Source organism: Salvelinus namaycush, chromosome 29, assembly GCF_016432855.1.
Source record: "Salvelinus namaycush isolate Seneca chromosome 29, SaNama_1.0, whole genome shotgun sequence".
Lineage (NCBI taxonomy): Eukaryota > Metazoa > Chordata > Actinopteri > Salmoniformes > Salmonidae > Salvelinus > Salvelinus namaycush.
In genome coordinates, this window is record NC_052335.1 from 14902855 (window position 1) to 15045283 (window position 142429).

Here is a 142429-nt window from a genome sequence, read left to right on the forward strand (position 1 = left end):
CAGCTGACGCTTAAACCGAATAGCCAAAGCCTAAAGCGGACCCTTGCCTTAACACATTCTGAAATAAAATATTGGTTTAAGCGACAGGCGGGCCCTTATAGCCTTTTCCCTGTCATGGACGAGAGCAGCAGAGTGATAACAACCAGCCCAAACCGGCAAGACCGGCTGCCCTGCAACCACACACCTCACCTTTAAAGCCTACCTGGCCAGGTGAGAACCAACGACGTCACGCGTCCCGTCCTCAGGACAGGTCGAGCGTCACCTTGACTAGGGTTGTATCATGGAATGAGGAAAAGGAGATCACACCATCTGGACAGAATACTTTTAGATATTCACTCTCATCGATAACAACTATCAGTAATGTGAAAAGTAGACATAATAAATTGACCGCGAATTTGAGAGAAACAGTTGTAAGTCAGGTCCAGTTTCAGAATGTACCGCCAGTGCGCGAGTCTGGTGGAACGACACCGGTCAGAGCTGAGTTTCGCATTGCTGTTGTCAGGCTATGCGCTCTACCTGATTCTTGGCGCATGGGTCTTCTCCGCCGTGGAGCTTCCATATGAGCAACGGCTGCGCGAACAACTGGAGACCGCCCGGCAAAAGTTTCTCTGGGACAACGCGTGCGTGTCTGACGAACGGCTCGAGGAGCTTCTGACCCGCGCGCTGCATGCCAATAACTACGGCGTGTCGGTGCTCGGTAACGCTAGCGAAAACAACTGGGACTTCATCTCCTCTCTGTTCTTTACCAGCACAGTTCTAACCACCACAGGTAGGTTTAGGTGGGTTGGTCAGTGTCATTTTAACCTTTGCTAAAATGTAGTTATTTAAAGTTTGTTTCATCTTCTCAAGATGGGTATCACAAAGCAGGATCACTACTAGATAACTGTGAAAACATTAAGATGAATTGAATAAGCCTGCAGCTTATGGGTTGTTTGAAGTGTCAGGTCAATGTACCCCGTTCAATGTACCCCTTCCATGCATAAGTAGGGATGCTGAGGGTGCTGCAGCACCTCCTGAAAAATCAGAATAATATATATATATATTTTTTCTTCTTCACAAAAGTAGTGCACTGGGCCTTTACTAGTCCTGTATTAGTGGACTGATATGTCTGTAGCACAGGCAAAAACGTTTTAAACCCTTCCAAACTACTGTGCATGCCCATTTCAAGCCTTCCTATGAATAAAAAAATACACTCTAAATGTAATCATCAGCATCATGCACCTTATTTCTCTGAGGGGGAACTAATGGCAAAATTCAATATCTCTAATTCTGCAAAAACAAAATCTATATTTTCAGTGCTAGTGGATAAATCTGAAGTGGCCTGTACCTGAGCAGGGCTGTCAGCCTCCAGGATAGGTATTGCATTTAAAAAGGTGTGTGTGCATGTTGTTGCAGGCTATGGTCACACTGTACCACTGTCAGATGGAGGAAAGGCATTCTGTGTGTTCTACTCTCTCCTCGGAATCCCCGTCACGCTCCTCTTCCTCTCCGCCCTGGTACAAAGAATTATGGTCCTGGTGACACGCCGGCCTGTGGCGTACCTTCACCTGCGATGGGGCGTGTCCAAACCGAAGTTTGCCGCTGTCCATGCGGCATGTCTATCCGTTGTTGCAGCACTGCTCCTCTTCCTCCTACCAGCAGTAGTGTTCTGCAGGCTGGAGCCTCTATGGAGCTACCTGGAGTCCCTCTACTTCTGCTTCATCTCGCTTACTACAATTGGCCTAGGAGACTATGTACCTGGAGAGACTCACAATACCGTTCCCAACTCTCACCGCACGCTATATAAGCTGGCTATTACACGTAAGTTACTATAACACAACCATAACCTAACCATAGCAAAGCCGTGAACCTCAGCCCTCACTGCTATTTACCTTGTCAAAGATACTAATGAAAGAGCAAGATAGATCGCCTGCCCTACTGCCATGCAACAATAGATTCCATAGATAAGAAATATAATCTGTTCAATGCAGTTTGATGTCACCTTAAGTGTAAACAGTGTATAAAAACAGTGCACACTGTTTCATGATTGATTCTCAATTTCGGAGGTTCTATACTTCAGGTCCCAACAATGGATGTTTAGTAGATGTAAATTGGCAATCTAGCACCTAAATGCAGAATCCTTGGTGTAATACATGAAGGTGGTGAAGGTCACGTGATTCTGGCTTTGGCGCATGTGCTGGCTTTGGCGAATGTGCAGTTTTTTTGCGAGGGGATGGGTAGCTGCACTACCACTGTTATAACCAGCCCTACTATTCATGATGCAACACTGACCATAACCCCAAAGTACAGTGCACTACAGTCTTTAGCCATGTCCTATAAGTTATTTTTTTGAAATGGAAACACCACTCAGTGGTGGAAAAAGTACCCAATTGTCATACTTGAGTAAAAGTAAAGATACCTTAATAGAAAATGACTCAAGTAAAAGTGAAAGTCACCCAGTAAATTACTACTTGAGTAAAAGTATTTGGTTTTAAATATAAGTATTAAAAGTCAATATAATTGCTAAAATATACTTAAGAATCAAAAGTAAAAGTATAAATTATTTCACATTCCTTATATTAATTTACAGATAGCCAGGGGCACATCCCCACACTCAGACATAATTTACAAACCAAGCATTTGTGTTTAGTAGGGATGACCAGGGATGTTCTCTTGATAAGTGTGTGAATTGGACCATTTTCCTGTCCTGCTAAGCATTCGAAATGTAAAGAGTACTTTTGGGTGTCAGGGAAAATGTGTGGAGTAAAATGTACATTCTTTTCGTTAGGAATGTAGTGAAGTAAAAGTAGTCAAAAATATAAATAGTAAAGTAAATTACAGATACCCAAAAAAACGACATAAAGTAGTATGTTAAAGTATTTTTACTTTACACCACTGGCTCCACTGTAGTAGCTCCGATGCAATAATTGATTTAACAACATTTTGACAGCAAGCTCTCTTCATCAGGGTATCATGAGTTATAATAACCATAAACTAACCATAATAACTAGGGCGGTCAAACGATAAACATTTTTATCAAGTTATTTCCAGGATTTACTGTGATTAATCCTGATTAATCACAAATTATGAATTTGCTTAAATTAAGCAGAAATTAAGATTTTTCATAATTAAAAAAAATATATTGATGACTTGATTTGGTCTAAGGTAATGGTTAGCAAAATTAGATAAATTGAAAAAAACAGACTTTCTTTAACCTCAAAGTGAACTTGTTTTTAGAATGCATTGTTGTTTTTAGCTGTATAGATTGGGTATTTGGGATGTTGTCAGTGTATTTTGAAGGGTTTCAGACAAGGCGATTAATCACGATAAAAAATTATTGGGCACTAAAATTACAAAAAGTTAACCCGAGTTAACGTATTAACTCTGACAGCCCTAATAATAACACAATCATAACCCCGACCACATGCTATAGTCTAGCCATCACTTGTAAGTTACTATAACCATAACAGAACCACCAATCAATTACTATATCAGGTTCATGTGTGATTAATCTTATTCTCCCCCGTTTCTCGTCACTCTCCCTCTGTGTTAGTGTACCTGTTGCTGGGCTTGGTGTGTCTGTTGGTGGTGGTGGAAACGTGTTGTGAGCTGCCACAGTTGAAGAGCTTCAGGAGGAGATTCTACAGAGAAAATAATGCTCCAGAGTCAGAGACCAGAGACCAGGAGGAGTTTAGCAGCACAGAACATGATCAAATGACTGATCACCTAACTGATCAGCTGACCTTCTCCTCAGTGTCCGCCCAGGCTGCCTCCCTCCGCCAGGACAACACACCCTGGCAATAGCATAAAATAGATACTTCACTGTGTATTGATGTTAATGGAAATGTGTCTTCTGCCTTATGCCCCTCCCTCCCTCACACACACACACACACACACACACACACACACACACACACACACACACACACACACACACACACACACACACACACACACACACACACACACACACACACACACACACACACACACACACACACACACACACGTTGAGATGCAGCCGCAGTGCAGCACCCCTGAAAGGAGAGCCATTGTGGGGGGTTAAAATGTCTTGCTCAAGGGATGGTATATAGGATCAGAAACCAGCAGCCTTCCATCTGCCAGTTCAGTTCCATTCCCATGTTTGTGTCGCCTGGTCCGGGGTTTGAACCAGCAACCTCCCAGCTGTTGGGCACGTTATTTTTGCATCGCCTAGTGCTTTGGTTGGGCGGAGTTTGCACATTTTAAAGTAGACCATTCCATTGGTCCTAAAGTGAAATCTCCACCAACTAGACAATGCAAAACGAGCTCATCCATAATATGTGTGTGTGGGGGGGGGGTATTGTATGCCACTGTCTTGTATGTGGAGGGTGAGCAGGTTGGTTTTGGGTGCTCTACACTTCCTCATTCAAACAAATTAGCTATACAGTTTGAATGAGAGATGTGTGGCTAACCAGTGTGTTGTGGGATTGGCGATTACTCTAGACCAGTATCTCCCAATAAATTCAGGGAGCTGGCATTTCATGGGAGATAGTCTCCCACAGCTAAATAATGCAATTCAGTAAAGGTATAGCTTGAGTGGGGGTGGCGTTGATGGTACTGCCAGGGAGGGAGAAACATCAGTCAGACAGACAGGCCCGGAGTTTTGCATCAGGCACCTCTGTGTCTGAAGTTCACAGCTACTCCTCTGTAGGTAGGCTGGAACATCCACCACCGAATGTGTAGCACCCACCTGGGTAATGCTTCGGCAGATATAAGAGCCTGAGAGACTACCACACCTCAGCAGTAATCAGTAACAGTGTCCTACAAGTCAAGCCTCTGTCATCTCCTCACACCACAGTCCACATCCTTCCAGAAACAGGAGCAGGTGGAATAAAAAGCTGGTGCCTTGTTGATCAGGTGTTGATGCATTATTCAAATTAGATTAGCCAGCTAAGTCAAGTAAACAGACTTGCCATCGTCAGTCCTGCAATTCCACAGGTCACCACCAGATATTTTTGCTTAACCCTCAACTGGTTATCAAAACCCCCCAAAAGTATTAAAATATATATATATATATTATATATATATATATATATATATATATATATATAAACACTTCACAATTGCAAGAAATATGTACAATATTTACAGAGCTCTATGCCAAGGCTTCCTCACAGGTGAAAAGTGATTGCACGTTTTGAAACCATGCAGCCTCCCGGGTGAGAGTTGGGGTGTGAGCCGGGTGCCCTGTTCAAAGCGGCTGGCGAAGTCTGCACAAAACAAAGTGTCGTATGTAAAGCATGTGGAGAAGGGGGAGACCAAGGTTGGTTGTCACCGTGCTTATAGAGAGCAATGGTAATGGTGTTTTTTTGTAGGCACTAACTCCGCCAAGGCTCGTTGGCCAAGCCTATGGGGAAATTAATTCGGCCTCAGAAATTGTAGCCCAAATAAATGCTTCACAGTGTTCAAGTAACACACATCTCAACATCAACTGTTCAACGGAGACTGTGTGAATCAGGCCTTCATGGTCGAATTGCTGCAAAGAAACCACTACTGAAGGACACCAATGATAAGAAGAGACTTGCTTGGGCCAAGAAATACAAGCAATGGACATTAGACCGGTGGAAATGTGTGTCCTTTGGTATGGAGACCAAATTGGAGATTTTTGGTTCCAACCGCCCTGTCTTTGTGAGTGCGGTGTGGGTGAATGGAGGATCTCTGCTTGTATATTTCCCACCGTAAAGCATGGAGGAGGAGGTGTTTAGGTGTGGGGGTGCTTTGCTGGTGACACTGTGATTTATTTAGAATTCAAGGCACACTTAACCAGCATGGCTACCACAGCATTCTGCAGCAATACTCAATCCATCTGGTTTGCGCTTAGTGGGAATATCATCTGTTTTTCAACAGGACAGTGACCCAACACACCTCCAGGCTGTGTAAGGGCTATTTGACCAAGAAGGAGAGTGATGGAGTGCTGCATCAGATGATTGGCCTCCACAATCCCCCGACCTCAACCAAATTGAGATGGTTTGGGATGAGTCAGACCACAGAGTGAAGGAAAAGCAGCCAACAAGTGCTCAGCATATGTGGGAACTCCTTCAAGACTGCTAGAAAAGCATTCCAGGTGAAGCTGATTGAGAGAATGCCAATGGTGTGCAAAGCTGTCAAGGCAAAGGGTGGCTATTTGAAGAATCTGAAATATATTTAGATTTGTTTAACCCTTTTTTGGTTACTACATGATTCCATATGTGTTATTTCGTAGTTTTGATGTCTTCACTATTATTCTACAATGTAGAAAATAGTAAAAATAAATAACAACCCTTGAACGAGTAGGTGTTCTAAAACTTTTGACCGGTAGCGTGTATATATATATATATATATATACACACACATACATACACACACACACACACACACACATTGTCACGGCCGTCGCTGGAGGAAGAACTGGACCAAAGCGCAGCGTGGTGAGCGTACATTACTTTTATTTTGGAATGACGCCAACAAAACAATAAACTTCACGGTCGGTTTTGTATTGTTTAAGGGCTATAGTGCCACAAACAAAGACAACTACCCACAACGAAAGGAGGGAAAAAGGGCTACCTAAGTATGGTTCACAATCAGAGACAACGATAGACAGCTGTCCCTGATTGAGAACCATACCCGGCCAAAACATAGAAACACAAAATCATAGAAAACAAAACAGAATGCCCACCCCAAATCACACCCTGACCAAACCAAATAAAGACATAAAAAGGCTCTCTAAGGTCAGGGTGTGACACACACACACACACATTTGATATGTTTAGGGTGTTCAATCAAAACGCTTCTTTTGACAAATGGGTAAATACTGTATGTTAGTTGTGTAGATAAGAAAAGCCATGGTCCAAACCTCAAGTCTCTGTCATAACCCGTTCAAAAGTTATTGGAGAATGGCCAAAATTAGGGTGACTAAATCAATGAAGAAAAAAGTGTTCAAAAATCTGGAAAATACCATTGCATCAATTAGGCTGGATGTTGTGGAAGAATTAAAAAGCTAACGGACAGTGACAGGCTCACCATTAAACTCGTCATCTTTCTTCTCGAATCTGGAGGACATAAAACATTATAGAGGAAAGATAGATATAGATTTTTAGACATGACATGTAGTATTTTCATATTTTAGTATCCGCTTTTCAAAATGTGATGTTTTTTAAAGATTTCTCACAAAAACAAGCTTACCACTGTGAAATGACAACTGAGCACTGAGCGTACCGCAAGCGTTCTATTTTCAATGCCTTTTACATTTAACCTTTTACATTTAATTCAGTTTGTGTTATGTTAATTTAGCTTTTTGCAACCGCGGAAACAACTTTGCAGACGAACACCACAACATGTAAAATCCTCAAAAATCGCTCTGTCAACAGGTCTCGGTGCTTGTTATTGGATGTATGAATCGTGACACATGAATCGCAGCAAATTGGTTCCTTTTCAGCAGTGGTGTAAAGTACTCTAGTAAAAATACTTGAATACTAATCAAGTCGTTTTGGGGGGTATCTGTACATTACTATTTATATTTTTGACAGCTTTCGCCTCACTACTTTTCTAAAGAAAACAATATACTTTTTACGGCATACGTTTTCCCTGACACCCAAAAGTACTCTTTACATTTTGAATGCTTTGTAAATGATGTCTGAGTGTTGGAGTGTGCCCTGGTTTGTTTAATATAAGGAATTTGAAATGTTGTATACTTTTACTTTTGATACTTAAGTATATTTTAGCAATTACATGTACTTTTTATACTTAAGTATATTTAAAAACAAATACTTTTAGACTTTTACTCAAGTAGTATTTTACTGAGTGACTTTCACTTGAGTCATTTTCTCTTAAGATATCTTTACTTTTACTCAAGTATGACAATTGGGTACTTTTTACACCACTGCGTTTCAGTCTTGTCTTTGGTCACGTTCGCATTGGTCAAACAAACAAAAAACTGGTTTGGTTGACAATACAGCCTCCCACAATGCAGATGATGGCTGCAGGATGAAGTTGTTGAAAAGCAACTACAGAATTTGGGCTGAATCACAAATCACCCCTTCCCCTCAGCCTTCCATTTGAGCTTTCACGTGTGCCTTTGCCATCTGCACAAGTGTCCCAAAGCTGAGGGAGTAAAAATGATCTAGACAGCAAGGCTGCAGGTTTCAGAGTTTAGTGTTATCACAACAAGCACTGCATATGTTTGGAGTTTGCACAATTTAATCCAAAAGAATGGAGGAGTGCTTTGTTTATTAAAGCCCATCGTCACTCTCTGTTAAGTCATCCTTGGAGTTTCGTCACAACACTTTGGGATTCACGGCTGCAGTCATGACCTTTGATCACATGATTTTTGTAACGTTCATGCAGTCGACATGTAGGCGTAAGTAAAAAATTAAAAAAGTGCCCCAGAATGCTACACACTTTGAAAGACGGTGACCAACGATGGTAAAGGACTTGACAAAAGTGATCCGCTCGAATGCGTCCATGACCTTCAGAAAGGGATACTGTTTAGTGTAAACAAAACCTATCACCGCCCCCAAACCAGCCATGCATATGCACGTTGATTTCGTCTATCCACACCAGTACCCAATCATTTCCTTTTGAGTTTGGGTGTAGTAGAGTTTGCAATGTAAAACTGTCTCAAATAGAATCAAGGTCTTTGGAAAGTGTTAACAGCGCCGCATGCTGGAAATATCACGACACCACTGCTACAGGCCTATAAATACCAGTCTCAATATTGAATTAGTACTTATTGGTTTGAAATAATTGAGTTGAAATCCCAAATTCTTCTTGTTTTCATTAATCCTTTATCACATTTGCTTGAAATAATAATATTAGAAGCCATTGATTAAAAAAAATGTTTTTGACTTTTATTTTGAAGTTGCATTTGAATACCGGAAAGAAAGGAACGGACATTTAAGCAGCGTTCCATGAATGTAAATAGCAGGATTGGATCTAAGAAAGTAGGTAAACAACTCTACGCATGCCCTGTGTGCTTTGCACTCTAATAGCATAGTTCGAACTACTTTTAACTTCATAGGCTACCTTGAAAAACTGTTTTGAATACGGTCTATCTGTAGGTGTTTTTTTCATGTATTTTTTTACTCAATTCAATACACTTCATTCTGAACTGAACAAAAATATAAAGGCAACATGCAACAATTTCAAAGATTTTACTGAGTTACAGTTCATATAAGGAAATAAGTCAATTTAAATTAATTTGTTACGCCCTAATCTATGGATTTAACATGACTGGGAATACAGATATGCATCTGTTGGTCAAAGATACCTTAAAAAAAGGTAAGGGCGTGGATCAGAAAACCAGTCAGTCTGTGGTGTGACCACCATTTGCCTCATGCAGGGCCACACATATCTTTAGCATATAGTTAGTTGATCAGGCTGTTGATTGTGGCCTGTGGAATGTTGCCCCACTCCTCTTCAATGGCTGTGTGAAGTTGATGGATATTGCGGGGAACTGGAATGCGCAGTCGTACACGTCGATCCAGACAATCCCAAACATGCTCAATGGGTGGCATGTCTGAGTATACAGGCCATGGAAGAACTGGGACATTTTCAGCTTCCAGGACTGGTGTACAGATCCTTGCGACATGGGGCAATGTATTAATCATGCTGAAACATGAGGTGATGGCGGTGGATGAATGGCACGACAATGTGCCTCAGGATCTGGTCATGGTATCTCAGTGCATTCAAATTGCCATAGATAAAATGCAATTGTGTTAATTGTACGTAGCTTATGCCTGCCCATACCATAACATAACGTTGACATCATCAAACTGTTTGCCAACAACGCCATACACGTGGTCTGCGGTTGGACGTACTGCGAAATTCTCTAAAATGACGTAGGAAGAAATAGTCTTCACACAGTTCGCAACGAGCCAGGCGGCCCAAACTGCTGCATATACCCTGACTCTGTTGCAAGAGAAGTGACACAATGAAATTCATGTTAGCAGGCAATATTAACTAAATATGCAGGTTTAAAAATATATACTTGTGTATTGATTTTAAGAAAGGCATTGATGTTTATAGTTAGGTACACGTTGGAGCAAAGACAGTCCTTTTTCGCAAATGCGCACCGCATCGATTATATGCAACGCAGGACACGCTAGATAAACTAGTAATATCATCAACCATGTGTAGTTAACTAGTGATTATGATTGATTGATTGATTGTTTTTTATCAGATAAGTTTAATGCTAGCTAGCAACTTACCTTGGCTTCTTACTGCATTCGCGTAACAGGCAGGCTCCTCGTGGAGTGCAATGTAAAGCAGGTGGTTAGAGCATTGGACTAGTTAACTGTAAGGTTGCAAGATTGAATCCCCGAGCTGACAAGGTAAAAATCTGTCGTTCTGCCCCTGAACAAGGCAGTTAACCCACCGTTCCTAGGCCGCCATTGAAAATAAGAATGTGTTCTTAACTGACTTGCCTAGTTAAATAAAGATGTAACATTTTTAATTTTTTTAATTTTTTAAATCGGCCAAATTGGTGTCCAAAAATACCGATTTCCGATTGGTATGAAAACTTGAAATCGGCCCTAATTAAATCGGCCATTCCGATTAATCGGTCGACCTTTATTCTGGATACACACGGTAAACTGAGCGTGACAAACCCAGCAGCGTTGCAGTTCTTGACACAAACCGGTAAGCCCGGCACCTACTGTACTACCATATCCCGCTCAAAGGCTTAAAAATCCTTCTTTAACCTGTCTCCTCCCCTTCATCTACACTGATTAAAGTGAATTTAACAAGTGACATCAATAAGGGATCATAGCTTTCACATGGATTTGCCTGGTCAGTCCATGTCATGGAAAGAGTTCTTAATGTTTTATATTACTGTTCGCCATTCCCCGCCCCCATCTCTGAATTCAGACTGACCTGGAATTTGAATTAAATGGAATTTACAGGGAGAGGGAATTGAATTTGTGGAATTAACCCCAACCCTGCTATATTTTAACTTTTATTTAAAGCTTTTTCATAAAACTGTCCCATTTTCATGTCAGATGCTCCAGCACAATCCTCAGACCATTGTTTGAAATTTTTATGTAGTTCTAATTTCTGGAATAGGCTTCAAATCCAGGATAAAATATTACTGTGTTATATGATTGGCAAAACACAGGGCCCTAACCTGAGGTAGATAAACCCAATGGATAATATTGTTGCATTCCCATGACCTAGCGATCAATTATTACACCACAGAAAATTGCATGCAAACCTTCTGGTTGACTGTTTTTGTTGAAATCAGATGGAGCTTCCACCCCACGAAGGATCGGTACTCTCTGTGGTTGACATGCACACAGGTGGAGAGCCTTTGCGCATTATCCTTAGTGGTTACCCAGAGGTTAAGGGCGAGGGTGTGCTATCCAAACGACGCTACGTGAGAGAGCATCTGGACTACCTACGGAGAGTGTTGATGTTCGAACCAAGAGGACACTATGACATGTACGGAGCCCTGGTCGTGGAGAGTGAGATACCTGAAGCCGACTTGGGGGTTCTTTTCATGCACAACGAAGGTTACAGTACCATGTGTGGCCACGCAGTCATCGCTCTTGGGAGGTTCGCTGTAGACTACAAACTTGTTCAAGAGCCAAGGTCGCCAGAGACGCAGGTGAATATACACTGTCCATGTGGCCTGGTTAAGGCATTTGTGGAGTACTCCAATGGTAAAACCGGAGGTGTGAGGTTCCACAGTGTTCCAGCGTTTGCATTTGCAACAGGTAAGTTACATTCTTTGCTATCAAGCATTTCAATACATAGTAATATTGCATATAGAGTTGCAATGAGGAAATATGGATCTGTGTTCTGTAGAATACAAGGTATCACCATCTCAAATTACTTTACACTGCTGGCTGCCTTTGGCTATCAACGCTAAATCTCTTTTTGTCAGATGTAATTGTTGCTGTGCCTGGGCATGATGAAGTCACTGTTGATATAAGCTACGGAGGAGCATTCTACGCATTTGTAAGTGCAGAGCGATTTGGCCTGGACATCAACAAGTCCAAGACCAGGGATCTGGTGGATGCAGCTACTGCAGTGACCAACTCTGTCAAATCTCAGGTAAAGATTTGTTCTAGCCCAACTGTAAATTTGCAGTTTAATGGCCACTCAATGTTCACCTCAATGTCCTAAATCCTTCAACCTAGGAGATTAATAACCCTGTGAATGTGTGGTTCCCCTAGGTAAAACTGCACCACCCAACCAGTGAGGACCTAGCCTTCCTCTATGGCACCATCCTCACGGATGGAAAAGATGCCTATTCCCAAGAGCCCACTGCTAACATGTGTGTGTTTGCAGATGCCCAGGTACAACTAACTTTAAATCCTGCCACGGTACAGTAGCCTTCAACAGAAGCCACTGTACATGATACCTATGCTACCGGTCATATCACCATATGATTTGAAGTAAGGTTTAAAAGAAAAGTAAAAGGCAAGCATAGATAAACATTGGAGAGAGAAGTAGGCAGTGATTTGTAAATAAGTCCTTTGATATTCAAATTAGAAGAGTTCAAGTTAACTGCAACTATAGCAAGACTTCTTTCATTAATGTGGTCTGATTTTGTTTCCTTTTTGGTTCTCTGACACGTCACATGGGCTAGGTGGACAGAAGCCCTACAGGTTCAGGGGTCACTGCCCGTGTGGCTCTCCAGTACCATAAAGGCCTCATCCAACTCAACCAGACTAGGACCTTCCAGAGCGGGGCCACAGGATCTCTGTTCACTGGCAAAGCTGTTCAGGTACTAGGGCTGTCTCCAATATCTTTTCATGCCTCTCAAAGCCTTTTTGGAAGTTTTCAATTAAGCTTTGTTTCATTAACACAATGATATCTCAAAATGTATGATTTGTCTTGTTATATTGATATTAATTTCAGGATAGCAGAAGGTCTGTATGCACTATGCAGACTTGATAGTGCAGCAGGTGCAGAGGAGCAAATAAGAGCATACTGTACATGGGGGGAGAAATACTGATAACTGCGTCTTTGCAAAACACAGCATTTTGATCGAAGGCCACTGACTTGTTGCTGCTTTCTGCAGTTGACATTGCTGAACAATTGGTGCAAAGATATTTGACACACACAAAAGCTTAGCCCAAAACTAGTACAATAATCGTATGGTAAACTCAGTTTTATGCATATTCTATTTAAAGCATAAACAAAGTTCTATAATTGTCTACCTGGAATGCACCCAATTACTTCTCTCTCCATTTTGCACAGGACACCACATGTGGAGACTTCAAGGCTGTGGTGGTTGAGGTGGCTGGCAGAGCACACTACACTGGCGTGGCCAGCTTTGTGCAGGAAAGTGACGACAAGCTAAAACTTGGTTTCCTGCTGAAATAGGAGCAGCTACCAGTGTCCACAACAACTTTTGAGTGCATCTCCATCCAAGCAAAGGACCATATCAGATTACAAATAAATTGTAAAAAAAACTTTTAAAAAACATCTCTCATTGAAGGCCTATGTGGCATCAGTAATGATCATAAATATTGTATGTACTGTATGCACTGAGTCTGAATTGAGCCTCCACAGTTTTGTGAAATGGCAGACAAGACTGTTGGAATTCCCTCAAACATCTGCATGGTTAAGGTCAACTTCCATGAGCAGGTGTCCAATATAACAAAGTTTGTTCCTGTCCTGTAGTGGTCATAAAGTCAGTATTTTTAAGGAAACAATGTCTCAGATTTATTGGATATTTGAGGATTGGGTTTTGATTTCAGTCATGCCAGTCATCGCCTGGTACACAGCGATGGGAGAGCTGTGACACACTGGTCTGGACAGGAGTCAGTTTGTTGGTGCAATATACACAAAACATTTTGAACTTTGATTCTCTCAAACATTTTTCCCCCCTAGGGGTTGAGACCTCCCGCTGTTTGTATTTGAAAATCCAACAGTTGTATTGGATGAAAAAACACATCCCCCTTCATTACCAATGCATTGTGCCTACAACATCGGGAAGACCATGTGTTTGATACCATTCCACTCCAGCCATTTCCACGAGCCCGTCCTCCCCAATTAAGGTGCACCAACCTACGGTATGCACACTTTAAAGCGTCTGATAAATGGAATATATTATTATAAACCACACCCCCATGACATTATCACATTTCCTATGAGGAGGAAAACTGGTGAAATCAGTCAGTTCAGCCTCCCTTTAAGGTGATGTGCAAATCAATGTTAGTGTCGCGCTACAAAGCCAAGGTGGATATTGGGTAACATATTGGGTAATATCACATATTGGCCTCAAGATGGTGCTATAGAAACATTTTCTGCTAAAGTAGTCAAGTGACTATGAAGGAGGCTGATGTTTGTCATTTTAAAAAAAATGTATCCATTCATAGACACATTTAGCTGTGATTGGGAATGTTATTTTCACCTTGATTTGAAATAAAAATACCACAACCTGCATCTTTTTCCCCATTTATTAACTTCAGCTCCATCATAAAATGGAAGGCCAGATTTAAATTATAGAAGCCCAATGGAGGTATCTCAAATTGTGAAAGAGAATTTGCCACACAGTTGAACTGTGGAGGAGGGCACTCCTGTGAAAGGAAATCATGGTTGAGTAGTATTGCATTGACTGAATATGGTTTTAAGTTAATTACAACATGAAATATGGGGGGGAACAACATTGTATTAGAGTCTGATATGAGCGTCCACAGTTTTGTGAAATGGCAGACAAGGCTGTTGGATAACAACAAAGTATTTTCCTGTCCTGTAATTATTCACTCAGATCCTTGGTTACGTTGGGCGTTAATGATCTAGAAAATCACCACATACAAAATTCCCCATTCCAGCAGGAAAAAAAAGTGAAAGTTTGTCCACTCTGTAAAATGTCCTCTTAATGTCAACTATAGTTGATCAACATACATCTTCCACTGGTTTTGGATTTCTCTTCCAAGTCCAAATGCCGTTCCAACACCCAGCCTTGAAAAATTGTTGTGTTTCCTGTACATTTCAGTCTGCCCAATGATTCTGCCATTAAACACAGCATGAATAGTGTCTGTTCAAGCATGAATGAGCATGCTCCAGCATGAATTTGGGGGTTGTTTAGTGAAGCTATAATGTCATTGGAATCAATTCCATCCAGACATAGAATATGTTTCCACAGGTTACATGGGCTATAAAGGTGTATATATCAGATGAGGTCTGAGCAAATAGTGACTTTCCACAGCAGTCGTGGGGCCTCATTTATAAACCGTGCGTATGTACAAAATATACCCCAAAATGGGTGCGTGCCAGTTTTCACGCATAAAAATGTAACTTGAACTGAGAATGTGCTCTCCTTGTCGCTAATTTTAGACCATGCGTACGTACATCTGCTAGTGGTTGAAATATTGTATTGCAACCAAGTATTTTCTGCAAATGGCGATATGACAAGCATATTCATAAAGAACTGGAAAACATATTAACAAGAATGCAGCCATTTGCCATTAGTGAGAAGAGCGAAAATCCCTTTTAATTTTAGAATCCAAAATAATTAGACATCGGAATCTTTTTCCTATTTATTTTCATAACCATTGTAGAATATATTCCTCACCTTTTCCGGCCGTGATGGGTTCATATTCCCGAAGGACATAGAATAAATTACCATGCGCATCTGCCATTTCATTGGACCTAGAAGCCTAGTAAACAGATATGCTATATGTTTTGCAATATTTTAGGGAGCGCGGTTTATAATACCGACATACAGATCTTTTACAATGAAATAGGCCTACTGTAATTGCCTAATTTTTTGGCAGCCCGCTCTACAATGTTTTACAATTCGAACTGGCAATCCATCATATTTGTGCTCCTCAGTTGGTAGAGCATGGCGTTTGCTACGCCATATCAGTGGGTTCGATCCCCAGAACCATTCATACATGAAATGTATGCACGCATTAAAGTAGGATTGGATAAAAGCGTCTGCTAAATGGCATATATTAATTTTAGTATATTTAGGTTGTGAGGTAAAGTCGATGCAAAACATTTTTGAATTAAAACGTTCTGCTGACGGCTCCACGACAATTTGCCATTGTTTTCTCTTACAGACACTGACAGTGCTTTTCCAGATACAGCATAAATTATTGCTAAAGATTAAAACATTCTGCCAACATAGTAAATAGACCTATAGAAATAATAGACAGTATGGGCAGGCTGACGTTTTTCTTGTGCGATAGGAGCGCGACATCATTGCCTATTTAATCTGAGTCTATACCAAGGCAGGAAATAGAAACCCAATAATCTATTGATAAAGTAAATATCGAACAACAATTCGTATTTTGCATGCCGTGGCCTAATGCCAATAGTTCCAAATTATACAGTAAATAACGGCCGTTATTGTCCCCATGTCACGACAGGTCTGATTTATAAATCTCAATATTTTTGTACGTGTGCAGACTTCTCAGAAATGGTGCACGCAGGAATTGTGTGAAATTTACGCAACGGTTATAAATGACGCCCCAGGTGACCTCCACACGATAGTGTTGTCAGTCCATCCTCCCATTTTGATACATTCTGAAATACAAATAACACGCGTTGTCAGAGGCCTCTTCCTGGTTTTAGTAAACTTCTTCCACCTCAAACTCTGTTTATTTGGTTATTCATTTCCAGACAAACGTCTATATCCATTTTATCCTTCTGTTCCATCTTGGGGGAAGAACAGTAGACCACCTTGCAACATTCACTATCCTGGGTCATATTCATCAATTGCTCCTATTGTCACATAGTAGCAAAGTTTTCAATGGAAGTGATGCCTCCTACAGACCTCAAAAGGTTAACAGCCTGACATGTCTCAAAATGTTTCAGAACTTTATACTGTGATGAGTGGAACCTGGTTTTACGTTTCTCTGAGTCTGTTGGGTCAAGAATGTGCACTCCCAACGTTTGCCACCGGATGACAGTATAGGCCAAAAGGAGAGGTGAAGCAGCCTGTGGATGGCTGGGTTGTCTTGAGTTGATAGGCTTGTGAAATGGACAGTGGGTGGATCAAAGGATGGAGGGCTGGGCAGGGGGCCGGACCTCTCAGAAGTTGAGCTTGGTGACTGGCCGCTCCCTGCCAGTATCTGGCTGGCTGTTGATGCGCTTGCGGTTGCGTTTCATCTTGGACAGGTCCTTGTCGAAGACCTCGCCGGAGCGCAGTGCCGACACCAGGTCGTCAAACTCTCCGCCGTCGTCCTCGCCGCTGGCCTTCGCTTTCCGTGCCTTCCGCTCCTTCTCTCTCTGCTCCTTCAGCTGAGAGAGAGAGAGAGACAGAAACTAGGGTAGATGGAAATATGGAGAGATCATGACAGGAAAGACATGGGGGAAGAAAAAGGGCTATTGCTATAAAGGTGTAACGACAACAGCTGATGTGATATTTTTCAAAAAGCGCCTAATTTCCTCCTGTCAACCTTGTGTTTTGCATATTGACTACGTTCCACGTCTCAGTCAAACTGGCATTAAACATTCCAATACGATCTTGAGCCATGGGAAGTGTTAGATTGTAGCTGGTTTAGCCATTGTCGAGTGTGTTCACAAGCAAATGGAGCCAAGAGCAAGGCTTGTACCAGTAGTGGCACCATATCCAGCCCAATATCCTGATGAAAAAGACTGATGTCCAAGTATTCTGTGCATGACGCACATTTCTTAATCTAATTGAGCATTTTATCTGATTTCTGTACTTGAATGAAAGGACATCAGGATTTTTGCCAGATGAACAGGTTGAAGGACTCAGAGGGAAAGCTGATTTTGGATGGGACCAATCTTTCCCATTAATCTGAAATGTATCCCTACAGATCTCTCCTAATGCATGTTATGCAATCTAATCAGCAAAAGGCATGGAATATGAAATTGGTTAGACTCAAGACCTCTTTTGAGGTACGAAAATGTAAAATCTGAAAATTGCCCTGGTGACATATCTGATGTAATCAAAATGTCATTATTGGTTGTGATAATGTGATGTTCACCCTTACAGCTGTAACTTAAATCCATAATGAAATGAGGTTGCGATCTTCAGCACTAAATGCGACATCAAAACAGCACACAGATATTGAAATAAGGGAGAATTGTCAGGGGAAATCTTAATGAAATTCAGGACTAGCAGGTATGTACACACCTGAGTTTCCATTTTTGCCCTGCGCTCCTCCTCATCCTTGCGCCGGCGCATATTCTCATTTTCCTGACGCGCCTCAGCAAACGACCCCAGAAACTGGTCGAAGATGCCAAAGAACTCATCCGGCTGCATCTTCCCGGCATCTTCACCAAAATGCTTCACCGCCCTCAGGAACTTTGGGATTGAGAAGAGATTAACTAAAACATTCACTGACCCTAGAACAGTTTTTTTTACTGCAGCCACCTCTGACCCGAGAAAAATATGTGTGCATACATCCATTTCTGGCTATATGTTGTGATTTTTAAGTACGGCTATTTCTGGTAGTGTGTATATAGTTATTTCTGATCCACACAGGCATTTGTTCTTGGCCAAACATTGGTTTACATTACCACTGAGAGCATTGTAGAAGAAAGGTGATTATATTGACCGGAGATGAAATGAGAGCATATTGACCATAGTAGTATATACTGTATCTATATCAGAGCATTTCCCAAGACGTGTTTAAATCATAGTGTGACCTGCGTTCCCAGAAGATGTTACTCCAGAATCAACAACAGTGCCATTACGGCAAACCGTTTATCAGCTTTATGGTGCAGCAGCAGGGCCAAAATACAGGCCAGTGCTAAGGCTTTGCAACCAACCAACGCAAGCACAGACACACACAGAACAACTACTAGACAGACATAATGTCATTTATTCAGAACAAGAACAACAACTGTAGCCACACAGAACCATCACCCATCACAAACAACTGCATTGAGGATAGCTTGCAAAAACCAAAAGGACAAAACAAGTCCTAACCATGTAACCATGAGTAAATTTTTGTGGGTTAGAAAATTGAGAACATTGCAGATTCTCCAGACGTATAACGACAGTAAATGAGTCTGTAGTAATGTCAGCTCCTTTACTTTGACCCACTACCCTTGATTCTATGTGTTTGGTGTCATATTATTAACACGTCATTAAAAGAAGGAAGGAAGCCTTCTAATGCTAGGGTTTGAAAACAACAAACACAACAAAGACAGTGGCGGTTAGGGTCCTGTTCTGCTGTAAAACAGTGATGTCCTGCTCCCTTGGTAGCGGAGCAGCAGCAAGGCTTTGAAGCCCTCATTAACTTACATTTCATGTGCTACTGATTACAGCTGGTGAACCTGGGCCTAGGGAAGAAATGAGAACTGGGTGCGTGTGTGTTTGTCGTAGTGTATGGGGTGAAGTGGGGGGCACCGTTAACTTTGCTCTTCCTACTATGCCTTTGATGCGAGTTCATCACTGCCATATGAGGCATGCAACGCCACAGGTGCCGGTGGGTGGTGTGATGGGGTTGGGGGAGAGGGGAATTTTGTGTCTGTTTGGGTCCGGTGTATATGGCTCACTACAACTAGAGATATTCTGTGGCCTGAGGATCTGCACAGCACCACCTAAACATATTTAACATCTGAGAGCAAACATTAACCCTCTATAGCAAAAAGTGCACAATTCTGCATGTTATATAAAAATGCAACAGTTTAATTGGAGCCAGAGCCAGCATTGTCAGGCGTGTTTCCTCTCCCAGTCTCCTGAGGCCCCCTAGGGACCAATAATAAAGCCAGGGGCGGCAGCACAGGAAGCTCCCAGCATGCTGTGTGCTGATGTTACTCTCACACCTCGCAGGGGGTGGCCAGGGGGTCACGGAGGCCTGTTTAAAAAGCTACTGTACCTTGTGAGGAAACTGAGGCAGCCCTAATCTGCTGCACACACGGCACGCATACAAACTCCCCTAACACAATCAGAGACTAAAGACTGTCACAGGCAGATACTCAGATAGGCATGGACAGGGAAGCACAGCTTTTTAGACTCCCACATGGCCCTATAAAAACACACACACACACACTCACCAGCTCTTTGGCCTCGGTGAGAGAATCCTCTACATCCGAGAAGCTGAAGCTGGCCACAGTGATGAACTGGCTCACCACTAACACAAACTTATCCCCCACCTCCTGGGGCCGCTTCTTCTGGAACTCCAACTCCTGACAGAGCGAAAGAAAAGGACAGAGAGAGACAGAGAGAAAAAATGAGTGACAGAGCTGAGGGGAAGAAATTTGTTCACCCATTGTTTGCTTACTTTACCTTTTAATAATTAGAAGTGATATCCCTAGAATTCCAGTCTACTTTTCCAATTGCTCTGTTCAATTTGCTCTCAAGCAAAACAATCTCTTGCTTTAGGTCTGACAATGATGTGGACTATGATACCTGGGAGAATATTCAGTGGTTCCCTTGGTGGCAGGATAGTCCACATCAGGGTCGCTACTGACTACAGCTATTATTACTTCAATTTCAATTCCAGTCAATTCAGAAAGTACACTGAAATTCCAATTAATTCTCATCAATGCTTTTCACTGAGGAAAATGTGGAATTGGAATTTGGTGTACTTTCTGAATTGACTGGAATGTAAATAGAATTGACCCCAACCTGATCCACATACCATTGGGAGTGACGTACTATGAATTGAGAAAACAATCATAGAGACCAAGAGAAAGAAAATAAGAGAAAAAAGGAAAAGGGTCATGAATGAGGAAAATGTGTGGATTGGTAGAAAAAGCGATGACAGCAAGGGAATTAGGATGAAGACCGGGCCAATTACTGTACTCACACTCTCAACGTTTTTCAAGCCACTGCGCAAGTTATTGATTTCCTTTTCCAGCTCAGTCATGCTACAGTGAGAGAGAGAGAGAGAGAGAGAGAAAGAAAGAGAGGTTAAATCCTCAAGAGAGCTCTTCAATTGCAAAGTTCAATTTCTTAACTTTCAAACTTGTTCTCACAAAATCACACTACCAACTCAGAGTTTTTCACATCCATGGTGTTAGACTAGTTAGAACTGTTTCAATCTAGAAATACAGTGTAGTGAAAAAGCATTTGACCCCTTTCAAATTTTCTCTATTTAGTCATATTTTTGATACTGAATTTTATCAGATCTTCCACCAAAACCTACAATTAGATAAAGGGCAGCGGAGTTTACAAATAACAAAAATGTATACATTATTTATTTATTTAACAAAGTTATGCAACACCCAATTCCCGTGTGGAAAAAGTAATTGCCCCATAACACTCAATAACTGGTTGTACCACCTTTAGCTGCAATGACTGCAACCAAATGCCTCCTGTAGTAGTTGATCAGTCTCTCACATCACTGTGGAGGAATTTTGGCACACTCTTGCATGCAGAACTGCTTTAACTCAGTGACATTTGTAGGTTTTCAAACAGGAACTGCTCGTTTCAAATCCTGCCACAAAATCTCAATTGGGATTACGTCTGGACGTTGACTAGGCCATTCCAAAACTTCAAATGTGTTGCTTTTTAGCTATTTGTGTGTTTTGGATCATTTGTCTTGCTGCGCTTCGGCTTTAGCTCACAGACAGATGGCCTGACATTCTCCTGTAGAATTCTCTGATACAGAGCAGATTTCATGGTTCCTTCTATTAAGGCAAGTCATCCAGGTTCTGGGGCAGCAAATCATTCTCAAACCATCACACTACCACTGCCATGCCTGAACATTGGTATGAGGTTCTTTCTGTGGAAGGCTGCGTTTGGTTTTGGCCAGACATAATAGGACCCATCCTATCCAAAACGTTGACTCAAGTTTGCCAAAAAGCACCTGGAAGCACCTGGATGATCATCAAGACTCAAGTTCTATGGCCAGATGATTGAAAAGTATAACTTTTTGGACGACATGGGTACCATTATGCCTGGCAAAAACCAAACACTGCATTCCACAGTAAGAACCTCATACCAATGGTCAAGCATAGTGGTGGTAGTGTGATGGTTTGGGGATACTTTGCTGCCTCGGGTCCTGGACGACTTGTGTGTGGTGTGGTCTTGCAGAACACTGCTCACGAGTTCTATGAGTGAATGAGGAAAAAAACACTTTTTGTATGTTTCTACTACACACAGTCACGTGGAATGACATCAGTGAGTGTGTGTGTGTGTGTTTGTTCAAAAGAGCCATTAATTCATATATCTACAATTGAAGCATTGTGGAGTGCAACTGATCCAATCACACACACACACACACACACACACACATCCGTTCCTCTGGGCTAAAAGACATAGCACATGTTTAGATGACGCAAGGCTGACTCATAGGCTCAGTAGTAAAAAAAGCCCATTCACTGACACACGCTGATGATACATTCAAACTTATCCACTACAATCGCCCCTCGCCTCATTAACTTACTACAATGAAAGCTGTGCTGGGGGTATAGCTTATACACACAACAGCTACAGTGCCTTCAGAAAGTATTCTAACCCCTTGACTTTTTCCTCATTTGGTGTGTTACAAGGTGGGATTAAAATTGATACAATTTTTCATTTTTTCTCAACTATCTACACAAAATACTCTAATGTCAAAGTAGAATAAATATATATATATATATTTTTTTTTACAAATGTTGGAATTTATATATATATGAAAAATAAAACACTAATATATTCAACACCCTGAGTCAATATGTTAGAATCCCCTTTGGCAGTGATTACAGCTGTGAATCTTTCTGGGTAAGCGTCTAAGTGCTTTGCACAACTTAATTGTACAATATCTGCACATTATATATTTTTTTTAATCCTTCAAGCTCTGTCAAGTTGGTTGTTGATTATTGCTAGACAATCATTTTCAGGTAGTTTTTACTTAAATTGGCTTGAAAATCTAACTAGGCCACTCAGGAACATTCAATGTCACATTGGTAAGCAACTCCAGTGTATATTTGGCCTTGTGTTCTAGGTTATTGTCCCGCTGAAAGGTTAATTTGTCTCCCAGTGTCTGTTGGAAAGCAGACTGAACCAGGTTCTCCTCTTGGATTTTGCCTGTGCTTAGCACTATTCCGTTAATGTTTATCAACAACAACAAAAAACAGATCTAGTCCTTGCCGATGACAAGCATACCCATAACATGATGCACCACTATGCTTGAAATATGAAGAGTGGTACTCAGTGATGTGTTGGATTTGCCCCAAACAAAACTCTTTGTATTCAGGACGCAAAGTTAATTTCTTTGCCACATTCAAAGTTTTACTTTAGCGCCTTATTGCAAACAGGATGCATGTTTTGGAATATTTGTTGTTGATCCATCCTCATTTTTTTCCTATCACAGCCATTAAACTCTAATTGTTTTAAAGTCTCTATTGGCCTCATGTTGAAATCCCTTAGCGGTTTCCTTCCTCTCCGGCAACTGAGTTAGGAAGGTCACCTGTATCTTTGTAATGACTGGGTGTATTGATACACCATCCAAAGTGTAACCACTAACTTCACCATGATCAAAGGGATATTAAACATCTGCTTATTTTCTTATCTACCAATAGGTGCCCTTCTTTGTGAAGCATTGGAAAACCTCCCTGGTCTTTGTGGTTGAATCTGTATTTGAAATTCACTGCTCGACTGAGGGACCTTACAGATAATTGTATATGTGGGGTACAGAGATGAGGTAGTCATTAATTATTTTTAGTGAAACACTATAATTGCACACAGAGGGAGTCCATCTATGTTATTATGTGACTTGTTATGCACATTTTTACTCATGAACTTATTTAGTCTAGCCATAACAAAGAGGTGGAATACATTTCAGCTTTTCATTTTTTATTAATTTGTACAAAAATCGAAAAACCTAATTCCCCTGACATTATGGGGTATTGTGTGTAGGCAATTTTAAATGCAGGCTGTAGCACAACAACATGTGGAAAAGGTCAAGGGGTGTGAATACTTTCTGAAGGCACTGTACATGATCAAATCGAACTGTGGTGAGGCGTTTTGGAGATGGTGGCCATTATAGCACAGAGTCTGCCTTAGCATTAGTACACATGCTATGTCAGGACTTTGAGAGCAAGTCAAATTGTGTTTCTGTTTTGCTGTCATTAGTGTTAATGTTTTGTAGTCATTAATATTGGTGTTGACGTACATTTTGGTATTGTTGTCATTCGCTAACCTTGTTATTTTTAGTAGTTTATTATTATTATTATTATTACTACCGTAGGCCGTACTTGACAGCCAAAAGCTGAATTACAGTACACAAAAACAAACAAGTAACTTAGACAAAAACAATTTTAAAATCATTAAGTCAGTCAGGACAGGAGCTGAAGGATGGTCATGGGAGTTGAGGCAGTTCAGTTGGTATTGAGAGCAGAGGAAGCGTTGATGTCTGAAGTCGATCAGAGACAGTCAGGTCGACAGCCGGTGCAACGCACCTCACCGTCCCCCCACGTCCTCCTGGCTCTGCGTTTGTAGATGGTTAGCTGGCTAGCCACTTCTTTCCACTAACACTTTGTAGCACCCACTTGAGTGATGCTACTCAGAGCCATGTATTTAGAAATAAATTAATGGATCTGATGCTACTTATGCAGACACAAAGGCGCTGGAAGATCACAACACCATTTTTATGGTCAGGGTAGCTTTGTAGCTCAGTTGGCAGAACAATAGCGCTTGTAATGCCAGGGAGGTGGGTTCGATTCCCAGGACCACCCATACATAAAATGTATGCAGGCATGACTTTAAGTCATTTTGGATTAAAGCTTCTGCTAAATGGTATTTACACAGAGTACAAAACATTAAGAAAACCTTCCTAATATTGAGTTGCACCTCTCCCTTTTGCCCTCAGAACAGCCTCAACTCGTCGACTCTACAAGGTGTCGAAAGCGTTCCACAGGAATGCTGGCCCATGTTGACTCCAATGCTTCCCACAGTGGTGTCAAGTTGGCTGGAGGGCTATTCTTGATACACACAAGAAATTGTTGAGCGTAAATTGCCCAGCAGCATTGCAGTTCTTGACACTCAAACCGGTGTGCCTGGCACGTACTACCATACTCTGTTCAAAAGGCATTTAAATCTTTTGTCTTACCACTGAATGACACACATACACAATCCATGTCTCAATTGTCTCAAGGCTTAAAAATCCCTCTTTAACCTGTCTCCTCCTCTTCATCTACACTGATTGTGGATTTAACAAGTGACGTCAATTTGGGATCCTAGCTTTCATCTGGATTCACCTGGTCAGTCTATGTCATGGAAAGAGCAGATGTTCATAATGTTTTGTACACTGTGTATATACAGTATTATATTAGCTTATCTTCACTAATCATCTCCACCTTTAAGGAAAATGCTAAGTAAACATTCTGAACAACTGTTCCCCTTAATCTCAGTTGGCAGCATTGAGAAGTTTGTGCTGTAGCAGTGTCTACAATGGCTTGTATGACCTACAGGGTGAATGTTAACTCAATGGGACTGATAGACCACTGAAAACCATTTCCTAAAGACATTTAATGAGAGTATACAACAAGGACCCATAGATCTAAACACTGGAGAGCTGTACATGTGGAGGGTGTCTTTGTGGTTCGACCTACTTGACTTTAGCGGCTTCCGGCACACTCTGCAGGTCCTCCTGGAACATTAGGACTTTGGGGTACTTCTTCTCCAGGATAGTGATCAGGTAGTGGAGGAGGGTGATGTTCCTGCATAGGCATAGACAATAGATACTTGCAGCACTAGTACCACAGCATGGGTCACATATGCACACACCCATATAATGACACCACTCCATACAACACATGCAAACAGGTTGCTTCATAGAGCGTATCACTACAGCGAACTCATCACACTCGTAATTTTAATTACAGTTCTTCATCTTACTTGTCTATGCTCGACTTTGTGTCTGCGATCTTGTTGAGCGAGGACACTTTGAAGCCATAGGCATTGCCCCTCTGGCCTTTGTTCATGTAGTTCCCAAAGGCCAGCACCACCTCCAGCAGCTGCTTCAGATTGCGGCTGTGCAGCACCTCTTTGGAGGCCTTGATCAGAGCTGAGGAGCGAAGAAACAAAAAAGACACCTGAACTGTAGGGTACTTCACAGTGGACCTCATTGTGAGTTGTTGAGTTTTATTATGTAAGGGTTTGCCAAGAAGCCCCACACAATCACACACACCTTCTACTTTGGGTTTGATCCCTGCAATCGTCTCTGCAAACTTCTTTTTGAAGTACAGCGACTGTAGCTTCTGTTGGTAGTGGTTTATCCTTCGAGCAAAAGAGAGAGATGGATTATTAAAAAGTGCAAAAAAAAGTAAGCGAAAGAAATTGATATGTCCTGAAAGGTTGGGAAAAAGTCAGACATAGGATACAAAATTGCCCAGGTCACATTGGAAACATGACAAGATCTTGTTAGCGAAGTCAGAAAAAAGAATGAAGAAGCCCTCATCCCTATTGATATGGTCGGACAATCATCTCGGCGTTGGCTGGCTAGACGTGAAACACTAAGATGGATTGTTGAAGGAAGGCAGAGCAAACATGGAGCGACCCATTTGGCTGAACTCATCACTAGGGCGTCGCTATCCACACTTCAGTGCCGGGGGGGGTCGCCTTGGCTACAGGGCTCTCAGAAACCAAAACATTAGTTGGACTCTGTTTGAAGGACAAAGCCAGTTCCTGGAAAGAAGCACCCCACGTCTCCAACCACAGGATGGGGAAAAACACTATTACACAATTCATTTTTATGGTGTCTAATAAAGAGGGAGTGTAGTTTCCATGGGCATGTGCTCCTTGTTTGTTTTATGATTCCCCCGACTGGGACATGAGGCTGTTGTGCATCTATGAAGAGTTTCCTGTTTGGGTTGATAACATATTGATGAAGAAAGAGTGTCGTTCTTGTGGTTATATCCAACACAGTTAACAGTAAGCCTGGGAATTGCCGGGGACTTCACAATATTATCACGATACTTAGGTGCCGATACGATATGTATTGCAATTAAGATTCTCACAATTCTCTTTGTATTTCAATTAAATACTGCGGTTTAATTGCGATTTGGTGTTCCAAACATAATGCTCACTATATGTATGCTGCAGAGAGAGAAGAGAGAGCATGAGAAAACAAGTTTTGAACAGTCAGGGAAATACACTATACAGTATATACAAAAGTATATGGACACCCCATCAAATTAGTGGATTCGGCTATTTCAGCCACATCCGTTGCTGATGGTGTATAAAATTGAGCACACCGCCATGCAATCTCCATAGACAAACATTGACAGTAGAATGGCCTTACTGAAGAGCTCAGTGACTTTCAACGTGGCACCGTCATAGGATGCCACCTTTCCAACAAGTCGTTTGTCAAATTCCTGCCCTGCTAGACCTGCCCCGGTCAACTGTAAGTGCTGTTATTGTGAAGTGGAAACATCTAGGAACAACAACAGCTCAGCCACAAATTGGTAGGCCACACAAGCTCACAGAACGAGAAGACAGAATGCGGAAGCGTGTAAAAATCATCTGTCCTCAGCTGCAACACTCACTACAGAGTTCCAAACTGCCTCTGGAAGCAACATCAGCACAAGAACGGTTAAATTGGGAGCTTCATGAAATGGGTTTCCATGGCTAAGCAGCTGCACACAAGCCTAAGATCACCATGCGCAATGCCAAGCATCAGCTGGTGTGGTGTATAGCTCGCTGCCATTGGACTCTGGAGCAGTGGAAACGCGTTCTCTGGAATGAAGAATCACACTTCACCATCTGGCAGTCCTACAGACTAATCTGGGATTGATGGATGCCAGGAGAACGCTAACTGCCTGAATGCATAGTGCCAACTGTAAAGTTGGGTGGAGGAGGAATAATGGTCTGGGGCTGTTTTTCATGGTTCGGGCTAGACCCTTTAGTTCCAGTGAAGGGAAATATTAACGCATACAATGACATTCTAGATGATTCTGTGCTTCTAACTTTGTGGCAACAGCTTGTGGCAGGCCCTTTCCTGTTTCAGCATGACAATTCCCACATGCAAAGATGCGGTACATAAAGATATGGTTTGTCGAGATCCGTGTGGAAGAACTTGACTGGCCTGCACAGAGCAATGACCTCAACCTTAATTAGAACGCCGACTGCGAGCCAGGCCTAAATCGCCCAACATCAGTGCCCGACCTCACTAATGCTCGTGGCTGAATGGAAGCAAGTAGCCTCAGAAATGTTCCAACATCTAGTGGAAAGCCTTCCCAAAAGACTGGAAGCTCTCATAGTAGCAAAGGGGGGACCAACTCCATATTAATGTCCATGATTTTGGAATGAGATGTTCAACGAGCAGGTGTCCACATACTTTTGGTCATGTAGTGTAATAGTCCTGAAAGCATGTTGGCTCACTTTAAAAAGAAGAGGGATAACAAGCAATAGGATGAAAAATACTGGAGTTTTGGCGCAGGTACTATACAACCGACTAGCGCTTGCTAACACTACCTACAGTAGCAAAAAAATATTGATACTTGGAGTCAAATATCGTCCTAATATCATCTAAAATAATATTGGGATATGTAACTGTATCGATCCCCCCCCCCCCATCTCTAGCTAACAGGGCTCTAGTACTGCTCTGTCACTGTTGCAGTAATTTCCAAATATTCTTAAGAACGACAGCCAGGCAGCGAACTCAAGTCAGGCTTTAGGGTGGGTGGTCTAAGCAGGGAAGTTCCCTGTGCCTAAATTCATTTAGCAGACTCTATGGTCAACAGTGAGTTACAGTGCATAGACTAAACAGAGAGATACACTGGCAGGAACAAGTCAAAATACTATGGTGTCGTTGGCTCCACTCTGAGACGGTGAGAATAAAACACACCCCCCCCCTTCTCAACATGGGACTTGTTTTGTTTTTAAGTAATGGTGGGAATCATCCATTTCGGTGGGAATGTGAGAACATGGGAACCAAGCTCTCATAATGAGTAAGTTAGCTTGCCTATGACCTGTAGACTTGTGAGCTCACCAAGATAACGTTGAGTCTAATCTTAACGAGCTTAACATGGACTTGTAGCACAGTGGGTTCAGGTTCAAAACCTGGATCATCACCGATGCAAGTTGGAAGAATTGTGTAAAAAAAATAAAAAAAACACTGCATGAATATTGCTAAAACACATTTGATCGAATCAGGCCCTTGGTCTACTTCTCTCTCTCAGATCATCCTACCTGCTCATCTCATAAAGGAAGCGATCAGCCTTGGCCATGCGGTCCAGCTCATGCTTGTGCTCCTCCAGGAGGTCCACGTCACTCTTCTCTGGAATAAACTTCAGCATCTGAGGAGGAGCCATGAAAGTGACTGGCCATTCACTAGCAACATATGTAGCATAGCTAATCATTGCACTGACATAAATCTACCATATCACTTACAATATTGCAATGGAATCTTAAACCTCTCTTTTTATGATGTTTATGAAATGGAGGTGATCATTTATGTGGATGTAATCCAAAGACGCATCCTGTCTATTTGAAATCTCATCTATTTGATTTTGCTCACTGAGAAACAGAAAATGTCAGCCCATGTGACATTGGAGCATACCGATTACTGGTGTGCTGGAGTTTTTCTTTTTAACAAGTAGACGTTTTGCACCATGCACCTGGAAGCACATTTAGGTGCGCAAGTTTACTGTTTCAAGCCTATGTGATTTTGCCATAGACTCACCTGCTCCAGCATGTCCTTGGGGAGGTCCTCCTGTTCATCCATGGTCAAGATAGCCCTCTTCATCTCCTCATTGGACAGCTTCAGCCTAGACGACAATCACAGGAGATGTCAGCCACTTTCAGCCCACAGGAAGACTCAAATCAACTACAGGAACTCTAACACTAGAACCACCATTAATACTTTAACTGTTTTTGAGGCGTCATGTGATTTGTAAACTCTGCCATTGTGAAAGTTATGTTCCGCCCATTCTTAACCTAAATATGTGTGCATTTAACACGCTGATGTTGATAGAATTTAAATATCACTGACATAATTAGTTTTAAGCATTTCTAAGATTCAATTGGAATATGCCTCAGCTTTCTACTTTGATGTCAAGAGCACGTCAAAAAGAAGTGCCACCAAGCCTCACCCTAAACAAATAGAGCATACTAAATGTATAATTCAAATTTAGCCTGCAACACTGAACTTCAAACCACAGGAAAAGTAAAGTAAACTGTGGGAAAATCATTTCCCCAGACCACAATGAGAAACACTGCCAACTTAACTTCTTTGCCTTATTGCCAGTTTCCAGTTCCTTGCACTTCCTAACCGGTTTGTGTTTTCAGACATGTCTTTCAAAAGTATTCTAAAGCCATGGCTTATCACAAATTAGCCAAATGTGCAATGTATTTATATACAATATCATAGGGAGGAACTGTATGTCTGTCTGGAGAGAGGTTTGCTCGTGGAATTGTCCTGTTGAAAGTAAAAATTATGAGTCTGATTTTATGCGCCAGCTCCGAGAACGACCCAGTAGGGGAACAGGTGCCGGACTGTAATCACTGTAATAACTAGCCGCACTTTGAAAGCCAGACCTATAAAGTCCCGCCTACTTCCCGGTTCAAGTCCTGTACTGGTTTTGAACGAGCTTCAAGTTAAATCATAAAATTCATGAACATTTGGTATTTTAAGATATGCCAAAATTATATTGGTATTCGTGGATTCATTTACTAATATCTGATGCCTGTTATGAAGTTGTTTGATTAGGGAAAAATCATGATTCTAACATTCCTTCACCCGAATAACATTGTCGCTGAAGAGGGCTTGCTAGTTAGCTACAGTGTTTGAGTAATCTCAGCCATTTTCTTAGAAAACAGCTCTGCTAGCTAGCGAAATGCTAATTTGCAACACTAGCTAACGTTAGTTAAACTGCTTTTAGACTCAGGAGCACATAGGCCTCTCCCCTGGTGCAACAAAAAAGTCTGGCAACTAATTCATTTTCAGCCAAATATGTTCGACTCATAGCTAGTTTATCCAGTGACCACCGCATTTAGAAGGATAGCTACAGACTGAAACGTAGCTAGCTAACATGCGGGCTCACTGATATGCAGTAGCCAGCTAGCTAGACTAGTAATGTGACGTTCGGCTCTTTTTTTAACTGATTTCAGTAAGAACAAATCTTCCGACTCGTTTCGTTCATTTGAGTCAATAATGCCCAGATGCAAGATCCCCCTACTGGCGAACAATGAACTGAAAACTCGAAATAATATTTTGTTCACCAGAAGGGGCTTATTAGTGCTGTCATTTGTGATAGACTTGTAAAAGTGTGATTAAAACAAATGTACATTTGTTGATTGCTAGGCATACAAATACGATTATTTATTGATACATTTGAAACGAGGTCTAGTTGTGGTTGCAACTGGACTAGATTGGCGGAATGCATTGCTTGCCGTGAGGGTAATAAACACATTATCGTTCACGAACTGCGGCACCTCAAACGATTTGTTCTCAATTTCAATTTTGTTGAGTAGACTGTGTGCATGTTTTGGTTCTACAAAGCTGTGTCCATAACATCCAATAATCAATTAATGCCATTTATTCTTGCACAAAGAACAATATTTTTTATTTTCTTTGCTGTTATTGATGATGTATTTTAGTTGTTGGTCGGAGCATGTCTCCGGAGCCGCGTGTATTAATCCCGCAGCAGTCATTTTGGCCAGCAGGTTAAACTACAAAATGAACAACTCACTCAAAAATAACGCTTTTACGAACGGCACATCACTACTAGACTCAAGAGCTCATGGGCTACACATTAGCCAACAGGTTCAACACAGGCAGCAATAACTAGTGGCTACTTTAACTCATTGTTAGTTCATCCACTGACCACCACATTTAGGAGCATAGCTAATTACAGAAATATAGCTATTCAGCTAGCTAATTTACTGGCCAGGCAGTAGCCACGAACTCATCGTGAATGCATGTCCTATTCTTTGATACATTTGGGTTAACTTGGTCATATCATGCAACACATACCAGACAGTTTGTGGAAAGATTTTTTTTAAGTTTGTGATATTTTTTTTTACAATGATCGGACAGTGAAACAAAAATAGATTGCTAAACTACAGGCTTTTATTTATTTCCCAATTAATTTGGTAATTAAACTGAAGCTGGGTTTCACAAGTCGTTTTGTCGGTGCTAACTGTTCATGCCGGCGGCAAAATCCAGCTAAACAGACGGCTCTGTAGTGCATTTGTGTAATTTCACGCACTCAAGAAGGCTCAACCAATCACCCGATGGGTTCGATGTCGAGAACCATGAATATTCATAACCAGAAGAGGAGAAAAGGCAGAGAGTGGGGAAACAGGACCAGAGCAATTTCTATGTCAAAGAAAACCTGCCTTGGCAGACAGCACATTGTCGCCTGAGAACTTAAATGCACAGAACACTTATATTAACTCCATTGCTGAAATCGCGCCTGCCCCTGCCATTTTAGACCAAACACAAAAGTATATTTATTTTTTATTTAATCTTTATTTAACTAGGCAAGAACACATTCTTATTTACAATGACGGCTTAGGAACACTGGGTTAACTGCCTTGTTCCTGGGCAGAACGATAGATTTTTACCATGTCAGCTCGGGGATTCGATCTAGCAACCTTTCCAAAGCTCTAACCACTAGGCTACCTACCGCCCCTTATTATTATAATATGGTTGTTGCTAAAACAATTCACTTACGTTGCTAAGCAGGCCATTTTCTCCCCGGGACTCTAACAGGAGTGTACATGCAAGTCCAATAAAGTAAACTCAGCAAAAGAAGAAATGGCCCTTTTTCAGGACCCTGTCTTTCAAAGATAATGAGTTAAAAACTTCACAGATCTTCATTGTAAAGGGTTTAAACACTGTTTCCCATGCTTGTTCAATGAACCATAAACAATGAATGAACATGCACCTGTGGAACGGTCGTTAAGACACTAACAGCTTACAGACGGTAGGCAATTAAGGTCACAGTTATGAAAACTTAGGACACTAAAGAGGCCTTTCTACTGACTCTGAAAAACACCAAAAGAAAGATGCCCAGGGTCCCTGCTCATCTGTGTGAATGTACCTTAGGCATGCATGCGGACTGCAGATGTGGCCAGGGCAATAAATTGCAATGTCCGTCGTACTGTGAGACGCCTAAGACAGCGCTACAAGGAGACAGGACGGACAGCTGATCGTCCTCGCAGTGGCAGACCATGTGTAACAACACCTGCACAGGTTCGGTACATCCGAACATCACACCTGCGGGACAGATACAGGATGGCAACAACAACTGCCCGAGTTACACCAGGAACGCACAATCCCTCCATCAGTGCTCAGACTGTCCGCAATAGGCTGAGAGAGGCTGGACTGAGGGCTTGTAGGCCTGTTGTAAGGCAGGTCCTCACCAGACATCACCGGCAACAACGTCGCTTATGGACATAAACCCACCATTGCTGGACCAGACAGGACTGGCAAAAAGTGCTCTTCACTGACGAGTCGCGGTTTTGTCTAACCAGGGGTGATGGTTCGATTCGCGTTTATCGTCGAAGGAATGAGCGTTACACCGATGCCTGTACTCTGGAGCGGGATCGATTTGGAGGTGGAGCATCCGTCATGGTCTGGGGCGGTGTGTCACAGCATCATCGGACTGAGCTTGTTGTTATTGCAGGCAATCTCCACGCTGTGCGTTACAGGGAAGACATCCTCCCTCATGTGGTACCCTTCCTGCAGGCTCATCCTGACATGACCCTCCAGCATAACAATGCCACCAGCCGTACTGGTCGTTCTGTGCGTGATTTCCTGCAAGACAGGAATGTCAGCGTTATGCCATGGCCAGCGAAGAGCCCAGATCTCAATCCCATTGAGCACGTCTGGGACCTGTTGGATCGGAGGGTGAGGGCTAGGGCCATTCCCCCCATAAATGTCCGGGAACTTGCAGGTGCCTTGGTGGAAGAGTGGGGTAACATCTCACAGCAAGAACTGGCAAATCTGGTGCAGTCCATTAGGAGGAGATGAACTGCAGTACTTAATGCAGCTGGTGGCCACACCAGATACTGACTGTTACTTTTGATTTTGACCCCCCCTTTGTTCAGGGACACATTATTCCATTTATGTTAGTTACATGTCTGTGGAACTTGTTCAGTTTATGTCTCAGTTGTTGAATCTTGTTATGTTCATACAAATATTTACACATGTTAAGTATGCTGAAAATAAACGCAGTTGACAGTGAGAGGACGTTTCTTTTTTTGCTGAGTTTGTCAACTGTAATGCCAAACTCCAAATACAACTGTTATTATCTGTTAAGAGCAAAATGACATTGTATTTTCTAAAATATAATTCTACTTTTCCTAATGCTTACTAGACTGCCCATTGATGGGAGCATCTTTGTCTCTGGTGTCTTTAAATGGCATTGACCACAGCTGTTCCACAGATCATGTTTGCTCCTCAAAATCTGTGTACCGTCTTCTGAGGGCACCCACTTCAAAGGGAGCATAGTACTCCATTCAATCCCTTTGGAGAGCGTCCGCATGGGTGGTCTCTGTTAAAGGCTTTTTGAAGCCCATTAAAAACCATTACATGAAATTAGTATTGGAGGGGCGGTTGATGGGATTTTAGCTAGGATTCTGTGTCACAGCCCTTTGACACTGGGATTGTGAATTGCGAGATGGGCCAGGCTGTAACGGGAGCTAGTTTGGTGTGTGTGTGTACAGTTTTTACTTGGGAAACCTAATAAACACATTGTAAAATAAAAGCTAGCTATAGAGCAAATTCTTCATATCACACCACATCCTCTGACTGAGAAACCTCAACCTCATAGCTTTTGGAAAAAAATAAGTTGTGATCCTACGATCAACTCTACTTCTATTGTAAAACCACAACCTTTCAATAAATTGTTAGAAGTGGTCTAAGCTCCCACATAGAGAGTAATTATTGACCGGAGTTCATGACCAGGAAAACTAAAAACACAACCATCTCTCCTCCTGAGCTAAACCATTACTCTTGCATCACAACTGAATGGTCCTCCTCCACCAAACTCTTAATAAAATCACCTTGATGTGGGACAACATGATTTGAACACCCAAAAAGGAAGCATTCGAAGTAGTGCGTTCCGTTTTGGCTTGTTTCATGGTCGTTTCGAGTCAGATTGGTCTTGATTCAATTAAAAGTTCCCCTCTGTGTGAATATGTGTGGCTTACTAATGATACCAGACCACATTCAATTATTGAGAAATCACAGTAGCTCTGCTAACGGAGAGCTGTTTCATGTTGTTTCAGTCAAGTTTTGAGAGCCAGGAATTTGTCTCCAAGTAACATCTACTGTCAATATATTTTAAAAACAACGACATACATGAAGTATTATCACCTTGAATTTCTGTCTGCCGCACACATTTTTTATTTTTAAGTTTCTTCTGCTCACCCTCCCACTTCTCTCTTTACGCACCTTCTTCTGAACCCTCAACCAATTTGACTGACATGACGTAGCCTACGTCTCTGAACTGAAATTTAAAAAACACAGCGATTTGAAAAAAAAAAAAAAAAAGTACATATATTTTCTAGGCTAATTTTATCTGTTGCAATTTAGGATTTTGCAGTAGCACAAGCATGACTCCTACACATTGCATTGGGGCAAAACAATCTGCGAACTAACCACACATTAGTGATGATGTAATCATCAATATGCTGCCATATTGTAGCATGTTTTTAAGGAAAAAAAATTGTAAAGCTTGAAACTTTCTCTGTAAAGCGAACATTCATCAAAAGGGGGCTTTGGCTGAGAGTTTCCATTTCGGAGGGTGGAGACTTCGCTAGTCTCATTAGTATCTTCTCTCATACATATTCCCTCATACCTAATCGACCATCTGACGCAATTACGCAATAGTTTAGTTCCGGATTTTCAAGATTAGCCTTGTGTAAAGAAAGAGAGAATGTTTTGATTATGAGATAAAGTCCCATGATTCACTGGAGCCTGCATTGAAAGAGAAGAATGACGCAAAGAAGAAAGCCTACTCACTGACATCAGGATCAAATCATAATTAGACAAAAAGTATTTCCCATCAACAGCATATGACATTGCAGTGCTAATATTTTACTCTCATCAGAACAGGAAATGACCTCAATAGCAAGGCCCAGTTTCTGACTGCTAATATTCACACACTCACCGCAACAGGAGGATATTACAGTTCTGGGCTCGACGGCCATCGATGACCGAGAGCTCCTTGACCTTCTTGGAGCTCAAGGAGTCCGAATCCTCACTCTCTTTCTGTGGAGAGTCGTTCAGAGGAGAGGCATTTCAGAATGGTAGGTATCTTAACTAGGAGCAACAGCAGGAATACATTACACACATACAGAAAAAGTAAAGAAAGACAAACGCACAAATACAAGACACAAAATTACGAAAAGACAGACAAGAAAAACAAGCAAATACATGGAGGAATACAGACACAGGCACTTACGTGTGCGAACACACAGTAACAGACAGACATACACTACATTTAAAAAAGACAAGTCGCATTAAGAGTGAATGGACATTCTCATGGGATTTGTTAAAGATTTATTTTTACATACTTTAAAATAAGAGGGTATTTCCTTCACAGAAAAACAAAACCGTTTCTTAGCCTAAACTACTGCAACGTACAAAAGGATCTTGTTGATTTATGGAAACCATAAGCTATAATTATTTCTTCATGTGTCTACTGAAGATAAATATATTTTCAAGAGGATGAAGATGTCAAGAGGATAAGATAAGGAAAGCAAAATGTTCTAAATGATAGAAGAGGAGGATGAAAAAAGTGCCACACCATTTTGGGTGTGGAAATGAGTGAACTCACCTGTTTGCTGTTATTGACCATAAAGAAGTCCTAGAACGCAGGCAAGAAGCAAGGAAGATGTGGGCACTCGTTATAATGATAGCGCAGTTGGGTGAATCCAGGCCAAAACAAACAAACAAACAAATAGAAACAAGCTCATACAGGACATCAGTGATGAGTGAAGTGGGAGTGTGACTGGCGATGGCAAGCAAAGGCTGATGGGCCATAAGAGATGGGTGTCGGTTGGGGGCTGGGAAATTGCCAAATGTACATGTGTGTTTGCGTGCATGCGTGTGAGCTGATCATGAGGTGCGGGTGTTAGCGTGAGTCACAGGCAAAACAAATGTGGTAACATTGGAGTCAGTTGAGCGCGATACGTTTGTCATAATGTTCATTTAGACCAGGGATGTCAAAATGTTAAGGCAAATGTGAGTGCGGCCTCATCTACAACAGAGCCTTAACTATGAATTCACTGATGTTTTTAGATCTAAAAAAAACCTAAATTCAAATCAATTTTTTTTAAACATGCAAAGAAACTAGCGATGGGGACACACATGGAGGCCATATTAAATCAGATGTTGGGCCTCATTACTTGACACCCCTGATTTAAATAGCGCAGAATGAAAACCTAGGCTACATTGTGACTAAATCTCTTGTATTAGTATGATCAAGGATAACTCAAGCAGATTTGCATTCCATACAGAGGGCCATTGAGGAGTGAGATAAGAGCTATTCCCTGTGTTTGTGGTTTATGTGCTAACGAGCTGATGCTTTTAATAGCCCTGGGTCCAATTTCGTCAGGGGTTAAGGACAATGTCTGCAAATGTTTGTTAACACAAAAGTCCCTCTGTTTCCCCTGACGACACTATAGTGATCTGTTTGCATCATCCCACAAACATCAGAGTGTTGTGGTATTAGGTAATACTAAGCTGCAGACACTAAAGGCCAAACTCAATCTTTACGTGTCTGATGATCTTTAAGATATTTTACATTGATACTCTAGCATCATAAAAAGGTTATGACAGTGTACGATAAGTAGTCAGTGCTCTTTTGTATTTCTGTTATTCATACATGCAAGGCTTTTATGTTATTTAGTAGTGTCAAATGCCAGTAAACTGCACACTAGCCAAACAATATGGTATTACTCTACATTTGTGAGATGGCAAATAATCAGCATGAGTGAAGTCATGTTTTGTATTGGTGCTTTATCTCTAACGAGAAGGGAATAAGAAGAACAAGGGTGGAGGATGGATACATGTTGGGGGCTCTATAAAACTGTTCTCTTCATCAGCAGGACCAGCGAGAACACTTGGCCGCAGTACAGTACCTGTTGCCTCTGGTAGGCCGAGAAGGTCTTCTCAATGTCCTCCAGGTCGAGAATTTTGAAAACCTTCCCGTCGTCCACTTCTGTCCATACAGTGCCCTCCAACTTATTCTGGGATGGAGAGCGGGAGAATTGTATTTACATTTTTTGAGGTGGTGCTTTCAGAAGGGTTGGGGTCAATTCCATTTCAATTCAAAGAAATAAACTGAAATTCCAAGCAAAGAGGAACATTTCAGTTCACCTGAAATGACTGATTTGAGATGGAATTGACCCCAACCCTGGCTTTCAGTATCCTCAATATGTTCTGTAAGCAATCTCCAGCAGGCATAGTTCAATCCCCAAGGCCTAACACAAGAGTATGTTATTCAAAGATTGCAACAGAAGAATAATCACTTATAGGAGCTAATCTAGAATCAGCTTAAACGCTAACAAGAATATTCCCAGAACATACGGGAACGTTTATCTGGTTCCCCATTCTAAGTGCACTTGAATAACTGGGGGAAAAGTAACATTCTCCCTAACTAAACCGAAACTTTCAGGGATCAAAAAATTGCCTGCAGGTTTTACAGACTAACATTTCCCTGTCGCTATCAATGATGACAAAGAGAAGGTCAAATTGACTCTGTAGGGAATTACCAGGGTCATATTCTTTAGGGCACGCAACAGAAACTGTTTTAAAACATTTTGCAAGGGAACAAAAATGAGTGTTCCTTATTGGACAAGTCTAGGTAGTCTCTCCCTGTTTCAGTCCGTTGACTTCTGTTGGATCTCTAATGAACATGACCTGTTCAAACCCATGCACTCTCACCTCAGCCAGCTTGGCCCAGTTGAACGATTTGAGTGGGTTGGACGGCTGGGGGATGTTCTTCTTCTTGAGGGTGGACCCCAGGGGTGCCCCAGGGGGAGGAGGTATCCCTCCCATGGGTGGACGTCCAAAAGGAGGCGGGGGACCACCAGGAGGTGGGGGTGGTGGAGGGGGCATCATACCCCCTGGGGGTGGTGGGGGAGGGAGCATCATGCCTCCTGGGGGAGGGAGAGGCCCACCAGGGGGGCCAGGGATGAAGGGGGGACCGCCTGGGACACTGGCGATTGGTCTCTGGAAATGTTGGGGGAAAATACACAGATAAAGACAATGTACCATCACTTATCTTAATGAATCATATTTCAATCCTTAGCTTATCGTTCTCTTTCAATTGTATGTCGTAACATTGGTTGCATCAGAGACCAGTGCAGTAATTTACTTTAGGTGCCTTCTATAATGTACTGTAAATCTAATAACAGTAAATGAATCTTGATGAAACATAATGAATCTACATGAAGGCATATTTGGTGCCATTCTTTTGTATAAGTCTGAAGGAGTTGAAGGGTGACGTACAGAGCTGAGGTCGTGGAGCTGGAGAGAGAGGTCTGCCACTTGCTGCTTGACCGCCTTGTGCTCGGTGCTCTCCTTCTCTAGCTTCTCCTTCATCTTGTTGAGGGTCTGCATCATGTCCTCCTTCTCCTGGGTCTTGGCGTCACACTCGCGCTCCTTCTTCTCAAACTTCTGCTGGAGCTCGTGGTGCTCTGCCCGATGGGGTTGGAGGTTATGTTGTGAGTGTGAACAGGTTCGGTTCAACTCAATTAGGACATTTGGATATCACCTGTTCCTTTCTATGATCATTTTCTAATAATTTCCTGAGTTGACCGTGTTGAAATGTTAAATCACAATCTTCGTTGCGATCAACCCATGGGACCACAGAGTGGCTCAGAAGATGGTTGTCGGCTGTTCTGATAGATCTAACAGGGGCAGGGTAACATATGGGCCAATAGTAAGAAGTGACTGGATCAATGTGCTACTGGTGAGGTAGAGGACTCTTCAAAGACTACTAATCCAATAGTGAGCTACAAGAGATACGAATACACAATAAAAGGTTCAAATCTTGTGTTGGCTGACCAGCAAGTAGCTATATTCATATCCACAGCAGTCCAATTCACCTGATAAGCATAACGCTTACAGGCATTAAGATGAACACATTCAGAGCTTCACAACTGTGTAGAACGGTACCATTTAATTGGCATCCTCTGAAAAACCATCCCTGCCGATTTGTATTATTTATACATACTGAAAGTAGTCAATCCCTTCCATGTGAAGTGTATATTACATGCTGTCAATTTCTTTGTGGTCTTTTTTAAAATGTGCAATAGAGCCAAAGGGCAGTGTTTCACAAAGAAGCAACTCAAAACATGAAACTGACCTTTTCGCATTTTCTCCGCCTGCTCTTTCCACTGCTTGACCTCATTTTCATTGACCAGCCTGTAAGGAGAGACACACAAACAAAGTTACCGGAGGGTCCTCAATGTGAGCATTCTATGACTGATGCATTGACTTATGTGAAAGACAACATGCAAACAATCAGTCCTGTGGAAATGGAGCTGAGCTCATTGCTATTATGGGAATTAAAATACAGTTTTCATACTGAAGCAGTGCAGACTAACAGATTTTAAATAGATTTTCTAAGAAGCCTCCAAGAGACTGAGGTTCCCTACAGTATTGAAGTATTGATTGGAGGGTCAGTTTGGAAATTATTTCATTTGACAGTTATGAATTTTCATGTCTTTCCTAGGCCTATATCATCCCAGCTCATCCCAGTCAGTTGCGCTCAAGCATGACGTGCTCCCTCTCTCCCTCGTCATCTTAAGGGGTTACATGGAGAGCACTCACATCCGCACCACGTTCTTAACATTGAAGTTCTCAAGGGGCGTGACGTCGGGGTCGTGGCCTTTGTCGTTCTGCAGGACCATCTGCTGGACGATGCGGTCCAGCAGCAGCCAATACTGCACCGTGTTCCCACTCCTTTTATCTGGGGGGACAGTGAGATCATCAAATACAGCCGATACAGAGATGTTGTCGAGTAGAAGAGGCCTCTCTGCACAAGTAGATATTTAGCTAAGGACAGAAAGAGGTTTCCACAATTGATTTATACAGAGTGCGGCTAGAGAGCAAGATGCCGTCTTGGTTTGCTGACAGATCCTCATACAGATAAAAATGTATTCAAAGTGCACAGACACATGCACCCCCACACGCGTGCACCCCCACACGCGTGCACCCCCACACGCGTGCACCCCCACACACACAGCTAGCAGGAGGAAGACAGCAGGTCAGCTCTACTGGAATCATGAGAGGTTGGCTGGCACCTTAATTGGGGAGGACGGGCTCTTGATAATGGCCGGAGCGGAACACGTGGAATGGTAGCAAATACATCAAACATATGGTTTCCATGCGTTTGATGCCATTCCATTTGCTCCATTCCAGCCATTATTATGAGGCATCCTCACCTCAGAAGCCTCCACTGACTGGAATAGGGAAACACAATATTCTGGGCAACTACCAAAGTCACAGCGCTAAATTCTTACTGACCGGGTTCAACGTTAGCAGCAGGTCAGGAATGTTGCAGGGAGCACTTACGAGGCATGAGGAGACAGTGGTGCAGGACAGAGATAAAGTGAGGGTATGCGTCAGTGTGGTTCATCTTCTTCCGGATGAGGTCAAATACCTGGGAAGCACTTTTAGTGTCTATGTGCACCTGGGAAAAGAGAACACGTTGACAAGTCACAGTCCTTATCAAGCACAAACGACGATGGAATTCAGGAATGAAACAAGAAGTTTTTACTTACCGACTCAAAACGTCGCGACATAGTTAGCTCGTCCTCATTGCGCAGCATTTCAAAGTAATCCAAATGCCTGGGGGAGATTAAGTAAAATGAATAGGGGCATGCATGGTCAGAGATCAGGAGAAAAAAGGGACTTGTCACAATTCAGGTTAACAGGAACTGGGCTCCAACTCACCTGTCTAATGTGGAGTTGTCATGGGAGCGAAGTTTGTCAATGACTGGCTGAATTCCTAACATCAGGAACTCGTAACGGAGGTGGATGCGGAACTCTAAACTGGCCTGGGAACATAACAAGATGGAGGATCAAAAGTAGGTGTCAATAAAGTTATTTCAGATTGAGGTGCAGCACAAGTTCGATTGAAGAGAAAATCAAATTGAAGTATGGTGCAAGTGTGGAGTTAGGAGACAAGCGATGCATTGGTTGACGGCTAATTTTACCTCTCCGGCGCCTTGGCTGAGGACAGCATTGATAAAGGACATGATGGCTGTCTTCAGGTTGACCTCATCCCGGTACCGACCCGTACTCCGGTCCAGATCGTTCAGCAGGGTCTGGGTGGTGAAGGAGAGGAGATGACCACAGATATGGCTCGTCGTTCAGAGAGCAATCATATTGTAGAGACAATTTATATTGTAGACACAAAGTTGCACAAACCATTGGAGCCAAACCACTTTAGCCAATGTAAAGCGTTTACTGTTGCAAATGGCCAGCCAATCGTGTTATTTGAATAAAGGGCGGATGTTTAAAGGAAATATTACATTATTCAATCCCTCTTGTGAAAGCGCTGAAATTAATACCTATAATTGGGTGTCCTACTATACACTGAGTGTTCAAAACATTAGGAACACCTTCCTAATATTGAGTTGCACCCCCTTTTGCCCTCAGAACAGCCTCAATTCACCAGGGCATGGACTCTACAAGGTGTCTAAAGTGTTCTACAGGGATGCTGGCCCATGTTGACTCCAATGTTTCCCACAGTAGTGTCAAGTTGGTTGGTTGTCATTTGGGTGGAGGACCATTCTTGATACACTAGGGAAACTTTTGAGTGTGAAAAATCCAGCAGCGTTGCAGTTCTTGACACAAACCGGTGCGCCTGATACCGACTACCATACCCCGTTCAAAGGCACTTAAATCTTTCGTCTTGCTCATTCACCGTCTGAATGGCACACATACACAATCCATGTCTCAATTGTCCCCAGGCTTAAAGATCCTGCTTTAACCTGTCACCTCCCCTTCATCTACACTGATTGAAGTGTATTTAACAAATTACATCAATAAGGTATCATAGCTTTCACCTGGATGTTTTGTACACTCAGTGTATATAACCCAGCCAAAAGTCAAAATGTTACAATATTAAATGGTACTGAATGTTTATTCAATACAATTAAGTGGATAGGCTGCTAACGGTGACGAAAATATTAATTCATAACCCTCCCCTTACCCACCTGGAAGCGTGTCCTCTCACAGGCGAAGCGCTGGTAGTGCAGCATGGCCTCCAGGATCTTCCGATGCCCGCCAGGCACAAGGCACACAGCGCCCATGATCTCCAGCACCGCCACCTTGGTCTTGACGTTCTCGGTGGCCAAACTCTGGGCGATGATGTTGATGCTTTCCGAGTGCGAGAGCACGTGGGCGCGCCCCTGGGAGTTGTTCATCAGGGCCTTGATGCAGCCGATGAGCGAGGTGTGGATCTGCGACTCGGTCGTCTCATAGTCCATGGTCTTCAGGAAGTTGAGGATACAGGTCAGGCCATCTAGGTCAATGAACCTAGTCACAAACCTGAGGAAGGTCAAGTGGAAACGGGATATCAATAAAAAAAATACGTTAAAAGTGCAAGTGCCAGTTGCCAGTTGGAGGAAAGAGGCTAGCGTATGTGATCTCATGTAGTAATTGTCATTACTTCCACTTGAAATAGGGTATAAAGACTATAATCCTACGCACTGGAAATACCCAAAATAGTAATTAGGTCTAACATGCTGAGAAAATGGTCAACCTCTGTGAGTGTGTTATCAAAGTTGTTAAAAAACAAAGGCCTGAAGAAATAAAAGGCCAGTAAGTGACCAAGTGCCACCATAACCCCTGGGGGTGAAAGTCTGACACCTGATCTTCAGGTCGCACGGGGTCATTAAACGGTGCAACACATACTAATGTGAAAGAGACAAAAAAACATGCTACACACAATGCAGCCAGAGGGACATCATATGTTCAATCAGCAGATCAATCTGGGTCGTGTTCATTAGGCACCAAACGGAAGAAACAGACAAACAGGGAGAGGTCTTCCTGGACTTGGCCAATAAGAAACACTCATATTCATTTTCCATTTCAAAACATTTTACGTTGCAATGAACGCTACCCAGGTTACTGCCCCAAAGCAGTAAGTATGATTAACGACATAATAGGTGATTTGAATGAAAGATTAGGTGTTCTGGGAAGGACTGCCTGAAGCGTTAGAATAATAAAGCCGACTTTTATTAAGAGCAGTTACATAACTGCTCCACATAGCATTGGTACTGTAACTAGCGCAGCAGAAGGACCATATCATTTATGACATGTGACAATATCCAAGAGTGGTGTTCCATCCTAGCCATCTACAGTACAGTGATGAATTACTGGGCCGTTGTTGTTCATTCTGGTCTGCAGATACACTTCTATAGGTCTGTAACTCCAATGGCAATTACTCCCTGTAGGGCTCTGTTATTTCAGTTATTGTAATTCAAAGCTCTGGTGTGCTATGAGTATATTCTATGAGAGTACAAAAAAATGAAGGAAGAGTGCATGGAAATAGAGGGAAGGGTGTGTGTGTGTGTGTGTATGACATAGTATGTCTGTAAGCGTTTGTATAATGAAATTCCTTTCAGAAAACAATCCTGTTCCCTCCTGTGTTTATTCTATGTATGGTAGCTAAAGGTCAATTTTGAAGAGGGTGTGTGTGTATATAAGTCTATTTAAATGAGTTTCTTTAGCGAGTGTATGCACTGTACAGTGAAGTGTATGGAAGTTTGAGAGCCAGGGCACCTCATGGGTTGCGTCCGCAAAGCAGTCTTCAGGCTCTCTATCGTTTTGTTCCTCTCCTCCTCATCTTCCTTCTCCAGGGCAAGGAGTGTCTTCCTCTGTGCAACATAAATATAGCGTTACCAAAGCTGTTTGAACAAGTCAAATGCCGTGAATTTGTTAGACTACTCCTTGAGCCAGGTGCTGTATTTTCAAGCCACACTAACTGTGAATAGTACCAAAAGAAACAGAGACAATAGAGCAAATGCATCCCATGATATTTGCAAGATACAGTATAATCTGTAGTGCTCAATGTATGACATTCTATGAGAGAAACATTACTGTTTAAGCATGATTCGATTCATACATAAATACAACAAAAACATTAAGTAAAACATGAAGTAATAGGTCTTTCGTTATTTGGTTTCATAAAAAGGTAGGAAAGTTGTACTAAACTGATGAAGGTATTTGTACTGTAAGTCATATTCAATGTGTACAATTCATGTATTTAATTACTGGAAATCTTACAGACTGTGGCTTTAAAAGATACAATTTCTGACTGGAAAGTAATATTTTGCTTTACCAAATTGCTTAAATGTCTTTAAGCTTTTTGCACATGTGCAGCTAAAAACCTATGCTGCTTATCAAGCGTATGGAACAGCTGGGGAACAAGCACCTGAAAGGGACTCCGTGTTAGGATCCGATAACAAGCATCCCAGCATGTGCCAGCAATTTCTGTGTTCAGTGGCTTTTATTATAAATGAAGTGTAGTGGAGAACGTGCCATTCAGATAAAGGAGAAAGGTCTCGAATCTGTGCCAGGTTTTTGCTCGGCTGTTTGAAAACAAAAGGAACCATTCTAGATAGTTGAGTCGGCTGGATGTGTCTAGGCCTGAGGCATGTCTGTGCTAGATATTGCCTGTCTTTCTTTGGAACTTACCCAGAACCTCTTTCACCTGCCAAAACTGCAATATTATTACCAAAAACATATCAACATAGCACGTGTCAGGAGTTAAAATGCTGACAATTGCGGTCTTCTGCGATTACATTTTAATCTAACATGAATGCAGAGTTAATCTGATTTAGGATTGATCTGAGAGGAGCTACAGATTACCGATGTAATTATAACTGTTCGCATTTGGTTCGTACATTGTTTTGAGGTTAGAGTACAGTACAATCTCTTTTATTGAGAATTTAGTTACTGCACATCCTTCATCACCTGATCAGGTTTCAATCAAGGATCATCTCAAATCAATGCAGAAGTTGATATAGACACAGTGATCCTCCATCCTGCTCTTGGAGAGCCGCAGTACTGAAACTTTTATAGGAAACACACACCAGAACCATGGACGGCTGAGTGCAACCAAGTGGTCCCTGTAACACACCGCAGCGACAGCAAATAGGACGGCCACCAGCAGCTTTTAGCCATTCATCGTCGCAGTGTATTCAACGCTTTAGTCCCAGCTCAGTAGATCAGTTGAATCAGGTGTGATGCCACTAAACTGGGACATAAACCTACATACTGCATATCAGGTTTTAGGATCACTGATATCAAGCATGTAAATGATAAAGTTAAATGTTTATATTTGACAGTCAAGTCTCTTCCAGATCTGTTTAAGGAGTGTGAAAGTGAAATTCAGTACCACAGTAGACTCTACACTCACTTTGGAAGTGTCAATGACAGAGATTGATACAAAATCATAGTCAAGAGACCTAGAGTAAAGAATGACAAGGAGTCATTACTTACGGCAGCCATGGAATTGAGCTGGTCAATGTAATACTCTGGCCAGCTGCTTGCACCTTTGTTCTCCTCTTGTTCCTAAAAAGAGGAGAAGACAGTATGTGTTTGGTCAGTTAGAGTCTTCCACTAGGGCTGTGTCCAAATTCTCCACCATTTTCCAGAAGGGTGCACTTGTACAATCTCAAATGATTGGTGTAAGCATTGGCTGGACTGAGTTTCCACCATTGTTAAGTCCATGCAAGAAAGTGTGCACACTTCACACTGGACACAGCCGGAGACTTGTAAAGAGACCGGGAGCACAGAGACGTTGAGAATAAAACACAGTAATGGAAGCATATTGTTTTTAATCATCATGACTCCTATAAATCATGTGGCCTACTTAAGCTGAGAACATCCTCAACAATAACAGGGTAGGTAGAATGATGAAAGTAACATAAAGCATGAAATTAGTGGGAATTGTATAGTTGGAATAAAATGCTCATAACACAATGTGGGAATGATATATTCTGAATGAGAACCATGGGAATAACACATTTCACATGCCATTGCAGCCATCACGACAGGGACTTCCTCTTGAAAACAGAAACAAATGTAGCATTTCAACAACAGATTTGTCAACCCCATTCAGGGCCCTGAGAGTAAATTACCTAATTTACACACAATTCACACTGACCTAAACAGGCATGTGTGCACAGACACAAAAACACACAACATAAACACAAAAAATATGAGCGCAAACACACTCACACAACTTGACACAAGAAACAGAGTAGATCTAGTATAGTGGATATATGAATAGTCCAAACAGAAACAGAGCAGAGACTCAAAGTAGGACAGTGCAGATAAGGGGGCCTAGTTTATCATCAACTCGTTACTGAGAACTGTGGCCCAGAACACAGAGGAAGAAAACCAACCTTCATGGCCATAGATTCTGCCTGGCTACATACGAAAGCACAAGCTTGATTAAAACCATGGGAGATTAGTGAACGAATGTTCAAGTTGTGCATTGGGGACATTGCTCGAATTTGGCAGGCTACATCTGTCTTGCAGGACTGAAGTCCATGAATTACAGTGAGCTCCAAAAGTATTGGGCCAGTGACAATTTTGTTGTTGTTTAGGCTCTGTACTCCAGCACTTTGGATTTGAAATGATACAATGACTGAGGTGAAAGTGCAGATTGTCAGCCTTAAAGGAAAGGTTCACCCATTTTGAATGCTATGTTTTTATGCATCTCTGAGTGATGTTCTATCGATTCCCTAAGTCATTTCAAGTTTTCATGTGTATCCGAGTTATTGGCGTTCGGACAGTGATAAATCCGTCCTGTATTACGTAGCACCGTGCTAAATCGCTCTTACTACGCTGGTAGTTCATAGGATTACGGCTTTTAGATCACAAAAACGTCTATCATATATGTCAGATTTCAATACTGGCCAATGTCATAACTCAGGAGGATGTCTTCTCTCAAATGAGCCATTGATCATATTTTTGTGATATTCTTACCTCGAGAAATGTGTAATTTAATGAAAGGCCTAGCACATTTCTCCTATTTGTCTGCCTCTTTTGTACAATGAACAAAGAAACGTATATCGCCCCACTAAGCAGACTATCGACCAATCGCGTTCACGTTGTTGCTAGGCTAATAGTTACGCAATCCATTCTCAAAGTCAATGTAAACTCAGCAAAAAAATTATGTTCTCTCACTGTCAACTGCGTTTATTTTCAGCAAACATAACATGTGTAAATATTTGTATGAATCTATCAAGATTCAACAACTGAGACAAACTGAACAAGTTCCACAGACATGTGACTAACAGAAATTGAATAATGTGTCCCTGAACAAAGGGGGGTCAACATCAAAAGTAACAGTCAGTATCTGGTGTGGCCACCAGCTGCATTAAGTACTGCAGTTCATCTCCTCCTCATGGACTGCACCAGATTTGCCCGTTCTTGCTGTGAGATGTTACACCACTCTTCCACCAAGGCACCTGCAAGTTCCCAGACATTTCTGGGGGAATGGCCCTAGCCCTCACCCTCCGATCCAACAGGTCCCAGACGTGCTCAATGGGATTGAGATCCGGGCTCTTCGCTGGCCATGGCAAAACACTGACATTCCTGTCTTGCAGGAAATCACGCACAGAACGAGCAGTATGGCTGGTGGCATGCTGGAGGGTCATGTCAGGATGAGTCTGCAGGAAGGGTACCACATGAGGAGGATGTCTTCCCTGTAACGCACAGCGTTGAGATTGCCTGCAATGACAACAGGCTCAGTCCGATGATGCTGTGACACACCGCCTCAGACCATGACGGACCCTCCACCTCGATCCCGCTCCAGAGTACAGGCCTCGGTGTAACGCTCATTCCTTCGACGATAAACGAGAATCCGACCATCACCCCTGGTGAGACAAAACCGTGACTCAGTGAAGAGCACTTGTTACAAGTGGTCTGCCACTGCGAGGATGATCAGCTGTCCGTCCTGTCTCCCTGTAGCGCTGTTTTAGGCATCTCACAGTACGGACATTGCAATTTATTGCCCTGGCCACATCTGCAGTCCTCATGCCTCCCTGCAGCATGCCTAAGGCACGTTCACACAGATGAGCAGGGATCCTGGGCATCTTTCTTTTGGTGTTTTTCCAGAGTCAGTAGAAAGGCCTCTTTAGTGTCCTAAGTTTTCATAACTGTGAACTTGCCTACCGTCTGTAAGCTGTAGGTGTCTTAATGACCGTTCCACAGGTGTATGTTCATTAATTGTTTATGGTTCATTGAACAAGCATGGGAAACAGTGTTTAAACCCTTTACAATGAAGATCTTGTGAAGTTATTTGGATTTTTACGAATTATCTTTAAAAGACAGGGTCCTGAAAAAGGGACGTTTCTTTTTTTGCTGAGTTTGTGTCGAGAAATGTGCCTATTTTCCCCGAAAGTACGTAATGTCACGATTCCAAAGCTATACGATGCTACAGATAGCAAGTTAATTATCTCACACCTCAGAAAAGATTTGTAATGTTGTACATTTGTTCACAAAATTCATGCTAATGTTGGGTTTTTGAGACAGCGTCCAATAAACTCCCATTCACGTCTTGTCCCAGAATGCACCACGCAGTCCATTAACGTAGGCAACGTTTCCCATCTCCTCAAAAGTATATCTACCTTTGCGAATGTTAGACTCCACTCTGAGGCACATCGATCTGCAGGTTGAACATGGAGAGATTGTAGACTCCTAAATTTATAGTGCAGTTTGTTTAGACGATTTTACAGCTAACTAGCTTTGTTACTATTGTTTGTAACCACGTTTGCTAGCTAGCTAGCTAGCCAGCCCATTACGGATTTTGCAGTCGACTTGAGGTGCATCAGATTTCAACTACGATTTTCCATGTTGCTACCAACCTTTTTATAACACCAAAATTAAATATTTTTTCACAAAAATGATTAATTTACACTGTTAAATATCACTGAGAACAAAGGAATTAGTGGCCTCTCCGTGGATTTGTCCTTTAATTTTATGGTATTGTTATTCATATAGTGTGAACCGTTTAGAAATTACATCACTTTTAGTACATAGTTCCCCCATTTTAGGGAACAAATTCACATATGTATATTAAAGCAGTCAAAAGTTTAGTCATTTTGGCATTGTCCCATATTCCTAGCACGCGATGATTACATCATGCCTGGGACTCTACAGACAGCCAATGCATTCAACAAGTTTGTAGAGTCCCAAGCATGATGTAATCATTGCGTGCTAGTAACAAGCTCGATGTAATCATAGCATACTAGGAATATGGAACCAAATACAGAACTTGACTACTTTAATACACAAGTGAATTTGTCCCAATACTTTTGGTCCCCTAAAACGGGGGGAACTTGGTACAAAAAGTGCTTTAAGTTCACCCGAAAATACCTTCAAATTAAGGCTGATACTATGAGATTAAAGTGCAGACTAAGTGTATCATTTGAAATCCAAAGTGCTGGAGTACAGAGCCAAAATGACAACAGTCACTGTCCCAATACTTTTGGAGGCCACTGTAATTAATGGACAACAGCCCTGCAAGGCAGATGTAGCCTGCCAAATTCGAGCAATGTCCCCAATGCACAACTTGAGCATTCATTCACAATTCTCCCAATGTTTTCATCAAGCTTGTGCTTTCGTATGTAGCCAGGAACAATCTATGGACATAAAGGTTTGGTTTTCTCCCTCTGTGTTCTGGGCCACAGTTCTCAGAGACGAGTTGAAGATAAACTAGGCCCCCTTATCTGCATTGTCCTACTTTGAGTCTCTGCTCTATTTCAGTTTTGGGACTACAAGTAGGCAGACCAAATGGCGTACAACCTACAGTCACCTCCAAAATGATTGGCACTCTTGATAAAGATGGGCCAAAATGACTGTATACAATACATTATACTAATACTGAGCTCAAAACATTTGGAAAATTATATTATTTTATACAAATACAATTGCTCAGAGAATCAGAAATCAAAAACCGTGATTATATATATATAAAAAAAATATTAAATAAAAATAAAAAAACGAACCAACCTCAAATCCAACATTGGCCAACATTGTTGTTTTCTCCATACATAATGTGCTACATATTGCATTAGTCGAGACAGATTTGATCTTGTGCAGTTCATTGTTAACTTTGAGTGAACTCTAAGCTGTCTGCTTTTTAAAATTATTTTATTGGAATTTTATTGGAAATCTGGTTAAAAACTTCTGTCTCTATCCGGCACCTCCAGCACTGACCTTAAGATGGAAAAACACATAGGTGGCCAGCAGCCCTCAACCTCCCTTCAAGGTCATGTTGACCAGCATGGGCTTACAAAGATTTACATACACTATATATACAAATGTAAGTGGACACCCAAGCTTACAGAATGGGACCACCGAGTGCTGAAGTGCGTAGCACCTAACAATAGTCTGTCCTCGGTTGCAACACTAACTACGGAGTTCCAAACTGCCTCTGGAAGCAACGCCAGCACAATAACTGTTCGTCGGGAGCTTCCAAACCTTAAAGTGCCAACTGTAAAGTTTGGTGGAAGAGGAATAATGGTCTGGAACTGCTTTTCATGGTTCGAGCTAGGCCTCTTAGTTCCAGTGAAGGGAAATATTAATGCTACAGCATAAAATGACATTCTAGATGATTCTATGCTTCCAACTTCATGGCAACAGTTTGGGGCAGGCCCTTTCCTGTTTCAGCATGACAATGCCCCCGAGCACAAAGCAAGGTCCATACAGAAATGTTTTGCCGAGATCAGTGTGGAAGAACTTGACTGGCCTGCAAAGCCCTGACCTCAACCCCATCAAACACCTACGGGATGAATTGGAACGCCGACTGCGAGCCAGGCCTAATTGCCCAACATCAGTGCCTGACCTCACCAATGCTCATGGCTGAATGGAAGCAAGTCCACGCAGCAATGTTCCAACATCAAGTGGAAAGCCTTCCCAGAAGAGTGGAGGCGTTTATAGCAGCAAAGGGGGGACCAACTCCATATCAACGGCCATGATTTTGGAATGAGATGTTCAACGAGCAGGTGTGCACATACTTTTGGTCATGTAGTGTATATGCCAGAGTGTTTGTCTCGTGTAGCGTAGTTCAGCTAGTCATAGCTAGCCTAGCTTTGCACAGTGACTTTACCTAATCTGAGACCTGAAATGAGGCCCCCCCCCCCAAACCATGGAAGCTGGTGGTTTTCTGGCATTGGCAGTTGACTACAGCGAGCTGGTGGGAGCATCGTAACATTTATTTATTTAACCTTTATTTAAATCAGGGACATCCCATTGCGACCAAGGTCTCTTTTCGAGAGAGCCCTGCTTCATAAAAATGCAGAAAACACAACGTAAATAATAAGGAAAAATACAAATTATATATTTTTTTTTTAAAAACACTAGTGCATCCAATCGTAAGGTATTCTGAAATTTGTTCAAGTATGTGGCTCATAAGAACTAAATACTGTTCTACCTACATCGTTGGCGACTAGGAATTTCAAGAGTTAGCCATTCCTGTGAATGAGTAATGTATTTTGTACTTCTGTAAATTAGGAGTGATGTGAGGTAACAAAGAATGGTAGTTTTATCGGTCACCCATAATAAAGCGTAGAGCGCTATGATAAACAGCATCCAATGGTTTTTAACAACAGGAAGCAGTCATTTTGATTGCTCATTAATTTAAAAAATGTATTACTCTGTTATTTTTTAAGTCATGCCTCACTCCATCCTTGACTTTTCCTAAATAAGTCTATATAACACACTGTTGTTGTTAGAATCTTAATATCACCAACAAAATGTGAGTTCTACCCAGTTTTAGGAAGGGCATGTGATATTTTTTTAATGGTTTTCCCCAATTGCCCCTCCTTCCCCCGACACCTTCTCGCTGTGCCCAGTTGATATTCACATTGATAATTGCCTCGAAACTGAACCTAAACCAAAACTAGTCACACATAACAAATAAATGAAGTAAAGTATGATGGGGAGAATGCGTGAGTTGATGAGCGAGGGAAGCGAATGATGCATAATTGAGTAATCACCAACTGTGAATGAAGAACAAGGTGGGCCATTTTATTGTATTGATCTATTCTAATTGTAATCTCAAAATGGAATGTACCCTACATCAGTCCATCGAATCCAAGCAGTCTTATCAGTCTACTCTGCCCTACTTGGAGTACACAGTGAGAGAGTGAGCAATTTACAATGGCAAGAAGACCAAGAAGAATGGATGCACATGCCACATTAGCGCTGCTACAAAATCTGAATGAAAACCAATCAGATGGTGGGGAAGAAATGAATCATGACATTTCTGATGATTCTTCTTCTAATTCTGAACCTTCACCTCGGAGGCCAGAACCGTGCGCACTGAGCAGGTGCCCGTGCCACCACCAAATGAAACGGTGAGACAGGAAACAGGAAAGGATGACATTAGTTGGATAGAACAAGCCGGTGACAACGCTACGGTCAGATTATCAGAATATTGACAGCTGTCAAATTATAATGCTATTATTGCTTTTGTAATGCCATTATTACTTTTGTGCTGATTTTCACTTTATCAAGCACAATGATGTTTAGGCTTCTGATGTTCTCATTATTTTGCGGCGCGTCTTGCTGACTGTGCATCTTGCACAGAAGCTGTTACTGTGTTCCAACACATATGTGTTTTGTTTCATAGTTGTAACAAATGTACTCCACAAATAAAACTGATTGAATTTTTTTTTTTTTTTTTTTTACATAATAGCCTATAGTAAAACGAATGAAAATGCTATTGTGTTATAAAAACGTATTCTAATGTTACCTAAGACCGCCATAAACACAACCAACTGATCATTTTTGCGATAGCATATATGAAATGTATTAATTACACTGCTAGTGTTTTGCAGTCAATATGACTGCTTATTAGTTTGAAGGGGGGTCCCTCGAGGCCCAGCGGTTCTAGTGTTAAAGAAGTGGCAGCTGTGTTCATATAGATTATGTCGCCATAGTCTAGGGCTGAAAGTTGACAACCTAAAATAACAGCAAATACACAGGATTCCATATCGCAAAACAAAACTTTGTTCACCCAAACATAATCTGTGGTATGCCTCTGTGTGTGAGTGTGTACATGTGTACTTTCACCTAGGACATAATCCAGAATCTATAACAAAATTTTGTGGTATTGTGCCTACTGTAGTTAGTGCACCCAGGGAGGTAACTATAATAACTTTTAAAGCAGATTGCCATAGTGCAAAGTGGATTTGACCAACAACAAAAAATATATATCAAAAAATATTTGAACAGAAAAAAAACAAGCATCCTTCATTTCGTGTGTTTCAACTGCAGATCCCCTGCTAACAGAGCAGCTAAGCAGGGCACCTCCTGATTAACAGAGACGAATACAGAGGAAACCATATTAAATTAAATTGTAGAAAGAGATTGATGCTCTCCAGCATGACCTCATCAATTCAGGTGGCCGAACCAAAGTAAACATTAAATTCATTCAGAGAGACAGCGCCGCTGCTAGCCTACCATCCGTTGCTTGTTCTGCGGAACTTGCGGGGGATCGTGTTTACTGGATAACTGTTACCGTATCGAAGTCCTCTGGAACACAAAGGCTCCATAATGAACTGTCTGGCTGTGAAGGGGGGACTGAGAAAGGAGTGCCTCCATCACTCTGCGGGCTTGGCCGCCCCCACCACCAACCCCATCTCCCTCATCCCCCTCTCCCTCGAAAACAAAAGCTGCACCTGCCAAGGGAGGCTTTCCTGTTTGCTTTGGACGACTGAGCACTTCCCTTACAACCCCCCACCCGCTCTGTCTGTGAGCTTTAGGCCTTTGGGGAGCCATGCCAAGCCCTTGCTAGCTGGGCCCGGGCCAGGCTCACTGCTGAGTCTGCATTACTGACGTCCCGCTGCCAAGACTCCCCTCTCTCTGCGGCCAACAACCTCCCAAAGGCCATCCATCCATCCCCTCTCCCCGCTTCCCCTTCCTCCACACTGGCTCTAGGGTTTATCCTCCTCCAACTCTGCTGATTAATTGTGCCCAAACACACTACCCTGCTTTGATCCTCACTGCAACACTGGTAAAAAAAACCAGCAAAGTCCTGCTGATCCACTCTGCCTCGGACCACAGCTAAGCAAACATACAGAAAGAATCAAGTGAAATAGGGAGAGAAAGAGAGAAGAATAAAAGCAACATAGTGAAGGGAAAGCAGGTTGGATAAAGTGCAACTCCAAGCATTTCTCACATTTATAATAATGAGGGTATGGAGACATTTTTGGCTTGTTTTCAGATGTAGGGAGACACATTTAGGCTAGTCCAGGCCCCAAGATGATTCTTAATTAGGCCACTAATTGGGGCACGACACATGCAGTAGTGTAAGTAGTTTCGCCGTCAGGAGTGGACAATCGCGTTTTATCTGCCCGACTATGTAAGGAGGTGTGAGGGAAACCACAAGCCGACTCAAAGTCTGCAGCCTAGGTCTGGCATGGCTCAGCCTAAGAAATGCATAATTACACACTCATAGGCACAGCATAAGTTTACACTATACAGCTATAACTAGTTAGGGGAGAGAGTGACACTGCATATGGCCGAGTAGGGAGCGACGTAGGGTAAGCCAATCAGAATCTCCCACTGAACTCCTGTTGATGGGATGCTGAAGGCAATGTTAAAATGTAGAGTTTCCCCCCCACATCATTTACATGTGGAATGAATGAGCATTCCAGTGTTGGGCAGACCACAATGACCAAGCTGGCCTGCACAAGAGCAGAGCAAGAGAGACCCGTCCATAATCGCAAAGTAAAAAGCAGGAGAAGCAGAGTACGAGTTCTTCCTCACAGATCTGAATGGACTGGATAGGTTTAGCAATATGGTGATAGATCTACCTAGCCCTCCGATTAGTGTGCCTAACAAAAGACAGCCATGTATATTACTGTCCATCCACAATACATCTCCACATAGCCTTTCACATATGAAGCATGAGCCAAAATGGACAGAAGGTAATAGAGCCCGCCAGCTTGTAATCCTAAAAAAAAACAGAAATTAGTTAGCATTATTTACCTTTGGTTCATTCGCAATTGATTCCTATGGGGGAAATTAAATGGGGAAAGAATGGGGTTTTGGGATGAATGCCAAAAATAAGGTCTGAGGTTAACACAGGTTTAGGAGAAATATGTTTTGTTATAAAATATAATATCAGTCAGTTAACATGACCTTAATGAATTATTAATCCTTTCAATTATTTTAAAAAGTAATTGCCTTGTTCAGGGGAAGAACGATTATTTTTTTACCTTGTCAGCTCGGGGATTTGATCCAGCAACCTTTCGGTTACTGGCCCAACGCTCTAACCAATAGGCTACCTGCCACCCCATTTATGTGCTTATTTTGATTACATAAATGCTTCAAAATGTATAAAAAGTGACGTTAGCTGATGAAGATGATCAACCTACCTAAGATCTCCTAAGATCTCCTAAGCCTGTGTTTACCACCAACTTAATTTTAGCCGTTTATCAAAAAAACCTCAAACTCCCATTCATTTCCCCATAGCCTTTGGCCAACAAGCCATGGCGGAGTTAGCCTCAGTTATTGCCTACAAAAAGACACCATTACTATTGCTATCTATTGGACAAATATTTCACTGCTATCTTCATCACTCAATCGATAATAGACCCAGTGTATTCTGCCAAGGAATCACAGCACCATCTACAGTGCCTTCAAAAAGTATGAATTCCTCTTGACTTATTACACATTCTGTTGTGTTACAGCCTGAATTAAAAATGTATTAAATAGATGTTTTCTAACCCATCTACACACAATACCGTATAATGACAAAGTGAAAACATGATTTTAGAAATGTTTATTGAAAATGAAATACAGATATAGCTCATTGACATAAGTATTCACACCCCTGAGTCAACACTTTGTAGAAGCACCTTTGGCAGCGATTACAGCTGTGAGTCTTTCTGGTTAAGTCTCTAAGAGTTTTGCACACCTGCACTGAGCAATATTTGAAACTAAAAACTCTGCCACTCAGGAACATTCACTGTCTTCTTGGTAAGCAACTCCAGTGTCGATTTGGCCATGTGCTTTAGGTTATTGTCCTGCTGAAAGGTACATTTATCTCCCAGTGTCTGGTGGAAAGCAGACTGAACCAGGTTTTCCTCTAGGATTTTGCCTGTGCTTAGCTCTATTCTGTTTATTTTATTCTGAAAAACTCCCCATTCCTTAACGATTACAAGCATACCCATAACATGATACAGCCACCACTATGCTTGAAAATATGGAGAGTGGTGCTAAGTAACGTGTTGTATTGGATTTGACCAAAACATAACACTTTGTATTCAGGACAAAAAGTTAATTGCTTTGCCACATTTTTTAAAAAGTATTACTTTAGTGCCTTGTTGCAAACAGGATGCATGTTTTGGAATTTTTTTATTCTGTACAGGCTTCCTTCTTTTGACTTTGTCATTAAGGTTAGTATAGTGGAGTAACTATAATGATCCATCCTCAGATTTCTAATATCACAGCCATTAAACTCTCTTATGGTGAAATCCCTGAACGGTTCCCTTCCTCTTCGGCAACTGAGTTAGGAAGGACTCCTGTATCTTTGTAGTGACTTGGTGTAATGATACACCGTACAAAGTGCAATTAATAACTTCACCATGCTCAAAGGGATAATACATTCTCCGTTTTTTTTTTTTTTTTAAGCCATCTACCAATTGCTGCACTTCTTCGCGAGGCATTGGAAAATCTCCCTGGTCTTTGTGGTTGAATTTGTGTTTGAAATTCACTGCTCGACAGAGACCTTACAGAGATGAGGTAGTCATTCAAAAATCATGTTAAACACTATAATTGCACAAAGAGTGAGTCCATGCAACTTATTATGTGATTGGCACAAACACACAACCAGTCAAAAGTTGACACACCTACTCATTCAAGGGTTTTTCTTCTTTTTTTAAACTATTTTCCACATCAAAACTATGAAATAACACATATGGAATCATGTAGTAACGGAAAAAGTGTTTTATATTCCTCAAAGTAGCCACCCTGCTTTGATGACAGCTTTGCACACTATTGGCATTCTCTCAACCAGAATCACCTGGAATGCTTTCCAACAGTCTTGAAGGAGTTCCCACATATGCTGAGCATGTATTGGCTGCTTTTCCTTCACTCTGCGGTCCAACTCATCCCAAACCATCTCAATTGGGTTGAGGTCGAGTGATTGTGAAGGCCAAGTCATCTGATGCAGCACTCCATCACTCTCCTTCTCGGTCAAATAGCCCTTACACAGCCTGGAGGTGTGTTGGGTCACTGTCCTGTTGAAAAACAGATGATATTCCCACTAAGCGCAAACCAGATGGGATGGTGTATCACTGCAGAATGCTGTGGTAGCCATGCTGGTTAAGTCTGCCATGAATTCTAAATAGGGAAAGGGTAGCTACATTGAAGAATTTCAAATATACTTTGATTTGTTTAACACTTTTTTGGTTACTATATGATTCCATATGTGCTATTTCATAGTCTTGATGTCTTCACTATTATTCTACAAGGTAGAAAATAGTTTAAAAAAAAACTGGAATGAGTAGGTGTCCAAACTATCTATCTATCTATCTATCTATCTATCTATCTATCTATCTATCTATCTATCTATCTATCTATCTATCTATCTATCTATCTATCTATCTATCTATATCTATCTATATCTATCTATCTATCTATCTATCTATCTATATACACACACACACACAGTTGAAGTCGGAAGGTTTACATACACCTTAGCCAAATACATTTAAACTCAGTTTTTCACAATTCCTGACATTTAATCCTAGTAAAAATTCCCTGTCTTAGGTCAGTTAGGATCACCACTTTATTTTAAGAATGTCAAATGTCTGAATAATAGTAGAGAGAATACATTTTTAGGTTCTATTTCTTTCATCACATTCCCAATGGGTCATAAGTTTACATACACTCAATTAGTATTTGGTAGCATTGCCTTTAAATTGTTTAACTTGGGTCAAACGTTTCGGGTGGCCTTCCACAAGCTTCCCATAATAAGTTGGGTGAACTTTTGCCCATTCCCCCTGACAGAGATGGTGTAACTGAGTCAGGTTTGTAGGCCTCCTTGCTCCCACACACTTTTTCAGTTCTGCCCACAGTTTTTCTATAGGTTCGAGGTCAGGGCTTTGTGATGGCCACTCCAATATTTTGACTTTGTTGTCCTTAAGCCATTTTGCCACAACTTTGGAAGTATGCTTGGGGTCATTGTCCATTTGGAAGACCCATTTGCAACCAAGCTTTAACTTCTTGACTGATGTCCTGAGATGTTGCTTCAATATATCCACAATTTCCCTTCCTCATGATGTTATCTATTTTGTGAAGTGCACCAGCCCCTCCTGCAGCAAAGCACCCCCACAACATGATGCTGCCGTGCTTCACGGTTGGGATGGTGTTCTTAGGCTTGCAAGCCTCCCCCTTTTTCCTCCAAACATAACGATGGTCATTATGGCCAAACAGGTCTATTTTTGTGTCATCAGACCAGAGGACATTTCTCCAAAAAGTACGATATTTGTCCCCATGTGCAGTTGCAAACCGTAGTCTGGCTTTTTTAATGGCGGTTTTGGAGCAGTGGCTTCTTCCTTGCTGAGCGGCCTTTCAGGTTATGTCGATATAGGACTTGTTTTACTGTGGATATAGATATGTTTGCACCTGTTTCATCCAGAATCTTCACAAGGTTTGCACTTTTCACACCAAAGTACGTTCATCTCTAGGAGACAGAACACGTCTCCTTCCTGAGCGGTATGATGGCTGCATGGTCCCATGGTGTTTATACTTGCGTACTATTGTTTGTACAGATGAACGTGGTTCCTTCAGGAAATTGCTCCCAATGATGAACCAGACTTGTGGAGGTCTACAATATATATTTTTTTGATTTTCCCATGATGTCAAGCAAAGAGGCACTGAGTTTGAGGATAGGCCTTGAAATACGTCCACAGGTACACCACCAATTGACTCAAATTATGTCAATTAGCCTATCAGAAGCTTCTAAAGCCATGACATCATTTTCTGGAATGTTCCAAGCTGTTTAAAGGCACAGTCAACTTAGTGTATGTAAACTTCTGACACTAAAGAATTGTGATACAGTGAATTATAAGTGAAATAATCTGTCTGTAAACAATTGTTGAAAAATTACTTGTGTCATGCACAAAGTAGATGTCCTAACCGACTTGCCAAAACTATAGTTTGTTAATTAACAAGAAATTTGTGGAGTGGCTGAAAAACAAGTTTAAATGACTCCAACCTAAGTGTATGTAAACTTCCGACTTCAACTGTATGTATACACACACACGTTCAAAAATTTGGCGTCACTTAGAAATATCCTTGTTTTCCATGAAAACATACATGAAATGAGTTGCAAAATGAATAGGAAATATAGTCAAGACGTTGGCAAGGTTATAAATAATTATTCTTAATTGAAATAAGTGTGTCCTTCAAACTTTGCTTTCGTCAAAGAATCCTCTATTTGCAGCAATTACAGCCTTGCAGACCTTTGGCATTCTAGTTGTCAGTTTGTTGAGATAATCTGAAGAGATTTCACCACATACTTCCTGAAGCACCTCCCACAAAAATTGGATTGTCTTGATGGTCACTTCTTATGTACCATACGGTCAAGCTGCTCCCACAACAGCTCAATAGGATTGAGATCCAGTGACTGTGCTTACCCTTCCATTATAGACAGAATACCAGCTGACTGCTTCTTCCCTAAATAGTTCTTGCATAGTTTGGAGCTGTGCTTGGGGTCATTGTCTTGGAGGAAATTGGCTACAATTAAGCGCCGTCCACAGGGTATGGCATGGCGTTGCAAAATGGAGTGATGGATCTTGAAGAAGGAAGGCTCTTTTACCCTGTGCAAATCTCCCACTTTACCACCACCAAAGCACCCCCAGACCATCACTTTGCCTCCACCATGCTTGACAGATGGCATCAAGCACTCCTCCAGCATCTTTAAAAAAAAATTGCATCTCACGAATGTTGTTCTTTGTGATCCGAACCCCTCAAACTTAGATTTGTTTGTCCATACAACTTCTTTCCAATCTTCCTCTGTCCAGTGTCTGTGTTTTTGCCTATTTTAATATTTTCTTTTAATTGGCCAGTCTGAGATATAGCTTTTAATTTGCAACTCTGCCTAGAAGGCCAGCATCCCAAAATTTGCCTCTTCACTGTTGACGTTGAGACTGGTGTGTTGTGGGTACTGTTTAAATCAAGCTGCCAGTTGAGGACTTGTGAGGAGTCTGTTTCTCAAACTAGACCCTCTAATGTACTTGTCCTCTTGCTCAGTTGTGCACCAGGGCCTCCCACTCCTCTTTCTATTCTGGTTAGAGCCAGTTTGCGCTGTTCTCTGAAGGGAGTAGTACACAGCGCTGTATGAGATCCTCAGTTTCTTGCCAATTTCTCGCATGGAATAGCCTTAATTTCTCAGAACAATAGACTGACGAGTTTCAGAAGAAAGTTATTTGTTTCTGGCCATTTTGAGCCTGTAATTAAACCCACAAATGCTGATGCTCCAGATACACAACTAGTCTAAAAAAGCCAGTTTTATTGCTTCTTTAATCAGAACAACCGTTTTCAGCTGTGCTAACATAATTGCAAAAGGGTTCTCTAATGATCAATTAGTGTCACGCCCTGACCTTAGAGAGCTTTTTATGTCTCTATTTTGGTTTGGTCAGGGTGTGATTTGGGTGGGCATTCTATGTTCTTTTTTCTATGTTTTGTATTTCTTTGTTTTGGCCGGGTATGGTTCTCAATCAGGGACAGCTGACTATTGTTGTCTCTGATTGGGAACCATACTTAGGTAGCTTTTCCCCACCGATGCTTTGTGGGTAGTTATTTTCCGTTTTGTGTTTCTGCACCTGACAGGACTCTTTCGGTTTCGTTCATTCTCTTTGTTATTTTGTTATAGTGTTCAGTTTAAATAAAAAGCATGAACACTTACCACGCTGCGCTTTGGTCCGATTATTCCTCATCCGACGACGACACCCGTTACAATTAGCCTTTTAAATTTATAAACTTGGATTAGCTAACACAACGTGATGGTTGCTGATAAATGTAGATATTCCAAGCTACAATAGTCATTTACAACATTAACAATGTCTACACTGTATTTCCGATCAATTTGATGTTATTTTAATGGACAAAAAAAAGTAGCTTTTCTTTCAAAAACACGGACATTTCTAAGTGACCCCAAACTTTTGAACGGTAGCGTATGTGTTTTTTCCCACCCTGTCCCCTCACCCGCTTTAACCTTTCAACTACAATCGTGCCAGACGTGTTGTTAAAACAGAGGCACAACGTGAGCCGTCTGTCCTCTGGTGCAGGACATGTTAAGGCTTGTGTGTGTGACATGCTGACCAAACCTTGCTTTTCTTTCAAAAACAAGGACATTTATAAGTGTCCCCAAACTAACTAACTAACTAACTATCTAGAGAGAGAGCTTAATTTCGACATTTATAAGTGTCCCCAAGTTCTCACAAATGAGATCCTGTCAATGTAATCAGGGTATGAAATTATTTTATTTTCAAATACAACGTAATTTTTAATTTAGTTGTGGTAAATTTGAAGTGTACAAATTATTATGATCATGTTCCGGCCCCCTGACTATTCACTCCGACATTACAGTGGAGAACTTGGTGTCTGCCTGCCATCTGGACCAAATGAAAATCCTAATTGTTGGAGACTGATGGGAAGCATCAGATAAAATGGCCACCTCGTCTTTCCAGAGCTTCGAAGAGAGTTAAAGCTTGTGTTTGGTGAGGCTGCAGAGAATGAGGGGTGGGGTTATTTTTTTAACCTTTATTTAACTAGGCAAGTCAGTTAAGAACAAATTCTTATTTACAATGAAGGCCTAGGAACAGTGGGTTAAACTGCCTTGTTCAGGGGCAGAACGACAGACTGTTACCTTGTCAGCTCGGGGATTCGAACTAGCAACCTTTCAGTTACTGGCCCAACACTAACCACTAGGCTACCTGCTGCCACAGCTTCCTTGTCAAGATAATATATTAATATCTTAAAGCAGCATGTGACAAACAGAATATGCATACTGCTACTCTAAACAGTGGACTCATCCATCTTCGGGCTAAGGAGGGAGGCAGTTCTTTTTTCCAAATAATTTCCCCAGGATCATGCGGCTTCGAAAGGTCCTGGAATTAAACCATGGCAACCTGTTGTTTGAACAAGCCTAAAACTCAGTAAGCAAGTGACAAACATTGGATATGTAAGAGGCAGTGTAGGGGTTTTATTGTCCATATAAAAAGGACCATCAGCCAATGCTTGAGGATGAGTTGTACAGAAAGGTCATGGAAAGGTCATTTGGTGAGACCCAAGGGTTATGTCCCAAGACGGGAGTCCAAAAAGTCCAGCAGTAAGCAGAGTGTGGATGGGGTCAGAGAGAATGCATGTCAAAAAGCTGATGAGGTCACCAGTTGTGACTGGATGTGAAATGTGGCGTGTCCTTATCAACTCCCTAGACTCACTGTGAGAATACAAACCATATTTTCTAAGTTATTACTCCAACAAAACTAAGCTGTCTCTCACCACTATCATACTCCATTCCAGACATAGAGCGATCTATCATCTTGTGTCAAACTCCGGTCTCCCTTAAAGACCATTAACCAAATACAGCTCAGACCAAATACAATTCATATCACAAAAACTCATGCAGTTAATATATCCTTTTACCTACGATCATAAATCTTCCAAATTATCTGGACTTTGAGAATACCGGCACGAACAATTCTACAGCTGAGAATACCGGCACGAACAATTCTACAGCTGAGAATACCGGCACGGACAATTCTACAGCTGAGAATACCGGCACGGACAATTCTACAGCTGAGAATACCGGCACGGACAATTCTACAGCTGAGAATACCGGCACGGACAATTCTACAGCTGAGAATACCGGCACGGACAATTCTACAGCTGAGAATACCGGCACGGACATTTCTACAGCTGAGAATACCGGCACGGACATTTCTACAGCTGAGAATACCGGCACGGACAATTCTACAGCTGAGAGTACCGGCACGGACAATTCTACAGCTGAGAGTACCGGCACGGACAATTCTACAGCTGAGAGTACCGGCACGGACAATTCTACAGCTGAGAATACCGGCACGGACAATTCTACAGCTGAGAGTACCGGCACGGACAATTCTACAGCTGAGAGTACCGGCACGGACAATTCTACAGCTGAGAATACCGGCACGGACAATTCTACAGCTGAGAATACCGGCACGGACAATTCTACAGCTGAGAATACCGGCACGGACAATTCTACAGCTGAGAATACCGGCACGGACAATTCTACAGCTGAGAATACCGGCACGGACAATTCTACAGCTGAGAATACCGGCACGGACAATTCTACAGCTGAGAATACCGGCACGGACAATTCTACAGCTGAGAATACCGGCACGGACAATTCTACAGCTGAGAATACCGGCACGGACAATTCTACAGCTGAGAATACCGGCACGGACAATTCTACAGCTGAGAATACCAGCACGGACAATTCTACAGCTGAGAATACCAGCACGGACAATTCTACAGCTGAGAATACCAGCACGGACAATTCTACAGCTGAAGTCTTTGGAAGAGCAGCTGTGCAGTCATATCCCTGCAGGATGGTTCATTTTGTGTATCATCCTGGTCAGCGAATTCGACTCTCCTGCCTCATCACCTGGAGTTAACGATGGGATAAAGCAACAGATTTGTGCAACCTACACAGCCTCCAACTGGCTAAGGGTATCCCGCACTTCGCCATGGCCTTAAAACAACTAAAGTGCGGGGATGGCCTACAGCTGACTGTTCTTTGCCAGATGGGCAGCATCTCTAAATGGCAACAGGCTCCACCCAAACGACCTCTCATAGGGGTCAAAGAGTACAGGAAAATAGTAAACATCCTCTTACAGACTTTTCTCCACAGAAAGCGGCTATCCTGCATTTTAGCTGATTGAAACCCTTGCACTGCATCAGGCGATTGAGAAACTTCCGCAAGATTTATTATGACCGGTACAGGGGGAGGGGGGCACATTAATATTGTGGGCCGTTCCACTCAATGAGAGATTTATTCACTGCAGCTCTTTGGTTAAAGAGATTAGATGCTTTGCTGAGAACATCTTCATTAAGTGAAGTGGTCCTCTAAAATGTTTTGGAGAAGTTGGCGCAGGCTTCTGTTGAAATTAACCAGTGATGGATTAGTTAAGCTAAAAGGGCAAGATGCTTGGGCTTGCCTTACGCCCTCTAATGGGGCACAGAAATGCATTTATACCAAGATTACTACAACAGGGAGACCGACACAAACATGCATATGCACGCAGACACACTTGAATTACATGACAAGCACACAATGATGCGGGCAGAAAACCTTACCTTTTTCTTGCTGCAGTAGATCTGCCATTTTTTCTCTGCAGGCAGGTTGAACATGGCCTCCCTGTGTTTCTCTGTGAGGTCAAGTTCATCCTGCAGAGAGAGTGTGGGTGGGAAAGGGGGAGAGATGGAGAGAGAAAATGGGTCTGTGTGAGTAGCCTACAAATACAGTAAATATTATAATCTACACACAAACCCTTATTGATTAATTAATGTCTAGACAATATATAATTCACAGTTGTAAATTAATGTGGAATACAACTTGTAGACAACAGTAACAGGTGGCTGATCAATTTAGTGAGTTTTTCACCACCATTGCCAGCAACCTTGTTGACCAACTCAGAAAATGCTCTGTAGAATTTGCGAACCCTCATATTCAAACCTATTATTCAGCCAAGGGCATCTTAAAAGGACAGTTTGCCTTTTCCCAGGTTTCAATTTCAGATCTTACAAAGATGCTTCAAGATCATGACAAACAAAAAGACACCTTGGTCCTTGAGTGATGCTGCCGATCGTACAGGTGCCACAGGAGTAGGGATGGGCATTTTACCTTTGACTGGTCGAGTACTCGCATGATTATTTTTCGAGTACTCAAATCAAAATAAAAAGCTATTCTTTGAACAAGGTGGCACTGGATTTTTTTTGTGTGCATTTATCTATTTGCAAACAGTAAGCAACAATGCCTAATGTATCATACCCATTACAGATAACGAATGCTAAATTGGCTCATTTACACTGAGCGTACAAAATATTAAGGACACCTTATCTTTCCATGACAGACTGACAAAGTTCCTGGCAAGGGTGGCCATCACCCTGTGTGAGAAGAATAGGAGGACCCTGGGAACACCTCTGATCCAGTGTCATTGTTCAGCGCCATGACAACAATTCTGAAAGAAAAACTTTGAATGACCCAGAACAAACTGATGAGAATTATACTCAAGCTAAGCCCCAGAATGGACATTGATCCTAATCATTTCAGGGAACTGCACCGGTTTCCAGTTGACCTTCCATCATACCAGAGCCAGCATTGCCAACGTCAGACTGCTAGACTATAAGAGAAAGGCTGGATTGTCAAGCAAATCACTGCCGGTCTCACAGTCATTAACCATTAATGAACATAAACACATTAGCACCTCCTGGCTTCCACACATAGCCTACAAGCCACTGATGCAGACCTTTGGAGCATCTACATTTAAAAAGTATAATACATCAATGTAATATAGCCTACACCTTCACAATAAATCCATTATTTATTTTAGACAGGTCTACAGAAACATGATATGAAGAAAATGTCCAAACGATTACTGAGCACAAGTGGCTATTCTGTGTTAACAATGACACAGGTACTCCTACATGCTTAATTTAAGAGTTATTTATGTAACTTTAGTTGTGATACAAATGTTGAGCTACATGTTTTGATTTTTTATACATTCTAAGGCTGCATGATGCGACTCGAATGATGATTTGAAGAAAGTTGCATGAAAGGCATGAGCTGTCCTTTGTTTTTGTGCAGGCTGCACACACTTCATCAGTCTCATTCACAATTTGACAAGCACTTGATAATGCCTCAAATTTCCCGGCTGCATCCCCTTTGTGCCCGTAACAACCCCTAAAAAAAATACATGCCTTTTGCGGCCAGTGGCCGTTGTGCCCTTGGGCTTAATATAATAATTATAATTCCCTTCTCCCGGCTGCGTGCCGAAGCCCCTCACTCACATGGCTCTCAGTCACGTGATCGACACATTGGGGATGCAACTGCGCGCGTCCTTATCCAATTCTGGAAGTGAATATTGAAGATATTGGTAGAACTGTCCACATTTACTTTGTCAGCCAACAAGATGAGTAGGCCTAATGAACAGCAAATGCACTTGCCTTTGTCAATCTACGATATCCCCCATAGTACAAAAGTCAACCTATTTTATTCTGTGCGAGAGAAAAATACCACAAACATAGTTTGGGACAGGTGTGGGATGCGATAGATCCCAAATGAATACAACCACGAGCTTAAAAAAGCTTAAAATAAACTATTAGGCCTACCAGTCAACACACTACCAGTCAAACGTATTTATTGAAGGGTTTTTCTTTATTTAAAAAAAAAAAAAATCTACATTGTAGAATAATAGTGAAGACATCAACTAGGAAATCATTTAGCAACAAAAAAAAGTGTAAAACAAATCCAAATATACAATACCGTTAAAAAAATACGGGGTCATTTAGAAATGTCCTTGTTTTTTCCTGTGTTCCAACGGCACGTTGTGTTAGCTAATCCAAGTTAGGGGGGGTTTGCGGTTTACAGTAGGTGCACTTGATTGCTGCCTTGTGTGCCGGGTAGTCGAAGTGATCGCATTTTATCTACGGTAGCGTCCCACCTGGCCAACATCCAGTGAAATTGCAGAGCGCGAAATTCAAAAACTAAATTCAAATATGTAACATTCTTGAAAATATATGTGTTATACATCAAAATAAATCTTAACTTCTTGTTAATCCAGCCGCCGTGTCAGATTTCAAAAAGGCTTTACGGCAAAAGCAAACCATGCAATTATCTGAGGACAGCACCCCGCATACAAACACATGAAAATCATATTTCAACCAGGCAGGTGCGACACGAAAGTCAGAAATAGCGATATAAAAAATGCCTTACCTTTGATGATCTTCTTCTGTTGGCACTCCAAAAGGTCCCAGTTCATTCACAAATGGTCCTTTTGTTCGATAATGTCCTTCTTTATATCCATAAAAACTCAGTTTGGCTGGCGCGCTTCAGTCAATAATCCACTCAGTTTCCCTCCATCAAAATGCATACAAAATGAATCCCAAACGTTACTAATAAACTTTTACAAACAAGTCAAACAATGTTTATAATCAAACCGTAGGTATCCTAATACGTAAATAAACTATAAAATTTAAGATGGAGAATAGTATGTTCATTACCGGAGATAAATAAGAAAGAACACGCTTTCCTCCACGCGCTTGGAAACACTACAGCCAAAATGGGAGCCACCTAGAAAAACGACAATTTCTGGGTCATTTTTCCAAAAACCAGCCTGAAACTCATTCTAGACTGTTGACATCTAGTGGAAGCCCTAGGAACTGCAATTTGGGAGTACTTGGGCTCCAAGTACTTTTTTGGGTGGGGGATGGTTTGTGTCAAGGAATTTCAAGTGTCTTAAGGGAACAAACTACGCTTACCCAACGAACCCTGAGAGCGAATCAAGCGCACCTATAGCCGTACCGCTGGCCAATCAGATATTGCAGATCCCTGTGCAGCTTCCATGAGCCCACAGCGAAGTTCATACTGTGAGATTTCAAAACGTATAAAACCATGACTAGCGAGAGAATGCCAGCGAATACAGCAAAGAGCAGCTGTGAGTTCACGTTTACTTTTTTATTCAACACTTTTATGAGCCATAAAACACGTTTCTCCCTATCCACTCGCACTACAAAGTGTATCGACAGACTTGCGTTATTATTAGCGTCTTGTCTTTCTTAATAGAGGAATATTTCACATTTTCTGGTCATAGGTAACAACATGAATTGGTGTGTGGCAGAAATAATGAAGTGCGACTTATGAAATATAATTGTTTTATTGTCTGAGAAGAACCACAGTGCAATGCATGGGTTAAGTTTTTAAGTAATGTTGAACTTTTTCCATTAAAGCGAGTCAGTGGTTCCTGCACCACATGCAATTGCTTTGGAGTACCGTAATTGCTGGACTATTAAGCGCACCTGAATATAAGCCGTACCCACTGAATTTTTTACAAATATGTATTTTGTACATAAATAAACCGCACATGTCTATAAGCCGCAAGTGCCTACCGGTATATTGAAACAAATGAACTTTACACAGCCTTTAAACGAAACACGGCTTGTAACAAAAATAAATAGGCTTTAACGAAACACGGCTTGTAACAAAAATAAAAAATAAATAGCAGTAAACAGTAGCCTACCAAGAAAGTCAAACTTCATTGCGGTGGCGATTGTTATGGCTTTCAGTCGGATCTGCACAGTTCCAACGTCTTATCATCGACTCATTAAGGCCAAGCTCCCGTGCAGCAGCTCTATTTCCTTTTCCAACAGCCAGATCGATCGCCTTCAACTTGAAAGCTGCATCATATGCATTTCTCCGTGTCTTTGCCATGATGAGGGTGACAAAATGACTACCGTAATCAGAATGATGGCAAGTTTGAGCGCGCTCGATTTACGTCACATTATGTGACGGTGCTCAGTTTTTTGGGGGCATGAATCTTGTGAAAAAAAAAAAAAAAACATAAATTAGCCGCGTCATTGTATAAACCGCGAGGTTCATAGCGTGGGGAAAAAGTAGCGGCTTATAGTCCGGAAATTACGGTAGTTAAAATAATGTTTAGATATTTCAATATGATCAATCGATAAATGATCTAGACCTACATGCAACAGTATCTCGTACTTTTGACTATGGTTTCACGAGGCCCATTTCACATGATATGCCAAAATCCTTATAACCACTAGGCTAATAAATAAACACGTTTTCTTTCGATTATTTAATGACCTACATCATGTTATTTCAAGTTATCCATTTGGAGCACAACATGCCGTTGTTAAAAAATATGTCTAAATTGGGCATGCCGATAAGTTGGGCAATTGAAGGTACACTACATGACCAAAAGTATATCTCATTCCTAAGTTATGGGCATTAATATGGAGTTGGTCCCCCCTTTGCTGCTATAACAGCCTCCACTCTTCTGAAAAGGCTTTCCACTAGATGTTGGAACCTTGCTGCGGGGACTTGATTCCTTTCAGCAACAAGGGCATTAGTGAGGTCAGGCACTGATGTTGGGCAATTAGGCCTGGCTCGCAGTCAGCATTCCAATTCATCCCAAAGATGTTTGATGAGATTGAGGTCAGGGCTCTGTGCAGGCCAGTCAAGTTCTTCCACACCGATCTCAACAAACCATTTCTATACGGACCTCACTTTGTGCACGGGAGCATTGTCATGCTGAAACAGGAACGGGCATTCCCCAAACAGCACAGAATTGTCTAGAATGTCATTGATATGCTGGCCTAGCTCGAACCATAAAAAACAGCCCCAGACTATTATTCATCCTCCACCAAACTTTACAGTTGGCACTATGTATTGGGGCAGGTAGCGTTCTCCTGGAATCCACCAAACACAGGTTAGTTCATCGGACTGCCAGATGGTGAAGCGTGATTTATCCCTCCAGAGAACGAGTTTCCACTGCTTCAGAGTCCAATGGCGGCAAGCTTTACACCATTCCAACCAATGCTTGGCATTGTGCACGGTAATCTTAGGCTGGTGTGCAGCTGCTTGGCCATGGAAACCCATTTCGTGAAGCTCCCTACGAACAGTTCTTGTGCTGACGTTGCTTTCATTGGCAGTTTAGAACTAGGTAGTGAGTGTTGCTACCGTGGACAGATGATTTTTTACACGCTACGCACTTCAGTACTCGGTGGTCCTGTTCTGTGAGCTTATGTGGCCTACCACTTCACGGCTGAGCCGTTGTTGCTCATAGACGTTTCCACTACACAATAACAGCACTTACAGTTGACCGGGGAAGCACTAAGAGGGCAGAAATATGACAAACTGACTTGTTGGAAAGGTGGCATCCTATGACAGTGACACGTTAAAAGTCACTGACCTCTTCAGTAATGGCCATTCTACTGGCAATGTTTGTCTATGGAGATTGCATGGCTGTATTCTCGATTTTATACACCTGGCAGCAACGGATGTGGCTGAAACAGCTGAATCCATTCATTTGAAGGGATGTCCACATACTTTGTATATATAGTGTATCTAGGGCTTACAGTGGCAAGAAAAAGCATGTGAACCCTTTGGAAATACCTGGATTTCTGCATAAATTGGTCATCAAATTTGATCTGATCTTCATCTAGGTCAGAACAATAGACAAACACCGTCTGCTTAAACTAACACACAAACAATTATACATTAATGTCTTTATTGAACACCGTGTAAACATTCACAGTGCAGGGTGGGAAAAGTATGTGAACCCTTCGATTTAATAACTGGTTGACCCTCCTTTGGCAGCAATAACCTCAACCAAATGTTTTCTGTAGTTGCGGATCAGACCTGCACAACGGTCAGGAGGAATTTTGGACCATTCCTCTTTACAAAACTGTTTCAGTTCAGCAATATTCTTGGGATGTGAACTGCTCGAGTTCATGCCACAGCATCTCATTCGGGTTGAGGTCAGTCCAGAAGGCGTTTTTTCATCTGTTGAAGCCATTCTGTTGTTGATTTACTTCTGTGTTTTGGGTTGTTGTCCTGTTGCATCACCCAACTTCTGTTGAGCTTCAATTGGCGGACAGATAGACTAACATTCTCCTGCAAAATGTCTTGATAAACTTGGAAATTCATTTTTCCGTCAATGAGAGCAAGCTGTCCATGCCCTGAGGCAGCCCAAAACCATGATGCTCCCTCCACCATACTTTACAGTTGGGATGAGGTTTTGATTTTGGTGTGTTGAACCTCTTTTTCTCTACACATAGTGTTGTGTGTTCCTTCCAAACAACTCAAATGTAGTTTCATCTGTCCACAGAATATTTTGCCAGTAGTGCTGTGGAACATCCAGGTGCACTTTTGCAAACTTCAGACGTGCAGCAATGTTTTTTTTGGACAGCAGTGGCTTCTTCCATGGTGTCCTTCCATGAACACCATTCTTGTTTGGTGTTTTACATATCGTAGACTCGTCATCAGAGATGTTAGCATGTTCCAGAAATTTCTGGAAGTCTTTAGCTGACACTCTAGGATTCTTCTTAACCTCATTGAGCATTCTGCGCTGTGCTTTTGCAGTCATCTTTGTAGAACGGCCACTCCTAGGGAGAGCAGCAACAGTGCTGAATTTTCTCCATTTATAGACAATTTGTCTTACCATGGACTGATGAACGTCAAGGCTTTTAGAGATACTTTTGTAACCCTTTCCAGCTTTATGCAAGTCAACAATTCTTAGGTCTTCTGAGATCTTTTGTTCGAGGCATGGTTCACATCATGCAACACAGTGAATGTTTAAATTATGTATTCAATATAGAGTAGAAAAATACAATAATTTGTGTGTTATTAGTTTAAGCACACTATGTCTGTCTATTGATGTGACTTAGATGAATATCAGATCAAATTTGATGACTAATTTATGCAGAAATCCAGGTAATTCCAAAGGGTTCACATACTTTTTCTTGCCACTGTATGTTAACTTTGATTTTAGTTCAATGTAAATTATAGACCTTTCAAACATTGTATGCAACTTTAGAAATCGGCAAATGACTTGATGAACAGAATTGGTCAAAAAAAATATTTAAAAAAAGAATTATGCATGCCAACATAATAGGCAACATTTAATAGTAGGCAAAGTGACTGTCAGGTGAAAATGATATAAATCCTTTTACCATTGCAACATTTGATGTACAGTCACATTCACTGTGGTTGTCTGAAGCGATGCCTCATAGCAATTGGCTATTCCTCGTAACTTGCAACAATGTCAATGAGCGTCAACACGATCTTTTCCTTTGCCTCAAACTGCAACGATTACCAGCTGAGAAACTTTTAATGAGTTGATTTGACTCCTGACTTAGAGTTTCTGTGCATTGTCTTAACATCATCCTAAAACCTACTCAGAGTTGGGGCTCGGCTGGAGCGTATCAAAGAAACGGGGTAAACCGTCTCCGAAAGGGGCTCCCCCGATAGACGCGAATCCACATAGGGCGGGAGGAACCGTCTGTCTGAACACCAGCCAAAGGCCGGCCGACAGGGGCCCTCCCAGGTGGATAACGAATGCCAATTGGTCAAAAGAAATTAAACTGGCTGGACAACAGAGGGGAACCATGGAGACGCAAGATGAACCAAGCTGGGGACTGGACTCGAGAGCCAGCCCTCCCCGGGGCTAAACAACCACCAATCGGTCGCCGAAGGGATGGGCACCTTCATAGGATTAGAACCATGGTCATGAAGGACCCAGAACCCGCAAGGTGAAAGCTGTTAGTTATTTTAGTGTTAAAACAGGTTTGAACCTTTTCTGAGATGTTTTTATTTGATTTATTTGACCATTTCAAAACAATGCAACCACGCATGTGGATACAATACAATGCCATTAAAATCATTGAGTATGACACAAAAAAGTTTTAAAACCTATTTCTATTGTGGCCCACATGAATACAAAATACATCTCATCAATAGGGTGGAAACTGTAAAAGGAATAGCATAGATTACCATGTAACCTTCATGGAAAACAATGAAACTTTCTTTAAGCCTGTGCCGTTTTAAAGCATTTTGCCCAGAAACCATTTCTTAAGGTTTATCTTAAAACTCCTTAGCGTAAGGATATATTTTATATGGTTTGGTACACCATTCCATTCCTCTGCACCAGGGTTAAGGAAATAGCTTTTTCCTGCCATGCTCCAATAGCGCAGCAGTCTGATATTGGCAACACTGGCTCTGGTGTGATGGCTATGAGAGTCCCTAATGAAATGAAAATAACCAGACAGGTAACTGGGGGAAGGTCATGTAAAACTTTAACAACCATCAACAGTTTGATCAGCACCACCCGGAGATCAACTGGAAGCCAGTTCAGTTCCCTGCAATGATTAAGACAAATGTGCATCCTCAGGATGAGCTAGAGTATAATTCTCATTAGTTTGTTTTGGGCCGTTTGAAGTTCAGAGTTTTTTTTATGCCACTGAACCATGAGATACATTGCCACTGGCCACTATGCTTGTATCAGAGATGTTGCCATGGTTCTCATAGTCTCTGTATCCACGAACTTGGCTACCCTTGCCAGGATCTTTGTCCTGGAATGAACATTCCCAATGACCTTTAGAGCCCTGGGTTCATCGGTCATGTGTTCACATCCCAAGTATGTAACAGAGCATTTTCCCTTCACCGCTACACCATTACACTTGAGAAGTTGGAAAGGTTTCTCACTTTTTTTTTGGAACCAAACATGAGAGTTTGTTGTCGGATAACCACTTACTGACTTTAGTCATTTCGCAGCTCAGGGTGTTTTCAACGATCTCCTTATTCTTATGTGAAACCAAGAGGGCAGAATCATCTGCATACAGGAACAGAGGGCTTGATCAGGCAGAATCCATGTCATTTATGTAGAGCAAAATGCTCCCCTGGAGGACACCACAGTGTATCTCCTTAGCATAAGACAGTGTCCCGGCTACATCCACCCTTTGGACCCTATCAGTTATGTATGACTTTACACATAATAAAGGAGTTGGTGCAAAAATCAATTGCTTTCAGTTTGTACAACAAAATATCATGGTTCACAGTATCAAATGATTTTCTGTCAAGTATAGTAAACAGGTATCGGTAGAATAAGATTGTCTAAAACCGGACTGAAGGTCATATAAAATGTCATGGTCATCATTGTACTTTATGATCTGTTCATGGAGTGATTTTTCTAAAACCTTTGACAACACACCCAAGATTGACACTGGTCTGCAGTTCCCTTGTTCAACTTTGCTTCCTTTCTTGAATAAAGGAACTCTTCGACTCGTGATACCTATCATGTTGAATGGAAAGGTTGATGATGTGTGTTACATAAGGTCCGATACAATCAGTAGCATCACTCAGGAATCTAGCTGGGATGTTATCCAGTCCTGTGGCTTTCTGTTTGTCTAGATCTTCAAGCATCTTTGATGTTTTGTGGATACGGGTCCTGGTCATGTGAGGAAAAATACCATGATTTTCAGTAACAACAATCAAGATTGAACTTGCATGCAAATGATCACAGGCCAGTGAGCAACATTTTTATGACTGTCCTGAAAGAAAACCTACTGCATTGTATGAATCGAAATTAGTCTTTCATCAGGTAATGCATAACTAAATCTTTGCCACAAACCTCTGATAGCAACACCGACAACCATAAGACTAGAGAATGCATTGTTCTCTAAATGTATTTTAACCTAGAAAGACTTCCTACCTCTGACTGTGAACAAAGTGATCAACAAAGCCAGGATATACTTATTGTAAGTCAATCTTAGCCAGAGTCTGTTAAAATGATTAAAATGTCATGTTAATTCAATGGTGTCCGTGTGTCTGTATATATCTATGTGCACTGTGTGTGAGTACTAACTATGTCAGAGCATGCATGCAAGTCTGTGTAGAAAATGTGTGTACCCAAATGGTCTTCGTGGGGCGGAGGGGTGTGGTGGGGTGTGAGAGTCAGCTCGACTATTCAACTATAATTTCTGCATGCAACCACATTTGCAGCAAACAGGCGCTCTCTCTGGAACTGAACACTGTCTCACATGTGTTCATAGGGTTCCTATCTGGGCAGGGAGCCACTGGGAAGGGATGCAGGGTGGAGGAGCTCTTCCTCTGAAGTATTTTTCAGCTACGGGCAGTGGCGGACCCGTGGAATTGTTAAATTAGTACCTGCGCTGTTGTGTAACAAGCAAGCCAAATCAGACGCAAGCCAGATGTTTTGGGTGCAAGATTAATAGCGTCATGTTATGGCTGGGTGATATATAGAATTAATTCCAATGTATGTTTCAGTGCAATGTTCCAAATGCCTGTATCGCAAGAATCAATATGTGTATTTTATTTTTAAATGTGCACCTTCCCACTCACACACAGACACCAAGCCCCTTCCCCTGTCACTCACAACAACAACAACGAAAGATAAGTGCTTGCTGTCAGAGGAAGAAGTTTAAACTCACTATTTACACGAGGTTTGGTCCAACAGAAACGCTAAGAGACATTTTACTGTAATAGACGAGAAATTAACCTTTTTTTTCTTCTTTTTTTTTGGGCTCAACTCCCAAAATGTAGAACAGAGCAGACCCTATTAAAACGAGAGAATCGATGTTCATTGATAGTTTCAAATTAATGCTCAGTTAGCAGCATTTACTGTTAGCAGCATTTCAGCGAACATTGCATATACAGTTGAAGTCGGAAGTTTACATACACCTTAGCCAAATACATTTAAACTCAGTTTCACAATTCCTGACATTTAATCTCAGTAAAAATTCTCTGTTTTAGGTCAGTTAAGATCACCACTTTATTTTAAGAATGTGAAATGTCAGAACAATAGTAGAGAGAATTATTTATTTATTTCAGCTTTTATTTATTTCATCACATTCCCAGTGGGTCAGAAGTTTACATACACTCAATTAGTATTTGGTAGCATTGCCTTCAAATGAACTTGGGTCAAACGTGTCGGGTAGCCTTCCACAAGCTTTTCACAATAAGTTGGGTGAATTTTGGCCCATTCCTCCTGACAGAGCTGGTGTAACTGAGTCAGGTTTGATGGCCTCCTTGCTCGCACACATTTTTTCAGTTCTGCCCACAAATTTTCTATAGGATTGAGGTCAGGGCTTTGTGATGGCCACTCCAATACCTTGACTTTGTTGTCCTTAAGCCTTTTTGCCACAACTTTGGAAGTATGCTTTGGGGTCATTGTCCATTTGGAAGACCCCATTTGCGACCAAGCTTTAACTTCCTGACTGATGTCTTGAAATGTTGCTTCAATATATCCACATAATTTTCCTCCCTCATGATGCCATCTATTTTGTGAAGTGCACCAGTTCCTCCTGCAGCAAAGCACCCCCACAACATGATGCTGCCGTGCATCACGGTTGGGATGGTGTTCTTAGGCTTGCAAGCCTCCCCCTTTTTCCTCCAAACATAACGATGGTCATTATGGCCAAACAGTTCTACTTTTGTTTCATCAGACCAGAGGACATTTCTCCAAAAAGTACGATCTTTGTCCCCATGTGCAGTTGTAGTCTGGCTTTTTTACGGCGGGTTTGGAGCAGTGGCTTCTTCCTTGCTGAGTGGCCTTTCAGGTTATGTCGATATAGGACTTGTTTTACTGTGGATATAGATACTTTTGTACCCGTTTCCTCCAGAATCTTCACAAGGTCCTTTGCTGTTGTTCTGGGATTGATTTGCACTTTTCGCACCAAAGTACATTCATCTTCAGGAGACAGAACGTGTCTCCTTCCTGAGCGGTATGACGGCTGCGTGGTCCCATGGTGTTTATACTTGCGCACAATTTGTACAGATTAATGTGGTACCTTCAGCCGTTTGGAAATTCCTCCCAAGGATGAACCAGACTTGCAGAGGTCTACAATTGTTTTTCTGAGGTCTTGGCTGATTTCTTTTGATTTTCCCATGATGTCAAGCAAAGAGGCACTGAGTTTGAAGGTAGGCCTTGAAATACATCCAAAGGTACACCTCCAATTGACTCAAATGATGTCAATTAGCCTATCAGAAGCTTCTAAAGCCATGACATAATTTTCTGGAATTTTCCAAGCTGTTTAAAGGCACAGTCAGCTTAGTGTATGTAAACTTCTGACCCACTGGAATTGTGATACAGTGAATTGTAAGTGAAATAATCTGTCTGTAAACAGTTGTTTGAAAAATGACTTGTGTCATGCACAAAGTAGATGTCCTAACCGACTTGCCAAAACTATAGTTTGTTAACAAGAAATTTGTGGAGTGGTTGAAAAACGAGTTAATGACTTCAACCTAAGTGTATGTAAACTTCCGACTTCAGCTGTAGGATGTGGGACATCTATTTCTAGTTAGGAGGTGGCAAATGCATTGCAAATAGTTGTGCAATGCTTAAAACAGTGCTTGCATTCTAAAATATAGGACGATTACATTACAAAGTCATTTAGTATTATTTGCCTGTGTTACCCTGTGGAGGCAGTCATAGTAACAGGTTATACTTGTTTTAAAACTAGAAGTATGTCATTGTCGGCTCTGGTCGGCTTTGTATGTCATGCAAAGCCGACCAGCCAGGCCGGTTTATCTGAAGTACTAGCATAACGATAACAAGCTAGTGTAATGCTTCCCAAAGGCCATCTCCATTTCAGAGCTTTAGCTGTGTAAACGAAAACGAAAATGGCAGACAGAGGTTGGTTGCTGGAGCCTTGGGTTCCTATGTCAAGCTCACCTGACAGCACTCCCGTCAACATGCCGCTGCTCAAAGACAGGACTTGGTCAGCTGAGCCTCATATATATTTTCATATTGTATAATAGTCGCTAACCCTAGACAAGGATTTGCTTCTACAGACTTATTACAGGCACAAATGTCCTTACCACAGTAATAAGGAAAGAGTTAAATTGCATTTAATTTCAAACAAACCCATTGATAAGATTAAAATGATTGAGGATTATAGCCTTACATATCAAGATCTATAGTTTAGGTGTGTGTTAACACTAGCAACATAACACATTCATCAGTCATCTGATCTTCATTGCAATGTGTCATGGTCATTAAACATGTTATTTATTATCGCAGGGAGAAATTCTGGGGTTTACTTCCTTGGGAATACTGCTGGGGGGAGACGTTCAAAAGGTGCCTGCCATGACAGACGTCTGGCAATGGCCTTAGTGGGCTTTATGCAGACTATGTGTACAGGGCCAGAGAGTTCCCATGTTGTGTATAAACGAATGCTATGAAAGATAGCATGTTGAGGGAAACCAGAGCCAATAGAGCTTAAGTTAACTGTCATAAGGCAGGGAATAGCCAAGCTACAAGCTGATGAGTAGTGTGAGGCTGGCCTCTTTAGATGACCTCACCAGACAGGCCTCTCCTACTTAACTCCAGTAGCCTATCCTCCTAGGGCCATCAGGAAGGGGGCTGTTCTGAATCAACTACCATATAGTGCTAAAGATGACAAGATACAGACAAGCCAAAAGCAAGGCCTGAAAATTCTAACGATCAATTTCACTCTTAGACATACAGTAAAAGACATCTGAAGAAAAATACAGCAACACTTTTACTTATCTCACTGCTTATGTCTGTGCATTGCTACATGTCCAATTGAATCCTGTCCGGATGCGTTTTGATTTCTGTGGTAGCATATAAACAAACCCATTTCTCCTGTAGTCAAATAAAATCTGTGGTTTTGTGTTGAGTACAGACAAAGAAGGCTCTTCGTACGATGCTTCCAGTTTCAGAATAAGACTTTGCTGCCTGGCAGTAGCTCGTTGCATAAACAAAGGAACTGCATAAACATTGCTGAGGTAGGTTTCCTTGAATCAAGGTATAAATATATTTTAATATGACAGTTTGTTTTATTCCATTTATAAGACCAAGAAAAGACACAGGTCTAGTTGGTTGGCCTTTTAAATCCCAAATTAATCTGAGTTTAACATCAAGCATACAGTTTATGGATATTCCAGTATTTCCCTAATATGGTATTCCTTTTGAGGTACAGATGTAGTTCAGAAGAACAATTAGGTTACTCTCTTTCGTTCCCCAGGGAAGAGTCTATTTGGGTCTATAAAGGCAAAGCCTAATTATCAGTACTACTATGTTAAATGTATTTTCTCTCCACAAAACAGCACCTGTTGTGCACCAATACACAGGATGACACTTAAGGTAGCAATAGCATGGGATGCAACATTTTGGACATTGTAAAAGAAAATACAGATCACAACGATACATTACAACATGCTTCCATGCGACATCCATGGCTAGAGACAACAGCACGCAGCTTGCCATTGAGGTCTAAAGATGTTCGGACCCAATCTAAAATGGGACTGGCAATGTCTCCATGCTCTGTGAGCTGCTCAGTGAAGTCGCCAGACCTGTCATTCAGAAAAGCGTCTCAGAGCCTCCACCAAGGAACACTATAGCCTTTGGGAAAATCCCCACATTTATTCAGAATCCGCCTACAGACACAAAACATTAAAAAGACGCAGTGAAAGTGCAGTAAAATACATGTTCATTTTAGTTTTCCTAGCCATATTAGCACAGCTCTACGCTAGTTATAAGGCCGATGGCTACTCAATTCATATGCCCTGTGATTCAACTTAGCGACTCAAAAGGGTCGTTCTGCGAAATGAGGCCTTTTGCATCCCTTTGATATTTTAAGTAGAAAGTGTGCACCAATATTGAATTTAAAGCCCTTTAAGATAGACCACATACAACATCATATAAATGGGCTTTGTTTTACATGAATAAAGACTTGCTACAATTCTGCATTTTGGCATGTCCCTCTATGTACCTACCCTGTTACTTCTAGGAAGAGTGTTGACCTACTTAACCCTCAAACTCCTCCAAGTTTTCACCATCATTGTAAAGCACTAGTTATATTGTTGCTTTAACAAAGTCATTTCTGGAGGTTATTTCAAGTGATTAGTGATTCATAAATAAATAAATAAAAAATAAAAAAATGTCCCTCATTTTAACGTCAACCGTCTTATATGAACTGAACTCTCGTTTTATTATGGTGAAACTATTCCTCTTTAAATATATATTTTTTAAAGAAACAAACATCTAATAGTAAAATCAGTGTAAAAGCAGGTGAGATGGTTCTATTCTTTTTGGATATGTTCTGGTGTTTTGTGGTGGAAAACTGAGCGGGTTGAGCTTAACAAGTCAACCCTGTTACCCATGGAAAGAAAAAAATGTTTTGTTAAGACTTGCATTTTATTGCCTCTCCCTGTTGCACACAACAAGCTTCCATTCCTCCTGTCACTATTTATGTCTGATTTAAGGTGAAATCGTCAACTCCATTACGGTCAAACATGTTACTTAATTTGGCACTTACTACAAGCATTTGCCTACACTCGCATTAACATCTGCTAACCATGTGTATGTGACAAATAAAATTTGATTTGACTAGTCATTTTTATATTTAATCTCTTGAGATGGGAAAACATGTTTTTTTATTAAGTTGATGTGCTCTTTATGACAGAATGTTAAAATTATAAGATTATATATCTATTTTTTTTTACCAAGTTACACTACTCAAGAGACTCTTCGTGGAACAACCCAAAAGACAAAGGACAGAATTGTTACTGTGGCCGTGGCATGCGGACTGAATTAAATTATGACAAGAGAATAGAGTGCCTCACCATCTACAATCTATCTATTTGACTCAAGGAATCAATTCAGGTTCTACAAGGATAATGACTGCTGCATTGTTATACATTAATACTATAATTAGCTTTTATGAAGGGGACAATCATCATTCGTTTTATTTAGAGTCGACATACTAAACCATGTAAATTACCACCCTACAGCTCTGTTGGCTTGCCTCTAAAGCTAAGCAGGATCGGGCCTGGCTGAACCCTTGACGGGAGACTAAATGCTGCTGGAATAGACTCAAACAGTTTCCTTCATACCTTCTAGCCCCATGACCAATGCCAGGGTAGTGGTCACGAGCTTGTTACTAGTCACAAGGGAAAGGACACCCGAGAAAAAAGATATTCAAGACTACAGGGACAACCAACTTGGTTGCCCTCTTTATACAAGAGCAAACAATCCCCTTCATGTCTACAGTTGAGCAGAATATAAATCTGTTAAATAAGGTAATGGTATTTTATAGGTGGCCGCCAATCTCCCTGCCAGCCCTGATCTTTTAAAGCTTTTTCACTAAATTACCTCCGACCCAGACAAATTAGGGTTTATCGGGCAAGTGGATGGCTTGTGTCTATCCCCTCAGTGAAAACATAGCGACTGGAAACCCCCTTTGTCATCACACTCCACTTATTCAAACCAGGCTGGAGAGAGGGAGGGCAGGCCAGACAAAAACAAGCAATTAGCAGAAGGAGGAGGCCGAGACACAGGGCCTCTCAATAGGGGTCTATTGATGTGCAAAACGATCTGGTGGCGGCCTGCATAAGTGTGGCAACCATGTCAGAGGACCACATAGGCAGTGGATGGCAGATTAAAGAAGTGAATTAACAGACTGAAAGGATGAGAAAAAGGCAGCTAAACTGAGACGAGAGGGAAATGATTGCACAACGAAAGTAGGCTAAGCTCCGAATCGCTATTCACATCATGAAGAAGTAGTCTCCGAAACCACACCCACCTTGGGGGGGAAGTCAACTGCCATCTTTGCCCATTCAACATAACTACGTAAATCTAGGCTATTACTTCTAAACAAAACAATTTTGCGGGTTCCCATATGGTTACAATGTTGTTTTGGTTATTGCTTGAACAGTCGCTAAGATTATATTTTGTTGTGACCGTTGCAAAATACCTATTTCAGATGTAGCAGTTGTTAGCTAGAATGCTAACACTCACCGACATGGGCTTCTAGCAAAGCTAGCCAAAGAGCATTTTACTGGTTGTAGTTGAAGTGATTTAATTTTAATGCAGTTGATTGGCGACGATTACAAAAACATTATATTAAGCAGGATATTCAAACCTTACAATCCAATTATAATCCAAAAGTAGTGTGAAACGCACTCATAAGTAACATGTAAATGTAGGCTTTTTTTTTGCTTGTGGTTTATGAGAACTCCCGTGTTTTCCCCCCCAGTGGGGAAATTGTGAATAGCGACCCGGAGTATTAAACCCAAGCTAGCAACATAGCTCATTTTCAACTGTGGCCCATGTTCAGAAAATAAATCATGACAATCCTGACAATAATACCAAAAAGGAAACTCTGGTCGCTACGTACCACCAACTCGGAGAACATGCCGTCCAGCTCATCATAGCCTGGCATGGGCAGTGAAGGCTCCATGGTCTGCAGGGCGAAGTCCTCGCGCAGCTGGTAGGTGATCTCTGGGTGGTCGCTGCCACTCTGGAAGCAGCAGAAGATGAAGGAGATTCCGGCGCCGCCGCCACCACGCTTCCGGGGTGCCATGGCTACCGCTGGTGCAGCAGAGGGTTCAGGTTTGGGGGGAGAAGGGGGTGAGGCTCTTTCTGCAACACCTGCCTCCTCTACCTCAGTGTTTCAACTCCTTTAGAGAGCCCTGTGACGGTACAAAAATGGAGAAGATGGGGTCGGTTAAACAACACAATATCTAAACAATACAACATCCCTGGTTTACACAGCATGCATTGATTATAAGTAGGGCTAGGGTTTTTTCCTGCTCTAGGCCCAATTATTTTTTCCTGATAAGGAAAACAACTCAGTTAGCAAGGGCCAGAGATTTTCTGAGCCAAATCACAGAAAAATAGCCATAATTAAAAAGGCTTTCAGTGGCTTGATAGAAACCTCACACTTAAAATGCAAATATTTAAAGAGGTGTCTGTTAATAAAAATCAAAGGGCACACTATCCCATTTCACTGGTTGTAAACGCACAGCCACTTGTATTGATTTACAACACAGGGTAAAAAGCAGATGGTAGGTGAAATCTAGACCCTCTCCCTCGGAAGAATCAGCTTTCCTTCCAGGACGTAATGATTGTGATCAATCAAATTTCAATGAAATGTATTCATAAAGCCCTTTTTACATCAACTGATGTCACACAGTGCTGTACAGAAATCCAACCTAAAACCCCAAACAGCAAGTAATGCGGATGTAGATGCACGGTGGCTAGGCAAAAACTCCCTAGAAAGGCAGGAGGCTAGGAAAAAACCTAGAGAGGAACCAGGCTGAGGGGTGGCCAGTCCTCTTCTGGCTGTGCCGGGTGGAGATTATAACAGTACATGGCCAAGATGTTCAAACATTCACAGATGACCAGCAGGGTCAAATAATAATAATCACAGTGGTCAGTGCAGTTTAGAAGTTGCATCTGTTAACATGTTACCATGCTATGCATGTGTAGAGGTCTAAACCAGTCAGTGAAGAGCATGAGAAACACCACAGACATATGGTTCAGAAATGCATTTCAACCTCAGGCCTTCTGAGCACAGGTGCTATATAACTTAAATCAAACCACAACAGCTGTTCAATGCTAATGAAAATTCTAGAGATACGGTAATATCATGCACGTAATATATGTCTATTAGTCATTTTTATGGGGGAAAAAAAAACAAAGAGACAATGTTGTGTAAGAAATAAAAATAGCATATGGTCAATTCTGTGGGAAAGTCAACTTGAGAATGCAAAAATAGTTATTCATTTCCAAATGACACCACATTCGTAATTATTTGTTTGAGTGTATGCTTTAGTTCACCAGTTTAAGTAAGACATTTGATGAATTTTGGTCATTACGGAGTAGGATGCCAAGTCTCTAATAAGGCTTTTCAGTCAATCATATTCCATGGCTTTTGGAAAGGGCTCACAGAGCTTCTATTTATTTATTTTTCCCCACTTACAGCTGTCCCCCAGTGTTTGTTATGAAGTTGACATCATAATACTACATTGAACTGTCCTGAGTTTTATTTGAGAGTTCCTACAGTCTTTTAGGAAAATGAAATGTTTTTGTAAAACATGCACCTTTCATCAGATCATCTTGAAACTTACTCTGTAAAGCCAACTTCCATCAAGGTTTTATATGGTTTATAATTGGTATCTTTTCATTGTCAGTATCCTTTTTCAGCATTATGATATAGTCACATCCATAACGGTTGTGGATTAGATGGATACGGATGCATCGTATTCTTGGCTTCAGATGCATGTGCCACATTTTGTGTGCTTCTGAGAAATATTCTTCATACTTTCAAAGAAGCAAATTGTTGATATCATGAAAATGCTGTGTTCTCGGTAAGATTTTCTTCGAAAACACAGTATATGCCTAAATGCCTTTCTCACACATGGCAGTAACTTAGTGATAGATTTTTTTGATAAAAAGGTGTTTATCCACAATCTGTGAATATTCCATGATTGTGTTATTCTAAATTAAACACACCCAAAATATGCTGACTTCATCCATTGTCCCTAAAAGTGTATTGGCGGTGTAAGAATTTGTGCAGTATCATGCCTCATTTGCATGTTTTATTGGAATTTTTCAGAAAAGGCATAATACATTAAAAAAAAATCTAAAATGTGTCTACATTCAACTGTCCAAGGTCAATTTCGACGCATATGAAGATAAAAAAAGATGTTTCACCCATTATGGTATGTTGCCTTCCTGGCCTTACGCTATGTAGTATACTATTCTGGTCACCTGTAATAAAGTAACCCTAAAGTACTCGGCCTTCTGCTGACATTTTTAAAACATTCCAGATGACAACTAATCGATTTTGATCGCGAAATCAGACTATTTCAGACTGTCACATCCATAACGATCGTATTTCCTCTCTGAAGGAAAAGATTGTCATATCCATTATTACTTTAAAATGGCTATGAATGTTTTAACCTAAGACTTACAAACTCAAGAGTTTTCTAATAAGTTAAGTCTCCCATAAAGCTTTTTTTTTTTGTCCAACATGCTTATATTTAGGAGGCAGTTTTTTGGGGTATACACTCCCCCCAAGGGGTACTATAGACACATACGTCAACATTTTAATTTTTGTTTAGTTAGTCCAATATGTGAGAAATTCAATTTGGGATTTTGCATGCAAATGTCACATCCATAACGCTGGAATCGCCAATATAGGCAAAAATATAATTTTCTTTATACTTCCATAGTATGCCTCCCCAAGTCCTCCAGAAAGCGATATGGGTCAGCTGTCTCAGCTACAATCTATGATAGCCCTTTGAGCTTATAACAAATTTCACTACCACTGTGCTACTGTCTCTAGCCATACACCAGTCTAGGATCAGATATTTTATCACAGGGCGGGCCAAGACATGGGGCAGAGGTCACCGCCTCACTCAGAGCTGCTGAAATGTGCACATTTCAGAGACGCTGTCTTATGCCAGCAGAAGATGCTGGGTAAACAACACCTGGCTATATGGGCTCAAGCCATGCCTCACATAGCCCTGTGCTAACGTCTGTTTTCACATTTTCACAAAAATGTGAGCATTCCAGGCGTTGCTCTGTGGGGACATGCACCATGTGTAGCTTTACTGGGGTGGGTTGAGCCTATATTTCAGATAAATTTTCCTGTACACGCACAGATGAGATTTGCCATTAACAATTAAAGGATCACACCACCCCGCAGTTCATCCAGTCAGCCAGAAAGTTCAAGTGGTGTAACACAGCAGGGTGATCCACAAGTGTAGCATTACTCATGCAGAAGCAGGGAGTGCACACCTGTGCAGAGTGAGGGTATAATGACAGAGGTGAGGGCGGTGGTATGGTATCTCAGCCCAGCTGCTTAGCCCGAGGGCTGCGGACAATTGTTGGAAAAACACGGTAGGGTTTCACCTCACCTCGGTGAATGTGTCAGTGTAGCCCAGATAATGAGTTTGCAAGGACAAAGCATGGGGCAAGGAAAACATTTCAAGTTGTAGAAGGTGGAGTCCTATGTGGTAAAGTTATACACAATAGAGTAAATGTAGGGTCTCAGAGGGAATCGCCCACATTTCCTCCAAGGGGGCCAGGGCTGTCCTGGCATAGATGCCTGACAGAGTTCTGGCCACACCACAGTGGCACAGCTGAACCTCAAATCTCAGCTAATCTGACGCCGGAGAGAAATTCCCAGCTGCCTCTTCTTTAAAAAAAACTGTCAGACTGCGCTCACGCCGTGTCTAGACTTGACAGTTCATGCAGCTTTAGTATTCTGATCATAGAGTTCTGATCATGGAATCCCGAACGCGTCATGCATCTACACTTAAATGTATCCATTGTGTCCGGATTCCCTTTTCCTGTGCTATATTCAAATGCCAGTATGCATTCTACAAAACGGTGGAATAGGCAAAATATGATAACACAACTGATGGCAGTAGCTAACTACTGTAGCTAACTAGCTAGCAAGCAACACTAAAGGGATTGCAAAGAAGTTAGCATAACTCTAGCCAAACAAAACAACTTTTTTCCTAAATATTAGCTAGCTGGCTACCATTTATGAGGGCAGCAAACACATTAATCACATGTATTTCTTCCAACGTTATAATGAAAAGGTGCCTCTAGGTCCCAAAACACACATTTCTGGAGACTTGTGGGAGGAGTGCTGATGACGTCAGCCACTGTATGCGCTTTTGGTAGCCAGATTGCATCCAGAAGAAATCAGCACACAATGCATCCCTGACCGTGCCTTTTGCTAGGTTACTCGTGGGTGTGGTTTTGCACCAAGTTTGGCGTGGATAAAAAGGACGCTCTCTGACCACCTCCTGAAGTGGTCAAGGTGGTCAGCCAGATCTGAACGCATCAGACCAGAAAGCAACTTTTTTGCGTCCACCTGTCTTTTCAATGTGATCTTCGCATTCTGATAGCTGAAGTCACATGTAAGTATCAAGGTGTAGACACGACCTGTCTACACTTGACACTGTGATCCTTAAGTGAAAAGAGTAAGCGCCTTTGCATAATGTCACGTATTCGAGCACTCAGAATTTTTGTACACATTCTTAGCAGAGATTCGAACAACAACAAAAAATACAAAAAACATTCCTTATGTACATGTGATTATGAATGCAAATCGGTCTCATTCAAGCAATGAGGGATGCTAAAATATTACTGCGGGATAAGACAAAGTTCACCAATGTCGACAAGTGTTCAAACACAACCCCTCCTTTTGGGGCAGTCCACCACAGAACAACCAGCTGTGATCTAGCTGTGCATCTCTCGATACTCCAATAGGGTTGTGTGGAACATCCTGACACAGATACTGCCCAATACCAGTGGGAGAAAAAAAATCTGTTCTGGCCACCACCCGAACTGTGCAAGCAGTCAAGGGTCACCATGCTTTCCTGCCCGCAGCACAGCAGCATCAAAACATGGCCAAAACATGCGGCGAACGAGCGAGAGATCTGTCAGCAGCTGTCTCTAGTCCCTGCTGGACCTCCGTGACCAAGCACTTCAATCCAGCAGCAAAAAGTGTGGCCCTGAATGATCGCTGCAACAACAAACTGTAATTTATTGTTGAGTACAAGTGCAGTGCGCAGGTGCATGTTTGAAGCAGACTCAAATCCAAATGTGAGCAAGCTGGACTCTTAAAGCCAGAGCAAAGCATCTGGAAACGATTCCTATTATCCCTTTGTATAGTCTTTGGTGCATTTAGATATTCTACCATCTCCATCCCTGTGGAAGCTATATTTGCTCCAGAGTCTTGGACTCCCGGTCCTCTTGGCTGAACTTATGACCTGTGATATTGTGGTTTGACCAAAAGGGGTGGTTTGGAGAAATGGTTTTGTGGTACCACCTCATTGGTACTGAGCAGTTCAGAAACACATCTGACAAACACACAAACACAGTACTATTGAGTCTGCCAAAACAATAATCTGTGTGAGGAGACTAAGACACACAACAAAGTCTTAAATTGAGTAGGACAAGCTCAACGATGACAGGGCTCCAGAGTGCGACCATTTGGTCGCATTTTGCGACCCTTTCACTTGACTGTGCGAGTTCGATAGGCTATAGACTAAAGTTTTAAATATACTACACATCGAAACATAAGGAATATTTTTTTTGTAATTTGTTATAGGTAGTCTTTAGGGACACGCAACTCTGGCTCAGTCGGCCAAAATCACTCGTATATTTTTCACATTCAGTTTTATAAACTCTATTTCCACAGGGAAAACGATCACATTCCTCAGCAAAGAGGTCCTTAAATCAACAATTTAAGTGCCCCAGAGGCACCATAACATCAAGTTGCAGGGAACTCTGTCGATCATTCCATACATGGGGTGCAAAGAAACTGAAAGCAGATTTACCTGACTCAATAGAGATCCCCGAGACCAGGTCTAGTAGTTTGTACATCTGTAGGTTAACAATGAAGTAAAGTACGATGGAGGTTTGTGCAAAAGGGCTTTATTAACAAAAAGAGTGCAATGCATCTATGTACAAGACTTCAAAAGAGGCCCAGCCTACTTTCTGATACAGAATGCAGTGATGTATACTGAACCTGTCGCACGTAATAAAGCGTATTGCGCCATAATAAACTGCGTCCAATGGCTTCAATACAGTTGCAGCTGCATTCATATAGACCAGGGGTGTCAAACTAAATTTTGCCCCAGGGGGCTGCATTCGTTCATCAACGAGTTCTGGAAGGACACACTGAAAATTGGTTACATTTCCTCACCATCCAAATTTGCAAAACATAGAGAACTATTCATCGTTTTGAAATGTTCTATACTCCCGACTGTCTAGTTTAATTCCAGTGATTATTAGCGAGCTGGACACAGTCAATAAACTGTATAAATGTAGGTTCATTATCATTATTAGACACCCCTGATATAGACGATATCGTCATAGACTATAACTGTTATGAATGTCGACAATAATTTTTTCCCCTGCTATTTAAAAGGCATGACATTGTTGGCACTGGCTACGCCAGGTCAAAGATTTATTTCTACATTTCGTTCTACTCTCAGATCTGAACGAGTCTCTTACATCCAAATGGGCATGGGTCTGTTGGGGTCTGCTTTCCATGGGCTTTTTTGGACCTCTAGTTGGGAGACCTTGTGAGTTTTAAAGAGCGTGAGTGCAAAAGCAGGAGTGTGTGAAAAATTGTGGGAGAATGTGGGGGTGGGGGAATGTAATAAAGGGAGCGTGAAACGAGGGAGGGAGAGAGTCTGTGTGCGCCAGATTAGGAGTAATGTCACCGTAAACCTCAGAGGGTTTGCATGTTTACAGTCATTTCATTAACCTGACTCTGGCCCCTGAACTTGCCCCTCTATAAGGTTGTATGTGAAGCTTTCAAGTTTTCCCCCCTCCCATTGGCTTGCCAAGACTGGATCACATTCCACTCATATTTTGGAGGGCTCAATGACCCTGAACAACTTCAACACAACAACACCTACCAGCTACTCTCACCTCATATTACTAGTTCTCCCACACTCTCGACCACATTATTACTTGCAATAATATCACTCTCTTCGATACATGCACACAAAAACACAATTCCACAAACGAACCAAAAACTCTAATTCTTATTTTGATAGACAAGTCTACTCCTGGCTTGGTGCGGAGTTCCTGTGTAGAGTAGCTTCAAATCGTTGTAGCTTGAGACAAGGGCACATTACATGCAGTACTTGTATCCGAGATTAAGCCCAAGAAGCATTCACCTAAAGTGGGGCATAAAAGTATTTAGTCAGCCACCAATTGTGCAAGTTCTCCAACTTAAAAAGATGAGAGAGGCCTGTAATTCTCATCATAGGTACACTTCAACTATGACAGACAAAATGAGAAAAAAAATCCAGAAAATCACATTGTAGGATTTTTAATGAATTTATTTGCAAATTATGGTGGAAAATAAGTATTTGGTCACCTACAAACAAGCAAGATTTCTGGCTCTCACAGACCTGTAACTTCTTCTTTAAGAGGCTCCTCTGTCCTCCACTCGTTACCTGTATTAATGGCACCTGTTTGAACTTGTTATCAGTATAAAAGACACCTGTCCACAACCTCAAACAGTCACACTCCAAACTCCACTATGGCCAAGACCAAAGAGCTGTCAAAGGACACCAGAAACAAAATTGTAGACCTGCACCAGGCTGGGAAGACTGAATCTGCAATAGGTAAGCAGCTTGGTTTGAAGAAATCAACTGTGGGAGCAATTATTAGGAAATGGAAGACATACAAGACCACTGATAATCTCCCTCAATCTGGGACTACACGCAAGATCTCACCCCGTTGGGTCAAAATGATCACAAGAACGGTGAGCAAAAATCCCAGAACCACACGGGGGGACCTAGTGAATGACCTGCAGAGAGCTGGGACCAAAGTAACAAAGCCTACCATCAGTAACACACTACGCCGCCAGGGACTCAAATCCTGCAGTGCCAGACGTGTCCCCCTGCTTAAGCCAGTACATGTCCAGGCCCGTCTGAAGTTTGGATGATCCAGAAGAATGAGCATTTGGATGATCCAGAAGAAGATTGGGAGAATGTCATATGGTCAGATGAAACCAAAATATAACTTTTTGGTAAAAACTCAACTCGTCATGTTTGGAGGACAAAGAATGCTGAGTTGCATCCAAAGAACACCATACCTACTGTGAAGCATGGGGGTGGAAATATCATGCTTTGGGGCTGTTTTTCTGCAAAGGGACCAGGACGACTGATCCGTGTAAAGGAAAGAATGAATGGGGCTATGTATCGTGAGATTTTGAGTGAAAACCTCCTTCCATCAGCAAGGGCATTGAAGATGAAACGTGGCTGGGTCTTTCAGCATGACAATGATCCCAAACACACCGCCCGGGCAACAAAGGAGTGGCTTCGTAAGAAGCATTTCAAGGTCCTGGAGTGGCCTAGCCAGTTTCCAGATCTCAACCCCATAGAAAATCTTTGGAGGGAGTTGAAAGTCCGTGTTGCCCAGCAACAGCCCCAAAACATCACTGCTCTAGAGGAGATCTGCATGGAGGAATGGGCCAAAATACCAGCAACAGTGTGTGAAAACCTTGTGAAGACTTACAGAAAACGTTTGACCTCTGTCATTGCCAACAAAGGGTATATAACAAAGTATTGAGAAACTTTTGTTATTGACCAAATACTTATTTTCCACCATAATTTGCAAATAAATTCATAAAAAATCCTACAATGTGATTTTCTGGATTTTTTTTCTCTCATTTTGTCTGTCATAGTTGAAGTGTACCTATGATGAAAATTACAGGCCTCATCTTTTTAAAGTGGGAGAACTTGCACAATTGGTGGCTGACTAAATACTTTTTTGCCCCACTGTATATTAGGTCTTGCAGAGAAAAAAAACAGAAGAGAAGAGCCCTAAACGTGGGTGGTGCTCACGTTCCTAAACCATGTATCTGACTAAGGAAGGTGGTGGATGAATGTGGACAGAGGTGCATCATCGCTGGCAGTCTGGAGGCAACCCCACAAAGGAGGCCTGCTGTGCTGCACACATCAAACGAGAGCTGGCACCTTTACTCCAGCAGCCTCCCTCCCTTCTGGCTCCCGCTCTCACATAACCAACCCTCTTCTCGCTCTCCTCTTTCATCGCGCTCTCACTTGCCTCTTCTCTCCCTCGATCCCCTTCCTCTCTCCCCTGCCTCGCTCAGTTTCTTTGAGATGTTCTGTTTTATCTCTTGGCTTGCTCAAGCTTCAAACACTGTGCCAGATAACCTTTATGGGTAGAAACAAGGAGAGGGACTTCGTCTCCATATCACTTATAACCAACTGTTCCTTCCATTTCATTATGAAAAGACATTACCATCTTAAGTGCACAGCCCTATTAGAGTATGTTAAAAACGCAGTCTTCCCTCATCCCTTCCCTAGTAACTGATCTTTGATTCATTAATCCAGTCAGGTCCGACGATTAGGCTACCGTCGGGAAAAAGGGAAGTAAGAGTGCATTTTCAACAACGGTTTGAATCCCTCTGGGGCATCGAGAGATTAAATGGCATCCCATTTGCTCCTCTTTCCAAAAGACATGTCATGACATCACGTTGACTTTGGCTCACTCAACATGCACTTCTGCTTGCAATTCAATCTGAAGGTGAACACAAAAATCAATGGCTTGGCTAGTGGCTACAGCGTTGGTGAGCACACAGAAAAGTATCGCTCGAGTCCAGCACAAGGAAATAACGTTGCGGATAAATTTCGAAATGACACAATTGCATGTCCACAACATCTAAAGACCTGCATCACTAGCCTATACTAAGAGCGTTGCCCTTTCTAAAAGGCCGTATTTGGGTGTTTTTGGAGCTTTTATTCATGTTTTATCCATGTCCTGGCAATGCAGAATGAGCAAGTCTATCGCTGGTTGGGGTAAGTTTCTCAAAACCATGTGAACTCAACCAAAAAGTGTCTGGAACAGGGTTTCCATTAGCCGTTAATAGCCGGCTTTTGGCCGATAAAAAAAACGATTAAAAAAATTGAGGCCAGCCAAATGCGAAAATGCATTTTAGCCCATTCATTGATTGGAATACCAGTCGATGAAGCGTAAGAGCTGCTGCTACAGATCAAAACAGCTTGTTTGTTGCTGATGGAGTGAAATGTGCTTTTATAAGCCCAATCATTGCGCAAAAATTCTAAATGCAATCACATCTTAACAGTTTATGGCCACGATTAAAAATAGCCATTTTTATTTCTCAAATGGTAATTGAAGCACACTTCCCATTCGCCATTCAAATGCATAGGCAACTAAGCAGGCGTCAGCATGTCACACCACTTTGCAATGAGCTGGATGCAGTATACATTTTTTGCGGGAACATTTGCATGCAACCTACTGCCTTGTGTACATTGCTGCGCTTATAACATTAAGAAATAATAGTTTGTCAACATTTTAAGCTAAACGTTCTGATCTGTTGCATAAACACCATTGCTTTTGAATGTTTTTGGGATGTAGACCTACAGGTTGTATGAATTTGGGATCTATTGTCCCACAACTGTCCCAGTCTGTTTGGAATAGGCTATTTCTTTGTCATTCTGAGCACCGTGGTGGACCCCATAATCAGGTTACGCACACAATGCATATGGGTCCGGTACATTTGGTTGGAAAATATTAACTTTTCCTTTAATAAAGCATCAAACTGTACACCTAATATGGACATAACCCTAAACTTCTGACTCAAACAACTAAGTACTGTAAATGCATAAGCTATAACACTATGTACTACGTTACCATAACAGCAATTTGGTCAGTTTTAAAGGGGACTAAAACCGAGTTTGTAGAGTGTAACATAATTGCACACGTGAGTCTCTTGCGAGTGTATGGCAAGCCCCGAACACAAAAGTAACAGAGTTCTTATGAAAGTGTTTGTGTGTGTGTTGATGTGACAGGGGAGCAGTGTCTCTGAAGTGTGAATGTCACATGGGCGAAAGCCCAAGGTGTTCATGGGAGTGGCGTCTGTTAATCCAGTCATATGAGAAGGATCTCAAAGAGAAGAACAGACAGAGAGAAAGGAAGGAAGTTTTGCTTGGAATTGACTTTGGCTAGTGTTAGGGGAATCAGTGACTGTTGGAAAAAAACACATTTGATTTGGGTAAATGGCTTAAGGTCGTCTTTAACCGAGAACACATCAATGGGGCGACAGTTCAGTCAACACTTAGTGTCATGACCTAGGATGAGAAAATGCATTTATTTAACAGGCCAACTACGACCGACGGTTCTAAACTCCACAATTGTATATAGTCAAGGCTGGACTAGGTAGCTGTAGTGCACTGAAAAGTTACCTAGGGACTGGTACTGCAGAGTACAGTATGTGATCATATCTAGGAGGTGAAGAACAACAATATGAAGACCCATTACAACAGCAAAAAATAAAAAAATATTGGCCAGTATTTGTAGCATACTGCAGTTATACTGCACACTTTTTTGTAAGGGAAGGAACTCCATTTATCCAAAGACTGTTGTTTTCCAGAGAGTATGAGCTGAGCTCCAAAACGAATGCATGTCATATGGTCTGAGCTTATGTTCCACATGGAGACCTCTGATACTTCACCACGTACCGTACAAACTGGTTACAGAGTATGTTTATTTGAGTATAAAGCCAGCCCTAGTCTTTCCCCTTACAGAGCCATGGTAAGGACAGCGCATTTGCCCACTGTTGTAACGATCGTCGTAATCCTCCTCCTCGGACGAGGAGGAGAGGCGAGAAGGATCAGACCAATATGCGGAGTGATTAGTGTCCATGATTATTTATTATATCGAAACTGAACACGAAACAAAAGAACACCATGAAAACAATCGACAAACAGTCCTGTGTGGCACGAATGCAGACACGCGATACAACCACCCACAAAACACACGTGAAACCCCGGCTGCCTTAGTATGATTCTCAATCAGGGACAAACGATCTACAGCTGCCTCTGACTGAGAATCATACCAGGCCGAACACAAAAAACCCCAACATAGAAAAACACACATAGACCAACCCACCCAACTCACGCCCTGACCAACTAAATAAATACAAGAAAAAAGGAAAACAGGTCAGGAACGTGACAACTGTAGTCACACAGCGTGAGTAAAAGACAAATCAGGTTCTCGGGTAAAATCAACACAGGTCAAATTCCACACTCCCTCCTGACTGGGGCAATTGAGGGAGTGAGGATAAAAGAGCTGGCTGAAAGACGGGCAGGGTTGTCAATCTCAACAAGACATGTCGTCCACCCCCCAGTCTAAACTTCACTGCGATGAGTTTGCATTCTTCCCCAGGTCGACCTTCAAATTGAGGTTAAAGAAATGGCAAGCGTTTGGTACAGAGGTTTAACTGCTTTGAAAGTAAACCTGGCCTGAAGTTCTCTGGTGACTCCCCAAATATCATTCATATTAGGGATGCGGCTATTACAATATTCAAATTGATATTAGTACTCAAATACTTGTGAGTAATATGTTAAAAAAATGTAACACTAAAAAGGCTTTTTCTAATTTAAATTAACCATGTGACATTGTTACATACAAGGTAGTCTCGTGTTTTGGAGAATTTTGTATTGCAAAAACGGTTTAAATGGTCCACCAGCTCCCTTCGGCAAAATTTGTATTGGATGTTACATTTCAAGAACCCGCCCGTAGAAGCGGTGCTGGGTGTTATGTGCGTAAACAAAATCTGGAAGATTGTCCTTACAAAAACAAAATAATTGGCAGTGGGAGAACATATTCAAGTATAAGTATAAAAAATAAAAAAATAAAAAAAATGTTATGTAAAAACAAGATGTATTATTAGCTAGCTGCCTGCAGTAGGCCACTTACTAAGCTAACTCAACTGAGCTGCTAGCTAGCTAACTATACACACGATTTAGCTAAGTGAATTAAATATCATCAGCTAGTTAGCTAATAGGTAGTTATTTGATGTCATCATTGTAAATGATAAACAGTCTCTAAATGCATTTGTAGATAACAGCCATCTAAAAGGGTGAGATTGCAGCTCCAGCTGTCAGTAAAGTGAGGGTGTAGGCTACAGGATACCCTTACAAAAAAAGTTGCAGTCAGAGCGCAGTATAATTGCAGTATGCTGCAAATACTGCATACAAAACAACTTTTTTACTGCAGTAATTTTGCATTGTAACTGCAGTTACAATTGCATTTCTTCTGCAATTACTGCGCCAAAAATGCCACAGTCGACTGCAGTTTCAAAACTACAATCTTTTTTTGTATGGGTAAGGCAGGTCATTTTGTCGGAGGACATTATGAAAAGATTCTCCAGTTACAGTCCCTAGAGGGGAAAACTTTGAGTACGGAGAGATACAGTAATAGCAACATAATATTTCAGTGCTATCTAATTTTAGTATAATGAAGCCTGTTTCTGTGACGTTTCTGTCCTCATATGGAAAGCTGTGACAACCTGTTTGCAGATGAAGAGAGTGGTCCCAATAGATGTCTCAAGAGACTACGGGTATATCCTGTATGCCATGGGTTATATGTATAGGCCTACCTATGTAAGCAAATGTTGTATACAAAACAAATAGTTAATCACACACAATTGGAACAGGCCAACCCTGCTGGAGGTCTGCTGGGTGTGCAGGGTTCTGTTTTAGCCCAGCAATAACACACCTAATTCAACTTATTAAAACTTACTTATAAGTGTGCTATTGCTGGGCTGGAATAGAAGTCTGTTCACCAAGTAGATCAGGGATCAATGGAGCAAGGTTGGCCACAGCTGGTATGGACTTTTTTTTTGTTCATCTGAAATGATGCCTACATGTTATTTCTCAAATATCTATTGTTGTTTAGACTAAGATATGTTATCATCTTTACATAAAAGTTAGCTTATTTGTACATTTTGAAGTGATGAAGTGTTCATTCTTTGAAGTGAAGTGTTTAAACTTGTTTGAATTGTTCAACTATTTTTCAAAATGAACTAGTGTCAATGTTGATTAATCAGATCACAATTATGCAATAAAGAGGGGAAGGGGTTGTCTCTAATGTATGTGTTTCTAAAATAAACATTTCATTTTTGTCTAGTTGTAAGATCTCCAATCTGTTTTATTTGATTGTCACCTTCTCTCACCTTCTCTCAAAATGGATATGTGAATCCATTTTGCAGCTTATCCATTTTGCAGCTTATCATATGGCATGCATTGCCAATGCAGCCATAGATCTACAATATTATGGCATTACTGGGCATCTGTCATCTGAAGCAGAGAATAGCTAAACTCACAGTCTAAATGTTGAGCTATAGGTTCTCAATTTAAAATAACACCAGTAGACAATGCATTTGAGGCAAACCATATGCAGCACATGTTGACATACAAAATTGTTTCGTGCAAATCCAACCCTTGTAAATGAAGTACGGGTAGCTTAGCTGTTAAGAGCGTTGGGCCAGTTACCGAAAGGCCTTTAGTCGGCTCGTTGATTCGAACTACGTGAAACAAATATGTGGATGTGCCCTTGAGCAAGGCACTTAACCCTAATTGCTCCTGCAAGTCGCTCAGGATAAGAGCATCTGCCAAATGATTGAAATATATAAAAAAATATATATAAAATAAGGAGATAATGCTAATCTCCTGTAGCGTTACAGATGACATGAGGTTCATCTTATTTTAGCAATTTTGCTTGCAAAAAGGTTGCACTTCCCCATAGACAACACATGGTTGCTCTATGTATCACTGACCCTGGATAAACTACCGACTGGGCTAACACAGTTAAACTTTTAGTTAAATAATATTCTGTTTTTATAAAAATTTTGTTGGCCTTATAATCATGAGATATTGAACTAGCTAGTAGCTAGCTAGTTATACCTACAGTTGAAGTCGGAAGTTTACATACACCGTAGCCAAATATATTTAAACTCAATTTTTCACAATTCCTGACATTTAAACCTAGTAAAAATTCCCTGTCTTAGGTCACTTAGGATCACCACTTTATTTTAAGAATGTGAAATGTCAGAACAATAGTAGAGAGAATTATTTATTTCAGCTTTTATTTCTTGCATCACATTCCCAGTGGATCAGAAGTTTACATACACAATGAGTATTTGGTAGCATTGCCTTTAAATTGTTTAACTTGGGTCAAACGTTTTGGGTAGCCTTCCACAAGCTTCCCACAATAAGTTGGGTGAATTTTGGCCCATTCCTCCTGACAGAGCTGGTGTAACTGAGTCAGTTTTGTAGGCCTCCTTGCTCGCAAACGCTTTTTCAGTTCTGCACACACATTTTCTACAAGATTAAGGTCAGGGCTTTGTGATGGCCACTCCAATACCTTGACTTTGTCATCCTTAAGCCATTTTGCCACAACTTTGTAAGTATGCTTGGGGCCAATTTGCGACCAAGCTTTAACTTCCTGACGGATGTCTTGAGATGTTGCTTTAATATATCCACATAATTGTCCTTCCTCATGATGCCATCTATTTTGCGAAGTGCACCAGTCCCTCCTGTAGCAATGCACCCCCCACAACATTATGCTGCAACCCCCGGGCTTGTGTTCTTCGGCTTGCAAACCTCCCCCTTTTTCCTCCAAACATAACGATGGTCATTATGGCCAGAGGACATTTCTCCAAAAAGTACGATATTTGTCCCCATGTGCAGTTGCAAACCGTAGTCTGGCTTTTTTTAATGGCAGTTTTGGAGCAGTGGCTTCTTCCTTGCTGAGCGGCCTTTCAGGTTATTTCGATATAGGACTTTACTGTGGCTATAGATACTTTTGTACCTGTTTCCTCCAGCATCTTCACAAGGTCCTGTGCTGTTGTTCTGGGATTGATTGCTTGCTCCCAAGGATGAAGCAGACTTGTGGAGGTCTACAATTTATTTTCTGAAGTCTTGGCTGATTTCTTTTGATTTTCCCATGATATCAAGCAAAGAGGCACTGAGTTTGAAGGTAGGCCTTGAAATACATCCACAGGTACACCTCCAATTGACTCAAATGATGTCAGAAGCTTCTGATAGGCTAATTAACGCCATGACATCCTTTTCTGGAATTTTCCAAGCTGTTTAAAAGGCAGTCAACTTAGTGTATGTAAACTTCTGACCCACTTGAATTGTGATTCAAGTGAAGTGAAATAATCTGTCTGTAAACAATAGTTGGAAAAATTACTTGTGTCATGCAGAAAGTAGATGTCCTTACAGACTTGCCAAAACTATAGTTTGTTAATTAACAAGAAATTTGTGGAATGGTTGAAAAACAAGTTTTAATGACTCCAACCTAAGTGTATGTAAACTTCCGACTTCAACTGTAGGTAGCTTACAAGTAGTGATTGGAGGGGGAAACAGATAGTTACATATCGGGATATTATTGTTGACGATATATCGTTTTAGCAATATCACAATATTATTTTTGCACTAGTTGGCACCATAACTCCAGTATTTTTCCTCCATAGCTTGTTCTCCATCTTCTTTTCAAATAGGGAGCCAATTTGTTTTCAGCACTTTTATTTCCATGACTGATCGAAACTTGTTCTCATGACTCTCTCTCCGCAGCAGACATGTGGCGAGCAATATGTTTGGAACATCAAATCGCAATAAAAATCACAGTATCGAATCGCAATACATATAGAATTTTGAGAACCGCAATACATATCGGCAATTCCCAGCCCTAGCGTGCACCCATGACTCCAAAATTGACTGTTCTCCTAAATTCCTTCACTTTAAGCAAACATTAACACTGCATTACTTGACATGCCTCTAGAGATTCATTACAAGCAAAGTCAGCCAGATATTAAAATTCCAATGCAGAGAGACAATAGTCTATCCTTTCCACACTGCCAGAAGACTTAAAAATGGGGTTGCTTGTTGTCACAATGTCTTCTTGACATATTTCATAGGGTTTTATTAATATAGTTTTTGGCAAATGACCACTTTAAGCAAGGCCCTAACTATAAGATTAGTGCAAATATTAGGGAAGGGTTGGGAGGGACATTAGTGTTCTAACATGCTTGGTCAGGTGGGTGTCATCCAGGCAGTGTCTGTTTGTTTGTCCTGGTCAAAGGGCCTATGAAGGGAGAGGGCAAAAAGGGAAGAGAAAAAACAGGTGGGGTCAGGGGGAATCCTTGGAGCTTTGAACTGGACCCTTAGAAAAGCTCATAAATTACTAATTTGAATCCCAAACAACATATGGTCACCGTTCATGCAACTATTGAGCACTATTTCAAAGCAATTCTGTGTGCAATACATTTGACTGCCCCCTCTCATTGAAGCCATAGAAGTTCAAGACCTACTGCGGTGCTGCAGGTATTGTTAGCAGAAAACAGGATCCCCATTATAGTGAAGGGAAAAATGTCAATCTTTGTGTAAATAAAAAAAAAATGTGCGAAGACAATCAAGGTGCCAATAACTGCGTCTAATACACCAGACGTATGTCCTTGAACAGCTTCTTAAAAATCGCAGAGAAGTTATAAGGATAATTTAGTTAGCCTGCAGTACCCGGTCGGCCTTCAACTAGAGTTACTCAGTGAGAGGGGCCAGCACTGAGATAGCCTGCAACGTCACTTCCTGGAGTAGCTCAAGCTGTGCATGTTATGTCTCCATGAGACACCATCTTATCCTGCAATGTAGTTTCAAACTGCGGAATCCTCACGATGCCTCAGTTGCCTTGACAACGCCAGCTGGGTGACAAGTTAAAGCGTTGTGTATTATTTAAAATCTTATATTCCACATATTTCCTTCTCTTTAATCCTCCGTTTGTCATTTGTGGGGAGGGAAAAAAAAATCTTCCAAATTCGCCAGCCAAAATCAAACACAGCTTTTAAGGATTCAAAGCAAATTGGATTTGAGAGAGCGCCCACTCCCTAAGCAGAGGCCACGCCTACATTTTGGCTTAACTAATAAAGGTCTAATTCGCTGTCATATCTCACACTAAAGTATGGATGTTTAGTATCTTACCTTAAATGTTTTGATGGAGTTTTAAAAATACCCCCAAAATGGATAGATGTACTGTCTGGATGGATGGACTGATGAGTTCTAGGAACTGCCATGACAACCAGCTAGGGGATCCCACTCTCATACATACACACTGCTTAACATTACAGACTGATGGGGCAGGGGAGGGGAGGTGAGGAGAGGGATGGAAACCAGAGGAAGGGCTGCACACACATTGGGACTATGTTACACAGGAGTCTGCACCACCATTCTCAACTGTTAGTTTCAATCCCTTTCACTATCTCGCCATGTTACATCTACGTAGGCATTAAGTTGAACTATTTGTTCCTTGGATTTGCTGCATCTCCTATGGGCATGTTGATAAAGCAAAGCAAAATTAATTGAGAGAGACCATATGAAGAGTGGAAAATAGCATGCCTGGGAGAGAGACCGCTTGAAGAGACTTCTCTTTTCAAGGTGACTTTCCATTTCATTGACCTCCTTATCTGCACTGCCCCACCCCCCCCCCGATAAAAATGTATGCCAGCTCATCTCCCTCGCACACGCACACGCACACACACAGCTCTGCTCAAAGGCTGCATACTCTGATACAGAAAACTGTTGAGGGAGGTTGGAGCATTTTTGTCCCGCCGCCTCAGCACATCTCTAGACGAAGCTTGTCATTACGGGGCATTCCCCCGCATGCAGAGAGGACAGATCTCTACATTACGAACTGCCCAAGGCACCCCCCCCCCCCCCTCTCAACAAACCGCCACCTCCCAATTAATTATATAAGCAGTCACACCTCCCAGCGAGTGGAATAACACACCGAGTGAGATAGCCAACTGAAGGGTTAACAGTCCATCAAGGCCTATACCCCTCGCAGAGGTAACAATCACATGCAGGCATCACACCATCCTATCGGCAGAGATACCATTTCTCTCACTTCATTACGGGGGAGAATGGTGGGATATCAAATTCAGCATTTTCTTACCCCCTATTGAAGTGAGTGAGAGTTGCTGTATCCCCTTTAAGAGTCCACGTTGCTGCAGTATCCAGTTTTGCACACGCACATTACTACAGAGCTGCTTCCATCACAGCTTACCAGCGAAAGACTGTTTCTGGGAGCTATCAGTATCCAGGTAACACACTGATTGGATCTCAGCACATGATTTAAAAAGCCTCAAGTGACAAAATTCCCCAAGGGCTGTCCACAATGAAAGGGAGGAAGAATATAGGCCAGCTCTGGTTGGATGTATTCCCAGAGCCCGGTTTGTGGGAGGTTAACAGCACACAGCAAAAGAAGACGTTCCTGATCTTCCCCCAGCCGGCCGGCAAATGCAGCCTCTCCCTAATATTCCTGAGAATTTGCGAAAACAAATGGTCCATCCCTGCCTCGCTACGTCATAATCTCTCTCCCTCCCCTCTCTCGCTCTGTTCCACCAGCATGCTGTGGGTGCTGAGGGTAAAGTCACAGATGTTACTGGCTTTAGACCACACCCCTTTTCAACAGCCAGAACCATTATAGGACTCAGGCAGTTTAACCCCCTTGTGGTTTGCTAAAGTGTTTAGGGTTTGTTTAGAGAAGGGTTGTGAGAAAACGAAGGTGTGAGCCTGTGTGTGTGTGTCTGAGAGTGTGAGCAAGAGAGAGAACTGAGTGTCAGTTCTAAAAAATAGCAATAGATAATGTTACTAAATAATGTGGATGGGTATTTACGTACACTACTGGTCAAAAGTTTTAGAACACCTACTCATTCAAGGGTTTTTATTTAATTTTTACTATTTTCTACATTGTAGAATAATAGTGAAGACATAAAAACCATGAAATAACATATGGAATAACCAAAAATGTGTCACACAAATCCAAATATATTTTATATTTGAGATTCTTCAAAGTAGCCACCCTTTGCCTTGATGACAGCTTTGCACACTCTTGGCATTCTCTCAACCAGCTTCATGAGGTAGTCACCTGGAATGCATTTCAATTAGGTGTGCCTTCCTAAAAAGTTAAGGAAAGAAATTCCACAAATTAATGTGTTTGAGCCAATCAGTTGTGTTGTGACAAGGTTGGAGGGGGGGGGGGGGGGGGGGGGGGGCTATACAGAAGATAGCCCTATTTGGTAAAAGACCAAGGGAAGAACAGCTCAAATAAGCAAAGAGAAATGACAGCCCATCATTAGTTTAAGATATGAAGGTCAGTCAATACGGAAAATGTCAAGAACTTTGAAAGTTTCTTCAAGTGCAGTTGCAAAAACCATCAAACGCTATGATGAAACTGGCTCTTATGAGGACCGCCACAGGAATGGAAGACCCAGAGTTACCTCTGCTGCAGAAGATACGTTCATTAGAGTTACCAACCTCGGAAATTGCAGCCCAAATAAATGCTTCACAGAGTTCAAGTAACAGACACATCTCAACATCAACTGTTCAGAGGAGACTGTGTGAATCAGGCCTTCATGTTCAAATTTCTGCAAAGAAACCACCATGAAGATGAGACTTGCTTGGGCTAAGAAACACGAGCAATGGACATTAGACCGGTGGAAATTTGTCCTTTGGTCTGGAGTCCAAATTGGAGATTTTTTGGTTCCAACCGCCGTGCCTTTGTGAGACGCGGTATGGGTGAACGGAGGATCTATGCTTGTATATTTCCCACCGTAAAGCACAGAAGAGGTGGTGTGGGGGTGCTTTGCTGGTGACACTGTCTGTGATTTATTTAGAATTCAAGCCACACTTAACCAGCAAGGCTACCACAGTATTCTGCAGCGATATGCCATCCCATTTGGTTTGGGTTTAGTGCGACTATCATTTGTTTTTCAACAGAACAGTGACCCAACACACCTCCAGGCTGTGTAAGGGTTATTTGACCAAGAAGGAGAGTGATGGAATGCTGCATCAGATGACCTGGCCTCCACAATCCCCCGACCTCAACCAAATTGAGATGGTTTTGGATGAGACAGCAGTGTCAGACAGCAGAGTGAAGGAAAAGCAGCCAATGAGTGCTCAGCATATGTCGGAACTCCTTCAAGACTGTTGGAAAAGCATTCCAAGTGAAGCTGGTTGAGAGAATGCCAAGAGTGTGCAAAGCTGTCATCAAGGCAAAGGGTAGCTACTTTGAATAATCTCAAATATAAAATATATTTGGATTTGTTCAACACATGTTTACTTACTACATGATTCCACATGTGTTATTTCGTAGTTTTGATGTAGTCACTATTATTCTACAATGTAAAAAATAGTAAAAATAAAGAAAAACCCTTGAAAGTACCAACATGGACCAAAATGTGCCATAAAATCTTAAGACATGTAAAACTTGCCGTAGGTGTTCTAAAACTTTTGACCGGTAGTGTATATGGGTTCATTACACACACACACACACACACGCTAGCTGAACCCTTCCTCTACAGAGGTTCCTTCTGTAGACAGGTTGTTGTTTTAATTAAGCGTAAACATGCTTTTGGCATGTCAAAAAGTGACCCTGGGACCAAAAATGGCTCCCTCTTAAGAACAGAACAAAATGGCAAAGAAAACTATTATCAAATCAAATGTATTTATATAGCTCTTCTTACATCAGCTGATATCTCAAAGTGCTGTACAGAAACCCAGCCTAAAACCCCAAACAGCAAGCAATGCCGGTGTAGAAGCACATTTACCATAAGGACAATTCCAGCGGTATGGATAGAGCCAAAATTAACATTTTAGGTTTCACTGTTCAAATACATATGGTGGGGACTGTACATGTGCCTATACCACCAACCTATTTTCTGCACTTTTCTTCATTACCCAGTCAACTTTATAAGAAACAGTTTGGGACAGCTGTGAGTCGCAAAACAAGCTTTGTGAGCCTGCTCCTACCCCCCAAAAATATGATTGACTAAAAAGTGTTGTTTGACACTTGGCATCAATAGAGAAAAAAAATGTAATCATACAATTTCCTACATACCCTGTTATAAAAAGAGAGCAACTCAACAATATATACAAAGTATGTGGACACCCCTCTAAATCAGTGAATTCGGCTATTTCAGCCACACCCGTTGCTGATAGGTGTATAAAATCAAGCACACAACCATGTAATCTCTATAGACAAACATTGGCAGTAGAATGGCCTTACTAAAGAGCTCAGTGACATTCAACGTGGCACCGTCATAGGATGCCACCTTTCCAACAAGTTAGTTCGTCAAATTTCTGCCCTCCTAGAGCTGCCCCGGTCAACTGTAAGTGCGGTTATTGTGTAGTGGAAACATCTGAGCAACAATGGCTAGGCCGCAAAGTGGTAGGCCACACAAGCTCACAGAACGTGACCTGCTTCAGGTCATGGCGTGTGCGTCTTCCGTGGACCTGTCAGGGTGGTACGCAAATTGGAGATGGTTGAGTATGTCGGTGAAGGGACGGGAGTACGCTTGGGGCGGAATGTACACAGCCATGGCAATAATCCCTGTGTACTCTCTCGGAAGGTAAATAGGAAGACATTTTATGAATAAGTATTTCAAGTTGGCGGAGCAGAAACTCGCAAGTTCCTGTACGTTTCCCGTGTCGCACCGTGTTGTAGAGCCCACCACATTTGCCAGAGAGAGCCCGCTTCCTTTCCGCTCAAACAACTAAAACCCGCTGGTTGTATATAATCCATCTGAAAGCCAAGTCTCAGAAAAACAGAGTATGTTGCAGGATCTGATGTCCCTCTGGTAGGAGATCCTCGCTCTGAGTTCATCAAATTTGTTCATTAATGATTGAACATTGGCGGGTAGTATGCTTGGTAATGGAGGACTAAAACCCTGCCACATATGCCTCTGTCGGTGTCTTCACTTCCTACTCTCCGGTAGGACTCCCAAGAAGCTCGGCACCTCGCCAAAGAAGCTAGTCCATTGTTCTGCCGTCTCAGGGAATTTGGGGAGGTCAGGTGGACGGTAAGTACCCAGCAATTATTATTCAAAAGTTCTACCCGGGTGTGTGTAGTAATGCACAAAACAAACTGATTAAGAAAATTCAAGAAAAACACTAGAAAATAAAAAAATAAGTTTAAACCTGCAATGAGGTGGTGTTTGCTTGGTTGCGCCTAGGACATTAACAATGAACTCATCATTTCATCTGGTTGGCAAGAATGTGTATGGAGTGTATGGTTGATGAAACGGTGAAGCATGTGTTGATATATTGTTGTAAGTACCAGTATGTGGAAGAGGGGAAAAGATTGATGTTGGATGAGGGTTTGTTAGAAGTTATTTTCTAAGCAGTACAAGATTAGGTGGGAGGTTTATGTTTGTTTCTTTATTCATTTAGTCTGTAAGAGGTTATTGATGACACACTCCAGTAAAGTTGGTAGCGGCATGCACCTCTAACGTTTGTTTGTGGGACGCCATTATACCATAACGTTTGGATATCGTCGTAAGAGATTGGATTACTAGACCAGTGTTAAATGTCCGAACTGAAATAGCTATTATGTTAAGGTAAGAATTATTGAAGGTAAAAAGTTGCTTTGTTTGTTGAAACGGTCGTTGGGCAGTGACAGCTAACGTTAGTTAAAACAGACCAAAGGGGGTCAGTTAGCTGACAGACCTTGTTTGCCTTTTTCTGCAGATCATTCTATTTGTTTCTAGCTAGCTAATGTTAGCTAAGTAACGTTTAAACACTGATTGCTAGCTAGCTAACTATTTCATAAGATATATACCCCCCTCATAAGATACAGTTAGCTAGTTTGATAGGGCCTTGTAACCAAACAAGTCATTGTATTCCCTTTTAATCTATGTTGACGTTGTAGTGCACTAGATAACATTACTTAAATTAGCGAACGGTGCCATTATATCGCCGATGTTGGCGGACACTACTGTTAGCAGCCTCTAAAAGTTATGACGTTTGCTACCGAGCCAGTTATTTATGAATAACAGAAATACTAATATCACTACAAGATGGAGGGAGTGTTAGAACATGTGTAGTAACATAATTAATGAAATTACAGTAAACAAATGTACGCTTAATCCAGTATAACCTAATGTATAATACAAGAGACAATTATACAGCACAGAGTCATATCTTAAGTGTAAAAATAAAAAGGACTCAATAATTCATGACTTCTGGGAGTGCTACATTGTAAAACTTCTGACGACCAACTTTTGGACTATGTAAGTTTACTTTCAATCCGTATATCTGCATATTTCAAAACATGGCATGAGGGTGCGGTGAGATACCCAATGGGGCGGAACATACTTTTCTCATCAATGATTTAAAGAAAACTTAGTCTTAAACTGGAAATCAAACAATCCTCCATCACTATGACAGTCGACGAATCAAATTTATTATTTTGAATGTTGAAAAGGTGGGCTACGGAGAAAACTGTTGCGCCAGACAATGTGAACATTTAAAATTTATCGGCCATTTGAGAAATTTACCGGACACATATGAATTGGGTGCATAACCCATTAGGACGCCCACCCACGGTGTTCAGAATTACAGAAATCCCACTTAGATTATGGTAATTCATTTTAACAGAAAATGAAAGTCCAGTAAGAAGCAGCCAATAAACCATCATTATCAAATATTTGCCAAAATACAACTAGTGGGAAAACACGAAATAGCGCTCCTGTTGAGCGCTTTTCCATATAAACTCAGCAAAAAAAGAATTGTCCCTTTTTCAGGACCCTGTCTTTCAAAGATAATTCGCAAAAATCCAAATAACTTCACAGATCTTCATTGTAAAGGGTTTAAACACTGTTCCCCATGCTTGTTCAATGAACCATAAACAATTAATGAACAAGCACCTGTGGAACGGTCATTAAGACACTAACGGCTTACAGAAGGTAGGCAATTAAGGTCACAGTTATGAAAACTTAGGACACTAAAGAGGCCTTTCTACTGACTCTGAAAAACACCAAAAGAAAGATGCCCAGGATCCCTGCTCATCTGCGTGAATGTGCCTTAGGTATGCTGCAAGGAGGCATGAGGACTGCAGATGTGGCCAGGGCAATAAATTGCAATGACCATACTGTGAGACGCCTAAGACAGCACTACAGGGAGACAGGACTGACAGCTGATCGTACTCGCAGTGGCAGACCACATGTAACAACACCTGCACAGGTACATCTGAACCTGCGGGACAAAGAGACAAATTCTTCAAGCTATGAAATTGGTTGTTAATCATTGCCAGACAACCATTTTCAGGTGTCACGCCCTGACCTGAGAGCCTTTTTATTTCTCTATTTGGTTAGGTCAGGGTGTGATTTGGGTGGGCATTCTAGTTTTTCTATTTCTTTGTTGGCCGGGTATGGTTCCCAATCAGAGGCAGCTGTCTATCATTGTCTCTGATTGGGAATCATACTTAGGCAGCCTGTTTTCCACCCTAGTTTGTGGGATCTTGTTTTTGCACAGTAGCGGTTTAGCCCTGCAGAACTTTACGTTTGTTTATATTTTGTTGTTTTGTCGGTGTTTCAGTAATAAATATCATTAACACTCTCCACGCTGCGCTTTGGTCTCATTCATTCAATGACGGACGTAACATCAGGTCTTGCCACAGATCAGAGATCATCAACTAGATTCAGCCGCGGGACGATTTTTTCCTTGAGGGGCCGGAACAAAGTTACAAATCATTTGTAGACGTCAAATTGACCGCAAGAAGCACAAACAGATAGACTATTTGACTAAAACATATTTTGTAGGGCTGACCCCATTTAGTCAATTGTTTTGTCGATAGAATGTTGGTAGACCCACATTTTCTTTGTGGAGCAGTGGTAAATAGATATATATATATATATATATAGCTCTCTATCACTCACACACACAAACTGTTCATATGTTGTGTGAACTAAGGTCCACACTCAGGTAGGTTGTGTAATGCTGTAAAGTTGGATGCCAACCACCATATAAAGTCCAAAGAAGAAAAAGAAGCCTTAAGGATGGAGGAAAGATGACGAGAAACTAATTCAGTTTACCGTTTTATCTGTGGATTAATTGTCGGAGTTGAGGAACTTGTGCATTTCAGGTAAAATAACAACCCAATGTTTATATACCAGGACAAATTAGCTAGCAACAGCAAGCTAGCTAGCTAAATTGCCATAAATGTTAAATGCTTTTTGACCTGTCCCAAAATTAATATAATTGGTTCAGTTTGTTTTGATATTTCAACCTGCGTGTCCTGATCACTTCTGGTGTGGGTGAACAAAATCAAATGTGTGCGCGTCCGGTTTGGTCAGAATGTCACACACACAAACAAACATGTCCTGCACCAGAGGACAGACGGCTCACGTTGTGCCTCTGTTTTAAGAACACGTCTGGCACGATTGTAGTTGAAGGGTTAAAGCGGGTGAGGGGACAGGGTGAAAAAAAAAATTCACATACGCTACCGTTCAAAGGTTTGGGGTCACTTAGAAATGTACTTGTTTTTAAAAGAAAAGCAATTTTTTTGGTCCATTAAAATAACATCAACTTGATCAGAAACACAGTGTAGACATTGTTAATGTTGTGAATGACTATTGTAGCTGGAAACGGCTGATTTTTAATGGAATATCTACAAAGGCGTAGAGACCCATTATCAGTAACCATCACTCCTGTGTTCCAATGGCACGTTGTGTTAGCTAATCCAAGTTCATCATTTTAAAAGTCTAATTGATCATTAGAAAACCCTTTTGCAATTATGTTAGCACAGCTGAAAACTGTTGTCCTGATTAAAGAAGCAATAAAACTGGCCTTCTTTAGACTAGTTGAGTATCTGGAGCATCAGCATTTGTGGGTTCGATTAAAGCCTCAAAAGGGCCAGAAACAAATAACTTTCTTCTGAAACTCGTCAGTCTATTCTTGTTCTGAGAAATGAAGGCTATTCCATGTGAGAAATTGCCAAGAAACTGAAGATCTCGTACAACGCTGTGTACTACTCACTTCACAGAACAGCGCAAACCAGAATAGAAAGAGTGGGAGGACCCGGTGCACAACTGAGCAAGAGGACAAGTACATTAGTGTGTCTAGTTTGAGAAAAAGATGCCTCACAAGTCCTCAACTGGCAACTTCATTAAATAGTACCCGCAAAACACCAGTCTCAACGTCAACAGTGAAGAGGCGACTCCGGGATGCTGGCCTTCTAGGCAGTTGCAAAGAAAAAGCCATATCTCAGACTGGCCAATAAAAATAAAAGATTAAGATGGGCAAAAGAACACAGACACTAGAGAGAGGAACTCTGCCTAGAAGACCGGCATCCCAAAGTCGCCTCTTCACTTTTGACGTTGAGACTGGTGTTTTGCGGGTAGTATTTAATGAAGTTGCCAGTTGAGGACTTGAGGTGTTCCTCACCGTAGCTTATCTGAAATTTTTTTCCAGCTCTCTCCCTTTTGATAACCACTCCGCATGAAAGGGTAAAAAAATAAATAAAAAAAAGTCATTCTCTGATCTGGTGGAAACATCATAAAATAGGACTACCGGATTACTTCTTATCTCTTGTGCAAATAGCCTACAGCTTTGTATGTCTGTCCAGAGCTCAGTGGCGCATGAAACTGAGGGCCCAGAATATTTTATGCAACTTTGCGAGCACGAGCTTCAGGGCTGGACCAAGTTAATACCATGTTTCAAGTTCCTTGCAGACAGGCCATGGGTAGCCAATGTGATTTATAGGATATTTATTTTTAATTCTGATATTTTCTACCTGCGGGGAGCAATGTTTTTTTATTTGTTGGCTTTAATGTTTTGTTTCCCTCAATCTACACACAATACCAAATAATGACTAAGCAAAACCAGGTTTTTAGAAATTCCTTATTTAAATAAGTATTCAGACCCTTTGTAACGTGACTCGAAATTGAGCTCATGTGCATCCTGTTTCCATTGATCATCCTTCAGATGTTTCTACAACTTGGAGTCCACCTGTCGCAAATTCAATTCATTGGACATGATTTGGAAAGGCACACACCTGTCTATATAAAAAGGTCCCACAGTTGACAGTGGATGTAAGAACAAAAATCAAGCCATGAGGTCAAAGGAATTGTCTGTAGAGAAGAGACAGAATTGTGTCGAGGTACAGATCTGGGAAAGGGTACCAAAACATGTTTGCATTGAAGGTCCCCAAGAACACAGTGGCCTCCATCATTCTTAAATGGAAGAAGTTTGGAACCACCAAGACTCTTCCTAGAGCTGGCTGTCTGGCCAAACTGAGCAATCGGAGAAGGGTCTTGGTCAGGGAGGTGACCAAGATTGATGGTCACTCTGACAGCGCTCTAGAGTTCCTCTATGGAGATGGGAGAACCTTCCAGAAGGACAACCATCTCTGGCCAGATGGAAGCCACTCAGTAAAAAGTCACACAATAGCCCGCTTGGAGTTTGCCAAAAGGCACCTAAAGGACTCTGACCAGGAAAAATTGGATTCTCTGTTCTGATGAAACCAGGATTGAACTCTTTGGCCTGAATTTCAAGCGTCATGTCTGGAGGAAACCTGGCACCATCCCTACGGTGAAGCATGGTGGTGGCAGCATCATGCTGCGGGGATGTTTTTCAGCGGCAGGGACTGGGAGACTAGTCAGGATCGAGGGAAATATGAACGGAGCAAAGTACAGAGAGCTCCTTGATGAAAACCTGCTCCAGAGCGCTCAGGACCGCAGACTGTGGTGAAAGTTCACCTTCCAACAGGACAACGACCCTAAGCACACAGCCAAGAAAATGCAGGAATGACTTAGGGACAAGTCTCTGAATGTCCTTGAGGGGCCCAGCCAGAGCCCGGACTTGAACCCGATCGAACATCTCTGGAGAGACCTGGAAATAGCTGTGCAGTGACGCTCCCCATCCAACCTGACAGCTTGAGAGGATCTGCAGAGAAGAATGGTAGAAACTCCCCAAATACCAGTGTGCCCAGCTTGTAGCGTCATATCCAAGAAGATTCGAGGCTGTAATCGCTGCCAAAGGTGCTTCAACAAAGTACTGAAGAGGGTCTGAATACTTATGCAAATGTGATGTTTCTTTATAAATGTGCAAATACTTTTTGTAACTTGTTTTTGCTTTGTTATTAGGGGTTATTGTGTGTAGATTGATGAGGAATTTGTTTTATTTAATACATTTTAGAGTAAGGCTGTAACGTAACAAAATGTGGAAAAGGTCAAGTGGTCTGAATACTTCTTTGGTATTTTATTAGGATCCCCATTAGCTGTTGCAAAAGCAGCAGCTACTCTTCCTGGTGTCCACACAAAACATTTAACATAATACAGAACATCAATAGACAAGAACAGCTGAAGGACAGTACTACATACATTTAAAAAAAGGCACACATAGCCTAGATATCAATGCATACAAACTATCTAGGTGAAATAGGGGAGAGGCGGTGTGCCGTGAGGTGTTGCTTTGTCTGTTTTTTGGAACCAGGTTTGCTGTTTATTTGAGCAATATGAGATGGAAGGAAGTTTCATGCAATAAGGGCTTATATAATACTGTGTGCGTTCTTGAATTTGTTTTGGATTTGGGGACTGTGAAAAGACCCCTGGTGGCATGTTAGGTGGGATAAGTATCATTTAATTAACAAGTATTAGGATACTAAAAGAGAAGCAAGAGTCAGAAAGAGATGGACATGGCATAGCACAAACCCTTTGTTTTTATGTTGTATTGAGCATTTGTAGAAATAAGATGGAACCAAGTGAGGCTGGTCTTCACATTTGTTTATTTGAAGAAACAACAATCTTGTCAGGCCAACACTAGTCACAATGCAGAGGGATGAGCTCTGCATTAAGCCGCAGCTAGCAGCATTCTAGTCTGGAGCAGAGGTTACATCATTTACAGCAGGATACAGATATTCTCCAAGGAACGTACTTATATTCATCAAAATGTGTCCAACACAGAATACCTTTCTAATTAACAAATGTCCATAATGTAGGGTCTTCTATTGGAACTAACATGTAATTGACCCCAAACTCAAGCAGCCTACATTGTTTTCCTTTGTTCATCACCATTCTAGTTGTGCTAGTAGCAATATAGTTATGTAACCGATGTACCTAAAGCAAAGGGCATGTGTTGAACCAATGGATAACACAAGGAGTTATCTTGTTCTGGGATGCCGCCTCTAAAAAGGTCCGACTGCAGCTGGAATAACACACAGGTCCGGTTCCATGGAGAGCGACCCAGACTCTCTCTGGGCTTCTGCTCTATAGTGTGAGGGGCAACTAATGATCCGGGAGGGGGGTAAAGTTCCATTGAGTAAAGTCTGATATGTGCCCTGCCTCTGAACCAAGTACACCTAACCACTAAACTATGTGGGGGTGTGCATCATGTGTGGGGGTTCTACATAAAAGCCCAGTTGTCCCATTCCAAACCAAAAGGAGTGGTGAATTCAGGGATGGGCCGTACCCACAAATTCCATCAATGCAGCCCCCCTAATTTGGGACCATCGTGATCACAAATTAAAAGCTTGGCGTAGAGAGGGTTGCGTTAAGAGGGGTGGGGCCTTGTAATTGCCGCCTTGCATCACTCCGGACACCCCACGAGGGGCCTTGCCACGCATTGTGTCCTGTAATCTACCCTGAATGCCACTGAACAACTGGAGCTGTGAAAAAAAGGCCCGCTATCTTGCCAAGGCAAAGAGCACTGCTTTTTAAATCTGGGATCCAAAATAAAAGGAGAGAAAAGCAACTGCTCCTCCTGTTCGTGGTCAAAATAGCATTTTATTCCATGCAGCTGTCTTTTGAACTTCAAAAGAAAGATAAAGTGAGAATGGGAAAGAGGGAGAGATTGAGAGTGGGAAATATGAGTAGAAAAGAGGGGAGGGAGCTTGTGTGTTTAACTTTCAGAGGATCCCGGTCTATTTGCATTGGTGGCCACCTCAAAAGGTTTTAGGCTTTCCTGATTGTCCTCTCCAACTCAGGAGGACAGCCTTGGCAAAATCTGAATTCTGCTATCCGATATTGGGACGTGGAATACTTTCCAGTTGAACTGCTTAATCTAAATAATTAACAAGGTTATTATTGAATTTGTTCTCAATGACTTACCTGGCTAAATAAAGGATGAAATCAAAATCAAATCAATGAACCAATTCTAAGCTGGCAAGGTACATCAACCACACAAAACATACTTAGTGTCTGTCTGGCTCGCACATTAAGTTTCAAAAGAGACGTCCTTCCATGGGAGCTTTGCTTGATGTGTTGTGCGTGTTGTGCATTAAGGAATTCCAAACTTTTAATGGGAGAAAGGAAAGAGCAAGGCAAAGGGCTGCAGCTGTTGGGGAACGTGCTTGCACTGGATTTATGGAATTTGGGGGTTAACAGTTCTGGTTTAGGGCCTAACTTGTTGATCCCCCCCAGATGTGCCTCAATGCTATGAAGAGCTCAAGCAACCATTGCTGATTCGTGGAGAGAATGAGAGAGGGCAGACAAAGAGACTATCATAACATGTACTTGATCCTCAGCCAGATCTCAATTAAGAATTAAATGGGAATTTTGGCCTATGCACATCCTGAGAGATATTAAGCAATAAGGCCGAGCAGGTGTGGTATATGGCCAATATACCACGGCTAAGGGCTGTTCTTAAGCACAACGCAACGCGGAGGACTTGATACAGCCCTTAGCCATGGTATATTGGCCATATATCACAAACCCCAGAGGTGCCTTATTGCTATTATAAACTGGTTACCAAAGTAATTAGAGTAGTAAAAATAAATGGTTTTGTTATACCCGTGGTATACGGTCTGATATACCTCAGCTGTCAGCCAATCAGCATTCAGGGCTCGAACACACCCAGTATATAATCAACTATTGGCCATAGTAGACAACTGATCTAATGGCATGACTCCTTTTTTGACTAGCCAGACATGGGCTATCAAAATTGTACTTTAGGAGGCTAAAACAATATGGCTGAATACATGTCATGTGATGATAAAACAAGTTTCTGGGTGTAAAAGCTCACTGACGTAGAGTGACCACTGGTTGATGCTGTCTCGATGGCCTCTTGGCTTGACCACTTAATACCATCATGCAAATGCTCTCTGTGTTACAATTCCTACTCTAACATGCTGAGCTCACCACTCGCGTCGAGTGCACGAGCATTGCAAAAAACATGAACACATACATGTTATTCATCCTGGCACCCACACCCGGTAGGTTGTGGTAATGCTGTAAAGTTGGTTGCCAACTGCCATATAAAGTCCAAAGAAGAAAAAGAAGCCTTAAGGATGGAGGAAAGATGACGAGAAACTAATTCACTTTACCGTTTTATCTGTGGATTAATTGTCGGAGTTGAGGAACTTGTGCATTTCAGGTAAAATAACAACCCAATGTTTATATACCAGGACAAATTAGCTAGCAACAGCAAGCTAGCTAGCTAAATTGCCATAAATGTTAAATGCTTTTTGACCTGTCCCAAAATTAATATAATTGGTTCAGTTTGTTTTGATATTTCAACCTGCGTGTCCTGATCACTTCTGGTGTGGGTGAACAAAATCAAATGTGTGCGCGTCCGGTTTGGTCAGAATGTCACACACACAAACAAACATGTCCTGCACCAGAGGACAGACGGCTCACGTTGTGCCTCTGTTTTAAGAACACGTCTGGCACGATTGTAGTTGAAGGGTTAAAGCGGGTGAGGGGACAGGGTGAAAAAAAAAATTCACATACGCTACCGTTCAAAGGTTTGGGGTCACTTAGAAATGTACTTGTTTTTAAAAGAAAAGCAATTTTTTTGGTCCATTAAAATAACATCAACTTGATCAGAAACACAGTGTAGACATTGTTAATGTTGTGAATGACTATTGTAGCTGGAAACGGCTGATTTTTAATGGAATATCTACAAAGGCGTAGAGACCCATTATCAGTAACCATCACTCCTGTGTTCCAATGGCACGTTGTGTTAGCTAATCCAAATGTATCATTTTAAAAGGCTAATTGATCATTAGAAATCCCATTTGCAATTATGTTAGCACAGCTGAAAACTGTTGTGCTGATTTAAAGAAGCAATAAAACTGGCCTTCTTTCGACTAGTTGAGTATCTGGAGCATCAGCATTTGTGGGTTCGATTACAGGCTCAAAAGGGCCAGAAACAAATAACTTTCTTCTGAAACTCGTCAGCCTATTCTTGTTCTGAGAAATGAAGGCTATTCTATGTGAGAAATTGCCAAGAAACTGAAGATCTTGTACAACGCTGTGTACTACTCCCTTCACAGAACAGCACAAACTGTCTCTAACCAGAATAGAAAGAGGACTGGGAGGCCCCGGTACACAACTGAGCCAGAGGACAAGTACAATAAGTGTGTCTAGTTTGAGAAACAGACGCCTCACAAGTCCTGAACTGTCAGCTTGATTAAATACTACCCGCAAAACACCAGTCTCAATGTCAACAGTGAAGAGGCGACTCCGGGATGCTGTCCATTGTCGGTGTTCTTTTACCCATCTAAATCTTTTATTTTTATTGGCCAGTCTGAGATATGGCTTTTTCTTTGCAACTCTGCCTAGAAGGCCAGCATCCCGGAGTCGCCTCTCCACTGTTGACGTTGAGACTGGTGTTTTGCGGGTACTATTTAATCAAGCTGTTTATCGGGTCATTTCAGCATGCTTTGACACCCACCATCTCAGATTGTTTCTAACTGCAGAAACCATTTCAGAACAAACAAGATAAGAATTCCTGTATCATTATTTTGTTTAACTATAATTTCATTGTTTAAGTTCATTGATTGCACCCATATTGCCAATTTTAATTGATTGGATTCATATAATATTAAATATAGTACCCAACATCCGATTTGGACTAGACTTCTTCCCAACAATGATTAAAACAGAAGGATAAAAAAATAAAAGGCAAGCCACAGACAGATCCCCCAAACCAATCCTATCCCAATGGCCAGTTTGTCCAGTGTCAGTTCTCTATGTCTGAAAAATAGTATGAAGCTGTGGCTTGTAGAGTTCGACCGATTAATTAGGGCCGAAGTTTTCATAACAAATCGGTAATCTGCATTTTTGGACACCGATCATGGCCGATTACATTGCACTCCACGAGGAGACTGCGTGGCAGGCTGATTACCTGTTATGCGAGTGCAGAAAGGAGCCACAGTAAGGTGCTAGCTAGCATTAAACATATCTTATAAAAAACAATCAACCTTAACATAATCACTAGTTAACTACACATGGTTGATGATATTACTAGTTTATCTAGCTTGTCCTGCGTTGCATATAATCGATGCGGTGCCTGTTAATTTATCATTGAATCAGCCTACATCGCCAAACGGGGGATGATTTAACAAGCGCATTCGCAAAAAAAGCACTGTCGTTGCACCAATGTGTACCTAACCATAAACATCAATGCCTTTCTTAAAAACAATACACATAAGTATATATTTTTTTAAACTTCAACATTCAAAAGTGACCAAAACATCAGCCAGGAAGCATAGGAACTGAGAAGTGGTCTGTTGTCACCACCTGCAGAATCACTCCTTTATTGGGGGTGTCTTGCTAATTGCCTATAATTTCCACCTTTTGTCTATTCCATTTGCACAACAGCATGTGAAATTTACTGTCAATCAGTGTTGCTTCCTAAGTGGACAGTTTGATTTCACAGAAGTGTGATTGACTTGGAGTTACATTGTGTTGTTTAAGTGTTCCTTTTATTTTTTTGAGCAGTGTAAATATATATAATAATAATAATAATAATAATAATTCGGCCGATTAGTCGTATCGGCTTTTTTTGGTCCTCCAATAACCGGTATCGGCGTTGAAAAATCATAAAATCGGTCGACCTCTACTTTCAAGTGATATCCTCTGGGTCCACATTGTACATTTTGTTGTATATGTCTGTTACCCAAAATAAATTCAATTCAATACTGTGTACTAATTTAGAACATACTGTTTAGTAAAAAGAAATACACTAAGCAACAAATATCAGCATACTAGGATCATCCTACTGCGAATGTGTCATCTTATGCTCAATTCTGTTGATTCCCACCTTTGTTCATTTTGGTACAGCGCGTCCCGTCAGCTGCTTATCAGCTATTGTCAAACGCACGTGAGTCTCGAAAGACGATTCTCTTCCTCAAAAGTGTGCAGTAAATTATACTAGATGAAAAGCCAAAATGACATCCTGGCATTTAAAGCATACAAAATGTTAGAAATTTCACATACAGTACATTAAAACGTTTTTTTGCATACCCAAAAGAGGTACTATTTAGAACGCAAGTACGGGTATTGCGACTCGACCATTGTCCTCATTCAGTTATAGAAGCTCACTCAGGCTCAACAACATATCAGAACAAGAGTTTGTTGTCCGCAAGGTAGGTCACCATTTTGCTTGACAGCAGTGCAAAGCAGGTAATGCTCCTCCAAACAGTTACAGATAATCCCCTGCTGACAGCAGTCTGCTCGCCTCAACCGATTCCCTGGCCTGCTGGAGACTACCATTATGTTTGGTTTCTAAGGAAACACTCGTCAGAATGGATTACTGCTGCCCTCATCGACAGCACGTGTCAATTGTTGGTTGTTCTTCTCTAAATAACATGACAAAAAACAAATGGAGTAAAGGCTAAATGCCCTCAGACTAGTTGTAGGAAAGGCTAGGAAACCTAACAGTCTGATCATCTGAGAAGTAGTATGAAATATCGCTGACGCAGCCCAGATCAACTGAAAGTTCTGGCACCATGAAAGCATCTCTTTCCATGTAATCCCAGTTTAACCTGAATACAGTCTAAATTCCATAGCATCCTACCCAAGGCCTTCTGCAGACAGCCAATATCTGCACTCCATCCTTTAGCTACAATTGTGTGACCTGGAGACAGACTTTGAAGGGTCTTCCTAGTTATGAAATGCATACACCAAGCCCCTTATCCCCATGGTCTTGTCACAGCTTCACTGGAGCCAGCTGACCCCCACTACTCTTTGTTTGCGGTGGGTGTTAGTGGTGCACGCCCTCTCCTCATCGCCAGGGCTCTGCAAGCTGTTCATTTGTGAATTATTTGTTCATTATCATGGTAATCTAGGCCTTGGTTCCGCTTCTGGCTTCTCTCTGGCAGAGCAACTGTCGCTTGGGGACAAAGTGACACTTAAAACAGGCCATCGTTTGACACAGACTGCAGTGGAGAGGGAGTTGCTGCAACCCTCTTAAAAAGGGGAATTTCAATAAAATATTTGTTTGTGCTTATAACCCTAAAATTGAATGGTTGTGTCAATAGCGCTACATTGCTAGACTGTTGGAGTCACCCTGATCTCTCTAGCGAAGGCCCTCTGCATTCCATTTGTCACTTAAAATAAACATTTAATTTTACATTATCCTGTTCGGGAAGCCCAGTCGAATATGAGATGAGCTTTACAGACAGTTTACACACGGAAACTGCATTGTTTCCAAATCTGCATATTTGAGCACTCCACAGGGATGCCCGATTCAAGTCAAAATCTTTCTCTTGATTAAATACAATTCTTTATAAAACGGCAGAGTCATAGATAAAATCTGGCATACATTTAACCCTTTAGGAAGTAGGCTACAGTCCATAAAGTATTTTGGATTAATTATGAAACTGCTTAACTACATTCCTGGGACGTGGCCTACATTAAAGCCGCTTAACATTTAAAAAGACTACCAAACTATTTTCCCTATTCAAAGAACTAAAACAGTCTGATATTTGTATGTGTTTTTGCAGGTCCTTGAAGCTCCTCCACTGAAGTGAAACCAGAGCGGGTGGCACAGTTACACCAGAACTAGAACATCCCGTGCCTTTGACTCAAGGACACATCTAAGAATTTCAGTGGCCCAAAAAAACCATTATATAGGTCACCCATTTCTGCATCTCCAGTATATTTATAGTAGTATAAAGTAGAGTGCAGCTACAAGGGTTACTTCACTTGGGAATATGTGAAGACTTTTGGGTGTGTTATTTGCGTTTAACCAAGAAAGGGCATTACTAACATTAAAAAGCAGAAGAGTTGCAAGGGACATACATGACAGGTTGCGAGGAAACAAAGCAATGAGAGCTTGTCCTTTTGCCCTTTCACTTCACCCTCTTCAAGTTCATCGTAAGCCACACAAGCATGAACATCAGCATGTCTAAGCATGACATGATCAGAGGGGGGGGGGGGTCCTATACAGTCACAGGCTTAAAGGTGCACTATGCAGAAATCACTCTGCCATTTCCTGGTTGCAAAAATTCTAATAGTTTTCCTAATTTCAGTTTGTGTGATAAAATCAGCAACTAAAGTTTAGAAAATCATTGGACCATCTAAAACATTGTGAAATATATTTTTCCTTACCAAAAATAGTGTATTTTCAGCTGTTTGAAGCTGGTATACAAAACCGAAAGACATGAAAACGAAACTTAAGAACAGGAAGAATAGGGCACAGAACAGTTCTACTGCTTCTTAGACTTGTTTTCAATGAGAGATCTATAACTCACATTGTTATGTGAATTTTATTGGGTCGCCCAAAAAGTTGCATATTGCAGATTTAAGAGAGTAAACTCAAAGGCTGCTCATCTCCCGCTTCAGGGTGAAGGAGAAAATGCTCTGAACTGCACTCCATGCTGTGCCCCGTTTCAAGAGCTGTACACAGGTCGCTGGTGACGCAGCTCAGATTGGTCAGAGTAGCTAGTGTTCCACATCCTTTTGTCTTGTACTATTGACTTGCTAAAAGTATTCCTCCTTCAAATCGAATGGCATGTCAAAATATTCCAAAGAACAGTGCCAATGACAGAAAACAAATTACAGGTAAACAACTGAGCAACTCTAGATAATAATTAAGAAAATACCACAAGCAAATCCTGAACTGGAGACAAGTTGAGCAAACTATATTTTTTTCAGGGTTATTGTAAGACATGACAGAGTCCATACAGTATCTTTACGCTGGTGCTGAATACCCAGGAATAGGGAATGGACAAAAACTGAAGGCCAGGTAATGACAAAAAATACACATGGTACATCAGTTTTGAGATAATCACTGGGCTTGCCTACATGTGGACTTAATGGTTGCATAATCCACTTAATTCAAAACACCTCCAATCTTAAATGGGAAACCAATCAGAGGGGGGCTGGTGGGGACAATCGGTTCAAGTGCTGAGCAAATGAATATCCCTTCATTTTCTATTTCACCATAAGAGGAAGCGGTAGACAGAAATAAGATTTATGAGTGTTCAAACCTGCCGCCATGTTGCTCCCTTTACCCCGAAGACACATGAAATCTAGTGCTTTCCCGACAGAGCAAAGTTTTCAAATAAAAAAAGGGCTTCTTTTCCAGCATCAGTCCTCGCACCAACAACTAGTGGAATACTGTACATGTCAGGGCCCTGGATAGCAGCAGAGTTCAGGACAAGCCAAGGCAATCTGTGTTGCTGCTGAAGCACTTTTGGTAATTGGATGATGCCTCCTGTCTCGTCATTTTTCTGAAAATGGCTCAGAGAAAACCAATGACTATCAAACCAGACATATGGTGAAGATATCAAATCCTTCAAATGTGGGGGAAAAGCCTTTTTTTAACAAGGAAGGGCTTTTTGGAATCCAGGGGGAACAAATGGCCCCATGACCCTTACACTCTCTCCTCTTAACCCAAAGAGTCTGCTTTCTTGTTTGAAGGTTACGCTCTGCACACGTAGTTCCCTGTGTCAGATGTTGCTCAGTCGCAAACAATGACGAACAAGACAATGCCTTGTCACAGGTAACGAAAGAAAGGTGAACAAATGGGTGTGGAAGCAAAGTAGAAAAAAGCATGGTGGAAAAACACGAGACATCTCTTGCTGTTGAGAGAGGGGAGGGTCTTCCGATGGGAAAATCTAATGATAAAAGGAATCTGACAGGCACGTTCGTACTGACTGAGAACCTAACAAGTCATGGCTTCCAGGAGGAAACCACACATCCTATGCATTGAGACTTCACATTCAAAATGTACACTGAACAAAAATATACACTTGAAGTCAGAAGTTCACATACACTTAGGTTGGAGTCATTAAAACTCATTTTTCAACCACTCCAAATGTCTTGTTAACAAACTATAGTTTTGGCAAGTTGGTTAGAATATCTACTTTGTGCATGATACAAGTAATTTTTCCAACAATCGTTAACAGAGATTATTTCACTGTATCACAATTCCAGTGGGTCAGTAGTTTACATACACTAAGTTGACTGTGCCTTTAAACAGCTTGTAAAATTCCAGAAAATTATGTCATGGCTTCAGAAGCTTCTGATAGGCTAATTGACATCATTTGAGTCAATTGGAGGTGTACCTGTGGATGTATTTCAATGCCTACATTCATACTCAGTGCCTCTTTGCTTGACATCATGAGAAAATCAAAAGAAATCAGCCAAGACCTCAGGAAAAGAAATTGTGGACCTCCACAAGTCTGGTTCATCCTTGGGAGCAATTTCCAAATGTCTTAAGGTACCGCGTTCATCTGTACAAACAATAGTACGCAAGTATAAACACCATGGGACCATGCAGCCGTCATACCGCTCAGGAAGGAGATGCGTTCTCTCTCTTAGAGATGAACGTACTTGTGCTAAAAGTGCAAATCAATCCCAGAACAACAGCAAAGGACCTTGTGAAGATGCTGGAGGAAACAGGCACAAAAGTATCTATATCCACAGTAAAACAAGTCCTATATCAACATAACCTGAAAGGCCGCTCAGGAAGCCACTGCTCCAAAACCGCCATAGAAAAGCCAGACTATGGTTTGTAACTGCAGAGAACGTACTTTTTGGAGAAATGTCCTCTGGTCTGATGAAACAAAAATATAAATGTTTGGCCATAATGACCATTTTTATGTTTGGAGGAAAAAGGGGGAGGCTTGCAAGCCGAAGAACACCATCCCAACTGTGAAGCACGGGGATGGCAGCATCATGTTGTGGGGGTGCTCTGCTGCAAGAGGGACTGGTGCACTTCACAAAATAGATGGCATCATGAGGTAAGAAAATGATGTGGATATATTGAAGCAACATCTCAAGACATCAGTCAGGAAGTTAAAGCTTGGTCGCAAATGGGTCTTCCAAATGAACAATGACCCCAAGCATACTTCCAAAGTTGTGGCAAAAAGGCTTAAGGACAACAAAGTCAAGGTATTGGAGTGGCCATCACAAAGCCCTGACCTCAATTCTATAGAAAATCTGTGGGCAGAACTAAAAAAGCGTGTGTGAGCAAGGAGGCCTACAAACCTGACTCAGTTACACCAGCTCTGTCAGGAGGAATGGGCCAAAATTCACCCAACCTATTGTGGGAAGCTTGTGGAAGGCTACCCGAATGCTACCAAATACTGATTGAGCTTATGTAAACTTCTGACCCACTGGGAATGTGATGAAAGAAATAAAAGCTGAAATAAATCATTCTCTACTATTATTCTGACATTTCACATTCTTAAAATAAAGTGGTGATCCTAACTGACCCAAGACAGGGCATTTTTAATAGGATTAAATGTCAGGAATTGTGAAAAACTGAGTTTAAATGTCTTTGGCAAAGGTGTATGTAAACTTCCGACTTCAACTGTAAATGCAACATGTAAAGTGTTGGTCCCATGTTTCATGAGCTGAAATCAAAGATCCTAGAAATGTTCCATATGCACAAAAACATATTTCTCTCAGATTTTGTGGACGAATCTGTTTACTTCCCTGTTAGTGAGCATTTCTCCTTTGCCAAGATATTCCATCCACCTGACAGGTGTTGCATATCAAGAAGCTGATTAAACAGCATGATCATTACACAGGTGCACCTTATGCTGGGGGCAGTATAAGGCCACTATAAAATGTGCAGTTTTGTTACACAACACAAGGCTACAGATGTCTCAAGTATTCAGGGAGCGTGCAATTGGCAAGCTGACTGCAGGAATGTCCACCAGAGCTGTTGTCAGAGAATTGAATGTTAATTTCTCTACCACAAGTTGTCTCCAATGTCGTTTCAGAGAATTTGGCAATATGTCCAACTGACCTCACAACCGCAGACCACGTGTAACGACGCAAGCCCAAGACCTCAACGTCCGGCTTCTTCACCTGCGGGATCGTTTGAAAACAGCCACCCGGACAGCTGATGAAACGAAGAGTTTACACAACTGAAGAATTATGGCATCGTAACTGACTTCAGTGGGCAAATGCTCACCTTCGATGGCCACTGGCACGCTGGAGAAGTGTGCTATTTACGGATTAATCGTTCTCATTCGGAGAAATAAGCATCTTCTCATCAGGTAGGCCACTTTCCAATAATCTTAACAAAGTGAACAGGCTGTTGTTCAAACAGTTGGAGACTGACAGGAGGGTGTATTCATAACAGTTAAACTGTTCTACCTTGTTAGCAAGCACATATCTAAAATGGACAGACTTTAAATATAAAGATTAGCCCGCTACTCACTAGCATGTGGGCTTGTGCTTCTTTATTTATCATTAGTGGATGTGCATTGTTCTGGTCAGATTTGTAACAAAAACTGTTGCTCCCGAGTGGCGCAGTGGTCTAAGGCACTGCATCAGTGCTAACTGAGCCAAGAGATCCTGGTTCGAGTCCAGGCTCTGTCGTGGCCGGCCGCGACCGGGAGACCCATGGGGTGGCGCACAATTGGCCAAGCGTCGTTCGGGTTAGGGGAGGGTTTGGCCAGCAGGGATGTACTTGTTTACATGCACGCTGAATTGGTGTGGCTGGCTTCCGGGTTAAGTGGGCATTGTGTCAAGAAGCAGCGTCGTGTTTGAGTCGTGTTTCGGAGGACGCACGGCTCTCGACCTTCGCCTCTCCCGAGTCCGTACGGGAGTTGCAGCGTTGAGACAAGACTAACTACCAATTGGATACGATGAAATTGGGGAGAAGGGGTGTAAAAAAATATATATTTGTATAAAAAAATAATGTTATAGACCGACTTGAAAGCCAGATCAGTGATTATTGCAAAAAGCAGGTAAAACTATACTGATAATATAATTTAAATTATTAGTGGATCTTATGGTTGTGGAAGGGTTCTATTTAGCCTAGGTATAATTTCCCATGCAGAGTTTTGACCTTTAAAATTGTGCAACAAAGCTTATTTAGAGAACTAAAATATATATATTTGAGATGAATTCTTCATAAATTGAGATGAAAAATCTAGTTATGAGGCCATATCGCCCAGCCTTACCCCTCACTATGAGATCCTAAAACATTGTAAAAAAAAATGTAAAAAATAACTTACATTTCAACACGACAGGGCTGAATGGCTTCCAAAATACCTAAAAACGACCATGCGACGCATTTCTTTTGGGACATGTGCTCTCACCACTCTGTGTGTAAGGATAGAGCACTCACTCAGAGAGTAATGCTACCCGAGTTTCTTTACAATTGGGGTGTCCCCGCAAGGCTATCTACTAGTGTTGTCACGATTCCAGAATTTTGACTTCGATACCAGGCATTTTAGCCAAAGTCACCAAATGGCACTTGGTCCAGACAGAAACTCAGCTACTGCTCTGTTCAATAGTTGGGCATCTTTTGAGTTTCAAGTAGCAAACTACATAATTGTAATGATTTATTTGAATGGTAAATCTATTGATAAACAGTAAATCAATATGTAGCCTAGGCCTATCCACAATACTGGTGAATGCATATTCAATAGGAGTGCATCCATTGGGTCAAAGCTTGTTTTGGCTGATTTCATGGGGCTACAGATAACCAAAAAAAAATCCAGTTCCATTTGAGACTTATTTTATGATACTGATCAACAACTGCATAGAAGTAGCTTCTTTTATAAAAATATGCGCTCTCTCTTTAACCAGTAATGACATCATTCATGAGGCAGTCAGTTTGCTGAGGAAATAGATAATCTTTGGGAGAGACATGCGAGGGACCGAATAAGTTCATTTTGGTGGTGTTCAGCTTCGAAATCAGCATATTTTGCATTATGGTTTGCATATTAAATCACAAACAAAGTACTAGGGTAGTGAAGTGATGTTAGCTTTAGCTGTCAGCTAGAAAAGAAAGTTAACCTACAAAGCTGGAAAATATCTGTGTCTTCTTCCATTAGTGCTGAGCGATTAACCAACATATCGTTTTTTGGGGGTGTTAAACTACTAATTGACCTATGTCGGTCAATTTTGTGAGCCTAACGAGCTGTTTCTATAGAGAGAAATCAAATCATTCATGAGATAAATCCTCTGAAGAACTACATGGGATGCTGGGCTGAAGTGAGTTTTAATTAAGCAAATAGTCAACCTAGTTCAGCGCAAGAACATGGTAATGAACTACAATGACCAAAATCCATTTTGCCTGTTTTTTCCGGATCTACTTTTACGCCTGCTATGTTAGATACACACAGACCACATGAGAGAGGAATGTAGACAACTAGGAGAGTGAGACAGTTTGTGAAAGTATGCCTTATCTACTTTTAAGAACTAGTAAAATGATTGTCAGACAGCTCTGCAGCATGCTTAGCCAGACTAGCCTAGCTAAGTAGGATGACTAAAGACAATAGCCTACAGTATGGGGAGAACATGGTCTGGCTGTTTGGCTGCCTCTGCAGAGATCAGATGATAAAGTAATCTAATAAAAATGAGTAAGTAATATAAATTGTATCATTTCAGAGTAATTTCCAATTTTTCTATTGATGTCTACCCAATGTGGACCTGACAGAGACAATGGAATATTTTCTGTTTTGGCAATTGAATGTTCACTATTTTTGGCTTTGGAATTTCTAGTCAAAAACTCTGACGAAGGCCGTGTGGCCGATACGTAAGCTTATTAAATATCGGTGATACTATCAAGAGCAGTGTGCGGTTTCCTTTTTCCTTCATCTTGTTCAATTGTTGCCATGCACCTGCAAATAAGATTGCTCAGATGTGCGAGTGCCTTTTGAATTTAGTCAAAAACATCTCATAATGCATTTAATATGTTAAAAAATACAATCAAAACCAAACACTGTGATTATAAATTTTTTATAAAACGACCCAAACTCAAAAAGCACTTGTCGCTGATCACTATCTTCCATTGTATAGTGTTGTAGTCTTTACGGACACTGTTTTGCAAACAGTAGTTAACAGTTTCAACATGACTCCCAATACAGGCTAGCAATGAGTAAGTGTGCACTATGATAAGGGGTCGGCTGCGCTGATGGACAGGCTTGATCCGTGACACACATTTGACAGAAGTACCAAAAATAACACTAATTCTATCAAGGGTTGGAAGCGATTCAGGAAACAGAACCTAAAATATTTTTATCAAGGAACAGAACCAGGAACGAAAGTGATCCGTACTGTTTGATAACAGAACCGTTATATTAAATGTATGGAAACCGCTTAATAACTTTATTTGACGATTAAGGCATTTTTTTCTAGTCCCACAAAAAACACTAAAAAAAGTGCCTATGCAAAGCCCTCACTGTCACTCAGAAATGTATTCCAGCGTCTGCATGCAAGCTGAAAATCTTTGTAGATGTGTGTGCGTGTTTAGGCTACCTATGAAGCATAACCTACAAAAAAAAAAGGTAAGATGTGTTAATTCTGGTGCCACTCTGCACACACAAGCTTGTTAGCTTGCTAGCTCAAGCCTGTTAGCGCAAAGGACATTCAAAGTTCCTTAATTTACATTTACATTTAAGTCATTTAGCAGACGCTCTTATCCAGAGCGACTTACAAATTGGTGCATTCACCTTATGATATCCAGTGGAACAGCCACTTTACAATAGTGCATCTAAATCTTTTAAGGGGGGGGGGGGTTAGAAGGATTACTTTATCCTATCCTAGGTATTCCTTAAAGAGGTGGGGTTTCAGGTGTCTCCGGAAGGTGGTGATTGACTCCGCTGACTCCGCTGACCTGGCGTCGTGAGGGAGTTTGTTCCACCATTGGGGTGGATTAATTGAAGCCACTCATCCTAGGTATAAATCTGTGGACCTAATTCATGTCATAAGATGCAAGCACGTCAAGCCTGCTCATCAACTCTCTCCCCACCCTTAAAATTTCAGTCACATTTTTCGCCATAGGCTACACTTGTTTGTTCATCACGCATGTAAACAACTATTTTGCCTGCTCTATCCACACAGATTCGAACTGGTTGAATTGTCTTACATTCGCTGTCCAAAATTCTAAATGTTTGTTTGTTTGTTTATTAGGATCTCTTTGAGCCCACCAAGGGCTAGTCTTCCAAGACTAACTGTCATTTCCATGTAAAGGGACCCTTGAGCACCAAGTTCATCGGAGCATGTCAAATCTGGTGTGAAATATTAGCTAAGAGTCTATATTTTGTATTATACACTGCTCAAAAAAATAAAGGGAACACTTAAACAACACAATGTAACTCCAAGTCAATCACACTTCTGTGAAATCAAACTGTCCACTTAGGAAGCAACACTGATTGACAATAAATTGCACATGCTGTTGTGCAAATGGAATAGACAAAAGGTGGAAATTATAGGCAATTAGCAAGACACCCCCAATAAAGGAGTGATTCTGCAGGTGGTGACCACAGACCACTTCTCAGTTCCTATGCTTCCTGGCTGATGTTAATGTTTTGGTCACTTTTGAATGCTGGCGGTGCTCTCACTCTAGTGGTAACATGAGACGGAGTCTACAACCCACACAAGTGGCTCAGGTAGTGCAGCTCATCCAGGATGGCACATCAATGCGAGCTGTGGCAAGAAGGTTTGCTGTGTCTGTCAGCGTAGTGTCCAGAGCATGGAGGCGCTACCAGGAGACAGGCCAGTACATCAGGAGACGTGGAGGAGGCCGTAGGAGGGCAACAACCCAGCAGCAGGATCGCTACCTCCGCCTTTGTGCAAGGAGTAGCACTGCCAGAGCCCTGCAAAATGACCTCCAGCAGGCCACAAATGTGCATGTGTCTGCTCAAACGGTCAGAAACAGACTCCATGAGGGTGGTATGAGGGCCCGACGTCCACAGGTGGGGGTTGTGCTTACAGCCCAACACCGTGCAGGACGTTTGGCATTTGCCAGAGAACACCAAGATTGGCAAATTCGCCACTGGCGCCCTCCACAAGAGGAAAAGACAAAAAAAAAAAAAAAAACACACCTCTACCAAGCAGCAGACATTTTACTCAAAGTAAAAGGCTCATCTGGAAAAATGCTTCTAAGGCTACAGTGGCTTGCGACAGTATCCACCCCTCTTGGCATTTTTCCTATTTTTTTGCCTTACAACCTGGAATTAAAATAGATTTTTTGGGGGGGGGGTTGTATCATTTGATTTACACAACATGCCTACCACTTTGAAGATGCTAAATATTTTTTATTGTGAAACAAGCAAGAAACAAGACAAAAAACAAAAACTGGAGCGTGCATAACTATTCACCCCCCATAGTCAATACTTTGTAGAGCCACCTTTTGCAGCAATTACAGCTGCAAGTCTCTTGGGGTATGTCTCCATAAGCGTGGCACATCTACCCACTGGCATTTTTGCCCATTCTTCAAGGCAAAACTGCTCCAGCTCCTTCAAGGTGGATGGGTTCCGCTGGTGTACAGCAATCTTTAAGTCATACCACATTCTCAATTGGATTGAGGTCTGGGCTTTGACTAGGCAATTTCAAGACATTTAAATGTTTCTCCTTAAACCACTTGAGTGATGCTTTAGGGTCATTGTCATATTGGAAGGTGAACCTCAGTCCCAGTCTCAAGTCTCTGGAAGACAAACAGGTTTCGCTCAAGAATTTCCCTGTATTTAGCGCCAGCCATCATTCCGACCAGTTTCCCAGTCCCTGCCGATGGAAAAACATCCCCACAGCATGATGCTGCCACCACGTTTCACTGTGGGGATTGTGTTCTTGGGGTGATGAGGTGTTGGGTTTATGCCAGACATAGCATTTTCCTTGTAGCTTTTTGACCATCATTTTAGCCTCATCTGACCAGAGTACCTTCTTCCATATATGTTTGGGGAGCCTCCCACATGCCTTTTGGCGAACACCAAACGTGTTTGCTTAATTTTTTCTTTAAACTTGTTAGGGATATGGTCTAGTTTCCTGAATTTCTGCCTGACTGACGTGCCCAAAGTAAACTGCCAGGTTATGCATATAATTGGTAGCATTGGATAGAAAACACTTTGAAGTTTCTAAAACTGTTAAAATAATGTTTAAGACTATAACCGAATTGATCTGGCAGGCAAAAATCCAAAGAAAAACCAACCAGAATTTTTTTTGTTTGAGGTCCCAGGCTCTTATAATGGAAACCTATTGCACCTATGTAATTCCGGCTCCCATGATTGAAATTCCTAAGGCTTCCACTAGATGTCAACCGTCTTTATTCAAGGTTTCAGGCTTGTTTCTTGAAAAACAAGCAAGAATTTTTAGTTGTAGTGAAGAGAGCACCAGAACAATATCAGTCTTTCGGCGCATGGTGAAGAGGGCGCACGCTTACCAATTTTACTTTCCTATTGAACATTCTACTTTCCGTATGAAATATTCGTTTTTTTACATTTTAGAGTACCTGGGGAGTACATAGAAACGGCGTTTGACTTGTTTGGACGAAGTTTAGCGGTAGCTTTTTGGACTTCTTTGTCTGAATGTTGAACAAGTGGATTACTGAAATCGATGGCGCCAACTAAACTGACATTTTGGGACATAAAGGATTTTATCTAACAAAACAACCATTCATTTTGTAGCTGGGACCCTTGGGATTGCAAACAGAAGAAGATTTTCAAAAGTAAGTGATTTATTTAAAATCGCCATTTGTGATTTTGTGAAGCCTGTGCTGGTTGAAAAATATGTTAATGTGGGGTGCCGTCCTCAGACAATCACATGGCATGCTTTCGCTGTAAAGCCTATTGTAAATTGGACAATGCAGTTAGATTAACAAGAATTTAAGCTTTTAAATGATAAGATACTTGTATGTTCATGAATGTTTAATATTACGATTATTTATTTGAATTGCGCACCATCCAATTTCACCGGATGTTGTTGACAGGTGTCCCGCTAGCGGGACGCCTATCCATAAGAAGTTTGTTAAGCAATGTTTTTTTTCTGGACACTCTTCCGTAAAGCCCAGCGCTGTGGAGTGTACGACTTAAAGTGGTCCTATGGACAGATACTCCAATCTCCGCTGTGGAGCTTTACAGCTCCTTCTGGGTTATCTTTGGTCTCTTTGTTGCCTCTCTGATTAATGCCCTCCTTAATGCCCGCCTGGTCCGTGAGTTTGGGTGGGCGGCCCTCTCTTGGCAGGTTTGTTGTGGTGCCATATTCTTTCCATGTTTTTAATAATGGATTTAACTAGAGGTCGACCGATTATGATTTTTCAACGCCGATACCGATTATTGGAGGACCAAAAAAAGCCTATACCAATTATTCGGACGATTTTTATATATATATATGAATGAATGCTTACGAGCCTGCTGCTGCCTACCATCGCTCAGTCAGACTGCTCTATCAAATCATAGACTTTATTATAATAAACACACAGAAATATGAGCCTTAGGTCATTAATGTTGGTCAAATCCAGAAACAATCATTTAGAAAACAAAACTTTTATTCTTTCAGTGAAATACGGAACCGTTCCGTATTTTATCTAACGGGTGGCATCCATAAGTCTAAATATTGCTGTTACATTGCACAACCTTCAAGGTTATGTCATAATTACGTAAAATTAGTTCGCAACGAGCCAGGCGGCCCAAACTGTTGCATACACCCTGACTCTGCGTGCAATGAACGTAAGAGAAGTGACACAATTTCCCTAGTTTAATATTGTCTGCTAACATGAATTTATTTTAACTAAATATGCAGGTTTTAAAAAAAAATATATACTTCTGTGTATTGATTTTAAGAAAGGCATTGATGTTTATGGTTAGGTACAGTCGTGCAACGATTGTGCTTTTTTCCGCAAATGCACTTTTGTTAAATCATCCCCCGTTTGGCGAAGTTGGCTGTCTTTGTTAGGAAGAAATAGTCTTCACGCAGTTTGCAACGAGCTAGGCGGCCCAAACTGCTGCATATACCCTGACTCTGTTGAACAGAACGCAAGATAAGTGACACAATTTCCCTAGTTAAAATAAATGTAATATGTTTAATGCTAGCTAGCACCTTACCTTGGCTCCTTGCTGCACTCGCATAACAGGTAGTCAGCCTGCCACGCAGTCTCCTCGTGGAGTGCAATGTAATCGTCCATGATCGGTGTCCAAATATGCCTTTTACTGATTATTATGTTTTTTTTTTTTGTTTTTTTTTATTTATTTATTTATTTTATTTTTTTTTTTAAATCGGCCCTAATTAAATCGGCCATTCCGATTAATCGGTCGACCTCTAGATTTAACGGTGCTCGGTGGGTTGTTCAATGTTTCAGATCTTTTTTTATAACTCAACCCTAATCTGTACTTCTCCACAACTTTGTCCCTGACCTGTTTGGAGAGCTCCTTGACCTTCATGGTGCCACTTGCTTGGTGGTGCCCCTTGCCCCAGAGTCTGCAACACCACTAAGCATTTCAGAACAGGTGTATATGTACTGAGATCATGTGACAGATCATGTGGCAGATCATGTGACAGACAGCACACAGGTAGACTTTATTTAACTAATTATGTATCTTCTGAAGGTAATTAGTTGCACCAGATCTTATTTAGGGGCGAATACATATTTCCACTTTTCTGTTTTACTTTTTTTAACAAGGTCTTTTTTTTTTTTTTTTTACTTCACCAATTTTGACTATTTTGTGTGTATGTCCATCACATGAAATCCAAATAAAAATCCATTTAAATGACAGGTTGTAATGCAACAAAATAGGAAAAATGCGAAGGGGGCTGAATACTTTTGCAAGGCACTGTATATCTTATTTGCCTGACGACTCAAACCGAATTCTTCCACTGCTCTATCGTTCGCTACATACTTCAGTCAAAGACTGCCATCATTGAAGTCGTTTGTGGGGAGTCAAACGAGGGGTGTTGTACAAAACAGTCAGAGATTGGTTAGAGATGATCCAATCAGAGTATCAAAGCCAATGACACATTTTCAAAATGCCGCTTTACCCAAGTTTGTTCTGCTCTGGCCCAACCCATTGGTTTCTGGGACCAATCAGAAGGTCTAGAATGGATTTCCATTCTAGAAATCGTCGGGGAGGTACTCAGATCAAGACTCATTGCAGAGAAGAAACTAACGTCCCTGGCCGTGGCGTAGAGTTTGGCCAGCGGAAGGGGTTTGGGTAGCCAGGCAAATAAGTCATGCATGTACACGTTTAAATTTAGGCAATTCATAACTGCACTACCAATTTGCAGAAAAGACAGAAAATCATGCAGCCCAGAAAATCAAATACCAGCATTTCTAAAAGATAATTGTTTTTTTTGGTAATCTTTTCATAGCAACATTTAATAGGGCTAAAATTATATCAGTAATTCAAGACATATTCGTCTATAGCATCAAACAATGGCAAAAGAAAAGACGCAAATATAATCTAGGCCTAAATTGCTGGGAGAGTCCAGATAAAACAGCTCAGTTGAGCTAAGCTCTCCTGCAGAGCTTGTAATAATGATACTTCCACATGAATGCAAACAAACAGTGCAATTGAAGAGAAAAATGAGGGAGATGGAGGAGAAAATAGCAGAGAGGGAGGGTGAGGCGGGGCAGAGATCAGAGGTAATTACAGTCACCCGGCTTGGTGCATAATCCTATTTTAGCTGCAAAGAACAACAGAGCGTGATCGGAGGGAAACAAAATGGAAAAATGAGAACAAGACAAGAACTACTCTACTTTTCCTCCACATTCTGTACTGTATACAAAAGTAACAGGCCCATATGCCATGTACAGCATTAACATGGGTGTGGTGCCGATTGACAGTGGTCAAGACCGTTCACTAACCAAATAGGCAAGTTTTAGCAAAAATTCTAGCCCGTCTCCATCTTGGGGCCACAAAATACATGCATGTGACACGCAACAATAGTATATCTATATTTTTCATAGCTGTCTATTTACCACCACAAACTGATGCTGTCACTAAGATCACACTTCATGAGCTGTATAGGGCCATAAGCAAACAAGAAAATGCACATCCAGAGGTGACGCTCCTAGTGGCCGGTGATTTTAATACAGCGGAACTGAAATCCCTCTTACTTTAATTTTACCAGCATGTCACCTGTGCAACTGGAGCTGGGAAAAAATAATAATAATAAAAAATAAATAAAAAAACTCCAGATCACATTTACCCCACACACAGACGTAAACAAAGCTCTCCCTCCCTCGCATACAAAGCTCTCGCTCGCCCTCCATTTGGTAAATCTAACCATAACTCTATCCTCCTGATTCCTGCTTACAAGCAAAAACTCAAAACAGGAAGTACCAGTTATACGCTCAATACGGAAGAGGTCGGATGAAGCAGATGCTAAGCTACAGGACTGTTTTGCTAGCACAGACTGGAAAATGTTCTGGGATTCATCTGATTGCATTGAGGAGTTTACCACATAAATCCCCGGCTTTATTAATAAGTGCATCGATGAAGTCATCATCACAATGATGTACATATCCAAACCAGAAGCCATGGATTACAGGAAACATCTGCACTGAGCTAGAGACTAGAGCTGCCACTTTCAAGAGCGGGACACTAATAAGACAACAAACAGTGGAAACATCAATACAGGAATAAGATAGGGTTTGCAAACCCTACCACATCCAACAATCACAGATTATAAAGGGAAACCCAGCCATGAGCTGCCAGTGACCCAAGCGTCCCGAGGCAAAAAAAGATAGGTGTAGTGAAATGGGTTGTTTTACAGGGTCAGCCATAGTAGTACGGCACCCTGGAGAAAAATTTGGGTTAAGTGCCTTGGTCAAGGCAAGCCCATTGTTTCAATATATTCTCTAAATATTATTTGTTTACGAAGTATCCCTAAAGTGTTCTCCCATCTTAGGGTCAGGTGTGGTCAATTCAGTGTCTGGTCCGTCAATCCCAAGCAGACGAGGCGAGACAGGCCGAGGGCAGGGTGTGGTGGGAGCACCCTGGTGACAGACAGGGACTCAGTGGATAAGTGATGCTAAATGAAGCCATTGTCTGTCCCAAGTGAAGCACACTGTGCAGAGAAAGAGACATTCAAATAGCCACACAGGCCCATTGTTGTTTCCATTGCCAACAGGGTCCTATCGCATAGGGTATGGTGGGCCTGCACAATGTTGGTCCTCTGAAACTGCTGTAGTACCAAACACCATAGTATGGTACAGTCAGATGTAGTAGTGCCATACATCACCTGCTAAATCACTTAGAAATGTTCCACTGTTTATCAGGGTTTCTCAACTCTGGTGTCAGAGTACCACTGTTGTTTCATAAAGTCTCAATACATTATGAAAGTGGATGTCCCAAACATCCACATTTTGAGAAATGAGAGCATTGTTGCTCTGGCTAACTTGAAATGGGTTAAAGGTCTTATACTCTGAAACAAGGGAAAGGGGGATACCTACTCAGTTGTACAACTGACTGCATTCAACTGAAATGTGTCTTTCACTTTTAACAAGCACACTACTTAGGTGTCTACTCATGTTCAACTGGAGTGAAGTCCAGCATTCAATGGCTCCAGGATCAACAATGATATACTGGAGTATGCAGCCATTAGAAAGTCCCCTTTGTAGCCCCCACTATGTTTTATCAGTCATTGTTGGGAATATCCATTTATGAATTTAATGTCAAATTCTCTCGTTATTTTTTTAAAAGCTCCCATTTTGGACTTGGCGAGGACTGTAGATGGTTTAATTACATTATCATACATTGACACATAATGTAATAAACCATCTACAGTCCTCTCCCAGCAGAGAAACATTCTAACCTGGCATCCATTAGTGCATCAGATCTGCACGCTCATCCCTGTCATGTCGTGAATGCCTTTCCTGGCTGCATGCACTTAGCCTTAGTTATTTTGATAACAGTGAAAATACATTGATCAAATCCATGCATCATAAGTTTGAATGTTTTCTAATCTATTAAACCTCGGTAGTAGTTTCATTACTCTATCAATGCATTTCTCTGGAAAGATGGCATTGTAGCCAGACAAATACATTGGAAGATGATTGTCAACCAGATCAGAAACACTATGCTCACAACCTGTATCTCATAAATCACTGGTGTATTTTGTTACAATTTAGGAAAGTTCTGCACAATAGACTATAAGGTTTTTGCCAGGGGCACGTCCATCCATTTATACCGTTCATGAATCGTGACAACACGCATAACTATTATGTGATCGAGAAATGTATACTGCAAACTTTCACCCACTTTTTAGAAAATATAACTCTACCTTTGTGTCAACCATCCATCCAAAACAAATAATCCCATGTGTGCACCTTGTCTTTATAAACTTTCACACATATTCCATGATATGGGATTATCCAATGGGCAACACTGCAGCTGTTGATTGCCAGCGATCATAATTCATCACGTAGGCATATGCTATAATCAACACACAACTTTCAAGGAGTAGAACATTTTATACCAACATATAAAAGTATAACTTTTCCATTGTATAAAATTACATTATCACATTCGCTTGCCATACTATTCTCATGAGATCATGCATGCAACTACTAGAACACGCCTGCAACAACCGAACTGATGGACAATGTTGATTGGCAGGTGGAATTATGACCAATAAGGTTGCAAGGTTAAAGTGGGAGGCAAGATCAGGTCTGCACAGTATTGTCCAATGCGGTTGCGGGGAGAGCCCAACATGGACACCAGTTATTTTTTTATATTTTTTTTACTGTCTTTGTGCACCCGATATGGGGGCTCGAGAACAATGACGTAATGTCGTTGTACACAATTTTTGGGGACCCTTTCAGGCTCTTGAGACCTACTTTAAAAACTACTGCCTTATAAGTATACAAAATCTCAGTTCAATCTCTTTAAAATAACTGGAAAAAATCTATCTCGGTAGCAATCCCCTGTGGCAACAACACGATGAACGTCAGTAAGTGCCCCCATTCTTCCTTATTCTCCCAAAGATGCTCTCCCTCAGTGTTGGGGCAGAAATCATGACCTGCACTCTTATACACAGGGGCATGAAAACACAATTTTCTTGTACTGTTCCTCCTCCTTTCGCATAAATGACAAGGGAACCAAACAGAGCAAAGTCTCTGAACAGAAGCAGTACTAAGCGAGGCAGTCACTGCAGATGGATTTTCCTGCTATTGTCTGGCTAATCCAGCCCTACGACTCAAGGCCAGGCAGTTGAATGGAGCCTGTGGAAGATAGAGAGATCATCCCCGCATTGCTCCCTTTCCCAAGGTCGAGCCAGTTGCCATGGCGACTGGCCCGGAGGCACACACAGGATAAGGAGAAAGGGGTATTGGTTATAAATACCCGAAACAGTCGAATCAGGGGCTTTAAGGAGCCTGACCTTTCTGAGAGCATCTCCAATGAGCTGTCTGTCAGAAGAAGAAATTAATGGAGACAGGTGGCAATGACTTTGTGCTCAGGAGAGGAACCATGAGACTATAGAGAAAAGTTATATAATCATCACTCTAAAAAGAGCCCTGCACCTTCGTTGGTTTAATACCAGGGTCTAGTCACTGAGTGACTGCTCATTCTATAAGCATAGAATTTACTAGTCTACTACTTTTTAGCATGTGATTCATAGACTTGGTCATGAGGTGTATAGATGGCTTGTATATTTCAGAAAACTGTATCCACACCAAGGCATACTGTAGCGAACTCCATTACACACAATCCTTGAGACACAGGACATGCATGGGTGATTTAGGGGTGTATGCCAAGCCACAGACCTACATCACACATAGTACATTCACTGATGCCCATTAGAGGTATGAAAGATCACTGAAAACCACAGAATATAAAATGTATGATAATGTTTTTTGAACCGTGAAGCCATAATAGCCTACTAACTTTCACTGCACTTAATAAAATATTGCACTGATGATACCAAGATGATTTCATAAACTGCTGTGGGCCACTGGGCCTATTCCCTTATGTAACCAAGACTGAAATGGCTTGCAAAACGTATTCAGTTTAATGCACCACACCATCTAAAAATAAGCTGAATACATGTATACAGAAAACACCAAGATATCCAAGGCTGCTGACGATCACCAACCTTTCAGTAGGGCGCCGGACATGAGTAAATTGCCGGCTTTAGTAAGAAATCTGCAGGATATCCCGTGTTCCATCTCATACAGGTCAAAAAATAATAATGTTGTCACATGCTTTGTAAACAACAGGTGTAGACTAATGATAAAATGCTTACTTACGGGATCTTCCCAACAATGGAAAAAAAAAATATATATAAAAATAGCATGAGGAATAAATATACAATGAGTAATGATAACTTTGCTATATACACGGGGTACCAGTACCGAGTCGATGTGCAGGGGTACGAGGTAATTGAGGTAGATATATGTACATACAGTGCCTTCGGAAAGTATTCAGATCTTGACTTAATCCACATTTTAGAATAAGGCTGTATGTACAACACCCCACAATGACAAAGCAAAAACAGGTCTAGAATTTCTTACTAATTTATTAAAAATAAAGACCCTTTACTCAGTACTTTGTTGAAGCACCTTTGGCAGCGATTACAGCATCGAGTCTTCTTGGGTATGACGCAACAAGCTTGGCACACATGCATTTGGGGAGTTTCTCCCATTCTTCTCTGCAGACTCTATCAAGATCTGTCCGGTTGGATGGGGAGCGTCACTGCACAGCGATTTTCAGGTCTCTCCAGAGATGTTCGATCGGGTTCAAGTCTGGGCCACTCAAGGACATTCTGAGACTTGTCCCGAAGCCATTCCTGCATTGTCTTGGCTGTGTGCTTAGGGTCATTGTCCTGTTGGAAGGCGAACCTTTGCCCCAGTCTGAGGTCCTGAGAGCCCTGGAGCAGGTTTTCATCAAGGATCTCTGTACTTTGCATCGATCCTGACTAGTCTCCCAGTCCCTGAAAAACATCCCCACAGCATGATGCTGCCACCCATGCATCACCATAGGGATGGTGCCAGTTTTCCTCCAGACGTGACGCTTGGCATTCAGGCCAAAGAGTTTCATCTGGTTTCATCAGACCAGAGAATGTTGTTTCTCATGGTCTAAGAGTCTTTAGGTGCCTTTTGGCAAACTCCAAGCAGGCTGTCATGTGCCTTTTACTGAGGAGTGGCTCCCGTCTCACCACTCTACCGTAAAGGCCTGATTGGTGGCGTGCTGCAGAGATGGGAGAAACTTCCAGAAGGACAACCATCTCCACAGAGGAACTCTGTCAGAGTGGCCATTTCAGAGTGACCTCCCTGACCAAGGCCCTTCTCCCCCGATTGCCCAGTTTGGCCGGGCGGCCAGCTCTAGGAAGAGTCTTGGTGGTTCCAAACTTCTTCAATATAAGAATGGAGGCCAATGTTCTTGGGGACCTTCAATGCTGCAGACACATTTTAGTACCCTTCCCCAGATCTGTGCCTCGACACAGTCCTGTCTCAGAGCTCTACGGACAATCCCTTTGACCTCCTGGCTGTTTGTTTTTTTGCTCTGACATGCACTGTCAACTGCGGGACCTTATATAGACAGGTGTGTGCCTTTCCAAGTCAATGTCCAATCAATTGAATGTACCACAGGTGGACTCCAATCAAGTTGTAGAAACATCTCAAGGATGATCAATGGAAACAGGAAGCAGCTGAGCTCCATTTCGAGTCCCATAGCAAATACTTATGTAAGTAAGGTATTTCAGTTTTTTTCTGCTTTGTCATTTTGGGGTATTGTGTGTAGATTGCTGAGGATTATTATTATTTTAAATAAATTTTAGAACAAGGCTGTAACGTAACAAAATGTGGAAAAAGTCAAGGAGTCTGAATACTTTCCCGAAAGCAAGTGACTAGACAACAGGATAGATACTAAACAGTAGCAGCAGCGTATGTGATGAGTCAGAGTTAACGCTAAAAAGGGTCAATGCAGATAGTTATTAACCAATAGCTACCCGGACTAACTACCGGTATGTACCAGTCTCCTCTGCTACGCCAAACAGTACCTAACCTGTAACGGCTAATGGAGCATCAAATTAGCCCGTTACAGCTAGTAAACCAATTGAGTAGGCTAGCCTACGTGGGTGTTTATCATACATGAGATGCAAACAGCACTTGCAAATTACTGACAGGCTTTGCCAACTCGAACGACATCGAAACTGTTGATAATAAACAATTGATCAGAGGTTCTCGTGAGCGTCGAACTACAACACTAGGTATACAAGTTGGGGAAATAAGAGTATAGAAAAAGTTAACACAGCACCAAAAAATACGCAGGATGTAACCACATTACACATCAACAGAATGAAATGCGTCCTAAATTCAGTAACGTTAGTCTCTAATCATTCTAGCCGGTGTCACTGCATCTTTCTGCAATACAAACAGCACAATAGAATTTCTAAGGGGCCTATCGAAGGTTCTGCACGGATGATGAGCGTATTCAAGAAACTCGCTTAAAAGTCTGCACCAAAAGCATTCTTACCTCGTGTGGGTGCACATTTTTCTGATGATATCCACAAGTACTCCCAGCAAACAATATACTGTTTAATATTGAGCTACCGGTAGACTCAGTATTTTTAGGATAATCTCAATTGTATAGGCATTCTCCTCGCCTCCTACTTAAAAGCCATTGGATTAAAAAAAGAGGTCCCGCCCTTCTGACCTTATCCTCCAATTGGGTTTGAGAAGCAGGCGAGGAGATAAGAGAGGAGAGAGGACGCGAGGAGAATCAATAGAGATTGTCCCAGTGACATCATCCCCTTTGCGATTATCAAAAAGCCAATGTGCATGCTTATGGCGATAAACGTTTTCGGGGAACTGTAGTTAGCCAATGCTACCATCTAGCCTTTTCTCGTGAGTATTACAAAAACATGATATTATTTACCCTTGAAGAGCTTCACTGGGCGGAGTCGATTATGCTGAGCAGCAGGGCACCGGTCTATGGCCCGTGACGTGAACGGGCAAAAACGGTGAGTCGCAACATTCTCAAATCGATCAGTAATCTGCGCCACTCGGCCATGTTGTCAACAAGGCAGCATAGTTTGAGCCGACTTCGCCGTGGGCTTTGAGCGGGGCACCTGGCTCAACCCCGGGAGGCAGCCCTGTTACAAAACGAATGCAAACACGCGTACCCAGGCGCCCGAGACAGGCTAATCGAATCATCTCACTGCTATATCTTTCTGTTGTGGCTTTTGATACATTTCCCCAGGTTTATCAAAATACCTAGGCTAAAATGCCTATTATAATAATCAATAAAGCGATATTTTTTTATGTTAGGCTATCTGGTCTGAATATTGTGACAGTATGTTCTTGTTTATAAGTCAGTAACAACACCAAAGTAGTTGTAGAACTTGGTTACTATCTCAAGTCAATTTATTACCAAGCTAATCAACTGATTTCATAGTTTCACAACCTGCCATTTTCAAGAAATGTATAATGCATTGCATAATACTGTATATTGATCATGCAATCTGTCTACAAGAACCTCTTAAGGGAGCTGGGTTGTGATATAAAATAATTATCCAATAAGCTTTCTTCTAATTATTTTTTTAAAATTCAACATGGCCTCTTTTAGCCATACAGCTTTTAGGTTATTCCACAAATAGTGTCTTTCAAATCAAATGTTATTGGTTGAATACACATATTTAGCAGATGTTATTGCGGCTGTAGCAAAATGCTTGTGTTTCTACTTCCAACAGTGCAGTTATATCTAGCAATACACAATAATATACACAAATCTAAAAAAGTGCAATAATGGAATTCAGAAATATAGAAATATTAGGACGTGCAATGTCGGCTTCCAGAGTGTGTGTCTTGGGATATATAGGCAATATGTATAGAATATGTAGCATATCTGAAGAATATGTAGCATATGTACAGCAATAGTTAAACAGGATAGGCCCTGACTAGAATATACAGTATATACATATGAAATGGGTAAAACAGTATGTAAACATTATTAAAGTGACTAGTATTCCATTATTAAAGTGACCAGTGTTCCATTACTATGTACATAGGACAGCAGCCTCTAAGGTGCATGGTAGAGTACCCGGGTAGTGACAGTGATTACATTTCAGGGCAGGGTACCGGCTAGTGTTGACTATTTAACATTCTGATGGCGTTGAGATAGAAGCTGTTTTTCAGTCTCTCAGTCCCAGCTTTGATGCACCTGTACTGACCTTGTGTTCTGGATGGTAGCGGGGTGAACAGGCCGTGGCTCGGGTGGCTGAGGTCCTTGATGATTTTCTTGGCCTTCCTGTGATACCAGGTGCTGTAGATGTCCTGGAAGGCAGGCAGTGTGCCCCCGGTGAGGTGTTGAGCAGACCGCACCACCCTCTGGAGAGTCCTGCGGATGCGTTCGGTCCTGTTGCCGTACCAGGCGGTGATACAGCCCAACGGGATACTCTCAATGGTACATCTGTAGATGTTAGTGAGGGTTTTTGGGGCAATGCTGGATTTCTTCTCTGAGGTTGAAGAGGCGCTGTTGTGCCTTGTCCACCACACTGTCTGTGTGGGTGGACCATTTCAGATTGTCAGTGACGTGTACACTGAGTAACTTGACGCTTTTCACCTTCTCCACTGCTGCCCCGTCGATGTGGATGGGGACGTGCTCCCTCTGCTGTCTCCTGAAGTCCACGATCAACTCCTGCGTTTTGCTGACGTTGAGAGAGAGGTTATTTTCCTGGCACCACTCCACCTGGGCCCTCAACTCCTCCCTGTAGGATGTCTCATCGTTGTTGGTAATCAGGCCTACCACTGTTGTGTCATCTGCAAACTTGATGATTGAGTTGGAGACATGTGTGGCCCACGCAGTCATGGGTGAACAGGGAGTATAGGAGGAGGCTGAGCACACACTCTTGTGGAGACCATGTGTTGAGGATTAGCGTAGTGGAGGTGTTGTTGCCTACCTTCAGCACCTGGGGGCAGGAAGTCCAAGACCCAGTTTCACAGGGCGGGGTTCAGACCCAGGGCCCAAGCTTAATGATGAGCTTGGAGGATACTATAGTGTTGAAGGCTGAGCTGTAGTCAATGATATTTCTCTATGTATTCCTCTTGTCCAGATGGGATAGGGCAGTGGATGGCGCCAACCGTGGACATTGTGTGTAAATTTGGATAAAACACAACATTGTACGGTTGGATCACATGCATCTAAGCTCTAACTAAACCATGTTGGAAAAAAATCCAATAGTGGTGTGTTTTCATTCAAATAAATTAGTTGCTTTCT

General features: G+C 41.6%; 3 protein-coding genes across 3 annotated transcripts; 2 read left to right on the forward strand and 1 right to left on the reverse strand.

Moving 5' to 3' along the window:
• Positions 1 to 432: 432 nt before the first annotated feature.
• LOC120023965 (potassium channel subfamily K member 1-like) lies at positions 433 to 3783 on the forward strand. The gene is made up of 3 exons (XM_038968065.1): positions 433 to 769; positions 1396 to 1800; positions 3533 to 3783. Exons 1-3 carry the CDS (start codon positions 433 to 435, stop codon positions 3781 to 3783), a joined length of 993 nt encoding a protein of 330 aa, XP_038823993.1.
• Positions 3784 to 8880: 5097 nt separating this feature from the next.
• LOC120024397 (trans-L-3-hydroxyproline dehydratase) lies at positions 8881 to 14384 on the forward strand. The gene is made up of 6 exons (XM_038968639.1): positions 8881 to 8939; positions 11237 to 11708; positions 11879 to 12048; positions 12171 to 12293; positions 12587 to 12724; positions 13201 to 14384. Exons 1-6 carry the CDS (start codon positions 8907 to 8909, stop codon positions 13324 to 13326), a joined length of 1062 nt encoding a protein of 353 aa, XP_038824567.1. The 5' UTR covers positions 8881 to 8906; the 3' UTR covers positions 13327 to 14384.
• Positions 14385 to 14393: 9 nt separating this feature from the next.
• LOC120024396 (disheveled-associated activator of morphogenesis 1-like) lies at positions 14394 to 82727 on the reverse strand. Its single transcript, XM_038968637.1, has 25 exons — positions 82542 to 82727; positions 65163 to 65252; positions 46287 to 46358; positions 44565 to 44659; positions 42995 to 43328; positions 41990 to 42100; positions 41727 to 41830; positions 41555 to 41621; positions 41346 to 41463; positions 40602 to 40740; positions 40135 to 40193; positions 39276 to 39463; positions 38709 to 38996; positions 37904 to 38011; positions 36598 to 36627; positions 35929 to 36029; positions 29490 to 29574; positions 28997 to 29103; positions 25995 to 26083; positions 25703 to 25871; positions 25417 to 25524; positions 20685 to 20745; positions 19930 to 20061; positions 18059 to 18229; positions 14394 to 17196 (listed from the first exon to the last, which is right to left on the reverse strand). Exons 1-25 carry the CDS (start codon positions 82725 to 82727, stop codon positions 16987 to 16989), a joined length of 3222 nt encoding a protein of 1073 aa, XP_038824565.1. The 3' UTR covers positions 14394 to 16986.
• Positions 82728 to 142429: the final 59702 nt, after the last annotated feature.

Excerpts from the sequence above, each read along its gene's own strand:
- LOC120023965 (XM_038968065.1), top strand. The coding sequence starts at position 433 with ATGTACCGCCAGTGCGCGAGTCTGGTGGAACGACACCGGTCAGAGCTG. Across the intron at positions 770-1,395 it reads CACAGTTCTAACCACCACAG|GCTATGGTCACACTGTACCA; the intron begins GTAGGTTTAGGT and ends ATGTTGTTGCAG. Across the intron at positions 1,801-3,532 it reads ATATAAGCTGGCTATTACAC|TGTACCTGTTGCTGGGCTTG; the intron begins GTAAGTTACTAT and ends CCTCTGTGTTAG.
- LOC120024397 (XM_038968639.1), top strand. The coding sequence starts at position 8,907 with ATGAATGTAAATAGCAGGATTGGATCTAAGAAA. Across the intron at positions 8,940-11,236 it reads GCAGGATTGGATCTAAGAAA|ATGGAGCTTCCACCCCACGA; the intron begins GTAGGTAAACAA and ends TGTTGAAATCAG. Across the intron at positions 12,725-13,200 it reads TCACTGGCAAAGCTGTTCAG|GACACCACATGTGGAGACTT; the intron begins GTACTAGGGCTG and ends CATTTTGCACAG.
- LOC120024396 (XM_038968637.1), bottom strand. The coding sequence starts at position 82,727 with ATGGCACCCCGGAAGCGTGGTGGCGGCGGCGCCGGAATCTCCTTCATC. Across the intron at positions 40,194-40,601 it reads GTTAAGAACGTGGTGCGGAT|GCTGGTCAATGAAAATGAGG; the intron begins GTGAGTGCTCTC and ends CTCTCCTTACAG. Across the intron at positions 29,575-35,928 it reads TGTAATATCCTCCTGTTGCG|GCTGAAGCTGTCCAATGAGG; the intron begins GTGAGTGTGTGA and ends ATTGTCGTCTAG.